The following is a 111,531-nucleotide window of genomic DNA, read 5'->3' as shown; positions in this document are numbered from 1 at the left end:
TTTGCAAGACGGGGGCCAGGGCGGGATGTGGGAGGTTGGCCAGCCAGGGTGGGACTGTGGGAGGGCCTCACGGTATGTACGTCCAGGTGGTCTATTGGCCAGGAGAAAGCTAACCTATTGGTCCGAGTGTCCAACCACTGGTGGTCAGTGCACATCATACTGAGCAGTTGAGCTATCTTAGCATGTCATTAGCATTTTATGTTTTGGTTGTTGAAGACCACAGACATTTAGCATATTAGACTTATTATATAGGACTAGAAGCCTAGGCATGAAATTTGTGCAAGGAGCTCAGCTCTCAGGCTGCTTCTGGAAAGTTGTTCTGGTCATTCCGTTTAGCATATTTGCTCTTTATGATATAGGATAATGTATGTGCCTTCAATCAATGGTGCTTCACATCATCCACCTATTAAATATATGGTTACTTGAATCAAATCTCAACTCCTATACCTGTAATCTAAAAGTGTGGGGAATTCTCCCCTCAGATATACAAAGTCTGAGTGTTAAACTATGTTGCAGAAATACGGAGACAGGGTCTATTTCCCCCATTTTGAGTGGCTCTCAACAGGAACTACTGAGTATCATCTCTTAGAGATAAGATTTAATTGGTATAAGTTGTGGCTTGTGTACAGTATTAAAAAGTACACCCAAATGATTGAAAAGTATAGCAAGAGCCGAGAAAGGGAATACTCCCTTCCCAGGGGATGGTCTAACGGGGCAAGGCCGACTTAATAAAACAGGCAGACTTCCCAATTTATCTCTAGAAGTAGTTCAGTTGTCACTAACACGGGAGGGGAGCCAAGGAAATAGGAGTGACTTCTTTAGTCAAAGGAGAAAACTAGCATGAGTTTGGATGGCCAAAATGCGATGAAAGAGGCCGAGGACAAGAGTGTGCCTGTCCCCGTTGCCTCTTCAGGGGAGGGCTGCCCTACACATACGGTGTACTTTGATTTAGGATCTTTTGTTAAACTAAATGCAGGGAAATCATTTAGAAAGGTGAAAAGTCTGTTAGTAGAAACGAACCCTAATGAATGGTCTTCATGAGTGAACCTTTGAGAAGGCTGGGGCTTTTGATTTAGGTCTCCGTTTAAAAATCTCCATTCCAGTTTTATTTCATGCCCATTTAAAGGAGTGTCTTGGTTCTACTGACAGTCTAAACAATGGCTAATGGTTAAAATTAATAAAGTTAGGAGCTACAAATATTTCAAAGTTTAGTCAATTCTATAATCATGGGTCTTAAAATTTAGTGAATTCAGTATCTGCCTTCTTCCTACTGGTCTAGAAGGCTCAAAGTATTTTTTTGTGTTTTAAAATGGAAATTTGAAAAACTGTCAGTTATATTTTAATTTTCTACCATGAATATCCATGTTAATGTTATCGTATGTCTGCAGAAACAGAGGAAAATATCAGACTTACCCAAATTAAACCTTGTAGAGTTGTGTTCCCAGATAAGATGCCAGGTGTCCTTGTTAAAAAATTTGTTCAAGCCCTAGCTGGTTTGGCTAATGAAGAGAGTGCCAGCCTGTGGATTGAAGAGTCTTGGATTCGGTTCCAGTCAAGGGCATATGCCCAGGTTACAGGCTCGATCCCCAGTGTGGGGCGTGCAGGAGGCAACTGGCCAGTGATTCTCTCATCCCACTGATTTTTCTATCTCTCTCCCCCTCCCTCTCCCTTCCTGAGATCAATAAAAATATACTTTAAAATTCTATATAATAAAACCATAATATGCAAATTGGCAGAAATAACCGGTTGCTATGACATGCACCGACTACCAGGGGGCAGACGCTCAATGCAGGAGCAGCCCTGTGATGGTCAATGTGCTCCCACAGGGGGAGCACCACTAATGCAGAAGCTGGCTCTCACGAGTGTGGAGCCTCCCTCACCTCCATGGCAGCACTAAGGAGCAGTGAGCCAAGCAGTAAGGAGCAGTGAGCAGGTGGGTGGTAAGGAGTGAGAGGGTGCAGATTAGGCTGAGGGACCTGCACCCCGCAGTGCGCGCGCGTGCGTGCGTGCGTGCGTGCGTGCGTGTGTATGTGTGTGTGTGTGTGTGTGTATTCCCCCCTTCCCCCAATGAATTCTATTGATATCTATTGCTCCCAAATGGCTATTTCACAGATCAGCTTTATAGCATATGTTTTTAATATGAATAACCACTTCCCTCAGGAATGGATGTTCAGGGAAACTGTATAATATCAGGTACATGGAATGATTTTCATAGGGAAGAATGCTATTTTAAGGAACATTATCTTAGTTGAAAATATTGTTTTCAAGGCTGCTATCTACATAAAAAGACACCTATAACCACGAAAAGTTTTTATGTTACACAACTGAAAAGTACAAGTCCATAATCTCTTTTCCAAAAATCCGGGCTCATTTGCATTTTGGAATTATGAAAGTTAAGTTTTTTAATTATATTCTTGTTACTATTATTTTTAACATTTTTATTGATTTCAGAGAGGAAGGGAGAGGGGGAGAGAGATAGAAACACTAATGAGATGAGAGAGAATCATCAACCGGCTGCCTCCTGCACACCTCCCACTGGGGATCGAGGCCACAACCCAGGCACGTGTCCTTGACAGGAATCGAACCCGGGACCCTGCAATCCACAGGCCAACACTATCCACTCAGCCAAACTAGCCAGGTGAAAGTTAAGATTTTTGAAAAATACATATAGGGGTCGAAGGCAACATGTAAATAAAACAATAAATAAACACACTAATATTGCCACAATGAAATGTACAAAAAGCCCCACTTAATACCTGCCATAAATAGCCTCCACAATTCAGATTGGGTTTTGCTGCAAAATGAGATAAGCACGGTTTTTCAGTTATTTTAGATTTTGAATTAGAACTCTCAGACTTGGGGACCTCTGTAAGATAAGACAAATTTGATGGAAATGAGAACAATCCAAAATTTAAGAGCCCTGCCTTGAGACATCACTTTTCTTGAAGAATTTTGAATCTTATATGAGAACCACTGAACATTTAAATATTAAACCAATAAATCTTTATTATTTCAACAGTTTTCATGGCATATTTTTATAAATTTAAAAAATAAATATTTGCATTATAGCAGAAAGTCACATGTGTTGCATCAACTGTTACAATTTAATGACAGGAGATAACTAAGCATCAGCACCATAAAACTAAGATTTACTTCCTAAAAATTCAAGGAAACAGTTCTAAAGCACTGAAAATTCTGACTATATACCAGCCTGCAGCATCAATAGTTTTGGAAACTACTGTATAACTCAGTGATTGGTTCTCATAGTAGCCAAGATTTCTATTTCTGGCAACTGTAGTACAAAGTTCTTCCATTACTAAATATTAAGCTTTCTGATAACCCCATTTATCAGTAGCATCTCAAGATTCACAAAAGGAAAGAACTACAAGTTATTTAGATATTCCTACCCATAATTTAGGTTTTCACAAGGACATTTATTCTAGCAAAAAACAGAAAACAAAAAAACATTGTTTTCACCATGCTAATTTTTGCTTTTATAAGATTTGAATCTTAATTTTTAATCTTTAAAGGTCATCTCAGTTCAATTACAACCATAGAAACTGTACTGGTATCAGAACATAACTATTTTATTACAAAACTTAACATTATTTACAAAATGAAAAAATAATCAAATGACTATTGCAGGCCGAAGTTAAAGGTTTTTACCCAGTGATTGAAGAAAATTCAAGCAACATTTCCATGCACTCACACACCAGATCATTTGTGAAATATGCAAACTCTTAAAATTCATGTTAGTAAAACTACAATGTATTCACAATACTTGTATGTTTATTGGAAGATGGCCAAAAAAATTCATAGTTCTGTACATTAAGTTCAGTATTAACAGTTTGTACTTTGCCTTTAATATTTTTTGGCTTTCATAAATACGGATAGCATTGAATATTTTGCAAGAATTATTATAGTAAGTCCCTCTGTCATCTTGCTGAAGTCATCACCACAAGAAAAACACAATTAGTTTAATGCTTGTGCAGTAAACGAAATAGTTCTAACACCAAGTTATATTAAACTGAAACCTTCATTGTGATCAATAGCTTGAATCAGTTTAGAGCGTAGAGTTTCTTTTTCTGTGTACTTTGGAAGATCTAGAAGATTAAAGCAGGTATGGGAAACTGGGAGATACTCCTCACCACCTCCTGTTGACTGGATGACTAGTTTTAGACTCTTCATACCAAGAATAGGAATCCGATCACTACCTGTCAAAAATACTGCCAAGAAAAAAATCATTCAGCGAACCACCTTTATCAAAACCAGTTTGTTATCAAATCATTTTCTATAGACACTATAACAAACCTTTATATTAACATTTGCTCAAATGTGGAAGTCCATCTCCAAAATATGTGTGAGCATGCTTTTTGAGACATAATTACACATCAACACAATATGTTTTCTTTGAAAGTTATAGAATCTTAGTTATTAGCAGGAGAAGCTTAAAAAATGTTTGATGAATGAATGACTATTGCTCCTGACAAAAACATTTAGGAGCCTTTCTTTTGTGAACAGCCATTTAGGACTAGTTTATAAATTAAATATGAAATGCAGTTTTGATTATGATTTTTCCTCCCTATTTGTTTTGACAAATCATTTCTAAACAAAAATTTATAAGCACAGCCAAAACTCAAATCACTTAATGACTTGATATCCTTATGGCGCTTCAAACTAATTTAACCAAGATTCTCATTTCAATGATCAAAACAAGTTTGACAAGCCGAAACCGGTTTGGCTCAATGGATAGAGCGTCGTCTGCGGATTCAAGGATCCCGGGTTCGATTCCAGTCAAGGGCATGTACCTGGGTTGGGGGCACATCCCCAGTGGGCAGTGTGCAGGAGACAGCTGATCGATGTTGCTCTCTCATCGATATTTCTTACTTTCTATCCCTCTCCCTTCCTCTCTGTGAAATATCAATAAAATATATTAAAAAAAAACCAAGTTTGACAAAAACATCTTTGGCAATAGCAGGACTCTATAGAAGGGCGTGTCACTGATTTAGATACATAAATTCTGACAACTTGAAAAAAAATAAGACTTCATTAGTATATAGATTTTAACAGATGAAACAGAGATTAAGGTATAAATATGAGAACTATGTCCTGGAAAAGACTTTTTTCTACAGAAATTCCCAATGTTTTGGGTCAGAAGCAAAGAGAAAAAGAAAATGAAGACTCAACAAAGAGACCTTTTTCTAAAATAAATTAAAACCCCAGTTTACAATAATCAGTATTATAGTTATTTTCCTTTGAAAGAACCAATTCTATTTTGGAGACAAATTAACTTTCAAAATAAGAAAACATATGTAATAAATAGGACCTTGGAACAATACTATAAAAAGAAATAACTGTATCCACCAAAGTGAAGCAATCCCCTATTAAATAAGTTTAATTAGATTACATTCTCATAAAATATAGAACAAGTTAGAAATACTTAAATACTTACACAGAAATAGTTTTTTCTTTTCCAATGGCAATTCATGAAATACTTCCCAAAATATTTTTATTGTAGGATGTTCGGCCCAATACTCCCCTTTGTATTCTGTATTCTAAAAAACAAACAAAAAACCCTTATTAATATGGAAGGATATTCGTTTTTTCTTGAATCTGAAAAATTGGCTTCACTTCCTTAGCACATAAAGGTTGTTCAGGAGTTTGAAACTCATGTGTTTCAGTTGATTACCTTTATTTCCTGGGCACTTTGTAATTTGGAATTATTAATTCCAGGGGAAAGAAAACATGTATGAATTGACAGAAATGTTGATTCCACCACTTCAAAGAGCATGATAGGATTGTAATATCTCCAAAGGTAATTATCTAAAGGATAAACTAGAATTGCTAAAATGTTAACAAGTTAATAAAGTTCAACAATTTTCTGTATTGATGAACACAAATCAAATTAATTATTTTCTATCGATCTTCCCTGTAAAAAATGGTACTAAAAACAAATACTAATAATTTTCTGTTTAGTCAGTTTCCAGGATGACCTCCCCCTGATCTCTGGCACCTGCACTTGTGCAGTCCCCTCCCACACTGAATAGGCCTGACCTCTGTAATCATTAGGATATTGCAGATATGAGAAATACATAATGTCTGAGGCTAGATTATGAAAAATTATGACTTCAGCCTTGCCTTTTTGATCACCCACTATAGGAGAGCCAGTGACCATTTCATAGGGACAATCAAATAGCCCTATGGAGAGGCTCCTGGTAAGACACTGGGTTTTTGGCCAACAGCCACATAAGTGAGCTATCTTGAAAAGGAAACTCTATCCTTAAGCCAGCACAGTCAATATCGTGACTACAACTCACAAGAGTCCTCTGAGATAAAGCCATCCAGCTGAGCTATCCCTCAATTCCTGAACCAGAGACTGTATGAGACAATAAAAATTCATTCTGATTTTTAAGCCACTAAATTTTGGGATAATTTGCAATAATTTCCACCTTAAAAAATATTAGTACTAAGAAAGAAAAAAAAAAGAGTGATAAGGAAGAGAGGTCAGTCTGCACTGTGAAGTGAGTGGTGGTGTTTTTTAACCCAGCCATAGCTGCTTTAACTTTTTCTTAGCAACAACCTTTCAGCATCAGGGCTTTGGACACACTGGTCTCTCAGCCGAGATCACTTAGACACACCCTCCTTTTTTCTTTAATTCATCAAGGCTAATTTCTACTTAATCCTTTGGGACTCATATTAAATGTCACCCAATTCATTCAAATATTTAATTCTTGGGTCAAAGTTTGGGGTACTGGGGAAACTACAGTGAACCAAGTCGTTACCTTTTGAAAATTACTACTAATAAGAGGCTTTTCCAGATTTGTGTAGCCTGTTAGGCTCCTTATATACCATCCCACTAAATTCTCTTCCTTTGCTTCTATCACAGTTCAATTAATGTCTAGTGTCCTAATTAGAAGGCAAAGACCATAAAATACTGATGTCTCCTTAATCTCTTGCGAAGTATTAGGCATCCAGCAGGGGCCCAAGAAATATTTGCTAATATACTTTTTGAATTTTGGTCTCTATTTGTAGCCATGATTATATTTCAATGACCATATTCTTAAAATTTACAAAATATTTGCTAGTACTTTGCAGAAATTTAATTCGGAGAAAATAGCTTGAATTCCAGCAGTTAATGTATTCACTTATTTGAATTAAATCTGTGAGCTTGTTAGTGGGGAATAAATGAAAGATGGCTCAAGTTATTCCTTTTTTACTTAAACCTCCAGGTGGTTCTGGGGAAATGTGTAGAGTCCTGATGAAGAAAGAGCATTTAAAGTCACAAATCATAATCACTAAAATTATAATAAATCGGATACACAATGGAAAAAACCAAAGTATATACTAAGTATAAGCACACTAAGATATACTAAAAAATAGTCTTAATGAGTGCTCTGTCAATTATATCTCCAGGCAAAGTTTTAAGTAGTTACTGAGTGCTAGGCTCTGGAAATAAAGACAAAAACCCTGCCTTCATGGTGTTCACATTGTAGTGAGGGAAAAGAGCGACAGACAGTAAAGACAATAAAGTAAAAATTGAAAATGAAAAATAAAGTAGAGGGGGTTGGAGGATGAGTGGAAAAGGTAAAGAGATTGAGAAGTACAAATTAGTGGTCACAAAGTGGTTACAAAATTAGAAGTACACCATGGGAAAATAGCCAATAACATTGCAATAACTGTATGGTGCTGGTGGATACTGCAAATATTGAAAGGAACCATTCTGTAAAGTATATGACTGTTTAACTACTATGCTCTACTCGAAACTAATACAAAATAATACTGACAACTGTAATTGGGGGGAGGGGAGAGAGGAGGAGCAGGGAAGGGAGACAGAATGTTTGTGTGTGTGGATGCCCTATTTTAGGTTGTTAAGCATTAAAGGTCTCTAAGAAGGTATAAAGACACAAAGTGAGAGAGCCAGACTACTTGAAATTATCATGAAGAAGAGAATCCCGGGTACACTGGAATAGCAAATACAAAGGCCCCAAGACTGTTGTATTCCTTGAGGGCTTTAAGCTCACAAAGACCAATAAGGGTGAAGCAGAGTAAATGAAAGGAAGAATGAGAGAGATGAGGGAAGAACACACTGTGTATGATAGTGAGAAGCTATTACATTGTTTACATTTTAGAGTGATTGCAGGTGGGGTCCATGTTCACTGGGGTCTCCTTACAGTATATTTTTCTTCTTTTCAGCAGATTAATTAACCTCCAAAAGAAATCTTCAATCAATTTCCTGGGGGATTTAAGCCTGGATACTACCTTTTTGAATGCCTCAGATTTTAAAGCCTCTCTCAGAAGTTGTATTTTGTTGGGTCGAAGAGGGGACATGAAAGGTCTAATGATTTCTTAAATTAGTTTAAAGTAATCCTATTGCTTTTAGCCCAACCCCACATCCCTGCCATTAGAATAATATGAAAAGTAATTCCTGTGCCTTTCAGAGATTCAAAGGTGTGAAATGAGTTGCCTCTTGATAAACCCTATTCCTCCAGAAAATTAAAATCCAATTTTCTTTGCTCTGAGTCACTCACAAATTCAACTACCTGTTTTCCATCTTTCAAAACCTTTTCTCTTGTTCACCATTTCCGTTGTTTTGTTTTTGGTCTGTATATTTCTATTTCTATTACTTTATTGTCATTCTAGTGAGATTTTGGGAGTGAGCAAAGACAGACATGTTTAGCCAAAACCCGTTTGGTTCAGTGGATAGTGTGTCGGCCTGTGAACTGAAAGATCCCAGGTTCAATTCCTGTGAAGGGCATGTACCTTGGTTGTGGGCACATTCCCAGTAGGTGGTGTGCAAGAGGCAGCTGATCGATGATTCTCTCTCATTGATGTTTCTAACTGTCTATCCCTCTCTCTTCCCCTCTGTAAAAAAAAATCAATAAAATATATTAAAAAAAAAAAAAAGACAGACATGTTTATTCTATTATGTTAAACCAGAAGACCTAACCTAAATTATGTTTTTAATTAAAAAAATTTATTTTCTTTATTATTACCCTGTAAGATTTGATTTTTTTCTAGTGCATACATAATTTTATGGCTTTTAAACACATATAATTATTCATATAACCATCAGGGTATCGAAGAGTTCCATCATCCCAAAGAACTCTTTTGTGCTACCCTCTTTGCAGTTACACACTCCTTCCACTCCTAGCCTCTGTTCACCAAAGCTTTGTCTTTTCAAGAGTGTCAGATAAATGGAATCAAACGGTATGTAATCCTCTGAGACTGGCTGCTTTCACTTAGTGAAAGGATTCTGAGAGTCATCCCAGGTGTTGCATGTATCAATAGATCATTTTTTTTTTTTTTTTATTGCTAAAGTGTATTCTACTAAATGGATATACCAGATGGTTTATCCATTCAACCACTGAAGACTACCTGGGTTGTTCCCAGTTTTTGAGTTGTTTGAATATTTTTAAAAACCTGTTAAAAATATTGTGGTAGCCAAAACCAATTTAGCTCAGTAGATAGAGCGTCGGCCTGCAGACTGAAGGGTCCCAGGTTCGATTCCGGTCAAGGGCATGTACCTTGGGTGCGGGCACGTCCCCAGTAGGGAGTGTGCAGGAGGCAGGTGATCGATGTTTCTCTCTCATCGATGTTTCTAACTATCTCTCTCCCTTCCTCTCTGTAAAAAATCAATAAAAATATGTTCAATATATATATTGTAGTAAAATACACAAAACATAAAGCTTATTATCTTCATCCTTCACAGTTCAGTGATATTAAGTACATTCATACTTTTGCACAACCATCACCAATATCCACCTCCAAACCTTTTTTATCTTGCAAATCTGAAACTCTGTATCCATTAAACAATAACACCCGCCTTATTTCCCCCATTGTTGATAGATTTTTGTGTAAACAAATACCCTAGGAATGGAACTGCTCGGTCACATAGCTAGTGAAAATTTTAACTTTATAAGGAAATGCCAAACTGTTTCCAAAGTAACTATATCATTTGCACTTCCATCAGCAATGTATGTGAGTTTCCAATGCTGTGTCCTTGTCTTAGTATATTTTTTTAATGTTAGCTATCTAAATGGTTTTAGCTCTATCCAGCCCAATACCACTAACATAAAAATGCTATCTAATTCATACACAATTCAAACCTATTCATTGTACAGTAAGTGTTTCCCTATAAAAGTGACAGTAACAATGCAAAACAGAAAAGAGAGGACAATATTTCGATCAATAAGCCATGTTCCTTCTGCCTTTCCTTTAAACAATATTATAGATGTGTTTTCTCCTACCTTTTCTAGTTCCTTCCAATCATAATTTGTATTTCCAATAACCATTGCTTGTAGTTCATTAGGCTGGAAGAGCTGAAGGACTTTTCCTCCACACACTTTATGAAAGCCCGCATGGAAAGCATCAAATAAGGAAGCCACCGATTTATTGAATATGTAATCCACATAAGCATCAACAAACTCCTGCCTAGAAATGGAAAAAAATAATAATAATAAAATCACACATGCAAGTATAAAAATCTTTTTTTAAAATGGAGTATATTGTAGTCTTATTAAAACAGAGTGCTCCTATACTTTTGCTATTTATCTATAATACTGAGTAGGGTTCAAAGGGAATCAAGTCTTTGTGGAGAAGTTTATGGTATATCTAGGAGTCATGTAGATGTATCTATTATTCACAGCCATTTTGGGGCTATTCCTAAATGAAACATGTCATTTCCTAGTAGGAAGAATGAAGATGCAAATGGCTATCAAAATACATTTTAAAATAGTAACGAATTACTTATAATATACATGCATCATTCCACATGTATTCCTAAAAAGAGTGATTTATTAAATATATTAGGTGATAAAATTTTTTTTTTAAAAAGCAAGCTTTAGGATTCAGACTATTTGGTAAGATAGTTGTTTTTCCTTGGGTTACAATAAATCTGGAACAAAACTTATTTTAAAAACTAAATTCCAAGAGGGGTAATAAAGCAATCTTTTAGGATAATCATTTAAGACTGCAAATATAGTTCCTTTCCAAAGGTACATATGTGTATATGTACATGCACATGCACACACACACAACCTTGATTTTTTTTGCCTGTTCTGATACAAAAGGAAACTGTTAAGAAAAAAGGAAGCCCCTTTACCCAGCAATTAGAATTACTATTTTATTTTATTTGTTTTTTTAGCCACAAACCCTTTAGGCAGCTACTATCTGGTCAAATAAATAACAAGAATGGATACTAAAGGATTTCATTATTTTATATTCTTGTCTTCCAAATTAGAAAGTTTTATTCTACTTTGGAAAATACTGGTAAATGAAGTCATCTACAGATAATTTTCTTAGAAAATTATAATTCCAAACTGAATTTACAAAGAGAAAAAAAAGTAAAGGAGGCTATTGTAAAGTATAGAATACTAGAGGCCCAGTACACGAAATTTGTGCACTGGGGAGGTGGGGTCCCCTCAGCCCAACCTGTACCCTCTCCAATCTGGGACTCCTTGGGGGATGTCTGACTGCCAGTTTAGGCTCTCACAATCTGGGACTGCTGGCTCCCAAATGCTTGCCTGCCTACCAGCCTGACCACCCCCTAACCACTCCCTTGCCAGCCTGATTGACACCTAATTGCTCTTCTGCTGGCCCAATTGCCCTCAACTGCCCTCTTCTGCCAACCTGGTTGCCCCTAACTTAAGGTGACCAGACATCCTGCTTTCGGCAATTTTTAACAATTTGTCCCGCATCCCACGGTGTTTTTAAAAAATTGGGACTTTTTTAAAACGCCGTGGGACAAATTGTTAAAAATCGGGACTGTTCCACCAAAAGCGGGACGTCTGGTCATCTTACCTTAACTGCCCTCCTCTGCTGACCTGGTCATCCCTAACTGCCCTCCTGGTCACTCCCCCTGCCCTCCCCTGCCCTCCTGGTTGTCCCCAACTATCCTCCCCCGTGCTGGCTTGATCCCTACAATTGCCATCCATCTTGGACCACATGGAGGAGGCCATCTTGTGGGAGGGCGATGAAGGTCAATTTGCATATTACTTCTTATTATATAGGATAACATAGGTTCTGATGAGAAGAAACAATTTTGTAATGCATAATTTTATAATTCACCTAATTAGAAAGCAAATTTATCTATACTACAATAGTTAAGTCTCTTAAAAGTCCCTTGAGCAAAAAAGGCTAAATTATTTTATGCACTAATAACATTTTTGTCTCTAACAGTTTCATTATGTAAGTAGGGCTGGTAGTACAAGGGTAAAAATTCTTTAAATTATTTCTAAAGTCAATCATCTATGTGAAATATTTTTTGAAACTTAAAGAATTAGCTCAACAATAGAAACTTTAAAAGCATAAAAAAAAATCTAAGTTTTCAAAAGCAAGATTAAATTAAAAAAAAAATAGCATAAAGACCTAAGTTTTTTCCACAATATGTTAGAAACAGCTTCATTGTTATCGAAGACATACACACAATTTTGTTAAAAATGTCAAACAGTAATAATTCTAACAGCCAACATTTACTGAGCACATACATGTGCTAGGTACCATTTTAACAAGCCTCTTATAATTATCGCCTCATTTAATCCTCAAAATAACTCCATGCAGTAGGTACAATTTACCATCTCATTTTACAGAAAAGGAGACTGAGGCAGAGAGACATCAACTAGTTTATCTAAATTTATACAGCTTTAAGGAGCAGAATCAGGATTATAATCATTGGCATGAAGTCCCTGGCAACAACCATTAAGCTAGTTAAGCTAAAGAATTGGAATAAAAAAGAATAATGCAGCCAAAACCAGTTTAGCTCAATGGATAGAGTGTCGGCTTGGGGACTGAAGGGACCCGGGTTCGATTCTGGTCAAGGGCATGTACCTTGGTTGCGGGCATATCCCCAGTAGGGGGTGTGCAAGAGGCAACTGATCGATGACTCTCTCTCATCTATGTCTCTCTCTCTCTCTCTCTCCCTTCCTCTCTGTACAAAATCAATAAAATATATTTAAAAAAAAAAAAAAAAAAAAAAGAATAATGCAGTTCTCTTTCTTACATCTTTCTACCGAAATTCCTGCCATTCAAAAGCAACTATGTGTTATCACCTTGCTATTCCTCCTAGTATTAACCTTCATCCTTCAACAACATAGTTCTATTATTATTTCTTGACTTTCACTTTGCCTCCCAGGATGTTCCCATTATAACAATTTTGGGTTTAATTTTCATTGTTAACATTTTTGTGATTTAAATATTACTCATAATTAAGCTACAGAATATTCTATGGTTACCTTTCTTTTCTTAAAAAGAACTTTGTTTCCCTTAGTTTGCTACTTGAACAGAACTGCCAACCTCCTTTTTATTTCATTCAAATATACTAGGTAACATCAATTATACTTTTCTCCTGAAGCCCTCTTGGTCTAACCCAGATGGGTACTCCTTCTGCACAAGGTATCCTCTTTGGCGCTTTCCTATATTGGATTCTATTTTGGGGGATCCTATGTCTTCCTCTTTCTTAATTTAATTGCTTGTTTTGGTAGAACATCCTTCAGTAACCTCCTGAGAAAAAGGTATTGGAAGGAAATTACCTGAGACTCTCCATGTATGAAAGTGTTTTTATACACCCACATACACTTGATAGTTTCAATATAGAATTCTAAGTTAAAAATTTTTCTTCCATAATTTTGATCTTCTATTATAGCTTCAGTATCATTCATTAGAAGTAGATTATTCTGGCCCTAGCAAGTCTGGTTCAGTAGATACAGCTTTGGCCTGTGGATGGAAGGGTCCCTGGTTAAAGGCATGTACCTCTCAATTGCAAGCTTGATCCCTGGCCCTGGTTGCAGGGCCTGCAGAGGCCAACCAATCAATGTGTCTCTTCCACATGAATATTTCTCTCCCTCTTTTCTACTCTCTCTAAAAATCGATGGAAAAATATCCCACAGTGAGGATTAACAAAAACAAGAAAAAGAAGTAGATTATTCTGACTCTAATTCTCTGTATATGGTCTGCCCCCCCACCCCGAAGGGTTTTAGGGCCCCCTTTATTCCAGAATTTTGAAATTTCTTATATTTTGTCCTGGTCTGTGTCTTTTCCCCCCATTTCCATGCTTTCGATCTTAAAAGGCACTACAGTTCTGGAAAGTTTTTTTTAGTACCTTTCTTTGACAAATTCTATTCTTTCCATTTCTTTTAATTTTTAATAGTATCCATACAGATGCTACCCTTATAATTTAGAGGTTCCTGACTTCACTTTCTTCACCCTACACTGTTTTTGTTTCCTTGTATTATTTTTTACTGGTTTTGGTTTTTCCTTAAATGTCTACTGACCTTTGGCTAACCATTCACATTTAAAAGTTAGGGAATTTTGCTAGAGAAGAGCCCTCCAATTTATGTCAAACAGGAAGCTGTAAACTTCCAAACTCCGTTTTCAGTTTAGCCTCTTGTCCCTGGTTATATCTGAGAGTCCTTAAACCCTTAGTACCTTTACTTTAATCTCTCCAGAAGGTAAATTTCCAATCTTCTGGCTAATGCTGGAGAGGGGAAGTTCCCAGGCTACTGGTGTGATAAGCGAAATGGGTTTCTAGCTGCTGCTTTCATAAGCCAATCTGTTTCCAGCACTCCACTAAACCCCATATACTTACTAACATTTTTTAGTCTGAATTCCAGAGACTTTATTCTACAAGATGAACTGGCTACCCTCTTGGCTCCACCCAGTCTACCTTATGTTATAGCTTTCTCAAGTTGGCTAATTATCACTGTTTTCTAGCTTTAAAAAATGAGTCTGCTGTTTTCTGTTATTCCTTCTCTTTGTTCTTGTTGTTTATAATCTTTTTAACCCTTTATTAATATGGTGAAGGGATTTAAGGAGCAAAAGGGAAGTTACTTACTCAATGACCATGAAAAAAGTTAAGTTTTATCTGGGTAAAAAACTTCAGGTTGTGTGACATATTTCTAAATACAGAAAAATCTTATTACTACCACTGATGCTGCTATAATTCACTTACCGATTTTGTTTGTTAACAGCTGTGTCTGCACCATTTAGAACCAGCTCTTTCACTTCTGTTGCACCAAAGTTTTCAACTGTGATCTATTTAAATTTTTAAAAAAAGTCAATGTCAGACCCAAAATTTATTATTTTAATAACCTATTATTATATTCTACCTTTCTCTCATTAAAAACAAGAACTAATAAATTTGAGGTAAAATTCTGCTACCATAAGCTTATTTGAATTCTGCATAAAGCCACAACTATAAATTTTCACCTTCTCTAGTACTTTGAAATCCTACCTTGACTAATTGCAAATTACTATTTGGTTAATTAATAATAAACTAAGTATTTATCGTACATAAAATTTTAGAATGGTCATTACAAGTTACAGTAAAATATTAGAAATGATGTTTTCTTTGGACAGGAAATAGAATTCAAGTGTCAAAATGCATTCAGTTTAGTCCAGCTATGCATTCTTTCCACTTCACATCTGCCTTGTTGCAATCCTGATCACAGCACAGGTGGGTTTTCCAGTTATGTCATTATTTTAAAACATTTTATTTCACTTACTAGTCTGCTAACTTTCCTATAAATGTTACCATTCCCACCTTTGCATCTTTTCTCTCTGATCTTCTATTGACATTTTTTTAGTACCTGCTATCTATAAACACTATGGTGGGAGTGACACGATCAGATAAAAGATACATAAATTCCTGCTCTAGAGTTCACTACCTAGTAAAGGAGAAATGTGACATGTAAACACATATTAATATAAATGCTATAATAGTGACATGAACAATATGCTATCAGTCTACAGAGGAAAGAACTTACTTCTATTTGGAGAATTGTGAAAGACCTTGAGGAAGAAATGTCATTTCAAAGCACTTATAAGAATGAGTAGGGCTCTGAAATTTGGGAGGGGGTTCGATATCTGACAGAGCACACAGACTGAACTAAAGGACAAAAATGAAAGTAGATATCAATTTTTAAAAAATGGATTGCACTTAAAAAACAAGATGGTAGGATGTGTGAAAGAAAACTACAGCATGACAGAATTTGGGTGGAAGAATACAATGAGAGTTAGAAAGCAAGATCACAGATGTCTTTGAAGCCTAATCTGAAAGTTCTTAGTCTGTAAGCAACTAAGAGCGACTGAAAATCTCTAGGAAAGAAATGGTAGTGGGAATGTTTGAATTACCATAGTTCTTGAATATACTAAGCATTCAGAAACTTACTGATAAATTAGAAATTGAATTATGTGGAACACAATGTTTTAAGTCAATTGAGATGATCAATAAAGATGCGAAGTGATATGCTTATAAGTAAAATAATTGAAAAGGGGAATCAAAATTTCATAATTACAAAAAAAGTCCAAGGAGAATATTTTTCCTGACAAAAACAATTATTGAAATAAAACTGACTTCACCATACATTTACTAATTTGCTTAAAACTATACCATGAGGCAATTTTAAAAATAATTAAAGAATGGATATATTATTTTCTGAGAGGGCACAATTTTGTGGGCAAATTTTGTGAGTAGAATATGGTATATTTTATCAGCTTTAACTATAAGATCACAAGAAGTACTGCTTGAGAGGAAAAACAAATATACAAAAAAGTTTTTATGAAAAAAAAAAAAAACTAAAGGTTTTACCCTTTCCCAAGAGTCTAATTATGCATCTTTCACATAATTTGCAGTTTCATTTTCCAAGTAACATTCCAATGTATTTGTATTTCTATTAGGTATGTCAACCAGCAGTAAGACAAAATGGGCAAGAATGAATGTTAGTGTGAAGGAATGTTAACCTTTTATAAGGGTTAAGTTCGTTGATAAATATTCTCATGTTACATAGGCTTTGAAATCAGAGCTGGTTGTAAATACAATACTATCTCTGACATATGATGACTTTTTTCAGTTTTCTTCATCTGTAAAATAAGGATAATACCACCAATCTAAGAGGATTATTACGAGGATTAAATGAGATAATGCATGTTCTAGGACTAGCATATAGTTAATGCTCAATAAATGTTAGCTAAAGGGTTCTTTAAGAATTTCATCAATCAAAATAAAAAAATACCATAAGGCACATCTGTCAAATAAAAGGGATGATGAATAATCAGCCTACCCTATATTTTTCCATCTTACCGTAAAATTAAGACAAAATGTTTCCTCAACATCATCTTCTGGATAATCCAGTAATTGTTGCATGCTTCTGCAAAACAAAGTATGTTCCTTTTAGGCGAAACATTATTGTGTATTTTGACAATTTTGCTTATGAGTAAATATATAATTCTCATTCATTTTTGATAAAATCTTCTTAGTAATTTGTACTTTTACACTTGCTTCAAAATGTTAGTTGTATAATAGCAAACCTAAATATTGTTGAAGAAAAAATAATTACATTTTTACTTTTATTTCTTCCTTGGAATGCAAAGGTACTCACCTATTTTCAATATGTGTCCTTATTTATATACAATTTTCATTCCATTTTATGTAATAAATAAAAAGAAACTTTACATATTCTAGCTAGGCATAAAGGTGATCAGAAGTAAAAGTCCAAGTAAATAATTTAACTACTCTAAGGTAACACCTTCCTAAATCTATTACCTGATTTTCACAAAGTATTGTTAAACCCATAAGAATTTAGCAAATGGCTTTATGCTTGTAAATTTTGAGTCAGAGTAATAGCTTTTATTAAAGCACTTTTGTTCATTTTGAAAATTCAACAAGAACAATGAAACACAATCATTCCTAAAAGGATAGCTTTTTATATATTCCCTATTTCCTAAACCCCACCCGTGCCACTTTTTACAACTAACCTCCCAACATCAGGCATTAGTTCTTTCAAATCATCCAGGGATGGCTTCTTTTTCAGCAATTTCTTATATAAAGCCAAAGGAAAATGTAGGTCCACAATAGTAAAATTATAAATAGCTAATCCACAGATAACACCAATCAAATGGAACAAATCACTGTCTTCAAATGTCTAAAAATAAGGAAAAAAATAAAGACTTGTTCTCCAAGTTAAAAGAGTAATAAATATTTTCTGATTATAAAAACAAATACTTAATAGTAGAAAATTGGAAAGATATAGAAAAAATAACAAGAAAAAAGTTCATTCTTATTCCTATCTCCCTGTGATAAACAACTGCTAGCATTCTTTTGCACATTTCCATTCAATATATTCTCTAAGACAAAATTAAAATCTAGCTGAGATCATATTATACACATAACTTCTCAACTGGCATTTTTACCCAGAAATATAAACATTTTCATATTAAATTTCAAATGAACAAATGATGACAAACTTTTTTTCAGATTTAAAAAATTATACACATTCACAATATGGAAAACATAAAAATCACAAAAACTACTCAGAAGCTATTTAAAAATACTTATGTATTTTCATCTATTGTAAGTTCAGAAAAATATTCAGAAAAACATATTTAAGGTTTGCTCATTTTTCTAATTACAACACAAGTATTTAATTATGTCACGAAGTATTCTTCAGAACATGATTTTTAATGGCAGCACATTAGATCATATAAAAGTACCATGTTTTGCTAAATTAGTTATTTTACCCTAATTGGACAATTAGATTATTAAAGCACTGAAAACCATGCTTATTCCACCCCTCCCCCAACCTTTCGAGAAGTAATATATGGTGAGCATGAGAGTTAAGAATAAAGTTTTAAAAAGTAGATCTGGGGTTCCAGATACAGTTCATTCACCATCTAGCCTCAGGAGTTTCAAAGACAAAAATAGTATTTATCTCACATGGTGGTTGTGAGGGTTAAATGGGATAATGTATATAAAATGCTTTTAGTGGAGTTCCTGAAGCACACAGTAAATGCTCAATAAATGTTAGTTATTCTAACTACCCTGTTTGCCCGAAACTAAGACAGTGTCTTATATCAATTTTTTGGGCTAGGTCTTATTTTCAGGGGATGTCTTATCTTTCCATGCGCTAGGTCTTATTTTCGAAGGATGTCTTATTTTCGGGGAAACACGGTAGGTAGTAATATTAAAAATATGATAGGCATCTTTTTTGCATATATTTTGGTCCATAGTTTGGAATATTTCCTCAGGAAAAATTCTGCTTTGTAAGAAAAAATTACAAAGTGAAAAGGTAGTTAAGCTTACTGCCAAAATATTTTTCTCCACACCTGTTCCAGTTTGTACTGCTATTCGTAGTCCAGGAAACTGCCTATCTTTCTACATTTTCATCTACATACACACAAACACACATTTCTGAGTTAAAAATTATTTGTTTTAGTATGGATTTTTTAATATTAGTGATATTGAAAATTAGGAACCCTGCTAGAAAGCAGCTATGATAATAAATGAATGACTTAATTTACAAACACATGTGCTGGGAGGAACTTAGCTCATAGACTACAGTTTGCTGAGTTTACCTCTGCCCTAAATGATAAAGGTAGAGAAGTCAATGATTCCTAATGATAATTTTTTTTCAGATGAAAATTTAATCTGGCAATTATTATTCAATCCTCAAATATAAATCAGTAGAAAGAATGGCCAACATTTTTCAGACGGACTATTACTTAATTTATTTTGCTAATTTGAAATGTGTGGTAAGCATTAACATGTGTTTCCTTTTAAAATGGCAATAAAGCTGATTTCTGGCTCAAATGTTAAGAAACCAATAATAACTCTTATTACTATTAAGTTAATTTGATACAGATAGCTATACAAACATAGGTATAAACACAGAAGTAACTGAGATGGGTGAGCCTTTTACCTTATCAGAAAACCAAATGAGTCTGGAATCTTCATAATACCTAAACATGCCATACTTAGGATCCAGTAATTCCCTCATGATGAGCAAGAAAAATTCTTTGCGTACCCCTCCTGCATCCACAGCATCTTCTCCAACAAATATAACCTAAGGTAGCATAATGCAAACACTGAATGTAAAGAAATGAAAGTATATTCTGGAGACTTTATAACATGTTATTGATTACAAAAAATTGCTCAGCAATTAATAGTTTAAAAATTTTTAGGTATATAATTTTATTAAGTTTCACAGATATACTAAAAACAAATAGAAAAATGTTAAGATATATTTTCTGAAAATAAGTCCCAGTTATTACAATGGAAAAATTCAAATTACCTTGAGTGGTTTTTTGTAGTCTATATTCTTTGTTTTCCTAAGGACTTCCATTGCATCTCCTACAATATTTTCTCTGCGTACCACTAGAATTAAGCAGGGATTCACAGACTCAATCACTGGGAGAAAAAGAGAGGACACATTCTGTCTGTGGGCCTGGTCAATAGCCATCTAGAAGACAAAAGATTAAATGTTTAGTAGTAATGCTACATAGAAGCTACTGTGACTAAATAAAGCAACTTCTACCTATTAGATATCTTATAATCCCTATAATAATTCCTATTCTACTAAATTCATACAGCACCTAATACAGTATCTAGTATTGTATAGTATAAAAACTTAATTAACTGTGCTTTGGGCATAAAGAGTACCCTTTTGAACCCTAGCTGGTTTGGCTCAATGGATAGTGTGTCTGCCTGCAGACTGAAAGGTCCCAGGTTCAATTCTAGTCAAGGGCACATATGCCTGGGTTGCAGGTTCGATCCCTAGTAGGGGGCATGCAGAAGGCAGCTGGTCAATGATTACTTCTCATCATTGATGTTTCTATCTCTACATCACCCTTCCTCTCTGAAATAATAATAAAATAAAATAAATATATGTATACACACACACACACATACATATACACACATATATAAGAGTATCCTTTTGAAATTATATTAATTAATGATACTATTAAGTAAACATAGAACTGTAATATGATAAATCTGAACACTACTATTTCTCAAAAGAGAACTGGAATGTAGAGTGAGGTAAAAAACAACAAACCCTTTTTTAAAGAGTAAGAAATAGCCTGGCTAAGGAGGTATTATAGAAATTCATCTAGCAGAGTGATCACCATATGTGCTCACAAAGCAAGCATCTAGCTTTACTAATTAAAGATTTTGTTCTTGCCCTGGCTGGTTTGGCTTGGACTGAAGGGTTCCAGGTTCGATTCCAGTCAAGGACACATGCCCGGGTTACAGGCTCCATCCCCAGTAGGGGGGCCTGCAGGAGGCAACCTATCCATGATTCTCTCTCATCACTGATATGTGTGTCTCTCTCTTCTCCTTCCTCTCTGCAATCAATAAAAATATATTTTTAAAAATAAAAAATAAATCTAAAAAATGAGTGTTCTTTTCCTATGATTTTCCAGTTTCTTGGCCTGGTGGCAGGATGGAGAGATATCAATGTGGAAGTGGGGCATGATATCTATGATACTTTCAATAAAGATAATTTTTAAAAATGGAATATCCTATATAAAATGCACCAAGTGACTTATTGACTTAACAGCTGCCAAACAAACAAAAAAATGGTTTATGAGCTATTGGTATAGAACCCTACAAAATAATTTTAAAGGAATTAAAATAGCAATCAGCACTGGGGTAAGGTGTTTATTTTTAAAAAATATATATTTTATTGATTTTTTTACAGAGAGGAAGGGAGGGGGATAGAAAGTTAGAAACATCGATAAGAGAGAGACATCGATCAGCTGTCTCCTGCACACTTCCTACTGGGGATGTGCCAGCAACCCAGGTACATGCCCTTGACCAGAATCAAACCTGAGACCTTTTCAGTCCGCAGGCCAACGCTCTATCCACTGAGCCAAACTGTTTTCGGCAAGGTGTTAAGTGCCCAAGGTTTCTTCTCATTCTTTTCTTAGTCATCAATCTCTACAGTTAGAAATTCTATACCAGCCAAAACCGGTTTGGCTCAGTGGATAGAGGGTTGGCTGCAGACTGAAGGGTCCCGGGTTCGATTCTGGTCAAGGGCATGTACCTTGGTTTCAGGCATATCCCCAGTGGGGGGTGTGCGAGAGGCAGCTGATAGATGACTCTCTCATCGATGTTTCTAGCTCTCTATCTCTGTTCCTTCTTCTCTGTACAAAATCAATAAAATATATATTTTTAAAAAGATTTCAATTCTCTAAGAAATCGTACCTTAAAAAAAAAAAAAAAAAGGAAATTTTATACCAGAGGAAAAAAAACTCAAAACCTTTATTTACAGGTTCAAATGATAAAGCAAACCTACTGCAGCCCTTCAAAGTCACATGTAAACTAGTTTTAAAAAATCCTCATGATAAATAAAAGAATACTTAAAATAAACACAGGGAGTTGGGGGAGAAAGGACAAAGAGAAGGAGACAACCAAATTTAGAAAAAAAATTTTAAATAAAACTTTCTTCAAGATTTCTCCTCCTCCTATCAAGTGATCAAATGCATTCTACTTTAATATCGTTTCACCTCTACTTACCTCTATCTTTTACAAAGTATGTAAATAGGGGACACATAATGAAGCAAGACTTGATGCAAATTAGTTTATTAACTAGTAAAATTATTTATAAAGATTGCATATTTCTGTAATGAAAGAGGATTGCACCTTTTTTATTTTTTAGATATATGATAAAAGACTTAATTATTCTATTCCTCGTAAGAACATACATATCACACACAACAGTGCTCTTTATGGGTACTAAAGGCACTCTACAAAAGACAGAACACACAGGCACAAAATATGCCCAAAGATGATTATAAGCAAGTTTCAAATATTTACTTTTTTAAAACTTCATTAAAATCCAAAAACTACTCTGAAACCAGATTAGTACATATCATAAAATATTTTACCTGCATCTGTAGGACTGCATCTGTTTGTAGCAGAGTAGTTTTTGCTTGGGCATCAAATACAAATGGATATGTGCAGATTGTAACAGGGATATCTGCCAACTGTAAAAAAAAATTAACTTATTAGTACAAATTAGTTTGTGATTATATTTCTTATAGGTATCGTCACTTCTTATAAAGTTGATCACATTCTTGGTTTATTCATTGTGTGTTGTTTAGGAATCATAAATTAAACATGTTATTGTTTCCCCAATACAGGCATGATGCCTCGGAAATATTGCAAGTTCAGTTCCAGACCACTGAAATAAAGTGAGTCTCACGATAAAGCAACTCAATCTTTTTGCTGGTGTTGCTTTCAATTTGTAAAAAAACCACATTTATGAAGCACAATAAATTGCAATAGAATGAGGTATGCCTGTATAGAATTTTTAATGATAAACCCAATTCCCAATAGGAGGGAATTATTCTTGAGAGTCCACAAAACCAAAATTTACAAGTTTCAGTGAAGTAGATTGCAAATTTATTCTAAAATTAGAAACCTTCAAGTTAAATTCAGCACTTAATTCACAAAAGCTAGGGCTACTCTAGCAACTGAGGCCAATGATAAAGCAATCTGTTTGTTTACTCATTTCAAAGATATTTCCTGCACGCCATTAGGTTGCCACATTAAAGAGCCTAACAATATGTTGTTTCATTTAATATACAAAATAAGCGCTAGTGTTATTATGCTCTGCCAATCTTTAAAATTGGGACGTCTGATCTAGTCACAGATTCTCGAAGTTAAAGGAGGATGTATTCCTATTACCTACCCAAAGAGCAATGTTTTTGTACCAGCCCTCACACAGAGCCCCTGCTTTAAGGCTTCTAATGAAAACCTAATATACCATGAAACAGCCCAATTCTTTTTAAGTACTTAGAAAGTCCTTTGTTAGTCTGAATCTGCACTTCTACACATTCTCAACAAGTAAAACAAAACCTAAATTATATTAACTTTACAATAAATTACTATTTTTGTTGTTAATCCTCACATGAGGATATTTTTCCCATTGATTTTTAGAGAGAGTAAGGAGGAGGTAGGGTGAGAGAGAAATGTCAGTGTGAGAGACACACATTGATTAGTTGCCTCCCACACGGGGATCAAACCTGCAACCCAGATAAGTACCCTTGACCGAGAGTCAAATTCAAAACGCTTCCAGTGCATGGGCTGGCGCTCTAACCACTGAACTTGCTGGTCAAGGCGTCACTATTTTTCATAGAATTTTCACCTCTTTCCTGTATTTGTGTCACTATTAACAGTGGAAAGTCATTTTATTACTTTGAAACTCCAGAGAACTGAGAAGATTTTTAAAAAATATATATATTTTATTGATTTTTTTATGGAGAGGGAGAGGGATAGCGAATTAGAAACACTGATGAGAGAAACATCAATCAGCTGCCTCCTGCACACCCCCTACTGGGGATGTTCCCACAACCAAGTTACATGCCCCTGACCAGAATCAAACCTGGGACCCTTCAGTCCACAGGCCAGCACTCTTTCCACTGAGCCAAACCGGTTAGGGCCTAAGATGATTTCTAAAATCCTCTCCCTTTGGTTCTACAACTTTAATTTGATAATTTTATGGGCTACTTCTATTTAAGAATAAGGAAGCAAAGATGTTAGGCCTATAACTTAAAGCTAACTCTAAATGCTTCATTGGTTCAAGTAGGAAAAAAACAAAGCAAAGTAAAACAAAACAAAACAAAACTTAATCTACAACAAAAGTATAAAGGAAGTTCTATAACATTTCCAAATGTTAAAAAGGTAGGTTTAAGACTGCCAATTATGTAAAACAAAGTGAGGAAGATTATCATGCTAAAAGTTTATTTAATTTTATGACCATTTCTAGCATCAATTATTAGTTTAAAATTGAAGATCATTTTACTTCTCTAATGACATATTATATTTTATGCTGGAAGACTTTTGGGAGGATAGGAACAATTTTAAGCAAATATTACTGAAAAGAACCATACAGGTGTAAGGTTAAATTGAAAATAGGGTTTAATTTTCTTCATAAAATGCCTCTGAAATTCTATACAGGATAATTTCCATACATTCATTTTTATAAATGTGTATATATATTTTAAAGTCACACAGGGGAGAAACCTTTGGCTCTCCTATCACTTAAGACAAAGCAGAGTCTATTTTTCTCTGAACATGAGACTATTACACCAAACTTACCTCAGTTAATCCATGGTTGATATCCTAAGACAGCCGGGCAGAATGTAATAATGAGGAAAGAGCAATGTTAGTGTCCAAATTTAACTATTTCTATTCAAAGTAGCATTTCATATATTTTGCTACAAAAGAATATTGAATTAATGTAGACCAAAATACATCTACAACAAAACTTACCCTTTCCACATGTACCTTATATGTTATAAATGTAACACCTGTGTTTCAGGTACCTTTGATCATAAAATTATTGAGGCTTGAATATAATAAAATTTGGTTTCAGCAACTAAGCACCCTATTTGCAGAATTTAGGTAGAGCAGGGAAACTAATCCTAGCCTAACTAACTTGGTCTTAAAGAAATAATTTTAGGGCTCAGTTTCTCTATCTGGCAAAACATAAGTTTGATTGTAAAGAGAGATGTGAACTGGAAAGAATATGAAAAATAATGAGACAAGTGGAAAACTTGAGAAGAGAAAATATTAGATACCAAGCAACAAAAGGCTACTCGTCCTTCTACAACTCCTATATACATAATGCATAAGTTCTCTGAGTCAGGGTAGAAAAGGGGGCCTCAAGTTCACTATAAGGTTAGCAAGTAAGAGTATTAACCTGACTGTTTTATATCTAGCTGCTTACCCATTTCCATATTAAAATTATACATGCTAAATTCAAGTTTTATTAAGACTGTGCTATTATTTTAATGGGGATATTAAGTGTTAGTTATTAAAGACTTAGCAACATAGAAAGAAGTATATACACATGTGGATGTACATGAAGAAATCTGAAATAAATTAAACACATAAAAGGGGAAATAATAAAAAATAGAATCAATGGTCCGAGGGCTCTCCTCTAGTAGTTCTGAGGCTCTAATCTCCCAACAGTAATGCTATCCTATACAATGAAGAGCTAATATGCTAATTAGACAGAACAGCCAAATGACCTTCTGGACGAAGCCAGGGCTGCGCCCCTTGCATGAATTTTGTGCATCGAGCCTCTAGTATTCTTAGGATTCTAGTCTCAGGAACTCTTACTATTCTCAACATTAGAAAATTAAGAGGCAATCACCTGGAAAATAAGTAAAGGTTATAAATCCATGTCAAATTTGCATTGTTCTTTAAAAAAGTATGATCTCTCTCTTTGATTTTGCTTTGATGAAAGAGTGGAATGTTTATTATAAATAAATATGCATAACATGTAACTGCTCCTTTGCAATGTTTTTATTTCAATCGTAAGCTCAGGAAAGAAGCTCTGAAAAAACTTAGGTGTTTCTAAAATAAACAATTGCTTTCATATTAGGACAAATGACACATAAAAATGTAACCATAAAATAGGAAACATACCATCCCATAGGCCTGCTGTTGAACCCAGTTGATATAATCATTCCTTATGTCTATCAATTCTTGTACTTCATGTATATAAAATTTATCATACTGTATAATCTGCCCCGCTTTCTCATTTACCTACAAAAAAAAAGAGTAAATAATATTAACTTAACTACTACCTGAGATTGAAAAATGTTTTCATAGAAAAAGGCTTGAAATCTCTTAACGAATTTCCTCTTCCTATAAAAAATAATTTACTATATGCACATATTAAATGTATTTTAAACAGATTTATAAGATCTAATATATGCATTCTGTACCTGAAAATCTAGTAAAAATGAAATTTATATAACCACCACCCAGTATGAGAAATGTGCCATTAATACACACACACACACACACACACACACACACACACACACATATATATAGTATATATAAACTAGAGATTATAAGGAATTCTGGTTGGGGATGGGACTTATAGCTAATGCTTTTAAGAGGTATCAGTAGGCAGGATGTGAAAAATAAAGAGAATATAAGTTACAACCTTAGAAGTTACTTAATAATTACAAAGGGAAAAACAAATCTTTACAGTGAAGAGAACCACCGTAACTGAGTGATCAAACTAATAATCATCACCAATACTGGAATAATCAAACATTACCCAGCTTAAATAATGCACCAGGAAATATACAACCAATGGACATAAAACTCTGGGAAGGGAGGGTATGTATGGGAGGGAGAAAGGGGGCAAAAAAAAAAAAAATCAATAAAATATATTAAAAAAATAAATAAATAAAAAATAAAAATTATAAATAATAATAATAATAATGCACCAGGAAATATAGACATTATCTCTGAAGCAAAAAATCAAGTCTCTTGATCTTGTCTTGTCTTGATCTAAGTTCCAGTTTATAGGAAATACAAAGGATAGAGGAACAATTCAAACATCACCTTCAGCAAACAATCAGACAGACATCCTGACTAGAAGCTCTATAAGAAGACTGGCCAGGATTCTCCAAAAGTAATGGGATTTAAAAAAAATGGGGGTCCCAAATTTTTCCCGTGGGAGTGGCTTTAACCAATGTGAGAGTTAGGAGATAAGAGTTCAAGCAGAAAGCAGCAGTTTACCAGACAGAGAAGTCACAGATCAGAAACTGAGACTGCCATCGTGGCAGACGGCAAGGGGAAAAAAAGCTCAGAAAGAATCCCAGAGGGTAAAGCCGCAAAATCTGTATGCAAATTCTCTCTACATCTTTCAATAACTCTTAAACTGAAAGTGTTCAAGGTGAGACTTGGGGGGCAAGGGAACACCCCAAAAAAGAAGGCAACTGGGAGCGTACTCTTAAAATAGATTTCAGGACAAGCACTTCCAGAGTAAAAATGGCACATTCATAAGACAAAATAATTAATCTATCAAGAAGTCACAACAATACGAAAATAAGAGTGCTTCAAAAAACATGAAGAGGAAAATCAACAGACCCAGTTATCATAGTTGAAAATTTTAACACCCCTCAGTAACTGATAAAAAACACACACCTAAGTATAGAAGATTTAAACATTTCCAACCATTATAGAACATTCCACCCAGTAATTATACATGGAACAGATACTAAAATAGACCATAAAATAAGTCTTAATAAAACATTTAGAAGAATCCAAAGTATACAAAGTATGTTCTCTGACCACAATGGAATTAAACTAAATGTAAACAAAAAGATATTTGGAAAACCTAGAACATTGGCAATTAAACAAAACATTTCTAAATTCTCCAATGTTTTTTTTTTCTTTTTTATATTTTGTTGATTTTTTTTACAGAGAGGAAGAGAGAGGGACACAGAGTCAGAAACATCAATGAGAAACATCCATCAGTTGCCTCCCCCTCCCCCCCCCCCCAACTGGGGATGTGCCTGCAATCAAGTTACATGCTCTTGCCCAGAGCTGAGGCTCTTTCCACTGAGCCAAGCCAGTTTTGGCTCCAAAGTTTTTCTTGAGTCCACCAGGGAACTAAAGTCATAAGATAGCCAAGTAACCTGAATTCCAAGGACAGACAGAAGTTTCTGAAGAGAAACAGGATGCCAGAAATGGGCTGCCTGTGATGGAGCAGGAGGAGATACTGCTGTCATACACAAAAGAAAGAAATCACCTAAAATGATAACTGCTTATATCTGACTATGGGATAACTTAAGAGTCTAGAACGCCTGGGAGCTTCAGACAGTTGGCACTCATTCATACATCCTCAATGCCTATGAGGATGACTGGGAATAGCAATCAAGAGCCTCTCAGTGGTGCATGGAATTGGCTTCTACTGTGAGAAAGGCACAAGGCCTGACACCTGCCCAGATACTTCTGTAATGTAGAAAGAGCAAAAGCTTTCAGCCACTGAGAAAAGGGAATCGAATGCCATGCCCTATTGTTGGAGGAGAGAAAAACCTTCAATCCCTGGTAGGAAGGGGGGCAGGAACAGACTTGAGCCCAGAATCTTATATCAGTAGAACTAGAAGACCCCTGCTATGGGGGCCAGGGGTATAGAAGTGGGCAGAAACTTTGAGAGACTTCCCTTCTCAAGATCCAGGTACGCATAATATATCTAAAATGGAAGCTATAGCACAGCAAAGAACCTTTCTTTTCTCTCTCCTCTACCAATGTTGAAAGCATTAACAATCAGCATCAGTTTACCACTGAGAAGGTGCAAGAATAAAGAAAGAAACTCCTCTAAGAAGCAGGCATGCAGTCTGAAGCACAAGTACTGAGAAAAACACTTTGACATTTCATCTCCATCTTACAAATCAGGCAACATTAGAAGAATTTGAGGCTTATAGTACAATGAATGATAGTACTACAGAAAACTAAAATCTCAATCCCAGTTTAATTCTTGAAGAGATTGATTTAAATCCCCACAATAACAGGCAAAGAAGAGATGCACCCATTTACAGATTTTTAATCTATTTACTTCAGCCTCTACCATTTTATAGGCAACAACAACAAAAAAGGCAAAATAAACAAAAGTCTTGAGGAAAGCTATCAATCATGAGTCAAGACTAAAAAGATAATTCAGATATTGAAGCATGAAGATAGGGACTTTAGAAAAAATATTTTGAACTTAATAAAAATAAAAATACAAGTCAAAATTTGTGGGATGTTGGTAAAGAAGAATATAGAAGAAAAGTTAAAGCATTAAATTATTTTTAAAAATCAATGATCTAAGCCTCTGCTTTAAGAACCATTTTTTAGATATCAAATGAAGGTAAAATCAAGTAGAGAGAGGGAAATAAGGAGCAGAAATTGATGAAAGAAAACAGAAAAACGCTAGAGAAAAATCAGTGAAGGAAATGTGTTTTATAAAAAGACCAATGAAATTGAGAAGCCTCTAACCAAACTAAATGAGAGCGAAGCCACAAGTTATCACTACCCAGGAATGAAAGAACGAACATGACCACATAGATATCTTACCAAAATTGACTTAAGAAACAGAAAACAAATTACACTTTATTTTTAAAATTTAATGTTAAAAATTTTTAAGTTTCCATAAAGAAAACTCCAGACCAAGATGGTTTCACTGGTAAGTTTAACATTTCCCTCCCTCACCAGAGGATATACTTTTTAAAACTGATTTTACAAAGAGGAAGGGGGGGTGTCAATATGAGAGAGAAAAATTGTTCAGACTCATAATAAAACCTGCCACCCTATGGTGTAAGGAATAACATGCTATTCAACTGAGCCACAAGGGCCAAGGCTCTCTATTAGGATAGAAAAAAAGGCCTATTTTTCCCTTGTTGTAGCCTTCCACAACTTATGAGAAGCACTTAGTAATTATCTCCCAAGACTGTTAGCTCCAAACAACCCCTCTGTTCAAACTGAAGGACAAGATAAGCTACTTTCAAGCTGCATTATTGCATACACCTCCTCCCTGTTTTTACAACTCAGGGATGATTAATAGAAAGTTCCAATCCCTCCTCCCCTTCCAACAGGCCTCTTTTGAACTCTTGCTCTAAGCATGTTTTACAAGGCTTAAGAAAAGTGCTGATCAGACACCTCCCTAGGATATCTGCTCAAACTGTCTACTGAAGAACAAATTACAACCCACCCTGATGTCTGCTTAACTTCAGCCCAAGATTCTCCTCCCTTCCTTCTGCTTAGCAACAGTGAAGCCTTAAAAGGGGAAGCCACCATTTGTTTGTTGTTGTGCCCTTGTATTGTTTAGCAAAGCATTGGCCCTTTCCTTTTGGGAAAGTGAAATAACCTTCCCTTCTGCATCTATCTCTTCACTCAGTTGTGAATTCTTTCACAGCCTGAGCCATAAAACCATACACTTAACACTATCTAACGTTTAAGAAAGAAATAATACCAATCTTAAACCAACTCAGAAAATGTAAAGAGGGATCATTCCCTAATTCATTTTATGAAGCCAGAATAACCTTGATACTAAAAGCTGATGGCAGTATGAGAAACCAAAAATATCAGATCAACATCCTTTATGAACACAGATATAAAATCCTCAACAAATATTAGCAAATTAAATCTAACAGTATATATAAAATATTAACATGTAATGCCAAAGTGGAGTTTATCCCAGGAATGTAAGGTAGGTATAATATTCAAATATCAATGCATTTTATTACATTATATGAGGGGGGGGGGAGCAAAAAAAAAAAAAAAAGTTTACTCATCTCAATCAACAGTTGCAAAAAGAACATCTAACAAAATTGAACACCTATTATAAACACTTTCAACAAACCAGGAATAGACAGAAACTTCTTCAGATAGATAAAGCCTACCTTAAAAATAAAAACTCCACAGACCAGCTGGTATAAGTCGGTGATTGAACATCAACCCATGAAAAGGAGATCAGTTCAATTCCCAGTCAGACCAGGTTTGCAGGCTCAATCCCCTATGGGGGGTCTGCAGGAGGCTACCTATAAATGATTCTCTTTCATCACTGATGTTTCTATGTCTCTCCCTCTCCCTTTCTCTCTCTGAAATCAATAAAACATTAAATACAGACACACTCTATAGCTTGAACATCATACTTATTGGTTAATTGTCAAATGCTTTCTTTCTAAGATTAGGAACTAAGCAAAGACAGCGACTGAAACAACTTACACTCAACATTGTACTCAGTCTTAATAAAATAAGGCAAGAAAATAACAATTGTGTACTAAGAAATTCCAATGAATCTGAGAATTATTGAAACTTATAAATTAATTTATCAAGGTCACACAGTATAAGGCCAATATATAAAGTTGAACTTAATTTCTTCATACTAGCAACAAATACTTGGGGAAAAAATTAAATTATAATAAAAAAATTATCAAAAACAAAATATTAAAGAATGTAACAGAAGATATGGAAGACCTCTGAAAAGTACAAATATTGCTGAGAGAAAATAAACCTAAATGAGATATATTACATTCATAAATTGGAAAAAGACTAGCAAGACTCAAAAAGTGTAACTGAACTAATTTTATAAAAAGTAGTGACGTAAAGAACATTTTTGGTACAAAAATAAAGTGCTCTAAGTTTATAATTTAAAAAGGGCAGAAATCACATCTTTTCCTTATCACCTCATCCCTAACATCTAATACAATGAAAAGCACATAGTAGGTACTTAATAAATATCTGTAAAAAATCAACCTGTACATTCAGTATACTGCCTGAAATGGACAAAATAAAATTATATTTGATCATAACACTTTTATTTCACATTTTAATTACAGCTTAGCATTCTGACTTATAAACCTTTCTTCAAAGGTGGTATATAGTAAATAGAGATGTGTGTCTTATCTGTTTCATTTATCTTAGGGTTTACTGCAAAAAGAATTCTTTTTAAATCATTGATTTTAGAAGATTAGCAAGATGGACTAGATAAGCCAAGTTAAGTCCTTTCATTAAGAATATCAGTACTTATAATTTACTATATAAAAACTCAGAAACTACTAAATAACCCAATTACTTGCCAGTAAACTCATTTATCTGGTAATGCATTCATTCCTAACAGCAGATAATAAAACTATCTTTCTTATGCCATTTGGAGCATCAGATATAATTTTTGAATCAAAAGCATTCCAAAGGACATGACGTAAGGGAGGAACAAAATGATTAGGAAACACAGAGTCTAGTTCTTTAGTTCCTAATCTTGATCTAGGATTAGGTAAAGGAAACCATTTGAGGAAACTTCTAATTATTAACCATGGAGCAGAAAAAATAGATATATACAGTTGTCAGCCTTAAGGTGTTTTTGAAAAAGTGAGTTTCTGATAAGCACCTTGGTTTTTCACTAAAGATGAAAACGAAACATCCCCAATAGTTAATTTCCATGAGTATCCATTTATGGGAGATTAGGACCAAGGAAAGTCTCCTCCAAAGTAGGGGGTAGAAGAAAGACAAGTGACTACTCTAACTCCCAGTAAAAGATGCTTAAGAAATTGATAACATTATCATTCTTCTTTTGAGTATGTAATAATTTCAAACAAGTACTTAATTTCCACTGAATCAAGTCAAGTGGAGGTACTGGTGATAAAAAATAATAATAGTAATAATAATCACTGCCATATGAAGGTATTATAATTCCGTATGTTGTGTGACTTAAGTAATACACCAAACCTGGAAAACTATTAGGCCAGTATTTTAATCCTTATTTGATAAGATAATTCTCCATTTCATGTGATAAAGAAAAAGACTTGTTCAAAATTATAGAGGCCTGGAAGAAGCACAAATAGAGTTAGAATATGGTCTTTTAAAAAATATATATTTTATTGATTTTTACAGAGAGGAAAGTGAGTTAGAAACATTAATGAGAGAGAAATATCAATCAGCTGCCTCCTGCACACCTTCTACTGGGGATGTGCCCGCAATCAAGGTATATGCCCTTGACTGAAATCGAACCTGGGACCTTTCAGTCTGCAGGCTGACACTCTATCCACTGAGCAAAACCAGTTAGGGAAGAAATATGGTTTTTTTTTTGTTTGTTTGTTTGTTTCTTTGTTTTTTAACAATATAATACTATCATCAGCTAAAATGGAAAGATGAACCACTAGATCTAGGAGCATGAAATAAAAGCAAAATCCTTACCCTGGGCGCATGGCTCAGTCTGTTAGAGCATTGTCCAGTATACCAAAAAGTCACTACTAATTCAATTCCCAGGTTGATTCCCAGGGTGTGTAAAGGAGGCAACCAATCCTGTTTTTCTTCTCTCTCTCTCAAATCAATAAAAACACACCTCAGGTGAATATATAAAAAATAAATAAAAATAAAAGCAACCCACCTGTTAAACATATTATATTACTATATCTGCCAATACAGAAATACATTAGAAGAAGCAAAAGCTCGGATTTGTATTTCAACTCTGCTACTTACTGGTTTATGAGCTTTGACATTCAGAATAAAGGGCAAAATATCAACCAAAGTTTAAAAAGTTAAATAAGGAATAAATATAATGTGCTCATATGAATTAATACCCAAATGATATTCTACCTGGTTTATGTGGCTAGGTGGTTAAGCATTGACCTATGAACCAGAAGGTCATAGTTCGATTCCAGGTCAGGGCACATGCCCAGGTTGCGTTCTCCGATGTAGGAGGCAACCAATCAGTGTTTCTCTCTCATCATTGATGTTTCTCTCTCTCTGTCCCTCCCTCCCTCTCTAAAATCAATTATATCTATATCTATATCTATAAGCGTAATATGCAAATCGACTGGACAGCGGACAGACAGGTGGGTATAATGCACACTGACCACCAGGTGGCAGAAGCTCAAAGCAGGAGCTGCCCCCAGCCCGTAGGCCCCAATCGCCCAATCGAGGCCTGCCAGCCAACCTCTTGGTTCCTCCCCCTGGCCAGCAGGTTCTGATCGCCCAATAGGGAACAGGAAACCAGAGGTGGGTGGCAGCAGACATGGGTGATGCCAGGCTAAGGCAGGTGCAAGAGGGGCCCCCCATACAGAAGGCCACCAATGGCAGCGGTGGGGGGTGGGGCCGGCTGCTGACAGCTAGGGAAGATTGTCCCTGATCGCAGGCCAGGCCTACTGACCCTACCGGTGCACAAATTTCAGTCACCGGGACCTCTAGTATTATATACAAAGCAGTCTAATCTTGGCCATTGTTAGGTAAGTTTCTCTTCCCTTTCAGCTAGAAAAAATTAGGATTCTAGTCTCTAGCATGGCTCCAATGAAAGGTCTCTGGAGATGAAATCCTGCAAAATTCTTCTTCAGTAGAAACTGGGGCTTCTGAGCTTAGATAAGTTATTTGCTCAGATTCTGTCTGTAATTATGAAAGGCAAAAGATTCAATTCCTTCCTATTCTGCTCTCCTTCCTTTTCCTTCTGGTAAAAGACACAGCTGAAGCAACCATATCTATATCTATATCAAGGGTTAAATAAAGATAAGTACTAAGAAGGAAGGGAAAAAGGATAAATATTTGGAAATCAGGTCTGGCTGATAAAAACTGGAGTAGAAAAAGAGAGTTCAGAGGAAAAAAAAAAATCTAATTAATCTCTTGAATCCTAAACAAAAAGCATATAGAAAATTGAGGCTCATCCCACGAAGTCAGAGAATTTTCTTAATAGATTAATGCAGAATCCAGTTAACCCTAAAGTGCTATAAGAAAGGCTTGTTCTGGGAAGGGCAAACATAAAAATGATTATTTTTAGGAAAAGAAATGGCCATCATTTCTTTGATTATAAAGTGAAGAGAAATGACCACCTCCCCATCCCCCAAGAAACCTTGGACATTCTCAATATAAAGGAGTCATTTCAAAAAGTCAAATCATTTAGAAAATAATCAGGAACTTTACTAAAAGAATAAAAAATAATAATAATAAATGCTCCATTAGGGTTCTTTCTTATAGAGAACAGAAGGACTATCTTTTTTATTCTCTCATTGTTCACCTTGGTACTAGGTAAGAAGGGTCTGAAAACATTGAAGTTGTTAATGGGAGGAAACTAAAGAGTAAAGGTTTATATGAGATTTTTAGTCACTTGTAAGGCTACAAACATAAGCTTCTCCCTTAGACCATGTCTCCCGAAAAGAAAATAGCATCTCAAGAATACCAAATGGCATAACAGATATATACCTACCAGCTACCAAGGATGTCTCAAATCCACCTTTAATGAAACAGCTGAGACTACTTCTTCATATAACTTTGAACTGCTACAAGTATAAAGGGTACTATTTCTCATACTGAGAGGAAGGGCAGGAAAGAATAATAGGGAAATTATTGAATTATATATAATTCCTATTTCAAGTTAGTCATTTGTTTCTAATGAAGTTTTTCTTTAACTGAAGCCATCAGTACCCAACAGTAAAAGAATATGAGTTTTGATTCACATAATCACAACTAGGATTCAGTCTCCTTTATATGACAACCACCTATAAATAACAAAAAACATGTAATTTAAACTAACAAATTATGTTCTTCACAAGAATATATAAAGAGAATTCTAATTCACTAATATGCTATTGGTCTGCCCAACTACAGACAAGTTTTCCATAATTATCTGTAACAGTCAAATAAGACCAAAGCTCCAAAATACAGATGTATTAAATCTTTTAAAGAAAAAGTTAAGTAACTTTTCCAAATTCTATTATGTATCTTTTATGCTAATCTAAATCTATAATATATTAATGTTAAATTAAGCATCATCAATCTGTTAGTAGCAATGGGGAAAAGAAAGTAAACAATTGGACATACCCTATGTAATATTTCTAAAACCTTTAATGCAGTATGAAGAAAACTGTTGAAAATTCTTCTTTCAGTAGGGGGAATGCCAATCTTGTAGAGTTTCAAAAGATGTACCACAACTTCCTTAAAAAGTTCTACAATCTTGAGGAATAGTGGAGGTTCAAGTAATGACCACCAGTTTTCTGTTATTGAAAGGTGAACACACAAATAAAATAAACTTAAAGAATCATGATTTTCAAAATAACACCAACTTTTCTTCTAAAGCAGTGGCTCTTTGAAAATTACAGGAAAATACGCATGACACAGTATTTTATGTAACATTTCGAGGGTTTATTGATCTCACCTCACCCTCAAGTTAAAAAATACTGTTCTAAAAGCTTTCAAAAGCAAAACTATACAGATGATGAGTTGTTGAATCATGCACCTGAAGCCTGTATAATTTTGTTAACCAGTGTCATCCAATAAAAAGAAAATAAAAATTAAGTTACAATTATGGTTTCCTATTATACCTAATATTAAAACCAGTTATTATTAAAAAATGCTTTGGAAATTAGAATTTTAAATTTTTAAATAAAACACTTTAGAACTGTCCTGCTCCAATATTTAAGGATCTTTCCAAGCTTTCTCTCTCAACACAAAGTTGAAATATTGTGAAACACTACCTTTAAAAGGCAAGGTGCTCCAGAAAATAAAATACAGGAGTTGAACAATAAAAAATGTCTGTCATTTCCCACATTCACTATTTGTTGTTATTAACTACATATACTCAATCCTAAGAGGCAGACAGAAGGAATACAAAAACTTCTGACAAAACAAATGATATTCTACTTCTAAGTCCTTGCTTCTCTCTTCGATTACTAGTTCATTCCCTAGGATTCCAAAATTCTATCCCTTACTTGTTGCTTCCACTGCTCATCTTCAGCCTATAAATTATTGTACTGGTTTTATTACTTTCATATATCTCAGCTTCCCATACCAACAAATATTATTTAGGAAGGAAAGCACTGGGTTAACTGTAGCAAAAAAAAAAAAAATTATAACAACCTGGAGATACAGATGAAATCTTTACAATTAGAAAAATTAAGATAAGAAAAATTGGCTGGCCGGTGTTGCTCAATGGTTGAGCATCAACTCATGAACCAAGAGGTCACAGTTCAATTCCCAGTCAAGTTACATGCCCAGGTTGCAGGGTGGATCCCCAGTAGGGGGTGTGTAAGAGGCAGCAGAGCAATGATTTTCTCTAAACAATGATGTTTCTATCTCTCTCCCCCTCTATCTGAAATCAATAAAAACACATTTTTTTAAAAAAATTTAGAAAAATTTAGGTAAAAAAATGAGAGGAAAAGGAAAGAGAACTGTAAGATCAAATAAGCAGTAGAATCTCATTTACATGCAGAGAAATAAATCAAACATCAAGAAACTAGCAAGTGAGCCCTGGCTGGTTTGGTTCTGTGGACAGAGCACTGGCCTGCAGACTGCAGGGTCCTGGGTTTGATACTGGTCAAAGGGACATGCCTGGGTTGCAGGCTTGATCCCCAGTGGGGGACAAGCAGGAGGTTGCCAATAGGTGAATCTCTTTCATCATTGATGTTTCTATCTCTCTTTCCCTCTCCCTTCCTCTCTGAAATCAATAAAAACATATTAAAAGCAAAAACAAAAACACTTCATTCTGAAGACATGGAATACCCTTAAAAAAACAAACAAACAAAAAAACTAGCGAGGGAAAGAATGCAAAGGGTTAACAGAGTTCAAGGAGGATTTAATACCATGTTTGTTCAGTTTTAATTGTTCCTTGTCCTTTACTTTTTTTAATAGCAAGATCACTCTGGAGAAGATGGGAATATGAAAAACAACTTTTATCTTTCCTGATGCAGTCTCTGCCACTGTGTTTGATAAAAATGTTAATACTTTCAACAACTAGCATCAAGTGACTAGAAAAAACAGGTTTATTTTTCCCTAAGACAATGTCAAATAAGCAAGGTAGAAAATTTTCAAAGAGCAATACAGTAAATAAGTTTGGAGCATTTTCATTTAAAAAGAAAAAGTTATAAAAGAAAAAAAAATTAAATTCTTACCAAGTACTTTCAGTGGTGCCTTTTCTAAGTTCACAAGAGCTGTACCAAAGGGAATTGCTATTGTTGTAAAATTGTTGGAATCACTCATCAGGGGACATTCTGGTAGAGTAAGATAAAACCTCAATGCTTCAACATCAGGCAAGGAGCTAGTCAGTTTAGGAATCAGATTCTTTTCCAAACTAGCTGCCACCTATATTTTGACAAAAAGTAAAACCTACTTCATTTAAAATAAATGTACTTTCCAAAAATATAAAAACAGAAAGATAATCTTATACTACAGCAAACACGAAATAGTGAAAGAAAAAAGTCTTGCAATAACTGAGTAAATGTACTTTGGAGCACAATAAAAATTAAAAAAAATTCTTGTATGCAAGTTTCATTTAAATTCTCTTTCTTAAACAACATTGAGCAATTAAGGGTCTGTGCCAGATGTCTGAAAAGATTTACAGTTATTTGACAACTAAAATAAAAATATTTTAATGTGTAATGAATTATTATATTTATATACAGTGGAACCTCGGTTCTTGAACTTATTCATTCTGGAAGGCTCTTCAAAAAACGATTTATTTGAAAACCAAAATGAATTCATTCCAGATACCCTGTTTTAACCTTTCTTAGATAGAGTATATGTCTAAAGCCCTGGTCAATCTATAAATTAACACTCTTTTCTTAAATTTACCAAAACAACCTCTCCTATCCTTAAAGGAATCACTTTCAGTTCTTGTTCCAGGGGTGTCCTTTAGGAAGTCAGCCTGCAGCATCTTTACTTTTTCACGTATCAATGCCTCTGAAATTCTGTGACTGGCTGACTGCTTTCCCTTTATCTAAACCAGCAAGTTTTTTTTGTGTGTTTTTTTTTTTAACCTATTCAATTGCCTGTGATCATTGTTTCTTTCACATTCTTAGCAACACTAGTATTCTTGATGGCCTCTTTATGTTTTAAAATTGTACTAACTGCCCATTTCACCAGTGACAAAAGCAAAAACAAACAAAGACAAAAACAAAATGTTCACAGCACAACTTCCTAAAATGTTAAGGAGATAGTAGCTGGTAAACTGACTTGCATGCTCTCCTCTGTAGCCTGAGAGATGCTTTTTGTCAAGAAGGGAAGCTTTGTTCAACAACCAGGACATTTTTTTCAGGGATCAACTTGGAGAGTGAATTGCTTGAAAACAATTTGAGAACAGAGGTTTGACTGTATTTAATAAAACCATACAAAGGGCACCATAATGAAGAGTCTGAAACTGTAAAGTAAATTAAGCTATAAATATATAGTGACATGGAATAAAACACTCAACATGTTACATAATACAAATATGAGGCAATTAAAAAAAACAAACCTGCTGAGCTATCTGAGGATAATCAGGTTGTATAAGTTTGTGGAATAAAAGCCTAGCAGCATTCATATCAACCCCTGAGAATCTGGTACCTGTTCTATAGTGATCATCATTGCTATTAAAAAAAGAGAGAGAAAATAATAAAACTTTAAAATTATTTCACTTATTTAATATAATAAACTTTAAAAATTCAGTATATCAAAGTATTGCCACTTACCTAACAGCTAAAAAACTTCCATTTAGACAACCAGAAGAAGAAAATGTTCCATCTATTTCACTAAAAAGGAATTTAAAAATCACAAAATGAAAAATCTGTTTGCCTTTCTTTAATAAAAATTAAAATAAATGTTTAATCGATTATTTAATTCTACAAGCATTCTTCTCATCAACACTTAATTAGAATCTTACATTTTATAAATTAAAGATTGATTAAATAATACTTGATAAAGATATTACTATATATCCCTGAGTTTTTCAAATATTACTTTCATCTGACTCATTAACACATCTGATGTTTTTCAAATAAATTTTTAAGTGATAACATGCACATTTAATTTTCTTAATTTCACACTCTGGTAAATGTAATCTGGGATGTTATTATTTTGGAAGCCTACACCAACACAACCTACAATTAGAAAAACTTTAAGTTAAATAAGTTCATCTATAACCAAAATATTCAAGAAAGTAATACTCAAATCTTCCTGGGAGTATAAAAGTTTAAGACAGTGACCACTAGGAAGCTATAAGAAACATCTCAATCCTAATCCTAAAGTGGCTACATTTAATATTCAAAGGAATTGCACACTTTGCAGTAGGACATGATCTCACTCATCTAGGGGAAATGATGAACAACATAGACTGATGAATAAGAACTGACCCAGAGACAAGGAGGCATGGATCAGACTGTTGGACCTCAGAGGGACTGCAGGGGAGGGTGGGGATAAAGGGGAGAGATCAAAGATTTGTGTGCATGCATATAAGTCTAGCCAGCGGTCAAGGACAACATCGGGGTGGGGATTGGGGGTGGGGAGATGAGGACAAATATGTGATACTTAATCAATAAAGAAATTTAGCCAAAACCGGTTTGGCTCAGTGGATAGAGCATAGGCCTGTGGACTGAAAAGTCCTAGGTTCGATTCCAGTCAAGGACATATACCTTGGTTGCAGGCACATCCCCAGTGGGGGGTGTGCAAGAGGCAGCTGATCAATGTTCCTCTCTCATGGATGTTTCTAACTCTCTATGCCTCTCTCTTCCTCTCTGTAAAAAATCAATAAAATATATTTTTAAAAAATATAAATAAAAAAAATAAAATAAAAAAGTAAAGGCATTTCATGTATCATTATGTATATGAAAGAATTCTAACATAAATCTAAAAGAAGGATCTCTTAAGATACCCGTTATTATAGAAGTTCTAGGCATTTTATCTTTTCTATACAATTCAGTAAGTGATATTTAACAAAATATTTACTTAAATAAAAACTCCTAAGTACAGGTTTGCTCTACCATGAAGTTGGGAGTTTGTGCTGTGCAGGTGAAATGTATTTCTTACTTGGCTATCTCCACAGGAAATCTTCCAGAGGGGTAGCTCAGCCACTTTTGAATCAGACCTTCACTCACAGTCCAGATCTGCTTTGAAGGATCAGGACATCTAAAGTCATCTGGTGGCCCACCATTCTACATTTTAAAACAAGCATATTAGTCAGAGGGAAGAGATATTACCTATAATTTAAACCTAGATATATAATCAAATATAGTATGTATAGTATTTGGCTTTTTAAAAAACAGAAGTAAATATCTACTAAACACCTGAAACAAAAACTTCTTAAATGAATCAGCAAAATTTTATAAACTTGAGGGGGAAAAAATGTAAGCCAATCCTATCTAATAAAAGAGTAATATGGAAATTGACCATCACTTCAATACACATATGGCCACCACAAGATGGCCAGCAGGGGAGGGCAGTAGTGGGCTATCAGGTCAGCAGGGGAGGGCAGTTGGGGGAACCCAAGCCTGCAGGAGAGGGCAGCTGGGGGGGACCCAGGCCTGCAGGGGAGGGCACTTGGGAGTAACTGAGTTCACAGAGGGCAGGTGGGAACAACAAGGCCTGCAGGGGAGGGCAGTTAGGAAAAACCAGTCCTGCAGAGAGGGCAGTAGGGAGTGACCAGGCCAGTAGAAGAGGGCAGTTAGGGGTGACCAGGCCTGCAGGGAAGCAGTTAGGCGTCGATCAGGCTGACAGGGGAATGGTTAGGGGGTGATCGATCGGCTGGCAGGCAGAAGTGGTTAGGGGCAATCAGGCAGGCAGGCAGGTGAGGAGTTAGGAGCCAGCAGTCCTGGACTGTGAGAGGGATTTCCCAGATTGGAGAGGGTGCAGGCTGAGCTGAGGGACACATACACCCAACCTCGTGTACGAATTTCGTGCACTGGGCCTCTAGTTACTTTATAAAATATAAAGAACATTTATTGGTTGAAAAATTTCCTCAAGTTTATTTGAATTTAGTAATTATTTATGACTACTATTACCTGGGGATTAGAGTAATGTGAAAAGCTCTGATCACCACCTGAGAAAATTCTTTTTACACAAAAAGATTCTTCAGAGTCTGTGATAAAAAAATGTAAAAAAGGAAAAAAAAATCAAGATTTATATCACATTTTTCAAAGCATCAAATATGCTACTGAATTTTCTCTTAATCATCCTCCCATTCATGGACCCAATGATATAAAATATATGGGAATATTCTAATTGCTATGGAAATGAGACTGACCAAGTACAAACATTAAATGATCCCACAAGCATAAGCAGCATTTAGTAAGTTTAGAAGTCTTTCTTCTGGCCTGCACACAAAAATGGTGTTTTCTAGTCTGTATCTTTTTTTCTTTCATTTTCTTTTCTTTTTTAAGATAGTGGGGTAAAGTGGGATGAGAGAGAAAAACATTGATGTCATATATAATTTGTTGAGGTCATAGTGAAATAGGATAGGCTCCTAATACAAGATGACTGGAGTCCTTAAAAAAAAGGAAAATTGGGACCTAGATATGCACCCAGAAAGAATGCCATGTGAAAATGAAGGCAGAAATCTACTAAGCAAGGAATGCCAAAGACTGCCAGCAAACTCCTAGAAGCCAGAAGAGATATATGGAACAGATTTTCCATTATAGCCCTCAGAAGAAAGCAATCCTGCCAATACCTTGATCTTGGATTTCTAGCCTCCAGAACTGTGAGTCAATACATTTTGTGTTGTTCAAGCCACTCAGTTTGTATTTTGTTATAGCAGCCCTAGCAAACTAATACAGATGTCCAAACATTACCCCTTTGGCCAGCTTTAAGGAACTACCTGGAAGTCCTTAGAATATCTATCAAAAAGTGTTATCTATGTCCTTAAGGCCACACCAGATTAAATTATGTTAACAATGTGATTTACACTGAAGCTATAGACTTCACCTATGGAAGAGTTGAGTAAATTAAATTCACATTTAACTAGTGTGTATGTCACACCTTTAGTATAGTGCAAATAATTATCAACCATTATAAAGGGTGAGGCAAAAGTAGGCTCAGTTATATGAAAACTACAATAATTAATAACGATAGAAGAATAAACTGTTTGGTGTACTCACAAGCATAAATCTACTTTTGCCCCACCCGGTATATGTATCATAGTATATAGTATATATAGTGTTGTAAAAGGTACATAATAAAATTTATCATTTTAACTATTTTATGTATTTCTTTTTTAAAATTTTTTATTTTTTTGTTAATCCTCACCCAAGGATATTCCTCCATTGATTTTTAGAGAGTGTGAAAGGAAGGGAGAGAGAAACATTGAAGTGGGAATATCTATTGTTTACTATCGGCACCCACCTGCAACCAAGGTATGTGCCCTTGAAGGGAATTAAATCTGTGATCCTTCAGTCCAAGGACCCATTTTAACTATTTTAAAGTGTACAATTCAGCTGAAACTGGTTTGGCTCAGTGGACAGAGCGTTGGTCTGTGGACTGAAAGGTGCTGGGTTCGATTCCGGTCAAGGGCATGTGCATTGGTTACGGGCACATTCCCAGTGTTGGGGGGATTCAGGAGGCCACTGGTTGATGTTTCTCTCTCATCAATGTTTCTAGCTCTCTATCCCTCTCCCTTCCAATCTATAAAAAAATAAATAAATAAAATATATTAAAAATAAATAAACTGTACAATTCAGCAGCATTAAGCACACTTAAAATCATGTGCAGCTATCATCATAGTTCATCTCCAGAATGCTTTTTTTTTTTTTTTTATCATCCTAGACATTCTGTACCCTTTTAAACAATAACTCTTCATTCTCCTCTTCCCCTGGTAACCTCTATACTATTTTGTTTTTATAAATTTCACTGTTCTAGGTACCTCATATAGGAGGAATCATGATTATTTGTATCTTTTGTATCTTAACATGATTATTTGTATCCTTTTGTATCTTAACATGTTTTCAAGGTTCACGTTGTTGCATAGACCAAAATTTCATTCTTTTATGACTGACTACTATTTGATTACATGTACATATTATATTTTTCATTCATTCCTCTGTAGATGGACACTTGAACTGATCGATGTTGGCTACTGTGAACCAATATTGTTTTTGATGAAACAAAATTGTAAAATAACTAATTTTAAAACTCCATCTCCTTTCTCATTTTAATACAAATAACTCCAAGGTAGTAATATGCATTCCTAATTGACTAAGTTATATAAACTGAAACACATGATTCTTTACAATAGCCAGTGTGCTTCAAAATACAAAATTCTTATTCGTTTATTAGTATCCTTTATGGAAGAAACTGATACGATAAAATGCCAATATGCTGCTGAGGACATAAGAAAAAGAACACTACTACCGTGTTTCCCTGAAAATAAGACATACTCCGAAAATAAGACCTACCGCAACTTTGGGAGAAAAAAATTAATATAAGACACTGTCTTATTTTCGGGGAAACAGGGTACTAAAATAAATGTGTATTCCAAACATAAGTAACTGGAAGAAATAAAGCCATATTCTATATATAAAAATCAAACAAAAAGAGTATCACATCTTGAACTTGGCAAAATAGAAGCATAACTGAGATAGCCTGTTAGTTACCAAAAACAACAAACAAACAAACAAGAATCTTCAAGGTTAATTATAATAAAAAGTTATGGACCTTTTCATAGTATGCTCAGCTATACTAATAAAAGGATAATATGCTAATTAGACCAGGTCAACCGGACATCTTCCAGTCGTCCAGTCCTCCTTCCAGACAAAGCCATGGTGGCGGGGGCTGAGGCAGAGGTGGTTAGGGGCCATCAGGCCAGCAGGGGAGGGTAGTTAGGGGCAATCAGGCTGGCAGGGAAAAGCAGTTAGAAATGATCAGGCCAGCAGGGGAGGGCAGTTAGGAGCGATCAAGCAGGCAGGCAGGCAGGCAGGCAGGCAGGCAGGCAGGCAGACGAGTGGTTAGGAGCCAGCATCCCAGATTGCGTGAGAGATGTCCGACTGCTGGTTTAGGCCTGATCCCTGTGGTCTTGGATTGGAGAGGGTGCAGACCAAGCTGAGGGCCCCCAAACCCTGGGAACAAATTTCATGCACTGGGCCTCTAGTAACTGAATAAAGTCTCAACAGATTCAAGTTCCACAACTCAGAGAAAAAGTCCAAAGAAAATCAGAGATAAAATAAGGCAACAATTCTGAAGAAGAGTTTATGATGGTAAGTAAAAGGCAAATTATTTATATACTAGAGGTCTGGTGCATGACATTTGTGTACAGTAAAAGGATGGGGGAGGGTCCCTCAGCCTGGCCTGTGCCATCTCATAGTCTGGGAGCCCTTAGGGGATGTCTGACTGATGACTTAGGCCTGTTCCTTCTGGGGAGCAGGCCTAAGCAGGCAGTCAGACATCCTTAGTACTGTTGTGGAGGTGGAAGAGGTTCATGCCACCACCACTGTGCTCACCAGCCATGAGCTGTGAGCCCGGCTTCTGGCTGAGTGATGCTTCTGACCACCAGGGGGCAGCTGCTTTGTGCATCTTCTCCCTGGTCATAGCAAATGGTTGTTCTACCATTTGGTAGATTTGCATATTAGCCTTTTATTATATACTAGAGGCCTACTGCATGAATTCATGCACAGGTGAGGTCTCTCGGCCTGGCAGGCAATGGGGGCTGATCAAGGTTGATTGGGGCTGGCTGGCTGCGGGAAGGGACCATGGGAGATTGGTTGGTCACGGGAGGTTGGCTGTGGTAGCTCACTGACCACCAGGGGACAGCTCCTGCATTGAGTATCTGTCCCCTGGTGGCAGTGCGTGTCATAGCAACCACTATTAACGGTCACTTAGGCTTTTATATATATATAGAAGATGTGTGCAAGGACATTTTGGCTGTAGCATATCAAATAAATAAATAGCCCTTAATTTTCAAATTCTTTAAGGAAAACTATATAATAAAAAGGTAATATGCAAATTGTCCCGACTCAATCAGCCCTGACTTGTGGGGAGCAGGAGGAGGAGGAGGACCTCACCTGTGCACAAATTCATGCACTGGGCCTCTAGTTAATTAATAACAATGAAAAATAACCAGATCTATTGAAAGAATAGAAAATAAAAATAAATTATATATTTGGCTAAAGCACTAGGGATATAAGGCAAATTTTTAAATTTTAATATTTTAAATAGACAATATATTCTGCCCTCTGGTGGTGTGTGTCATAGCTACCAGCCAGTCATTCGGTCACTTAGATTTTTATAAATATAGATTCCAAAAAAATAGAAAATGTTAACAATTTTAAAATCCTATATATACCTAAAAGAATTGAAAGCAGGGTCTCAAAGAGATATTTGTAATACCCATGTTTATGGCAGCATTATTCACAATAATCAAACAGTGGAAACAATCCTATTGCCCATCAATGCATGAGTGGATAAAATGTGGTATAGACATATAATAAAGTATTATGCAGCCTTAAAAAGAATATTCTGACATGTGCTGCAACATGGACAAACCTTAAGGAGATTATGCTAAATTTATTAAATAATCCAGTCACAAAAAGACAAATACTACATGGTTACACTCTTCCAAGGTACCTAGATCAAGTCAAATTCTTACAGACAGAATGCTGAATATAGTGGATGTCATCTGGTGGGAGGAGTAAATGGGGAGAGTGTTTAATGAATGAGTTTTAGTTTTAAGAGATGAAAGAAGTTTGAGAATGGCTGCAAAACAATATAAATATACTTAAAAATACGCTTAAAAATGGTTATGTTATATAAATTTTATGTTATGTGTATTTTACAATTAAAAATAAAAAACAAAAATATTCCTTTCCACTTGTATCTAGTCACCACCCAGTTCCCTTATGTCCAAGTCTCTGAAATGACTTTTTATTACTCTATTTATCCCAACTTTCCTTTTGCATATACTCAAATATAAAGAAACCAAGCAACCATAGATACTGTTTTGTGTCTGATTTTCACTAAACAATGTGTCTTGAATTCTTTATTTAAAACAGAAAACTTTATGATTTAAGAGCAACATTTTAACAATAACTTTAATATGTGTATAACAGAACTTACCAACATCTGGCGGACACTGCCCATTATATGGGCACCAATTTCCTTTCACAGTAAAAGGACTTTTCCTGTTGCTTGTTGAACCGGTTCCTAACTGCCCATTCCCACCAAGTCCAAAGGAATAAATTCGCCCTGATGAAGGAACAAAAGCAGAAGTGTGCTGCCTAGAGTAAAAGATAGAAAACCTCAGACTTAATGTTACCTTCTAAACAATTTACGTTTAGAAAAATATAGTAAACATTATGGATATTTTTTTTAAAAAATAAATCAATAAAGCCATCACAGTTCTATAATGCTCTACAAAATATTTATTAATAGCCTATTCTACACTAATGAATTTTGTATCACACAGCTAGGCTGCATAAGCACATAACAGATCCTCAAAAGAAAAAGCAAAATTGACAGACTTACAAGGCGAACTTGAAACTAGTCAGTGTAGTGCCTTTTCAGTAACTGATTTAAAAAGTGAGCAGATGAAAACAAACACATGGAAGATTTGAACAATGTTAACAAACACTTCACATAATGGGCACATACCCAGTTTCCCCCAAAATAAGATGGTGTCTTATATTAATTTTTGCTCCCAAAGATGGACTAGGTCTTATTTTCAGGGGATGTCTTATTTTTCCAGGAAGAAGAATACGGTACACATTTATTGTTAAATGAAAATAAAGGAAATTTATTACCTGTATACGGTACGGTAGTATGGTAGTTGTCAACACAAAACAGACAAACTGTGAATCCTACAGTATCAAGAATTTACTCATTTATTCAATGACAATCATGTCATCATGTTCTGGAACATCATCATAACAATCCAATTCCTGAATTTCCTGGTGAATTTCTTGTGACTCCATTTCTTTCAGAATCAGTGGACCAAATCTCTCATGTTTAGCAATAGCATTCTGAGACAGAGCCTGGGGGTGGGGGGGGGGGGGTTCCTTTCGGGGGGGATGCCTTATATTTCACTCAGAAGGAAACCTGTAAGTAGGTCTTATTTTCGGGGAAACACGGTAGTTATGAGTATCCAAAAGAGTTTTCTTGTATTATTTATTAACTTAATAGTGTTAAGATGTCAGTATTTCCCAAAGTGGTCTAAAGATTCAATACAATCCCTATAAATCATGAGAAAGCAAATTAAAATCATGATTAATACTACATATCCAAGAATTTAAAATTTTCAAAAGTCTGATGATACCAAATGGTGACAAAAATACTGAGTGTCAGGAATTCTCATACAATACTAATAGGAATTAGTATCACTTTGATAAGTAGAATGACATTAACTCGCAAAATTCAAGTTAAGTATCCTCTACAACTGAGGAATACTATTCTAGGTATATACTTTATAAATACAAAGGTTTACGTATATCATATAATAAATGTTCACAGAAACATTATTTGTAATTACCAATAACTGAAACATCCAAATACCCATTAATAATAGAATAAGTACATAATTATGTATGTTTTACAGCAATGAGACCTACAGGAGCCATAGCTCCACACATATGGATAATCATGTAAGCAAGATGTTAAAAAAAAGTTCACCAAAGGTTACCTACAATGTTATTTCATGTATCTGAAGCTAACAGTTGACAAAATTAAACTAAATTGCATAAGGATACATACAAGGTGGAAAAAAATTAAGCTAAATGGTCAAATTGAGTTAACTCATCAAAGTACATTTACCCCCTTGTATGGTAGTCTATTTAATATAGACTACCAAAGATAAATATAAATTTTAAAACTCTAACTTATATTTACTCCCACCAACTGGGAATCAGGAGATCTGTAGTCTAATTCAATTTTCACCACTAACTAATCTTATGCATTAAGTAATTAATTGGCCAATTCTCTCATTCTTCAAAAATAAAAAGGTAAAAACAAACAAAAAAGATGGACCTATAGTGTCCCTTCAAAATTATTGCTACAGACAATAAACACATTACATATACCCTTCAACAGATAAAGAAAGGTAAAATAATCAGTATAAAAGATGTTTCTCCTGTTACTTTAACTCAACAGCAAATTAGGCATTTAAGGGAGAATATTTTTTAATCTTAGATTACTAGAACCCTAAACAACTCATTTTAAAAAATCCTTACTTTCAGCTGGAACCGCCACCTTCCACTAATTTAAAGAAATGGCCAACTTTAATAAAGGGAAAGAGGAGAGGCATTCCAATATGTTCTCTAGGCCTTTTAGAAAATATGAAGTTGTTCCTTGTACACCCAAATTTAATTTATTTATTTATTTATATATATATATATATATATATATATATATATATATATATATATTTTTTTTTTTTTTTTTTAAAGTGATTGCAGACATCAAGGGAAAGACATTGCTCTAAGTACTCTAAGAACTGAGATAGTTTCCTGAAACCTGTGAAAGAAAACCGTCAAAAACAAAAGTATGCCAAAGGAAAAGGTTTTTTTTGTCCAACTGAAACACCAGCCTGCTCGCCCATAGAGATTCACACTTTGTAAGAACCAATGGAAAGAAACTTGACAAGCTGAACCTATTCCATATGGGAAAAAAAAACTTGCTAAATAATTGTATAATGTTAGAGAGACCAAAATATCTTATATAATAGCTTACCTTCCACAAGCAATCTGAGTGACAATGCTTCCCATAAGTTCAAAAACTTTCCTTGGGTTTATTTCATGACTAGTAGAATTATGACCCAACTGACCATACCCTCCAGCTCCGAAAGTAAACACTCCACCTTCCTAAAAAAAAAAAAAAAAAAAAAAAAAAAAGACAAAACCCTTTATCATTAGAAGGCCTGATAAAAGTAAATCATCTTCAGGAAAATAAACTAATCTTAACTATGGAGTCAATTTTTACTTTTATTATCTTCACAATTTAACAGATGATACCTGAGACTTTTTAAGGTAAAATGTCTTAAAACGAAGCGAGTTCCAGGTTCATGACTAAATATTTTCACGTTTTTAAAGTATTTAATTATGTTCTTGCTATTATAATTAGTTGAAGTCATCACTGAAGAGATACTAATAACTACTTTTGCAACGCCTTTCACTGACATATTCTTGTTGAATTCCAAGTACACACCTATAAAATTTCACAAAACCATTAAAATGGTATCATCCTGTTTTCAAACAAGCTATACTTTTAACACAAAGTATATATAACCAGAGTGCACAAATATTGATATTTTTAGCACACAATATAAAAGGTCTTTAAAAGTTTTATTAAAGAGGAGTGGGTGGAGGTGTAAGAGGGTATAGGGGGGATAAATGATGAAAAAAAAATTAAATTAGCAAAAAATTATTATAAAATTTATAGCTGGATTAGAGGTTATTATATACATAAAGTGATCTTTGATGGCAGTTTAACAAACAAGCAAAATTAGTATTTTTCTATTGTTTTTCTTCATATTGTACCTTTATATAATATAATTCACCCTTTTTTTGGGTTTAATCCCCAGCCCCAAATGTATGGAGGCAACCAAATGCCATGTCTCTTGCCTGTGGATGTTTCTCTCTCCCCCTCTACCCCTCCTTCCTCCCTACCATTCTGTCTGAAAAATCAATTGAAAAAATGTCCTTGGGTGAGGATAAAAATAAATAAATAAATAAATAAATAAATAAATAAATAAATATCTAAGTATTTATATGTTATTACATAAGGAAACTGATTTTTTTCTTTTAAAAACTTTTTGTCATGGAAAAATCTCAAATACCCCAAATTAAAGACAAAAATAAACATGAAATATATAACCATCACTCTGTTTCAACACATAGCAAAAGTTAGGTACTACCATTTCTTTTTCTCGGATGTCCATTCCAGAGTCCTTTTGTACAGTACTGTAAAGCAAATTATGGGCCCTAGCAGGTTTGGCTCAGTGGACAGAGTGCCAGACTATGGACTAAAGGGTCCTGGGTTCAATTCCAATAAAGGACATGTACCTTGGTTGCAGGCTCCTCCCCGACCTGGGCCCTGGTTGGGGCTTGTGCAGGAGGCAACCAATCGATGTGTTTCTCTCACATCGATGTTTTGCCCCACTCTCTCTAAAAATCAACGGAAAAATGAAAAATATATCCTCAGGTGAGGATTAAAAATAAAATAAAGCAAATTATGGGCCCAGCCAGCATGGCTATGGTTCAGCATCAGCTTACAAATCATGAGGTCACGGTTTGATTCCCGATCAGGGCACAAGCCCAGGCTGCAGGCTCAATCCCTGTGTGGGATGTGCAGAAAGTAGCTAATGAATGATTCTCTGCCATTATTGATATTTCTATCTCTCTCCCTCTCTCTCATCAAACATTTTACCTATAAATGTTTATGTATCTTCACTGGCTTAAACATCTAACAGGTAAAAATATATATTACAATAGTATTATCACAACAGAGGCCTGATGCATGAAGATTCATGCAAGAATGGGCCTTCCTTCCCCTGGTGGCCTGCACTGCCTTCGCTCAGGCTGGAGACACCCTTCGGCCTTCCCATGCTGCCCAGAGGCCCAGAGTGGCTGGGGTAATGTAGAACGTTTGTGTCCTGTCCCACCCCCAGCCACTCAGCGCCTGTATATGCCAATTAACCCACCATCTTTGTTGGGTTAATTTGCATACTCACTCCTAATTGGCTGATGGGTATTGTGAAGGTATAGTCAATTTGCATCTTACTCTTTTATTAGTGTAGATAAAGTTAGTATTAATTTACTTTTCTGGATATAAATTTTTAATTTTTTATTTATGATTTTTGTAACTGATATTTTCCGTTTTATTCAGAAATGACTTAATTTCCCAAAATTCAATGGGTTTTGACATTTATAAACATTGTGAAATGACTACTGTAACCAAGATAATTAACAAATCCATCACCTCACATACGTCTGTGTGTGTGAATGCTTCAGACCTACTCTTAGAAAATTTTAATTATACAGCATAGTATTATTAACTATAATCACCATGTTGTGCACTGGATCCTCAGAATTTATCTTGTAACTGAAAGTTTATATTCTTTGTTTAACACCTCCCCATTTCCCCCAATCTCCTGGCAAACACCATTCTACTGTTTCTCTTTAAATTATTTTAATATTCCACTTATACACTGATGTAATGAACATGGGAGTGCAGTTATCTCTTTGAGATTCTGTTTTCATTTCCTTCAGATATAATTCCAGAAGTGGAATTGCTTGCTCATACAGTTCTATTTATAATTTTTGAGGAACTTCATACCGTTTTCAACAATGGCTATGCAATTCATCTTCCAATCAACAATGTACAAGGCTTCTCCTTTCTCCACATCCTCCCTAAGCCTTGTCTTTTGTGGGGATTTTTGAGAATAGCCATCCTAAAAAATGTGAGGTGATAGCTCATTGTGATTTAATTTGTACTTCCTTGATGACTGTGATGTTAACTTGAGCACCTTTGCCTGTACCTATTGGCCATTGGTGTTCTTCCTTGGGAAAATGTCTACTCAGGACTGTCTCCTTTTTATAATTAGATTATTTTAAGATATTGAGTTTTAGGTGTTCCTTATATACTAGTATATTTAATATTAAGCCTTATCAGATAAGATTTACAAATATTTTCTCCCATTTCATAAGTTGCCTTTTCATTTTGTTGACTGTTTCCTTTGCAGTGAAGGTTTTTTTTTGTTTGTTTTTTTGTTGTTGTTGTTGATATAGTCCCATTTGTTTTTCTTTTTCTTTTGATGCCTGCTCTTTTGGTGTCATGTAAAAAAAAAAAAAATGATTATCAAAACTAATGATTCCCCCCTCCCCCCCCGTTTTCTTCCAAGAGTTTTTCAGTTTTAGGCCTCATATTTAAGTCCATTTTGAAATTTTATGAGTGGCACAAGATAGGGATCCAATTTTGTCTTTTACATGTAGATATCATTTTGCAAACACCATTTATTAAAGACTATCTTGTGCCACTGTGTGTTCTTGGTGCCTTGTCAATGATTAGTTGACCATACATGTGTGCATTTATTGCTCGGCTACCCTTTTTGACTGGTCTATGTATCTGTTTTTATGTCAGTACAGTTGTTTTCAATTACTTTTATAAAATTTGAAACTAGGAACTGTGATATCGCTAGCCTTTTCTTTGTCAAGATTGTTTTGATTCTGGGCCATCAATGATTCCATACAAATTCTTAAATTATCTGTTCTGTTTCTGTGAAAAATGCCATAAGAATTATGATAGGGATTGCACTGAATCTGTAGATCACTTTGAATAGTGTATATATTAATATTACTCCTTATAATCCAAGAACATGGGATATCTTTCCACTTATTTGTATCTTCTTCAATTTCTTTCATTGATGTCTTACGTAGTTTTCAGTGTACAAGTCTTTCACCTCGGTTAAATTTGTTCCTAAGTATTTATTATTTTTTCATGCTATTGTGAATGAGATTGCTTTCTTATTTGTTATATTTATAAGCCAAATGGGAGCTAAATTAAAATTAAGAAGAGCTATGCATGAGTGGGATAGAGATATACAGCATGGCAAGCCTGACTAACTTAAAAGGAATTGTTTTATTCAAATTATTTAAGCAGTATTTCACACAAAGCTGAGAAACGGAATAATATATATTATCATCATTGAACAGAAGGTTATAATTCACATTTCATAACATAAAATAAATGAGAAAATTAAGGTAAACTGTTTTTGAGAATAATAATCTAGGTCCTTTTCCAAGATAAATTATTTTTAAAATATCTTTAACACTGCTTTTAATGTACATATTAGGAAAACATTTACCAATTATGAAATAACTTCTATGAGTAATAATAAAGAAGTTTTATAGGAGTACAATACCTTGGTTAGTGCAGCAGTATGATCTTCTCCACAACAAATATAAACTATTTTCTGAGTTCTTAGTGACTTTAGTAAATTAGGAACATACCTATCTGAAAATTCCAACAAGAGACGTTAATAATATTTAATTAAAACTCTTCTACAGAGTTTCCGCAATAGCTTCCCAAGCTCAGTGGACAGTGATGACTAAATAATTTTAACCATGATTCAATGATTTTTGCATTACAAGGCTACTAAGTTGGGTTTCAGGCCTTTCTATTCTACTGTGATGAAGGAGGAATTTAAAAACAGTAATTTAAGTGCTGAATTGCTTAAACGCAAATCAGCAATCAAGGAATTAGAAAGCTATTTGCTTATAATCCATACACATACTTTATATTCACCTCATGGTAATTCAACTCATAGGATCATATTTTGAAAATTATATTTTCTGCTATTTTCTAGGAGAAAAAGAGATATAATGCTCTACCCAATTTTTCTTATGCAGAAAAAAACATTTTAAATTATTTTTCAGAGTATTAGTTGGCTATCATTACTAGTTGCTACTAGATCAACAACTCACTTTTGTTATTACAATTATGTTGAACTTTATGAACTTAGTTTCTGTATTTCAAGTACTGGCATTTGACCTAACGTAGTTAAGAAAAAATCAATTCCAAGATCCCAAATTGTTTCAAGTAGTTATAATTTTTTAAATTCCAAATGTTTATTTTCAAGATTCTAGAATCAATGTTAAAAGTGAAGCCCAAACTAAAGATTAATTTAATGATCCAGATTATTTTAATAAATCCTTGAAAATTTCAATGAATGCTTTGTTTACTTTTCAAAATAATTGTATTGCTTCTTTTCAGCACTGTTAGCCAATAATGTGGCTACCAATTTGAAGTGATGTTTTTCAATTATCTTTTAATGAATATCCAACAGCAAAGAATTTTTGTGGTTATAATTTTTATAATTTATTTTATGATAAAATGTTATTTTTTTGGCCTCCCACCATCCCCTAAAATTATTATCAAATGGCATTTTAAAATTAACCTCTCCTCCCACCTCCCTATCAGGGAAGATTTCAGTTCATTTCTCTTTGACACTAAGATTCGCTCACTGAGTCATCTCAAAGGATCATCTCTTCTTAAAAGTACATTTGCAGTAATGAGAACCTACCATTTTCATCATTAAGACCTAGTTGACCAAATTTGTTGCGTCCCCATCCAAAGATAGCTCCAGAAAGGGTGAGTACAAAACTATGGGCTCCTCCTGCTGCAACTTGCATGAAAGGGATTCCAATCAAGGACTTAATCAGTTGTGGTGAAGCTTGCTTTTTACTGTCAGTGCCTAAACCCAACTGGCCATATTTATTCTGTCCCCAGGAGAAAACTTCACTTGCTGTAAAACAAAAATCATAAAATTAACAATTTTTCTCACACACACAGTTTCATTTGAAGATCATCAGTTATTTTGAGATATTCTTCCTCTTATCAGCTGGAAATACATATTCCTCTTAAGTTTATTTCTTACATGGAAATATAATATTACTTAGAAGAACATTCTATATTTAGAAATGAATGGTAAGTAACTATGCTCCTCAGGAAAGGACCGTCTCTTTTTAATAATTCTCAGGTTTTACTTTTACTCTATGATTTCTCCTGAAGAAGCAGTCATCCAAGCTCAAGTTATCAATAATATGCTAATGCCGAAACCAGTTTGGCTCAGTGGTAGAGCGTTGGCCTGCGGACTCAATGGTCCCTGGTTCAATTCCGGTCAAGGGCATGTACCTTGGTTGCGGGCACATCCCCAGCCGGGGATATGCAAGAGGCAGCTGATCGATGTTTCTCTCTCATCAATGTTTCTGACTTTCTATCCCTCTCCCTTCCTCTCTGAAAAAATCAATAAAATATATATTTTTAAAAATAATATGCTAATAACATTCAAAATTTTATTATCAGACCAACCCTGTCCTCTGAGCAATAAACTCATGTATCCAATTGTTACCTGACACCTATACTTGGATATTTCAAGGCACTTTCAGCTTCAGTGTATCCCAAACTCAGTTCATGACCTTCACTCTACCTCCCATACCTAAATCTCTTCCTAGGGTTCCCTCTCTCAGTAAATGACATTGTAACTAATTCAACAGCACAAATCATAAATATAGGTAGTCATCCTAAATACTTCCCTCCTTTCTTACCTTATACAAAGATTTGAATCAATCTATTATCTATTACCAAATTATATACAATTTTATTTCTAAAGAAAAATATGTTAAATAGATCCACTCTCCACCATCTCTCCTGGTTCCTATAATAGTTCGGTCTGCTTGGCATTTTTGCCCCCACACTGCCACCCTCTTTTGCAACTTTAAACATATTTTTTAATTAAACAAAACTAATACATTAAATAACTGACTGGCCAACAACTAATTTTTAAAAATTGATACTATAAGATAGTACACAAAGTAAATCTCCCTCTAAAATTAGATCTCCTTATTTTCTTCCCAAGAGATAGCTACTCTGATCAGTACTTCCAGAAATATTCTATGCACATACTAGTAGGCATTTGTACATAGAATATAAAAATGCAGATTTGATAATGTTGCTCACCTAAAAAATGCCAATTTTTCACCCACTTGCTGTTCCTTTCAACTAAATTTCCCCTTCATCTTTGTCTAATTCACTTCCACTCTCCCCCAGCAGGAAGCCCTCTCTGATCTCTGAGATTAAGTTCAGTCACTCTATTACATGTTCTAAATATCCTCGTTTTTTTCTTTAGTCTTTTTTCATAGTATGTAATCACAGTATTATTTGTGTGACTGTATCATAAGGGCTAGTAGTGTACTGCTTATCACTGAATGTTGCACACTCGTAGGGGTGTCGAACTCAATCAGAGAAGGGGCCAAAATCTAAAATCCAGCCTAAATTGCGGGCCGAATGGTTTACTGAACAGTCATAAACTGTCATTGTGATGGAAATGCAGCGGAGTGCAGTGATGACAGCGCGGTGCGGGCCACATTGCAAGGCCTGGCGGGACAGATTTGGCCCGCGGGCCTTGTGTTTGACACATGTGCTCCAGAGTGTCTAGTTCATACTAAGTGGAGGGAGGAGGGGGGGATTGCTTCACGGAATAAGATACTGTCCTTAGATTAAACCTGAACAAGGCAAAAGATTACCTACCTATGAGTCAAGATAGAAAACTGCCCTCAACAGTAAAAACCTCTGAGTTTAAATTTATCATGGAATTACCTACCAAAATATTATCAATAAAAGAAAAGTTGGTAAAGTAAAATAAAGAATATAGGAATGCCACCTTCCCTATTACTTACAAAAGTCTAAATTCCTTATTTTGGGATTTTAGGCCCTTTTTAACAGATTTGTTTTTAATTCAGTTTCAATTAAAGTAAGAGTATGTTTCCAATTCTCTCACAATACCCACATAAAACTACATATCAATACTCAAATAAGCAAAATAGTTTCCTGATTCTATGCCTTTACTAATACTATCACTTTAGCCAACTCTGAACATTTCCCCTAGCGTTTCTAACCATTTCTCCAATTCTGAATAAATTCTACTAATCTTTCAAGACTTGCATCAAATATACTATATCCCCTCATTATTGCCACTAATTCTACTGACTGGAACTAACTACACTTTTTCTTCTTTCCTCTAGCATTTTACTTTAACCTTGTCCAAAATAGCATCTATCCTATATAATAAAGAGATGATATGCAAATTGACCATCACTCCAGCACACAACATGGCTGCCCCCAGGTGGACACAAGATGACCACCACGTGAGGACAATTGGGAGGGACCAGGCCTGCAAGGGAGGGCAGTAGGGGGAAGGGGGGCAGACCAGGCCTGCAGGGGAGGGCAGTTGGGGGCTACCAGGCCTGCAGAGGAGAATAGTTGGAAGCGACCAGGTCAGCAGGGGAGAGCAGTTAAGGGAGACCAGGCCGGCCAGCAGGTGAGGGCAGTTAGGGATGACCAGGCAGGCAGGAGAGGGCAGTTACAGGGGACCAGGCCTGCAGAGGAGGGCAGTTAGGGGCAACCAGGCTGGCAGGGGAGGGCAGTTAGGAACAACTGGGCCGGCAAGGGAGAAGTTAGGTGTCAATCAGGTTGGCAGGGGAGTGGTTAGGGTGTGATCAGGCTGGCAGGCAGAAGCAGTTAGGGGCAACCAGGTAGGCAGGCAGGCGAGTGGTTTGGAGCCAGCAGTCCTGGATTATGAGAGATGTCTGACTGCCCGTTTAGGCCTAATCTCACTGGGGTCGGGCCTAAACAGAGTCCGAGATTGGAGAGGGCGCAGGTTGGGCTGAGGGACAGACAGACAGACACACACACACACCCGTGCACACATTTCATGCACCAGGCCTATAGTATATATATATTGTATAAAAGCCTAAGCAACCATCCAACTGCTAGCTAGACCATCCAACTGGTGGCTATGATGTGCAATGACCACCAGTGGGCAGACAGTCCAACCGCTAGTTATGATGCACACTGACCACCAGGGAGCAGACACTCAATGCAGGAGCTGCCAAGCTCCAGTGACCCGGCAGCTGCGGTTCTCAGGTGATGCATCAGGAACCAAAGAGGAGGGAGCCCGATTCTGAGGTGTGTCACCCAAGAACTGCCCTCTTGCAATCCAGGACCCCTTGGGAGATGTTGGAGAGATGGTTTTGGCCTTATCCCTGCAAGCCAGGCCAAGGGACCCTCTAGTGCACATGTGCCAAACACAAGGCCCGCGGGCCAAATCCGTCCCGCCAGGCCTTGCAATGTGGCCCACACCGCGCTGTCATCACTGCACTCCGCTGCATTTCCATCACAATGACAGTTTATGACTGTTCAGTAAACCATTCATCCCGCGATTTAGGCTGGATTTTAGATTTTGGCCCCTTCTCTGATTGAGTTCGACACCCCTACTCTAGTGTTAGTGTGTGTGTGTGTGTGTGTGTGTGTGTGTGTGTGTGTGTGTGTCTTTTCCGCCCCTTAATCTATAACTACCCTGTTTCCCCGAAAATAAGACAGTGTCTTATATTAATTTTTTCTCCCAAAGTTGCGCTAGGTCTTATTTTCAGGGGATGTCTTATCTTTCCATGAGCTAGGTCTTATTTTCGGGGAAACACAGTATTTATTTGTATATCTGCCTCTTCCACTAGATGGTATGTTCTCTAAAGCTTAACTTATCTTAAGATAGGTCTCTTAACACATTGCAGACCAGTAGTCTTATCGCTAGCTTTATCCAGTGGCCACATAAGTTCCTATTAAACAAGTACTACAAAAAATGTTTTATATAACTGTTAAAGGCACACTTTAAAATTAAATACCCATTGCATTTTGCAGTTATTTATTACATGCTCTTACAAGCTAATATCTTTTTAAAGTATGATACTTTGGTAAAACACTGTGTAATATGAAGCGAGAATTCTCATGATCCGTCCGCAATGAGTTAACTTACCTATTCTTTACCCAAGTTACAAATCCTTAGCTGGCATATGAAAAAATTAATCTAATAAGAAAGGAAATAAAACAAAGCTAATAGGAATCTTGGCCTTCTTGTTTTTATTTATAAATAGTTTATCTGTGAAATCAAATGAGGTTGGGCAAGTCATAACTTTCCCCAGCTATGAAGGAATAGCATTAAACAAACTAAAGAAACAAATAGAACAAAAATAAATGTCATTCATGGCTATATAGTAGCAATATATAATTTGGCAATGACATCATACAACAACAACAAAATATCAAATACCTATGGAAAAATCTAATAAAAGGAGTCTAAGTCTTCTCCATAGAAGACAACAAAATACTATTGAGAAAAATTAAAAGATTAAAGTAATGGAGGGATATAGCATGTTCAGGGACTAAAAGACATTGTGTAAAGACTTTTCTCAAATTGATTTATAGAGACAATACAATCCAAATCAAAATCCCAATAGTTTGTGCATCTGTGAAAACTGTCAAGCTAATTCTAAAATGGATATGAAAAAGAATCAGGACAATCTTAAGAAAGAACAAAATTGGAGGACTTTCTGCTCAATTAAAGTATCCAATATAATAAAAGCCCAATATACTAAGTGCCTGGCTGTCCAGTTGTATGTTCAACCAAAGCGTAATATGCTAATGATATGCTAAGGCTGCTCAACCACTTCCTATGATGTGCACTGACCAACAGGGGGCAGATGCTCCTACTGGTAGGTTACCTTGCTCCTGGGTTCTGGCAGACTGGGCAGGCCTGACATGCCCTGAAAGCCCTCCTGCAGTCCCACCCCAGCTGGCCAACTTCCCGCATCTCTTCCCCAGCCCTGATAGTGCACCAGTGGGATCCCTGGTCTAAATCCCTCATAATCCAGGACCCCTCGGGGGATATCAGAGAGCCGAGAGCTGGTTTCAGCACGATCCCGCAGGCCAGGCCAAGGGATCCCACTGGTGCACGAATCTGTGCACTGGGCCTCTAGTCAAGTAATAAAACTGAAAAAGGAAAATAAAATAAAATAAAAACAATGCTTACCTTTAGAAAGTGCAAGTGAATGATAATAACCACAAGCAACTTGTACTATCTGGATATCTGATAAACATTTAATATTTCTAGAAAAGAAGAGATATTAGAATCAGTTAATTCCAGTTATTAAATGGATCCTGAATCCTTAATTCATATATGCTATTTCTTGACCACCTACTATGTACAAGTTGTTTCCTACCAACCTAGCAGCTCATGTTATATTTTATACATGCCCAATTTATCAAAAATTTGTTAGTCAGTATACAAAATCTAGACATAAAGAAAATTAAAAGTGAATTGAGAAAATACTTGGAAAGGACAACATTTAACAAACTATGTGCATACCTCAAATATCCCTCAGAGCGCTTTTACAATTTAGTTTTCTTTAATCATAAAAATTAAAAAAAAAAATTAAAGCTTAACACATAAAATTTGTAATATATTTGTAAAACAAATGTACATGATCTAATTTGTCTAAAATTGATGTCCAAGTTTAATATATGTTCTCTTCTATCGGGTTAAGAACTAAAAATATTCCTATTATGTTAATTGCTACCAATTCTCAAATGATGAAATCAATTCTTTTGGCCCTTTTGCTTTACATCTAAATCAGTGACATTCAACTTAATTCCTAACCAGGGAAATTTAATAAATACACATTTATTATCACTGACAAGTTCAGATATTCTGCTGTCTGCTTTTTTCCTTATAATTTTTATAGTTTCTTTTTTCTCCCATTTCTGAATTTTCCTTAACTGCAATATGATTTCTTAAACAATACAAAAATCAAGTAACTGCATCAAACATCCCAGGTTTTTCTTAAGCAGTCCCCTTTAACTGACCATTCTATTGTTTTTACTGAATGAGTGTTTTCAAGAAAAAAAGTGAGAAGGAAACATGTTTCTTATTTCCCTTTACCTGATACTGCCACCTGACCTGATTCGGCCAAATGAAAGTCCGGAGCAAGTTCTGACCAGAGAGTCGATAATCATGATTTTCGGAAGGCAGCTTCAGCAAATCAAATTTTGAGCAGGAGAAAGATGAGTTACTCTAATCCCATATTAGTATTAAAAATATTTTTATTTAGTGGATTTATGTCTTAAATATAAAATCTGAAAGTTATGTTCCTACAATTTAGCAGAACCTAACAAGTTAGAAGGCTCTAACGTACCCTCAGATTTTAAAAGGTAGCAAAATGCCCATATTTCTGCAATTACCAAAATCAAACATTGGCAATGCAAAAACAGGATTTAATCAAGTCCAATTTGCAAATCAAATAAAACACTTCAAAAATTACATTCTAGCCGGGACCGGTTTGGCTCAATGGATAGAGCGTCAGCTTGGGAACTGAAGGGTCCCGGGTTCGATTCCGGTCGGGGGCATGTACCTTGGTTGCGGGCATATCCCCGGTGGGGGGTGTGCAAGAGGCAGCTGTTCGATTCTCTCATCGATGTTTCTGACTGTCTCTCTCCCTTCCTCTCTGTACAAAATCAATAAAATATATTAAAAAAAAATAAATTACATTCTGATAGCACCCTATGTTTTTTCCCTCACAGCATTTATCACTATTAATTACTGATATACTTATTTATTTATTACCACTGTACTATTAAACATTAAGCTCTCTGATGGCATATTAAGTATCTTATACCCACACAATCCCTGCCACCTACCCGAGTGCCTTACAAAAAGTATGTAATGAATACATTGTTAAAGGATAGGTAAATTTATAGTCTTAGAGACTTCAGTATTAAAACCATTCTAAATGAGTGAAACTAATAAAATGATTTTTGACCAAGCTGTTGGATTTCTATTGTCCAGAAACAACTGTTCTCACAAGGATCATATCACACCTTCCTGTCAAAATTTTTTATTGTATATGTCCATTAAATAGGATTTTAAAAAATAAGCTACAAATTTAACACAATTATTTTTCTAAAGTTTGCATGGAAAAGTATGTATTTCCAGGTACATTAAACTAAAGATAGCAAAATCAGGTCTATAGAGACCACTGATACTGATAATTTCAAGAATAGATTATTTCAAAACATAACAAAATTAGAAGTAGAAAAAGACTACTACCAAAGTAGTAAGAATTTCAAATTTCCATTTATTATTAGTTTTACATTCTTTAAAGTATTGGTTAATTTACATTTTCATCTTTTAGCATAAACATGATTTTGTTCTCAAGAAAGTACAGTCTAGCCAGGACCGGTTTGGCTCAATGGATAGAGCGTCGGCTTGGGGACTGAAAGGTCCCGGGTTCGATTCCGGTCAAGGGAATGTACCTTGGTTGCGGGCATATCCCCAGTAGGGGGTGTGCAAGAGGCAGCTGATCGATGACTCTCTCTCATCGATGTTTCTGACTCTATCTCTCTCCCTTCCTCTCTGTACAAAATCAATAAAATATATTTTTTAAAAAAGTACAGTCTAATGTGAATCTTCACATTTCTGATTACTCTTATGAAAATCACAAACAGTAATTTTAAAAAATCTATTTGTATATATTTGAGTTTCCTCCTGTCTTCTATACATTTTATTCAAAGTGTATGTGAAATTTACAATGCTGGCTGGCATATCTAAGAATCTAGAAAAAGCCTTGCATCTAAAAAATGATATAGTACTGAAACTTAAAAATAAAAAAATTATTGGCAGTCTTTCATAAAAATATATTCTTACTGAAATATTAAATTGGCCTTTAAAAGTTGAAAATATCAGTAAAAACAACATATGTCACAATAAACCAGACAGACTAGTCTACAACAAATGTATGAGTTTGAACAGAAAAAATGACTACACAGCTTAATGTTAATATAGGATGCTTAACTAACACAAAAGCAGAATTTTAAAGCAAAGGCCTCAAGTTAAGATCTCTTTCAGGTCCCCATCTAGGCTCATAAAATAGTAAAGTCACAAATACATAATTTACTACTGGGCAACCTTCAAATAAATTAATATACAATGAAATTCTCTCTTTACAGTTACCTTTCTTTCCCATTTACTAATCATTACAGATTACTGATTGAAATCTCGTATACCAGAAGTGAACAGAAACAAAAATGTAAGTAGTGAGAATTAAGACACCAGTGAAGTAAAAATGAGGGAAAACTAGAAAGCTCTGCTATGAACCATGGTTGAGAATATTAACTTAGAAAATCTAACATGTATGTCCCTTTTCAATCCTAAAACCACAAAACTTTTAAAATCTTAAATTAAAAACCCCATTCTACAACAATTACTTTTGGGAGAAAATAAAAGCAGTATAAAATATGACAAACATGCAGTTACTATGTTTTTATGAATGCTTTGTTACTAAACCAAAATCCACTGGTTGCAAATTACCATTTTCTGAAATAAATCAAAATTGAAATGACTAAAAGAATTTAATCTACTTAATTTAAAAAAAAAGATTTCCCCCCAACAGAACCATCAAGAGACATTAAAAGCATAATGGAAATACTCATTTGTTTCACCACTCCAATTATGTCATCACAAAAGAAAAAAGGGGAAAGAAATTTGTGAAATTTAGTCACAGGTTTAATAAATAGGTGACTGTGATGTATCCAAAGTCTCAACAGACAGTCCGTTACCACAACAAATATAAAATGTCAGACCAAAGATAAAAAAATCTTTTAATATGTTACAACACAAGGAAGGTTACAGGCTTATTATAATAGAAGAGTTACCTTTCCCTAACTAAAATAAAAAAAAATAAATAAATCAATCAACAATAAGAAACTCATTCCTAGCAATGATAGAGTTTCTGTTCTGATATATGTTAGTAGTTCCTGTGCTCCATTTTCTTGTCCTAGTCCTACTTTGTATCTTTTAAACCAAAATAAATATCATTTTAAAATTAAATACAAAATATCTAAATGTGTGTTTAAAAAGTGCTACCTAAGCTGAAACCAGTTTGGCTCAGTGGTAGAGAGTCGGTCTGTAGACTGAAAGGTCCCGGGTTTGATTCCAGTCAAGGGCATGTACATTGCCCTTGGTCGATGTTTCTCTCTCATCGACGTTTCTAGCTCTCTCCCCCCACCCCCTCTCTCTCCCTTCCTCTCTGTAAAAAAATCAATAAAATATGTTAGAAGGAGCAAGAATTTAAAGAGGCAAAAAAATTGTATAATTTTTAAAACTAAGCATGACTTTGTGTATTATTTTTCTATCTAAAATAAATTAGATGTTTTTATCTAAATATTTATATTTTTACCTAGATATGTTCATGTTCTTATAATTTTTAACATTAAAACAATGATTATGCCTTATGCAAATCTTAAGACTACAACACTGATGAAGCATTATTTATTTTTCATTTTTAAATAATTCTATGATGACTAATGGTTAGCATAAATCATGGTCACTGCTATATAAAAAAGTGGAAAGTAACTGAATTCTTTTTACACTAAGCATGTGGAACTTCTGTACTGAATAAAAACAATAAATACTAAAAAAAAAAAAAAAAAAAAAAAAAAAAAACAAGGTAGAGAAACATGCAACCAATCAATTTTTACTATGTCAATAGCTGGGCTAGTCAAGATATGTGGGGGAAAACAAAAGTATATAAAAAAGGGGACACTCCACCCACCCAAATTAAAGGTTAGAACCTAACTAGTAAACTTCAGAATTCAAAGGGGAGAAATAATAGGTGTCAACTTTTACATGCCCAAAGTATACAGGATAATTTAATAATAAATTTATGACAGAAGATTATTAAGGACCTCTTTTTGGTCACCTTTGTTACCTGGGTACTCTGATACATTCCTCTGATCCTAGCAGGCCAAGTTGTCCATCAGAATCGAGACCCCAAGCATACACCTGGCCCTTGTCATTTAGTGCTAATGTATGAGCTTCTCCACATGAAACAGCTAGAATATTTTGGGCATCCAGGGCAACAACCTGCTCTACAGAAATCAAGGAGAAAAACATTATATTCTAGTTTAGAACTACCAATGGAAATAAGACACAATCTTCATCATGCATAAGAAAGCTAAGGAAATGCTAAAATACAGACTAAGTATAACTTCAGTTAGTCTGAAAAATCTAGCAAATATGTTCCATACAAAATTTTCATTGTGGAATATATATATATATATATCATAGTGCATGATTGACTCAGAATATACGGTGTTGCAAAAAAATGTATAAACACATTTTGAATAACTATATAGGCGGTATTTATTTAAAATACATTTCATTTTCAAAATTGAGCTATCAGCTGTTAAAATGTATACATATTTTTGGGGGAAACTCTGTATTAAGTGACTTGAACATTTTGGGGAAATGTTAAGGGTTATAAAGATTCTCTCAGAAAGTCATCTTCATTCAAAGCCATTACCAATATAAGAGAGTCCAGCTAAAAAGGGAATCACTTAAATAACCTGGGCTGTTTTGTTTTTGCTTTTTAATAATAAAATAATTGACACATACATTACCATATAGATACTACTATGGAGTGATTCTGAATTTAATGAAATAACCTGAATTGGCAATTTCTGATAGGAAACAAATTTTTTACAGAACTCATTAATGAAGCATCTATTGGATTGGCTAAGGAGAGAATTGAAAGGCAATGTGACCACAACAAATGGATTTCAGTTTATTGACTGCCATTTTAACAGCAAAGACATAAAAACACTGTATGTGGTTAAAACGTGCTCAAGTTTTAAACTAGGAATTAATTCTAAGTACTGGCCCTTCATAAGACTATTAGTAACCACTGACAAATCAGTCAAAAGTGAAATTTGTTTCCTTAATCCTAAAATGTGCAATGTCTTATCAGTTTACTATTACAAGTTTTTGTTTGTTTTGTTAATCCTCACCTGAGGATATTTTTCCATTTATTTTTAGAGAGTGAAAGAGAGGGAAAGGAGAAGAAGAAACACATAGATTGGTTGCCCTCCTCTCCCCAGGGAAGAACCTGATGCCCTGGACTGGGAATCGAACCCTTTATCCTTAGATGTGAAGGTCAATGCTCTATCCATTGAGACACACAGGCCAGGGTCCAGCACAAATTATTTTAAGACACCACTTAAAATTATTTTAACTTAATAAGAAAGCTTTACGTTTTTCTTTATTAAACTAAAAGCCTCGTAAGTAGTTAAAATGAATCAACCATATTTTAGCTCTGTATACCAATGCTACTGTTCAATAATGAAACAGATCACATCAAGGAGATTTATAAATAAATCCCTCCGTATAATTGTACCTGAATTACTATCCTGAGTTTTGGGGTGGGAGGCTGTACAACTCTAACAATATTTTAAGTACTTACCTTAGAATACTATATGAGTTAATTACCTTAGAATACTATATGAGTTAATAACAAGAAACTGTGAACAGTACGTGGAAGTTCATTATACTAATCTCTCACTCTTTATATGCATATTTTCATAAAATTATATTGCAGAAACTTACAAAAAAGGAATACAAGGTATAACATATTGTCCCCCCAAAAAATTAAGAAAAAGGACTTCGAAATATGGCATCATTTATTTACATCAAAACATTCCCGTAAGTTTTAATTATGAAGAAAGAAATAAAACACAGAAGAGATTTCTACTCTCTCACAGAGGCCCCAGAAATAAGATAATGTTTCTCCAAAACAATCCTCAAGGGTAACTAGCGAAGAGCAGGAAATGTTAGGATGACAAATGTTAGGATGAGTAAGATTGGTTAAACAATAATAAAGAGTACCTAAATTAGAGAGCAATAGCTATAAAACCAAAGGCACTTAAAATCCAAGAAACAAAGAAACAATCATTCAGACTAAACAATAATAGCATATAATACTTCTTGTGCTCCATGCTCTAGACACACAAGGACAAATAAAACAAGAATTCTAGCTTTCAAGGAGTTTACAGTATATAGAATAACAAGTATGATAAAGGATTGTAATTAAATGCTAAAAGATACACAAAAGGGACACGGGAATTATTAAAGCCTTGAAAGATATGAGGAGGAACTTTGGAAGACACTTAAAGTAAGACCTGAGCTAAGGACAGAGGAAGAAGATTCCATGTACCCATTTGAGAAAATTCAATTTGTTATATAGCAAAATAATCTAAAAGCAATGAAAAGACTGATAACATAAACAGGAAAATATTATGTTCACTTAGAACTCATAAAGCCATACATTTTTAAAAATGTATTTTTATTGATTTCCTAGAGAAAGGGAGGGGGAACAAGATAGAAACATCCTATATATAATTAAAGGGTAATATGCAAACTGACTCTAACAGAACTGTAAATGACTGGTTGCTATGACACGCACTGATCACAAGGGGGCAGGCACTCAACACAAGAGCTACCCCCAGTGATCAGTGTGCTCTCACAAGGAGCTCCTCCACTCAGCCACAAGATGGGCGCAGTACAGTGACAGTGGTGGAAGCCACTCCTGCCTCCGAGGCAGCCCTAGAGGCAGCCCTAAGGATATCCGACTGCAGCTTAGGCCAACTCCACATCCCCTGAGGGCTTCCATCAGCAAAAGCTACATAGATTTTACTAACTAGCCCATATTAGTTACCTGAGGGTACCCTATTTGGGCGCCAGGTGCGAGTGTCCCCCCCCAGGGTTCGGGATCTGGAGGAGGCCGATCACAAATGAAAGAAACTAGAAAGTATTAATTTGGAAATATTGGGGGCCAGATGGGAGTCCAACTCAAGGGGAAGGACTCCACCCCACTCTGGCCTTGCTAACCCTTTTATTAAGACTATGGGATACACCCACAGCCTTTAGGCAGGCAATTGCAATAATAGCTCCAGGACAGCCCATCAGCAAGGATTTACATAAGACTAAAAGGTGGAAGTTGCTTTAGCTACCATTGTCTCAACTAGACTGTGGGAGGTAGGCCTTTCAGAGCTTCAAGATTGACCAGTCTTCTGGGTTCCTGGTCCACACCTCTGCAGCTAGTGAAGACGATGGGCAGCTTCCAACAAAGGGCATGTGCCCAGGTTGCAGACGTATATCTCCCTCTCCCTCTCTCTCTCTCTCTCTCTCTCTCTCTCTCTCTCTCTCTCTCTCCACCCCCCTCCCTTCCTCTGTGAAGTCAATTAAAACAATTTAAAAAAAAAATACTAATATATACAGATAAAAAAATATGTGGCAAAATTTTAACTGTTGGTCATTGTACTACTCTTTCAACTTTATGCTTCACAAAGTTCATATAAAATTTTTGAGAAAAATAACACTACCCATATCAGTTCACAATATTCCTCTTCAAGGAAAGAAAAAAAGAAACATTTAGTTCTGGGAGGTACAAAAAGGCAAAGAAAACATTAAGTAAAGAATATTGCCTTGGGAAAGAAAAAAATACATTTCTCAGAGACAGGAGCAGTAACAGAAAAGAACTAGATAAACGTAATCCTATCAAGAAAGAGGGTAATATGCAAATTAACTGTCAATCCGCCACAAAGATGGCAGCAGCCATAGCCTCAAGATGGCTGTGCCCAGTCCTCTCAGCCCCACTCAGGGCCTCTGGGCAGGTTCTGGGCTGCAAACATTGCACAGCTCCTCCACTGCCTGGAGGCAGGATGCCTTGGGACAGGATGTGGAGTAGGTCACAGAACAATGGGTCGGTTGGAGATTAGAAGGAGGTGGCCCTGCCTGATTTCTTGGAAGAAGCTGAAATAACTTTTGTAACCTTTGGGTTGTCCATTGTAACTATCCTAACTCTCTCTTGTGGTTTCTGAGCATAAATTTGCTGTAAGACCTGTGGTCTACACTGCAGTTCGGCCTTTACACGGTGAAGTGCTGCAATTGCAGCTGCTGGCAAGCTTAATAAAGGCTCATAAATTTTGGTCTCTGACTCTGGTGGTCGTCTCTTGCGAGTCGTCCCATAACAGGCAGCAGGCACAGAGGGGCCAGGGAGAGGGAACTGCAAATGGGCCTCTGGGCAGCAGGCATGGAGCAGCCAGGCCTCGCAGAGAGGTACTGGCACACGGATTCATGTGCAGGGCTACTAGTATAGATATGTTCAAGTTGTAAACACTGATAGCAAATCAGTATTACCTCATCATTACTTCTGGTTCTTCTTACACTTTTATTGTTAAAATCCAATAATTTTTAAAACCAATGGCACATTATTTTATTAAGGAGATAATATTCTTTTTTACTCAATAATGCAAATATTGTTGTGTATAGATTTATAAAAACCAATTAAAATGTCAACCTAATGATGATTTTATTTCTACTTCATCTATTTCCTCCAAATTACCTTTGTATGCACATCTGATTTCAGCTTTTGTTCACTTACATGCTACATCAAGTAAATTTTGTTGCACAAACATAAGAAAAAATACTGTTACACATCATCTTAGCCAATACAGGATAGGTCTGTGGTCAGCAAACTTTGGCTCAAGAGCCATATGCGGCCGCTTGAGTGTGGCTCTTCCACAAGATACCACGGCCTGGGCGAGTCTATTTTGAAGAAGTGTCGTTAGAAGAAGTTTAAAAAATTAGGCTCTCAAAAGGAATTTCAATAACTGTACTGTTGATATTTGGCTCTGTTGACTGAGTTTGCTGACCACTGGGATAGGTCTATAGCTTCATGTAAAATGCTAAAAAGATATAATCCTTCCTGTTGAATAACTAAGTGGATAAGAACATCCTATTTCCTTTGGAATCTAAGGAATATATCCCTCAATTCTTGAGTTTGTGAAAATTCATGTAGAATTATCTCCAAACTCAATGATCAGTGGTACTATCCACACTGACTTTCTGATTTATTTAGTAATTGTGAAATAGCTTTCTTTCTCTGTCCATTTTCTTCTCTTTGCCATTAAAGACAAAATGAAAATTTCTGCATTCTCAACTGTGGTCAATGAAAAGCTACAAAGAAAAAGAAAAGCTACAAAGATGGTGACTACAGGCTTCTTTTAAATCTTTAAAAATGACGTAAAACTCAAAAAACTTAAAAAGAAAACTGAAGGATGCTAAATAATGATTTATTTCACTACTGCACCATCCTTCTAGGAAACTTCATCATTATTCTAGTTAAAACTTTAGTCATTTTATTTTAGTCTACTTGGGAAAATAATCAATTACAACAGCCTTCTTGGACTTAGAAACCCTACATGGCACTTCAGCACCATGCTTAGGTGATTTTGAATTGTAAAATCACCAAAACAAAAAGTATAAAAATGCACCCTAGCTGTTTTGACCAGAACGATCAGTGGATAGAGCATTGGTAGGCCGAGGACTGAAGGGTCCTGGGTTCGGGTCCAGTCAAGGCATGTGCCTGGATTCCAGGCTCAGTCCCCAGTTGGGGTCATGCAGGAGGCAGCCTATCAATGATTCTCTCTCATCATTGATGTTTCGATTTCTCCCTTTCTCTCTGAAATATTTTTTTTTAAAGTACAAAAATATGAAAAATGAGGCACTTAATATACTGCAAAAAGAACAGTTGTTTACAGTACTTAAATGAGAAAAGGGTAGAAATATTTTATTTCTCTTCCCTTTTTTTTCCTTCTCCGCCCTTTTACCAACAGATGTATAATCGATTAATCAACTGTATATATTTAACCTTATGTTCCAGCTAAGATTTTGTTACAGTTCTCAATTGACCAGGCAAGAACAAAAGGATTTTTAACTCAGGAATTTGAGGGGAAAAAATAAACATTATTATATCACTCTATAACATAATCTGTCATCCACAGATGTTAAAACCTTATGTGGTGTTATTGTGTTCCTAAAGGGTTAAAAATGTCAAAAAATATATACATGAAATTGGCAAAGAAACACATCTTTAAAATATGAGCCAAAAAAAGCTTTTTAAAAGGCAAGTTGGCAATACACTTTACAATTCTGAACATGCATGCCCTTTGACCCAGAAAATTTCCTTTTAAGAATTCATTATAAATTGTAAAACAATGTTTATTGAATCTGTTTGTAATTGGGGGGAAACAACAGGAAATAACCTGATTTATAGTAAAAGTAGATAAGTTATGGAATATCTACCGGTATGTAACAAGACAAATATCCTATATTAGACACCTGGTGCACGAAATTTGAGCACTGAATGGGGGGTGGGGGGAAAATGGCCCTGCCTGGCCTGTGCCCTCTCACAGTGTGGGAGCCCCGTGATCAATTGCCCCAAAAAGGAAGATCCCACTCACCCATCGAGGCCTCCTCGATACTGCCCCAAAGAGGTAGGCCAGAGCCAGGGATCCTGCCTCCACGCCGTGCAGAGCCTCGGGACCCCCAAGTCTCACCACGTGGAGCTGCAGGACCCCCAGCAGAGCCACTGCTTGGGGACCCGCCTCCAAGCGGCACATTCAGCCCCAACTCCCTGCCCATGCAGCCTCCTGGTGATGGATTGTTATGGAGTGAGGGCATGACTACCACCTAGGCTTTTATTAGTACAGATAATAAAAGTCCAGTGACTGAACAGTGGAATGACCAGAACGATCGGTCGACCAGTCGCTATGATGCACACTGAACATCAGGGGGCAGATGCTCAACACAGGAGCTGCCGCTGACTGGGATGAGCAGCTGCTACTGCAGTGAGAACAGCTGCTCAGAGGGCAAGTTCACAGCCACTTGGCTGACTGGGATGAACGTGTTCCCATGGAAGCCAATACCCACAGGACACATTCTCCACCAGTGCACAAATCCTGTGCACAGACCTCCAGTGTCAAGTAAAATGCAAATTGCAGACCTTTATATAAATGTGTATAAAATTATGACTTTTAACACAAGTATAAAAGACATGAAAATATAAATAGTAGTAGCCATCTTAGAATGTATAGGGAAAATGACTTCCCTTTTTTAGATCATATATTTCTTTAAGTCTAAAAAAGATATAAAGTACTTCTATTATTTTGGTAATCAGAAAAAAAAAAATAACTTTTTAAGGCATAGAAAGCCCCCAATTTATAAAATGACCCATGAACCCCACAGGAACAAATGTCCTCTTTCCCAACATCAAAACATTAGGGAAATAATTAACTTGGAGTGGTTAAGAGGTTCTTACCTATGAAACAGAGGCTGTGATCAGATATTGTTTATTTTTAGTTAAGTTAAATACTACCCACAAATTATCCTGAACTTTCTGGAACTGATAAACCAACAGAACTAAACAAGTCAGGAAAGTTAAAGGGTGCAGATATTTTTCTGACATTTAAAACTCAAATTTAAAACGCAAATGAATTTTTCTAAAGAAAACACTACACAGTTCACTTAAATATAATTATTAGGTACAATCTTTTTTTAAATATATTTTATTGATTTTTTACAGAGAGGAAGAGAGAGGGATAGAGAGTTAAAAACATTGATGAGAGAAACATCCATCAGCTGCCTCCTGCACACCCCCTACTGGGGATATGCCTGCAACCAAGGTACATGCCCTTGACTGGAATCGTACCTGTGACCCTTGAGTCCACAGGCTAACACTCTATCCAGTGAGCCAAACTGGTTAGGGTGCAAAAACAGTATTGTTTATGAACACCACGCAGAGATATGTTGATAACAATTCTAAAACTAAAAAATATACTTTGTTAAATAACTAATTTAAAGAGGCATCATTTCAATTTCTTAGTAATTTTGCCAGATGTCTATTTGCCAATGTTTAATTCTTCCAGAGTTTAAGTTTCAAAATCTTCTGAACTACCATGTCTTATTCGTTGCTGTTTCTTCTTTCCTTCTCTCTGAATAACTCCAAACTCTAAAAAAGAACAATTCATCTCTAAAAGTGTAACGTTCACAAGAGAGTATTTTATTAAAGAGGCACTATTATAACTCCATTCTTGTTTAAAATGTCACACATAGCCCTGGCCAATGTGGTTCAAGTTGGTTGAGCATCAACTCAGGTACTGAAAGTAAAGGGTTTGATGCCCAATTAGGAGGCAACTGATTAATGTTCATGTCCATATTTCTCTTTCTCCCTCTCTCTTCCTCAATAAAACATATTTTTTTAAATAGCCACTCAGCCCCAATATATATGCAGAAAAAGACTGAGAAGATAAATACTAAATTGTCAACTCTGGTTACCTATAAAGGTATTTTTTTTCTTATGGTTCTTTTAATTATTTAACTAAACAACTGAATGTATAGTTAATGCATTTATGATTCTGACTTCTGAAAGATGGCATTAGCTCTAGCTGGTTTGTGCCAGTGGATAGAACGGTCCCAGATAGATGAAGGGTCCCAGTTTGATTCCAGACAAGAGTGCATGCCTAGGTTGTGGACTCAATCCCCAATAGGGGACAAGCAGGAGGCAGCCAATCAATGATTCTCTCTCATCATTGATGTTTCTTTCTTTCTTCCTTTCTTTCTTTTTTTTTTTCTTTTTTAATATATTTTGATTTTTTACAGAGAGGAAGGGAGAGAGAGAAACATCGATGAGAGAGAAACATCGACCAGCTGACTCTTGCACACCCCCCACCGGGGATGTGCCCGCAACCAATGTACATGCCCTTGACCGGAATCGAACCTGGGACCTTCCGATCCGCAGACCGACACTCTACCACTGAGCCAAACCGGCTTCGGCATCATCATTGATGTTTCTATCTTTCTATCCCTCTCCCTTCCTGTCTGAAATAAATAAATACACACACACACACACACACACACACACACATTTTATTTACTTTTATTTTTTAATATATTTTATTAATTTTTCACAAAGAGGAAGAGAGAGGGATAGAGAGTTAGAAACATCGATGAGAGAAACATCGATCAGCTGCCTCTTGCACATCCCCTACTGGGGACATGCCTGCAACCAAGGTACATGCCCTCGAAAGGAATCAAACCCGGGACCTTTCAGTCCGCAGGCCGACGCTCTATCAACTGAACCAAACCGGTTTTGACCACACACACATTTTTTAAAAAGATTAGTGAATAGCAATAAATAATTCAGAATGCTTTTTTAAACTTTAAATAGTTATAGTAGATTTTGTTAGAAAACAAAGAAGCAAAAGGCCACTTCACTCAAGGCATGTATTTCCCTATTCCTAAAGTAAAGTTTTTGTTTACTGACACTTTGTGAAGGATCTCTAATATAATCCATATAATGATCATAAAGTATATTATAAAACTAAATTGAGACTGAAGGAAATAAGACTAAAACATCAAAAAATTAAAGTGTCTATTCTCCAAATTAGTACAATAGAAATTTGAAACTGTGTAACCCATAATCATTAAAGCATTTTGAGTTGCCTGATAAATTCTAAAGTTAATGTAAAGTGACTTACATATCTTAGTTGACAGCCCACAAAATAATATTCATATGGAGTTATAACTAGATTTTAAAAATTCTTTACAAATGGGAATGTTTACAAGTTCATACCCCTCTTACGCATTCTATCTACATAGAGGTATACAGTTAACATACATCCAGAGCCTGGCACTGTGCTAAATGACTTAACAATCCCATTTAATCCTCATAACACCATGAGGAGGGTGTACCAGCATCCCTACTTCACAGATCCAGGTACTAAAATATAAACATCCCCCTATTTATCGTCCTTCTGTTAACAATATTTAAAGAACATGATTATGTTTTAATAATTGATTTTTCAAATATACTTAACATTTTATAAAAATCTAGGGCTTTACAGTATTTTTTTTTTTTAAAGAAAAGCCCTTTCTGGTTGTTTAGGAACTGCTGAAAGTAACTGCTCTGAAGAGAAAAGGAGAAGTCTTGAAATACAAAGACTCCAACATATATATATAATGTCATATAGTTGCTTTACTTCAATTTCTTTTTAAGAAAAACAAGAACTAATCCTCAAAATATACTAGCAGAGGTTTTGTTCTGTTTTGTGTATGTATCCTTGTTTTTTAAGAATATTTATTCATATATTTGATATCCATTCATCACAGAATCAATTATATGAACATATGTTCGTATTTTCTGTATTCTTGTTGCTCTGACTTAGAGAGTGAGGGGGTACAGAGCACAGAAGAGATTGTCCCTTCAGGACAAATTCCTAGAGAACAACTTGCCTATTAGCATGCTTTTCATATGCAAACCAGCCAATTCAAAGTTTATAACATCAACTAAATCCTTATCTAATCCTCACACACCAAACTATGGTGTTTCCCCGAAAATAAGACCTACTTACAGGTTTCCTTCTGAGTGAAATATAAGGCATCCCCCCGAAAATAAGGCCCCCCCTAGGCAAAACATGAGAGATTTGGTCCACTGATTCTGAAAGAAATGGAGTCACAAGAAATTCACCAGGAAATTCAGGAATTGGATTGTTATGATGATGTTCCAGAAGATGATGACATAATTGTCATTGAATAAATGAGTTAATTCTTGATACTGTAGGATTCACAGTTTGTCTGGTTTGTGTTGACAACTACTGCACTACCATACAGGTAATAAATTTCCTTTATTTTCATTTAACAATAAATGTGTACCATATTCTTCTTCATGGAAAAATAAGACATCCCCTGAAAATAAGACCTAGCGCATCTTTGGGAGCAAAAATTAATATTTTCGGGGAAACAGAGTAGTATTTCCCTTACCCTAAATCATCCCAGGGCCAGGTAGTAAGAAACTAGAAACCAACCTTATAACCCAAAGCCTGGAGGAATTAAACTAGCCAATCGTAAACTGTTGATTCTTATCTTTCCCTGGGAAAACCCAATAAATGTCAGAACCTGCGCTCTTGTCTTCTGCCTCCTGATTGATTACTCTCTGTGTGGCATGCAGTGACCCCTCTCCCTGAGATCCGAGTATAATAAATTTCTTCCAAGCCTCGTTCTTGCTTCTCCTTAGGACCCAACCAACTTTAATATATCATATCCAATATGTACATCTTCAGAACAGTTTCAATTTTTAAATTTTTGTTTATAATGTAGCTTATGGCCACCAAATTCATTGAAATAAGAGTCTGTGTATAATTTTCTTCCTTTCCTATAGCATATCCAATAAAATACATTGACCATGTGTGCATTCAGTAAACCTATATTCTTTTCTGTGTGTACCAGAGTGTACTCACCACAGTGGCAAAAATATATACTAAAGTAAGGATTCTACTCTCTAGGAGTTGGCATGGTAAAGAAGATTTTTATCTAAACAATCATATGAAATAGGAAGACAGCCAAGCAACTTATTTAATGAATGCCAGGTAACTACTCTCTTTCAGTACTACACAAAAATATGCAATTTGACTTCTTACAACAGTGACCAGGGAGATGTGGGAGATAGTTCAGTTGGGCAAATTCAACAGAAACGGAAATATGTCTTAGGAAGATTAATTCTAAATTAATAGGAAGGATGAATTGGAATGGAAACATCAGTTAGAAATTTTTAGCCACAGTATTTACATACACTAGTAATGATCTAATTAGTATAAAAATAAGTATTAGATGAGATAGCAGGAAACTATTGGCCCTAATAATTTAAAGCATCTAGATGAAGGTCACACATTTAGCCATTTGCAAAGAAAAGGAAATGTGAGTTACTAAGAAAAGAACCAATAAGATTTGGCAACTGAATCAATGTTGGTGCTACGGGCTAGAAAGCAGATCCTAAGGTGAGGGAGGGAATTCAAGAATTAATTATTTTAGAGAGATGGAGAGAGCTAATTCACAGTACAATGATTTCCATTTAAAATGCTTTTGTTCTCTACATTTTATCAGTTCAAGGTAAATAAATTTTTCCTATAGTCAAGCACCTTGTAAAAAGTGGATGCCCTGTTTATTAACAACATAGTTATATACTAAGAAAAAAAAAATTGGCATTGCTATTAAAATAACTACAACCATTAAAAAAAAGAGAGAGATGCAATCAAATGCATTTATTTTCAATTTAAAGACCTGCTTAACTTTTTGGGAGGGGCAGAATTTTAAAGTGTGAATAACTAGAATTTATTCAAGTGGCTATGTTCCTCCACATACAGTACACAAAATATACCTTCTGATATAAACTGAATGCCTGTGTCCTTTCCAAATTCAAAATTCATAACCCTGCAATGTGATAGATAGTATGAGCCTCTGGGGTGATTAGGTCATGAGCATAGAGCCCTCCTGAATGATATTGGTGCCCTTTCCCTCAGCTCTTCTGCCAAGTAGATAACCTACTATGAACAAACAGGAAGTGGAGTCCTATCCAGACACCAAATCTGCGAGTACCTTGATCTTAGACTCCTCAGTCTCAAGAATTGTGAGAAATATATGTTGGTTAGTCAAGCCACCGAAACTATAATTTTTTTATAGCAACTTGAGTAGACTAAAACATCTTCCAATTATTCATCATTAAATAAACTTTTGAAAATGAGTCTAACTTCTATTATTTATGTGCTTTTCCAAGGAACAAAAAAAGGGGGACTTTAATTCCTTTATTTTTTTCTGTATCTTTAAAGAAATCCAGTAATTTTGTATCTTGCTCAAATATTGCGTTACCTCTAAGTATCACAAACATACATTTTTTTTGAAATGTTGGCACATTTTAAAAATATGAGCTCCAACAATTTTAACATAATAATTGAAGACTGAAGTTAAAGAAGTTCTTTCAAGCTTAGCATAATGTATGGGACAGAGTAGGAAGACACTCATTTTTTTTTGAATACTTGAATTTCAGTTCTAAATGAAAAGATATATTACCGTATTTTTCCGTATGTAACATGCTATTTTTTTTCTAAAATCATTAGACTGTAAATTGAGGGGCATCTTATACACGGAAGCCAGCCAAGGATGGAGCCCCAAGGGCTGCCCATACCTTGTCAAACAAGCTTCCTCTAATCAGCAGCCTTATTGTTACTGACAGCAGCTGATGCCTCAATTGATGTGGAAGTGGAGAGTGCGCAAATGCAACAGAGACTGGAGCTTTCTGAGCCCATAAAGATGTCAAAAAATTAAACGATAAATATCAGTAAGCAACTATCTTGCTCTGCAAAATTCAATCTGAATGTAATCAGCTATGCAACAGAACATGGAAATAGAGCTGCAAAAAGACAATTTGGATCTCCTCCCATTGAGTGTCTGACCAGACAGTGGAAAAAACAGGAAGAACAACTCATTAAGATGCCAAAAATGAAGAAGGCCTTAAGAGGAAAACCAGCAAAATGGGCAAACTTAGAGCAGCACAAGAGTGGCTTATGTCTGTCAACCAAGCTTATTAATGTCAGGCAAGAATATTTGCAAGTGAAATGAACATTGATTTTATAGAAAAGGCAAAATGATGCTTCAAATTCACAAAGAGAGAAGGGTTGGTCATGAGAACACGAGTGACATTAGATCAGAAAATGCCATTGGTATAATAGGATGACCTCAGATATATAGACAGCAGAAGACAGCAGCAATACAATAGACGTTGAAGAAATTGACTCAGAAGACAGCAGCAGTACAATAGACGTTGAAGAAATTGATATGTGTGGAACTAATGGTGATGAAGAAGAGAGCAGTGATACAACAGAGGCTGAATAAAGTGATATGCTGCATCATATCAGAGTATTGGTATATAATTACTAAATAAAAATATGGTCTGTTCTGTTTAATATATTGATATCTTTTTTTTAAAATATATTTTTATTGATTTTATACAGAGAGAAAGAGAGAGAGAGAGAGAGAGAGAGAGAGAGTGAGTTAGAAACATCGATGAGAGAAAATCATCAATCAGCTGCCTCTTGCACATCCCTACTGGGGACGTGCCCGCAACAAGGTACATGCCCTTGACCGGAATCGAACCCGGGACCTTTCAGTCCGCAGACCGACGCTCTACCACTGAGCCAAACCGGTGCCGGCTAAAATATTGATTTCTTAATTTGGGGTTAGAAAAGTGGGGCCATCTTATTCACGAAAAAATACGGCATCTATCTGAAGGCAAATATGCAAACAGCCTATCACCCATTTCAGTGTAAGGCACACCTAAAATTAAATTCCCATTCTATATTAACGGCTTTCTACTTTATTTTTTTTAAATATATTTTATTGACTTCTTACAGAGAGGAAGGAGAGAGATAGAGAGCTAGAAACGTCGATGAGAGAAACATCGACCAGCTGCCTCCTGCACACCCGCTACCAGGGATGTGCCCGCAACCAATGTACATGCCCCTGACTGGAATCGAACCTGGGACCTTTCAGTCCGCAGACCGACGCTCTACCGCTGAGCTAAACCGGTTTCGGCACGGCTTTCTACTTTTAAGCAAACATTTATTGAGCACTCATCACATGCCAGGCATTGTTCTTTGCACTTTAAGTGTTATCTCATTTCATCCTTACAACCACCTTAGGAGTTTGGCATGATTACTCTAATTTTATAGAAGAAAACACGGGCACAAAGTGACTAAGAAATGTGCCCAAGATAACACAGCTAAAAAGTAACAGAGCCAGGATATGCATACAAGCATTCTATCGGGTCTAGTAATAATTAATGTCGTTTTTAAACATTCGTTTAAAATCTTGCTTGGCGTTGATTTGTATTGACATAACCTTCAAACACGTGGTATCTACAGAACGTGTGAAGTGCAATTAACAAGTTTTGCTTGAAAAAGTTTGTGTTTGGTTTGGTTTTTGTTGCAAAACTAGGGCTAAGAAGATGGCGGATGAAGAGCATATTCGACACTGCATGCTTTACGAGTTCCAATTAGGAAGAAAAGCAAGTGAGGCTGCAAAAAACATCTGTAGTGCTCTTGGTCAAGATGCAGTTAGCGCCAGAAAATGCCAGCTTTGGTTTGAGAAATTTCGCGAGGGAAATCTTTTGTTAGATGACAAGAGTGGTCGAGGCCGTGTGTCCAATTTTGATCAAGAAGCTCTTCAAGCTCTTTTGGTGCAAAATCCTCAAATTACCCAACAAGAGCTTGTGACAACTTTAAATTGTTCACAAAAAAACAATTTCCAATCAATTGCGTGCACTTGGCAAAGTCCAAAAGTTTGGAAAATGGGTTCCTCATGAGTTGACCGACAACAACCGTAATCAAAGAGTCACAATTTGCAGTTCGCTCCTCTCTCCTCAAAACCGTTTGCCATTTTTAGAGCAAATTGTTACCGGAGATGAACAATGGGTGCTGTATGTTAATTTGAAAAGGCGGCCTCAATGGTTGGACAAAAATGAGGCTCCGCAGCCCACGCCAAAACCTGACTTGCATGCGAAAAAAGTGATGTTGTGTGTTTGGTGGAATTTTAAAGGAATTCTTCATTATGAACTTTTTACCATTTAACCAAACCATTACAAGTGCAGTGTATAGTGCCCAATTGGAAAGGTTAGCCTAAGCTTTAAGAGAAAAAGAACCCGCGCTGATTAATTGGAAGGGCGTAATTCTTCACCACGATAACGCACGACCGCATACTGCAAGAATCACTGCTAAAAAACTGCGCCAGTTGGAATGGGAAGTTCTCCCTCAACCTGCATATTCTCCTGATATTGCCCCTTCCGATTACCATTTGTTTCGTTCTTTGCAAAACTTTCTTCTTGGAAAAAAAATTTAATAATGAAGAATGCCTCAAAAATGCATTGACCGAATTTTTTGCATCAAAATCACAAGAATTTTACAACAGAGGGATTAAAATGCTTCCTGAGCGTTGGGCACAAGTAGTAGAAAACAACGGCAACTATATTGTTGATTAAATTTTGTTGTATTGTTTAAATAAATTCGATTTAAAAAAATATTAGAAAACGACATTAATTATTACTAGACCTAATATTTCCAGAGCCTACCTACCCTTTAAATATGCAGAGAAAAAAATCTGTCTACCATCCATTTCCTCATCAATGGAGTTCTCATCCCTTATCCTACCCTCTGCACCAAGAGTAACTACTGTTATCAGTTGTATGTACCTTCCAGATATTTTTACGTATTAATAAGGAAATAAAAATACATATGTATATATTAATCCAAAATACATCTTTCTATACAAAGTTCTAAACCCTGCCTTTTACTTGAAGACCTTTCCATTTTGGTATACAAAGAACACCTTCATTCTTTTCACAATTACATAGCATTATTTTACATTTACTGAATGGACCATAATTTTAAAAATATGTATTTTATTGATTTTTCACAGAGACAAAGAAAGAGGGATAGAGAGTTAGAAACATCGATGAGAGTAACATAGACCAGCTGCCTCCTGCACACCCCCCACTGGGGATGTGCCCACAACCAATGGACATGCCCTTGAACTAGAATCAAACCTGGGACCTTCCAGTCTGCAGACGGACATTCTATCCACTGAGCCAAAAACAGGTTTCAGCTGAATGGACCATAATTTATTTTAACAGTTTCCAATAGTCATATGATCATTTCTAATGTTTTGCTATTATAAACAATGTTGCAGTTAATGCCATTTTGTACACATACAAATGTAGCTATCAGAGCAAGAATTATATTCATGGACTTTTGGGAGAAAGAGTATATGCTTTTGTAATTCTGACATATGCTGGCAAAATACCCTATATGAATTTATCAACTTATACTAACAACCTATGAAAACTTGTATACTGACAGCCTCACCATATAGAGTGTATTATTAAACTTAAATTTTTGTTAACCTAATATGTGTGTGTCGGGGGGGGGTGGGGGGGGCGGGAGGGAATGGTACCTCATTGCAATTTACTGCATTTCTTAGTATGCATGAAGTTGAAGAGAATGCATTTGTTTCAGAGCCATTTGTATTTGTTTCCTTTTCTGTTAAATGCCTGTCCATATCTTTAGCCCATTTTGCTCCTGCATTGTCTCTTTATCTCGTCAATTTCTAGGAGTGCTTTGTTTATTGTTTGTTTGTTTGTTTGTTTTCCCCAGGTACAAATGAGAGCAAATTTATTTTATTAATTTTGACTTTGGGCAATTCATTTAACCTCTTGAAACTATTTCCTTCACCTATAAATCTAAGCTAATATATACTTTTCAGGGTGGTTTTTAAGACTTTTGGATAAGCATAAATGATTCTATCCCCTCCTTTATAAAACCTGACGATTCCTATTACAAATTATCATTGGATATCCATCAAATTAAATCCAAGCTCCCTAATTTGATTACTTCTATAACCTGACCTCAATTTTACCTTTCTAACCTTCCTGCTCATTATTTTCAGACATTTTAGGTAACTCAAATTTGGCCATTTGAGCTGCTTTTACCTATAGAATACTCTTCTTCAATCTTTCCTTATTGAAATACTATATCCTTCCAGCTCATATGCTAACTTTCCTATAGAAACTCACCTAGATCCATTCTATCCCAAATGGTTACAATATTCATCTCTTTACATAGCACTATTTATGTGTCTTGCAAGAGTTAGTACATTTTATATTTGTATGCATTTCTATTTGTGCACTTGTTTAATCTTCACTTCTAAATCTTTAAATTAAACTTATCACATTATACTAAAAAATTTGTCAAATTAATATACTTTTAAAACTTTCTTTTGCAAATAAATATCTTCTGGGCTTATCAACTTTGTAAATTGAGGCCCAAAGGTGCTTAAAATTTTAAAATAAATTTAATCATCGCTCCTACATTTGCTAAAATTAAAAATGTTCTTTTTCCTAAAGAAATAGATGCAAATAAAACTAAATTTATGTATATGTTCATGGTAACATTACTTATGACAAAAATTTGAAAATTAAAAAAATATATAACACAAGTAAATTTTGGTACATTTAAATAATGAAATGTTATCATTAGCAATATCCCTAAACATTTAAAAACATGGAGGAATACTAAATTATTACTAAATTATTGGAGAAAAACTTTTGAGATACTAGGAACATATTCCTACTCTGTAATCAGAAACATTTATGAGTATAGGAAAAATGTCAAACAGACAATAGTATTTACCTATGCATGATGATTGAATTTTACTTTCCTTATTTCCCCAATTTTCTACTAAAAATATGTAATCCTATTAATAAAAGCCTAATATGCTAAGTGTCCAGTCAGCCATTCAATCAATCAAAGCATTATATGCTAATGATATGCTAAGGCCACTCAACTGTTTGTTACAATGTGCCCTGACCATCAGGGGGGAGACACTCCAACCAGTAAGTTAGCTTGTTGCTGGATGGGCTGGACACACCCTGATCATGCACCAGTGGGTTCCCTTGGCCTGGCCTGCACCCTCTTAAAGTCCAGGACCCCTCGGGGGATGTCAGAGAACCAGCTTCAGCCAGATCTCGAAGGCCAGGCCAAGGGACCCCACTGGTGCACAAATTCGTGCACCAGGCCTCTAGTACTTTTAATACACTAAAACTGTGTTATTTAAGAATACTATTGCTGAAACCGGTTTGGCTCAGTGGATAGAGCATCGACCTGTGGACTGAAAGGTCTCAGGTTCAATTCCGGTCAAGAGCATGTAACTTGGTTGCGGGCACATCCCCAGTAAGGGTTGTGCATGAGGCAGCTGATCCATGTTTCTCTCTCATCAATGTTTCTAGCTCTCTATCCCTCCCCTTCCTCTCTGTAAAATATCAATAAAATAAAATAAAGTAAAATAAAAAAATAAAATAAAATACTATTGGCACTCCCAAAGGAATAAAATGAGACAACTTTGATATTAAAAAAGAAATAACTAGGATATCCTAAATAATAAAGGCTAATATGCAAATCGATTGAATGGCAGAACAACCTGTTGCTATGATGCACACTGACCTCCAGAGAGCAGAAGCTACCCCCTGGTGGTCAGTGTGCTCCCACATGGGGAGCACTGCTCAGCCAGAAGGCAGGTTCATGACTGGCGAGTGCAGTGGCAACAGCAGGAGCCTCTCCCACCTCTGCGGCAGCACTAAGGACCCCTCGGCAGATGTCTGACTGTCGGCTTAGGGTGCAGGCCGGGGTGAAGGACCTCCCCACCCAACAGTACACGAGTGTCATGTACCAAGCCTGTAGTTTAAAAATAATGTGAAAAACATATTACTAAAGAATTTCTTATGGCCAAGAAAACTAAAGTAAATTCAGGTAAATAAAATATGGCTTAATGACTGAGCCACCAAAGGTTAAGAAATTCTTCTTTTAAATAAGTAACTCCAACAATACAATTGTAAATAGCACAGATTTTTCTTGCATGTAACTGCCACAATTCATTAAGATATAAGAATAACTACTGCCTTTTAAACTGCACCAGCCTGGGGAAAAATTTATAGAAGCTGAAAGGAATTAAACCATGGGCTCTCTAATTCAGGCTCTTCATTAATGCTCCCCACTTTTCTACTTACTAACACAATCCTAGCCTTCAAAATCCTTATAACAATGTCTAAACACATTTCTTCTATTAGGTTTTAATAAGTATCTCTCTCAAGTATCTGATATGCTTTATAACCTAGAAAAAAATATCTATGAAGTGAAACTTGATTTATTCAAAGCAATTTTAAAAATACAAGGGGTTTGTAGGAAATTGTCTTCCATTTTGTTACATTTGTATGTAATATTAGGGACATGGAGCCTAAGAATATTTACTAAGGAAATGATAGAAACTAGACCACCAATGCTGTTATCTGCAACAAGAATCCTTAATAAATGCCCAAACTGTGGAACTGAAATCAACCATACTCCTGGTTCTTTCAAGGAAAGTATATGGCTCACTTACAGATAAAAACACTAATATACCAAATGAAGAGAGAAAAATAATCGCTTCCAAGTCCTTTTAAAAAGCTTCTATTTGTTAAATTGCTCAGATTAGGCAACTTCTGCTATTATTGTTTTCTCGATTAAAGATTCTATAAAGCGTTTACCAAACCAATGCATCCTACAGAGATATATGGCAGACTTGATACAACATAACTAATCAAAGCTCTAATGTTAGCCACCAAATCAATCGACTAAGCCTTGGATAGTAGCAGAGCATAGCGTTAGACAACAAAGGGATGCAGAATGATTTATAACAGAGGAGAGAAAAAAGACTGGGGAGTACCATGATAGGTTTTTGTTCATTTGTTTAAATATTCTTCATACCACACAAGGGTATAATGAAGTAGTGGTATCACAATGCAAGATCTTGGTAAAATAATGATTTCAATAAGCCATCAAATAAAATGGCAAGGAAATAATCTGTGCATTAGTATTTCATCTGCTTCAAATAAAAGATATGACTATAAATAATTCTAAACATAAGCACAATTTAGTGAATAAGGTAAGAGACTGGTAGACTTAAATTTTCAGATTCAATTTATAGTTGTTCACCAGTCACTGCTGTTTTGACAAGTTACTTACCAACTTGTGCTGCCATTTCTCCGTAAATTTATCCCCTAAGATGAGGATAATTCTTGCAAATTGTGTCACAAGCATTTTGAAAGGAACCATGAGTTATTGTGTAATGCTCTTGAAATTCCTCAGATGTAGGGTCCTACACAAAGTAAAGTATTATTATACATCTCTCTAACAGTAGTCATCTGTTTGCATTATGATTTTTTTGTTCCTATCCTTGAACACTGTGATTCTTGGGCACTAACCTTTCTCAGTGTCCAAAGCAAGCCTCCATATATCATCCACTATCTTTCACTTCCTTAGAAGATACAGTTAAAATTAGGAGTTCTAAAACATAATGAGCTTCTTTAGTAATTCATGCTTTGATTCAATAAGAAATATGTGGAATAATTTGGTACTTTTAATCCACTCTTAAGTGAATAATTTTATTTTCCACATTATTTTCCTATATAACTTTTAAAATTACAATTATATTTTAATAAGTTCATTAATAGATTTATGTTTTATGAACAAGGAGAGCAGGTCAGAAAATGAAGCAAGAAAGGCAAGCAAGTTAATTACTGCCTTGTAACCAAAATACTTTATTGCGATGATCCAACAGTAGAAATGAGCCCAGCCAGCTCACTGGCTGAGAATCGACACATGAACCAGGAGGTCAGGATTCCATTCCAGGTCAGGGCACATGACCGGGTTGTGGATTCAATCCCCAGTCGGGGGCGTGCAGGAGGCAACTGATCAATGATTCTCTCTCATCATTGATGTTTCTCTCTTCTGCTCCCTTTCTGAAATCAATAAAAATTTTTTAAAAAAATAAAAAAATTACCATTCTCAGCTACAGGAAACAGAATCAATGCTTATAATTTTTACATCTTCTACAAAGTTGAGCACAAGCTACAATAAGTTTTATCATACTATCCCAAACTTCACTAGCTTTGCTAATCAAGTTGGCCTTTATTTCAATAATAAAACATATACATTTAAAATTTTATTTGGTGTTGGTGCAATATTATATCATTAAAATAGAACTCTCAACCTTCTTTATTGATCCTAACATCGCTTCTCTTTAAATTTGGAATGGTCTCTTATTTGTTAGCCTAGTGATGGTTAGCCCAGTCCTTCAATCTTTTAACTTCAGTTTCCTCAATTAAATGGGGACCATAAAATCTGCCCCAGCTACCCATACAAGACTGTTGTAAGGATTAAATGGGATAATCTACTTGAAAGGATTTTACAAACCATAAAAAGTTACCAAAACAGCCACTTTTTAACAGAACTGTATCAAGTTACTTACAAATTATCATCATAAAATAGTTTAGTATTGTTTCTTACATGAAATGGAAATACATGTGCAAAACAGCCACCAAATCTTACCTATGATTTGATATATAGTGAGAAAATTATCTTGTTAGGAAAAGTATACTTCCTATGTTATTTTTAAATGTTTAGATGTGTATTTGGAAGGATAAAAATAAAAGAATTTAGTTGCACTGGCCTAGCATACTTAAGTGTAACATATTTACTTGTTAGCTGTGAATTAAAAAACTGAGAGCTATTAACTAAAATATTTAAAAAGTTAAAATAATTCTTATGAAAGAAAGATGTATACAGTGGAACCTCGATTCTCGAACTTAATTTGTTACTGAAGGGTTTTCGAGAAGTGATCTGTTCAAAAAACGGAATCATTTTCCCCCATTAAAAATAATGTAAATTGAAATATATTAAAAAAATAACAATAATGTAAATTGAATTCACTCATTCCAGACCTCCAAGTGATTCCGTTTGAACTTATCTTACAAGCAATACAAGTCTAATGTTCTGTTTAATGTATAAACAAACACTTCTTTTTTATCAAGGCACCCATAGTAGCCTTAAACAAATCCCTTTCAGCTCTCCTTCCAGGGGTATCTTTCAGGAAGTCAGCATGCAGCATCTTTGCTTTTTCACATATCACTGCCTCCAAAATGCTGTCACCGTCTTTTGTTTATCCAAATAAACAAGTTTTTCAATTGCCTGTAATCACTGTATCTTTCACATGTTTAACAACATTAGCACTCTTGAAGGCTCCTTTATATTTTAAAATTGTGCTAATCTGTGCATTTCATCAGCAACCATAACAAAAAAGCAAACAAGCAAAGACACCCCCCCTCCCAACAAAACAATATTCTAGCACAATTTCCTGAGATGTTAACAAGCTAAGGTTTAGCCGTAACTGATTCATACTTGTGCATTCTCTCCTTTGTGGCCTGAGATGCTTTTTTGTCATGCTGATCTATCAGCATGAAAGAGTTGTCAGGTTGAGAACCAAGATTTTGTTCGATAAGAGACATTTTTTTCCGTGAATAACTTGGTAGAGAACTGAATTGTTCAAGATGGGAAATTTAAAGAACCAAGGCTTGACTCTACATGAAAGTAAAATAGATGTTCACTTCTAAGGAAGTAAATGAGAAAGAGTTAGTAATGATAGAAAGGAGTATTACATATGCAAGAGAAGGGAGTTGAATCATGGGCATAATCTGCACTCTCGGTATACAAGAAAAATCAGTGAAAACTTCCTCTGTGGTTTCTAAAAAGTATAAATGGAAACCTCTCCAGATAGACCATAGATCAGTTCCATTTAGCTACACTGTAAGGCAGAGTCCTCCAGTTGATTATCATGATTCTCAACAATAGCTTATCCTAATGAATGAGACCACCTTCCTCCTTATTACAGAATACTTAGTATGGTTACAAAGCCAGTCTCTGTAAAAGAAAAAAACAACAACCACACACAATTCTTAGCTCCTTCCACACGCATTTAAAGCTCTGATGAAGAGGTATTATATTTATAATTTATAACATGGTCTTAGAAATTCAACCAGATTCACTCAATTACCAGAAGACTTTAAAACCAATTAAATAAGAACTTATGTTCTAATTCAGTCCTCAAACTCACAAATTTTAAAAAGGGTTGGAGAAGGCACACATTTAAATCTTTAAGAAATTATTCCAAAGGGAAATAATTTTGGTTAAATAAATTAAAATTTTCCACTCAAGCACCTTAAATCAAAACTGAGGTTAAAAGTCCCTATCAGCCCATCCCATGTGGCTCAGTGGTTGAGCATCCACCCATGAACCAATAGGTAGGTCCTGGGTTCAATTCTGATCAGGGCACATGAGGGGGTTTCTGGCTCAATCCCCAGTGGGGGTGTGCAGGAAGCAGCCAATTAATGTTTCTCTATATATATCCCTTCCTCTATATCTAAAATCAATACAAACAAAAGAAGTCCCTACCAGACTCAACCACCTTTCTTTGACTTTTACTTTCTCTTACCTCTGTAACCTAAGTACACTTCAATATATCATTGAAACTTAACTTCCGGTAATAAAAAGGTTTTCTCAGAATTTAGGATCCCGCCCTTAAAAAATTAAGTTATTCTAAGCTCCAGATTTATTTTCTGGCTATTTATGTGATCAATAATTGAATTGAATTTAGGATTACATTGTCTGCCAGAAATCTTTAATTCTATCCCACAATGACATTTCCCATCATTTAAATTTCCTAGATTCAAAGCAGGTATCACATCATGTCAAATTTCAATTCTCTCCAGTTATTTCATTTATGTGTGCCTTAACTCCCAACCCAGGCTCTAAAATGTTTAAGACAAAGTTCATGCCTTTTATTTCTCTATAGCATGTGATGTACACTAGACAATGAGACAATCCTAAAGAGATATTATATGTTAGGTAAACCCACCCTCCCAAACTTATATTACCAAATAATGCTTCCAGGATGAATTAACAGGGTGATATAAATGTCACAATGCAATCATCACAATGTCAGCATGACCACAAACTTCTAGCTAGTTACTAAGTTTCTCAGAATCTTACCTATAGAGTTAAAAGCTGCTACAGGCAATATAATTATTATACTATTCGTGCAGTGTCTACCCCTGTCCTGGACACTATTGGTGTTTATTCAATTAACATTTAAAAATTTTAAAGCATAGTAAATTTCAGTAAATATATTGGCAATTTCCATCTGCTGGCTTTATACTACTTGCCGTGATAACCTCTCAGAAATTACTAAAACAATATGGAGATATGTTTAGTTATTTCTGTGGGGCATGTTAAATATAAGAATAACATTAGCCCCATATTATGAAAAACTTCAACCTGAGGCAGCATTCCAATCTAGGCAAAATGTAAAGGATTTATCTGCCTCTAGCAGTGATAAATACTTATCAGTAAATTCCCATTCACATCTACCAACATAACTTCCATGCCTAATATTATGAAAATTTGGTAAGATTCCATAAAATATTTTTAGTGAGATAAAGTACATATAAGAAAGCTACCATTTACCTTGAGTTCTGCAATAATTAAACCTACTTTATTAAGCTCTACTATCATTCATCCAAAATAATTATATTACAAATTAAGGCAGAAGAAAAGAGAGTAAGACTGTAACAGGAAAGGATGAAAACCATACAGCATTTACAAGTAGAAGAGTGAAGGTTGGCATGGTGGTAAAACAGTATAAAAGATGAATACCATGCCTTAATTTAATGCTTTAATATACCTACACTAACCTCTCAAAAATAAACACTAGAAACCTCTTAAATAATGAAGTTGTAAAGAAAAAAACAGCCACAGAAAATATACTTAAGTGCCATGTTGTTGAAGTTAAAAGAAGAAAACTAAATACAGCTGTAGTTTTATCTGAATTTACTACCTTGAGTTATTTTGTTGTTATAATTAAAACCAAAAATTCACATAACAATGATATTTATATTTCTAAGTGTGATGATACTTGATTTGAAAATATGTATACCCAGGAAAACGTGACCAGATTCCTCAAAATTCTCATTACCCTGCAATTATTTTAAAATTTGCTTGTATGTCTACTACAAAATCAGGACATCTGAGTCACAAAACCTTTAGTAGCTAGTAGTGCTAGATTAGGAGAATGAAAGATGTTATTGAAAATGTTACAACAGGGAGAAAAATAGAAGACATATTTTAGGAAAGTAAAATGCTTTCATATCAATATTTTTCTTTCTAATTATGAAAAAGAAATTATGCATTTAAAATCTGCCCAAGGTCACTGAATAGTACTTGTTAAAAAAGACCTGCATACTATATACTCTGTATCAAAAATCTAAACAATGTAGCCAATATAAACAATGAAGTTTACATCGCCACAATTATGTTCTGAAACAAAGCTTCATACAATAAATAAGGTTTTATAACAGGAGTTAAAAAAGGAAACCACAAAATATAGCACTTAAGAGTATGTAAATATAAAGAATCTATTTAAATCCTGGTTTGCTTTCAAAGTTTGACAAAATACATGGGTCTAGGACTAGAGAAATTATTTGACATGTCAAATTTAAATGATATAATTGTTAGAAATAACAAATTTTCAACTTACCTGGTTTCTTTCTGGATTTTTCATGACCTAGCTGTCCCAGATCATTGCATCCACATGTGTACACTGTTCCATCGTCCAGAACAAACACAGTATGTCTGAGTCCACATCCTACATCTCGGACTTTTTTGTTTATGAAAAAGTCACTTTTTCTGGGCTCTAATACAATTTCTTCATCAATTCCACCCAAACCTAGCTGTCCAAAAGATGCATTTCCCCAACACAACATGTTTGTAATTCTTTAGGTCTTCCAGTTTCAATAAAAAACTCCCTTCTGAAACACTGGAAAGTTGGAGGTATCCCTATGGCTGAGGAAATAGAAACAAAGTTAAGGTGACTTCAAAGTTAAGATGACTCTTTCAATTGCAACGCTACAATAACCATTACATAGTAAACATTAAATATATCTCACAATATGCTACATATAAGTATCATTCAGTTTCAAAAACCAATCAGTTGTATTTTTTTAAATGTTTGCTACAGAATCATTTAGCTCTCCCCATGAGTCTCTGTAAAAGTTTAAACATTTCGTTTTTACTTTATCTTGTAATCCTCTACTACAAACATTAAGTACGTAGCTTGATGAAATGAATCCTTTTCTCCTTTTTGCTTTAAGTAATTTCAATGGAAGAAATAAGACATCTACTCACTGTCTCAACAATCAAGAAAATTACAAATGAAAAACGTAGCCAACTTCAGAAACATAAAACCCTGAAATCTCCCTCAAGTCACAGCATAATTAAACCTTCTAATACCTACCTCCACTCAACAGAAAACTGAAGTTCTTATCTGTAACAGAAAACCAATAATGGAAACTTTAAATTTCCCACAATTTAAACGACTTCCAATTATTCACGCCAATGTTGAGGCCCTAGAGAAAATCGTTCTCTTGCCAGGGAACCTTAAGACAATCGCCTCCAAAGATCATACTTACAAAAAAAATAGTAACACTCCGACCTCACTACAACTTTAATTTTAAAACTAAATCAATGGACGTAATTAGAATACTAACAAAAGAAAGTACGCAGTTTAATATCAAGATTCTCCCCCAAATTCAACATTGTCTATTATGAGTGGTTAACCGAGACTGAAAAAAATATTGGTATTTCCCCTGGGCAATCAACATCTATCTATACCTCTGAGACAATTACATGAGGATGGGGAAACAAAAAACAAAAAAAACTGCAAGTAACTCCAGCACTGCTGACTTGCAAAAAAAAAACAAAAAACAAAACAAAACAAAACAAAAAACGGGGGATGGGGGCTGGGCCATTGATAAGTTTGGTGGCGAAATCGGTAGAACTTTCCAGCACATTTCAGTATTCCTTCGTTTGTCAAGACACTGATAACAGAGTCCACACTTCATCTAAATCTACCCGGGTCTTTAAAGCACATCGCATTCCTAAAATAACACGATTCCGGGAAGTCAGCCCTATTCTCGCTGTAGTGACCCACGTCCATTATTACACGGAACCTGACAAGTTTCAAAACCCAACTTCCCTACGACGTGCGGGCTACCAAGTGCCGAGGCTGCTGTCCCACTCCATGGCCCCCCATCCATTCACAGAGGGTGGATTTCATTCTTTTGGAACATCAGAACTCGATCGTTCCCGAGAGCTCTGCATTGTTTCCTCGGAAAAAAAATTTTTCATTTTAAGAAGAGAGGACAGGAAAATAATACCCCCTTGATTTCAGCGCACGAGGCTTTAACCATCCTTAAAAAAAAAAAAAAAAAATGTCTGAAGGGGTATCCAAAGGCGTCCCCCGGCCAGCAACAGGTAGGGGAACGAGGAGCAGCTTTTATTCCCATCCTATGTCCTCCACATCCACTCCGATCACTTCAAGGGGAGACCCGGGGGAGGGGAGTGGGGGGGAGAGAAACCCGACTGCACACACCCAACCTCGCGGGCCGACCGGTTACCTACGGCAGCCGCCCGCCCTGTGCACAAGCCGCAGAGACAGGCGGTCGAGGCTCGGCACCTCGGCGGCCTTGGGTCCGAGGGGGCCCTTCCCCCGCGAGGTGCCACATGCCGGGCCCCATGCCGCCGGGGAGCCGCGACCCTGCCCTCGCTCCCCGCCCCCCACCACGAGGAGGCGCTGAGAAAGCACCCTGCGCCCCGGCCGGCCTGGATCCGCCCAGCCCCGCCGGCCGGCCCCGGCCCCTCACGCCGTCACAAGCCCCCGAACCCACCCGGGCAACGACTCACCCGACCGACCGCTGCAGGCGGGGGGAGCTCAGGGCCACGGAGGGCGGCGCCTCCCCAGCCAGGCGGCAGCGAGGCAGCGGGCAGCGGAGGCAGGTCTCCGGCTCCTGGACCTCCTCCTCCTTTAACCCCGTGGCGCCGAATACCAACCACCATGCAGGGCTCCTCCGGTGTCAGTGCGGCTGCTCGCGGGGCCCCTCCCGGCTCCTGGGAAACTTTACCGGGTTCCTCTTAAGGAAAGCGGCCGCCGCCGCCGATGGCCAGTCCAGAAACAGCCGTCAGCGCCCCGGATGGAGCGGGAGGGGAAGGGCTGGAGTCGAGCGAGCGGGGCGGAGAGCGCGAAGGGTGGGGAGTGAGTTCGGGGAGAGGATGGGAGAAGGGAAAAGGGGGGCGGGGGGAAGTGGCGAGGCGTGGGAGGAGGAGGAAGGGGGGAGGGGCCGCCGGAAGTGAGCCACAGAGCATGCGCGCGGGCCCGCCCACTTCCCGCCTCGCGCGCCTGCGCCGCCGGAATCCTCCCCGGACTCGGAGCCCCGCGCGCCCGCGCAGTGCTCTGTTTTGCCTCGGAAGCCGAGAAAACCGAAGTGGGAGTTTTTGCGAAGACCTTCCGCCGTCGGAGGTGTGCTTCTACGTGAACGAGGGTCTTTTAGTGAAGAAAAATCTCTTTTTTTTTTTTCTGCTCATAGGTTCCAGTCTGTATTTCATTCTGTCTTTTCCCCAAGGAGAATGTCAAGTAGCAGGTGAAATACAGAGTTAGGAAGGCGCGTGAAGCCTCTTAATTTTCTCTCAGCTTCAGCCGGAGCTAATCTGAGGAGGACAGGTATATTCATAGCAATGGCTGAGGCAACGGCCTTAAATGTCAACACCACCCGCTAGGCTCCTGATAATAGCGAAAGCTGCCACCTCTTGCTGTACTCTCTCCCTGGAAGATAAATTTGCATTGTAGAATCTCCTTCGCTCAGGGAAAATTTAGTAATGCGTGTGGCTAGAGTCCCTGCTTTATAAAAATCGAAGTTTTAACTTCTCAGAAAGGAGGAAACTTGAAAAAAAAAAAAAAAGGGGGGGGGGGAGGGGGGCACGTTGGTCATTTATGTTTGGACTTTTGCTAGAACCTGTGACTTACGGTGAATGTTGAGACCTGAGAAAGAACTCCACAGTAGTTAATGTTCCTTTCTCGTTGAAAAGCACATTTCAGAACCATAACAAAATACCACAAGTGGATGGCTTAAAATAGGGGTGTCGAACTCAATCAGAGAAGGGGCCAAAATCTAAAATCCAGCCTACATCGTGGGCCGAATGGTTTACTGAACAGTCATAAACTGTCATTGTGATGGAAACGCAGCGGAGTGCAGTGATGACAGCGCGGTGCGGGCCACATTGCAAGGCCTGGTGGGACGGATTTGGCCCGCGGGCCTTGTGTTTGACACGTGGCTTAAAACAACAGAAAGTTACTGTCTCAGTTATGGGAGCCAGGAGTCTGAAATCAAGGTGGCAGCAGGACTGGTTCCCTCTTGGACTCTCAAAGAACTTTGCCCCCATTTTTCTGTCGTAGATTCTGGTGGTTGCTACAATCCTTGGCATTCACTGTAATCTCTGTCTCCATCTCCACATGGTGGTCTTCCCTATGTATTCAACAGTCTGAGCATTACTGAGTGCCCAAATTTTCCTCTTAAAACGATACATCATTGAATTAAGGCCCACCCAATCCATTATGACCTCTTTTTAACTGAATTATATCCCAAATAAAATCACATTCTCAGGTGTGATTTTATTTGGAAAGAGGAAGTTCTAATTTCTGCTACCATTCTCAGGTAGCAGAAATTAGAACTTCAACAAATCTCTTTGGGGGATCCAATTCAACCAATGACAGTATGTGACAGAAATAAATGTAAAAATGACAAGATGCTTTAAGCAAGAAAACATCTAGGTATATAAAAGCCTAATGTGCAAATTATCCCCTCGGGAGTTTGACCAGGAGTGGTGTGGGACAGCTGGAAGGCCCCAATCAGCCCCGATCACCGGGATCCTAGGTGAATTTCATGCACTAGGCATCTAGTAATTTCAATATTAGGAATGGTGAGAATGCCTACAAAAAATAAAAATTAAAAAATGCTTCATTCTTATTTTAGTAGCTTCATTCCCCTTACAGAATTTTTGTTCTCTTTGAATGTTAAGGACTTGATACCTCAGAATATATCAGTAAAGGGGAAGTTAAGGACTTAGGGATTTTTTTTTAAAATATATTTTATCGATTTTGTACAGAGAGGAAGGGAGAGAGATAGTTAGAAATATCAATGAGAGAGAGTCATCGATCAGTTGCCTCTTGCACACCCCCTACCGGGGATGTGCCCACAACCAAGGTACATGCCCTTGACAGGAATCGAACCCAGGTCCCTTCAGTCCCCAAGCCGACGCTCTATCCATTGAGCTAAACCGGTCCCAGCAGACTTAGGGATTTTTTAGATAAATACTTCAGCTGCAACAAATCCATACTAAAATTTGAGCAGTTTCACATAATAAAGGTGTATTTGTTATCTTCCTAACAGTCCAGGTGAATATTTCTACTGAATGAAAGCTGATTTCTGGGAACCAGAGGAGATGGGAGCATGGGAAGTTTCTTAAAATTCTTCCTTGACACGTGCCACATATTACTTCTGCACATACAACGTTAGCAAGAACTACATACCTAGATGCAAGGGGTCTGGGTAACAATCCCTGTCTGAGTTCCAGGTACTACTTTATACTATAGAAGAGAAACCTGAATTAGTGGGCAGCTATCTCTGCCACATGGATACGTCTCTCTGGAAATTTTTTTTTAATTTTTATGAATTTATTTGAGCCAAACTGGCAACATATGGCAAGAGCAAGATCTCAACTGCTCTTCTCTCTGGGGTATTTTTTTTTTTTTAATATATTTTATTGAGGAAGGGAGGGAGATAGAGAGCCAGAAACGTCGATGAGAAACATCGACCAGCCGCCTCCTGCACATCCCCTACCTGGGGATGTGCGCCCAGCCAACGTACATCCCTTGACCGGAATTGAACCCAGGACCTTTCAGTCTGCAGACTGACGCTCTACCACTGAGCCAAACCGGTTTCGGTTTTTTTTTTTTTTTTTTTTTTCCTCTCTGGAGTATTTTTAATGATAGGTCTTGTTTATGGAAAGTAGAATGGACATTTCTAGATGTTCCTTTTAACCTTATAAATCTATGAAACTGTAGTGTAAGATTTTAGAAAATAGCCTGTGAATTGTCTTTAAGATGAGACAACTATAGGATCAGAGGGGTATTAGGATAATGTAAATTTTCTGCATAAAAGCAGCATGAGATATTGATGAGAAATATGGCCTCTGATGTTGATTTGTCTGGATTAAGAGCTTGAGCCTACAGGCCGCCTCAAATGTCTCTCCTATTCTCTCAGACATTCACTAACGATCTGTTTTACAGAAAATTACTCCTCAGTCACAATTTCTGTAAGTGGGGGATGTTAATTCATATCTCATTAGGTTGTTGTGGGGATTCAATAAGGTAACATGTACAGTGCCTTTCTCCTCTGGCAAGTGGTTTTTATAAATGATAGCTACTATTACTAATATATCTTTTGAACGCTAAGTAGTTAACATTTGGGAAACTATTCCATATCATAAATAATGAAGTAATTTTCACTTAGAACAAAATAAAATATGTTTTCCCTACTGTATTATTTTCATTTTAAAAGGTAATGTTCAGACTGTTGGGACACCACTAAAATAAGTATTCATTTTGTCCCACTCTTGCCTTTGCTCCCTTCCAGCCAGCCATATTGTTTGTGCTTCATTCAATTCTCTACTCATGTCATGTCTCCAGTCTTCCCTGACTGTCCTATCCAGAAAACCACCCCTTACTCTCTGTAATCTTATACTACTTATTTTCTTTCACATCCATTATCATTACCTGATATTTTATTGTACAACTCATAAATGTATATTATATATGTAATATGTAGATAATCAATTATATGTACAGTTTCTGGCCTACAGTATGTGCTCAAAAATTATTTATTGAATTATTAAGGGTGCTGGCAGCATTGTAAATTATTGAATTATTAAGGGTGCTGGCAGCATTGTAAATGATCACAAATAAATATATTTGGCAATATGTTTCAAGAGACAATAAATTTCACTTAATAGTTCATAATAATATCAGTATTTATTGTGAGATAGTATACTAAACTACATAATATCACTTCTTAGACTCTGTCCTAAAGAAATACAAGATGCATTTAACAAATATTTATTGAACACCTACTATGTGCCACTCTCCCAATTCTAGTAAGAGGAATAGATAAAAACAGAAGCAGGGAAATAAAAGTCTGAACAAAGATTTTTATTATAATGTTATTTCTAATACCAAACATTTAAAACAACCTAAGTTCCAACCATGGGAATATAGGATGAGTGGCAAGGTTAATCCTTTTATTGGTTAACTTTGAAAGGATAAGATGGTATTGTCCAAAATAATTTGTTGCCAATTATCACCAAATCATAGATTTCACTTTCACTGGACAACTTGGGAAGGCCTCCTCTAGTCCTTTTACCCGCTCCTGCTCTCTGAGGTTAGAGCCTCCACTTAAGCAGTTGCACAGCCACACTTTTTGGTCCCTCCCTAAGAACTGGAGAGTTGTTCTCTTTTCATACCCTGTCTTATGGACCCCATATTAATTTCTCCTTGACCTTTGAGCTAGCATTGATGGCTTCAGCCTAATGTGTAAACAAGACAGATCTTTTTACCAGATTCTTGAATAAGTCTTTACTGAACCCTACTCTGTGCTGCCTTCCCAATTCTAGTAGTAGAGATAAAATAGAGGGGGGTTGGGGGGAACGACTAGGCAGATGAAAGAATTTCAAACTTTAATAAATACTAAGGATACAAACAGGGAATAGAGATGGAGAATAATAGAGAAAGTCCTTGAAATAGAATGGCCAATGAAGGCTGTAAAGATGAGTCACTTTTAAAACTGAGAGCACCGCTTTGATGGTATGGCTCAGTGGTTGAGCATTGACCAGGAACCAAGAGATCACGAGTTCCATTCCTGGTCAGGGCACATGCCTGGGTTGCAGGCTCCATCCCCATGAGGGGGACATGCAGGAGGTAACCCATTGATGATGTTTCTCGCTCATTGATGTTTCTATCCCTCTCCCTCTCAAAAAAGCAACAACAAACAACAAAAACTGAGAAGAGTAGGTAGACCTGTGGCCCACCCCACCCCCTCTCTCTGGGAATATGGTAGCTATACTCTATTTCATATTCCTCATGTGAATCTGCTTCCAACTGGCTCTGAAGATGAATAAAGAGAACCTGGACCACTACCTAAGGGGGACCACAGCACTGATTTGGACCATTATTCTACACATGGACTAGAAAAGTGGATGGAACCTTAAGATGACTTTCTTTCCTAAATATCAAATAATGTCTAGAGCATACTAATCTCCCTTCTCTGGGTTTATGGCAGGAGATAGGTTAATAAATAACTTATATTAGTCATGGAAAAAATATACACAACTTAGAACAAAGAGAGGGATCAGGCCCTGTGAAGAGAGGGGTGAAAAACAATTCTAGTTGGAGGGAGCAACCAAAACCCTTAAAGGAGGAAAGAACATGGCATTTTCCAGGAACTGAAAGAAAGTACAGCTGAGCACAGGGATATTAGATGCTTGGTGATAGGTAGTTAAGAGTCCATATCCAGTGTTTCGTATTAAGGAGTTTTATTCTATGTACTATTCAAGGGTTTTATGCCCGCAGAAGGGGCAATGAGTATGTGTGTTAGGAAAAAGATTTCATTGGATGCTGAACTGGATAGGACTGCTAAATCAGAGGAGAGTCAAAATGGGGGATATATCATACATTATTGCGCAGGCTTTTGTAATAATACAAATGAGAGAATAGTGGTGGAACTAAGGAAGTTGTGATGGAGATAGAAAAATGAAGAAAGTAGATAAAAACATACTGTGGGAATAGGATTAACAGGGTTGTGATGGGAGGTTTGTAGGAAAGAATGCTGGGCCACTGGAGTTTTCTTGCTTTAATATTTTCTGTTATAATCTATGCCATTTAATCTATAATATAAAGATAATCAATTCTGGATATTTATTATAGAATTTTTCTCAACTTTCCTTCTCACAATTATACTAACTTCGTATCCTGCTCCAAATTTAGAGTCTAGCTTCAATTTCCTTCTCAGTATCCTAGTGTGAAACAGTAGTAATATTTATATTATGAATATCTGAAACATTTTTTATATGCTCTCTTTTTATAACTCTATAACTTCTTTGTGTTTGTTTTTCGTCCCCTAATTATTAGGCATTCATCTAGCATTGAAATAGGCATAAGCCTGTAAAATCACATGTAATGTGGCCCTTGACCAGTATGTGGGGATGTGTTCAAGCCTTTGAAATGACTGTGCAAGTACTCCAGTTACTATACTTTCCAAGCAGAGAAAGTGCTCAGAATTCCCTCAGTCTTTTTTGTGTGTCAGTAAAGAAATTGTTATTAAAAGCAACGACTCAACTATATCATAAATTATGCTTTAAAATTAATTTTATCCCAGCAATCATAAGATGAGGATTCTGCAAATTTTAATTAATAATGAGCACCACCAAAACAATACAGTATGAAGTGTGGTATCTATACTTAGATGAATCTTTTTTCTTTTAAAAGAAACAAAATAGCAATAAAGAGGAGAAATCTCAACTATAGGGCTCAACAGTCAAACTTTTGGGAAATAAATTGAACTATTTTGTTGCTACTGATTTTGAAAGGTCCTATAAAGATATCTGAGGTTGGAAAGTTCTAATTTAGCTGTCAGAAATATGAAATCTGGAAATTTCACTTTATTTTGTTCCTTGTGCCTGGTCCCCTACCAACTTAAATCAGTAATATAACTGAAGTCAATAGACAAGTCAATAGACAAGATTTTATATATATATAAAAGCATTTCTCACCGCTTTCACATAGGATCAGGACTAAAACTAAATTTGACAAGTCTTTGTCAAATTAACATTACTACTTCTTTGAATAGAAACTAAACACAGAATGATTATGTTCACCTATCAAATTCTTTATTAACAACTTTCAAAGTACACAACTGTATAAAAGAAACAGTCTTGCTGTGCACATTTATTACTTTCTAAAGGGAATTTACAACACATTTCAGGTTCTTAGTTAAGCATTAAAAATCTTACAGAAGCAGCACAGAAGATCACAAAATATCTATCATCCAAAAATCAATAAAACACAAGCATTTGCCAAAACCGGTTTGGCTCAGTGGAAAGAGCGTCAGCCTGCGGACTGAAAGGTCCAGGGTTCGATTCTGGTCAAGGGCATGTACCTTGATTGCAGGTACATCTCCAGTAGGGGGCGGGCAAAAGGCAGCTGATCGATGATTCTTTCTCATCGATGTTTCTAACTCGTATCTCTCTCTCTTCCTCTCTGTGAAAAATCAATAAAATATATATATTTTTAAAAACAGCAAAAAAAAAAAAAAACCCACAAGCATTTTATGAATAGATTTTCTTTAGCATTTGAAAATGTATTCTTATAGTCTCAATGTAAGATGTGATAGCCAGTAGGAACAGTTGAGAAGTAGTGACTAGGAAGGACAGTGTTCCTAAAAGACATACTATACTTGCCATCTCCACATTATCTAAATGCATTTTAGCTATATTAAAATGACAGCAGTGATTGCCCAAGAAAAATCCACACAATTCAAGCTGCTGTTTTACTTTTTTATTTTATTTTTTACTCTTGACATTAATACAGATGTCCCCTATTTTCCCCCATTTTTACCCCACCTCCACCCCAGACCTTCATCATACTATTGTCTGTGTCAATGAGCCATGCATAAATGTATATTAAGTTCTTTAATTTAATTTCTTCCCATCCTCCCTACCCCACTTCCCTCTGAGAACTGTCTGTTCCATGCATCAAAAAAATGGAACTGCCATTTGACCCAGGGTCACACTTCTGAGAATATATCCTAAGAATGCTGTTTTGTTTTTATTTTTTAAATATGTTTTTTATTGATTTTTAGAGAGAGGGGGAGGAAGGGAGAGAGAGAAACATAGATGGGCTGTCTCCTGCAAACTTCCTGCATGCCTCTACTTGATCATTAAACCTGAAACCTGGGCAGGTGTCCTGACAGGCAATCAAACCAGTAACCTCTTATTTCATGGGTCGACTCTCAATCATTAAGCCACACCAGCTGGGCTGTTTTACTTTTTTTAAAAAAAGAGAAAAATTACTCTGTAAACATAAGTATAGTAAGAGGTGAGTGTAAGTGTTTTGGGCTGTTCACTTTCAATAAACAACAAACTTCATCTGTTCAATCTTTAAAAGAAAGCTAACGTCCAAAAAGCATCTTCCAAACTGCTCTCATTCACTAGCCCTGATAGTATTGTCAATAGAATAGAAATCCTGGGGGATAGTGAATGTTAGAATTGGTCTTGGTATAGAAAACAGCTTTCTTTTTTTAAAGTATTACACCATCAGAGAATATCCTTACAAAAAAACAAAAACAAAAAAACACACCTTGTTTTCTGTGCTTTGCTTTGTTCCACTACACACGTGTTTCATTTCTTTTTTTAAATTTTTTTTAAGAATCTTTATTTTTGGTACCAATGGAGAGTCACAGTCTACTTAAAAACCCAAGAGACATTTTTAAAAAAGATACAACCAAGAAAAAGGAAGGAGACACAGATGAAGGAGAACCACTAATAGGCTCTGAGGTAAGTTATGCTTTCTTCTTAAAACATTATTAAAGATCATGGGCAGATACCCATGTTCTTATCTTTTTAAATATGTTTTTTATTGATTTTTAGAGAGAGAGAAACGTAGATGTGCTGTCTCCTGCATGCTCCCTGCATGCCTCCTACAATAAAAAATGTTAGAATAATGGAAAGTGAGATTCATGCAATTTCCTGAGGGGTTAGAGTTGCTCTTATAAGTTTACCTGCCATATTCTTTTTTGTCTTTAATTTTTATTGTTGATAGTATTGCATATATCTTCCATTTCCACCCAACCCCCTTTACCCTCTTCCTCCTAGCCCCTACTGTCTCCCTTCCCCAGGTCTTCACCACCCTATTGCCCATGTCCATGGGCTTTGCTTATAAGTATGTAAGTTCTTTGGTCTATCTCTTCTCGTCCCCCCAACTGCACATTTAGGTATTCTTTAAGTTAACAAGCAATTTATTTGATTTGCCAATAACATTTCCATGCCTCCATGCTTCGGATCTTATTTTGTTGGTCAATTCATTGTTTTTCCATTGGATTCCACAAATAAGTGAGATCATGTGATATTTGATTTTCTCAGATTGTCTTATTTCACTTAGCATAATATTTTCCAGGTCCATCCATGCTGTCCCAAAGGGTAAGAGATCCCTCTTTTTTATAGCTGCATAGTATTTCATTGTGTAAATGTCCCACAGCTTTTTTTTTTTTTTTTTTTTTTTTTACAAACTGCAGGCAAAAACCTCTAACAGAAAAAAGATTACAACTTGCTTTATTGTGGTACTTGTTTGATTACGGTGGTCTGGAACCAAACCTGCAAGACATATCAAGGTATGTCTGTACTCATTTTATTTTGTGGTGGTCTTCCCCCCCACCCCCCAGCATTATCTATAATATATAATAAAAAAGGCTAATATACTAAGTGTCCAACCATTTGACCAGTAACTATTATGCACACTGACCACACTGTTCTTTGCACAGGCATGGAAACATGCCCAAATTCATGCACTAAGCCAGTTTCAGCCCAATCCCCGCAGGCCAGGCCAAGGTACTGCCCACTTGACCTGTGAGGATTGGGCCGAAACCAGCTCTCCAATATCCCCCGAAGAGTCTGGATTGTGAGAGGGTGCAGGCCAGGCCAAGGGACCAACCAGTGCATGAATCCATGCACTGGGCCTCTAGTTGAGATATAATTGATATGTAACATTGTGTAAGTTTAATGTGTACAATGTGATGATTTGATACACGTATATATTGTGAAATTATTATCACAGTAAGGGTAATTAATTCCTCCACCACTTTAAAAATCTTGAGCTGAATATCTTCAGACATGCCTTGTTTATATTTGGAGAATCATCATCTGTGCTTTGAGGCCTAGAATAGCTTCACCAGGTTCTTCAATCCCTCAGGCTCCACAGACTAGCAAAATGCTCAATATGCTATAAAGGAGACCCTTGAGATGCTGTTTAGCATATATTTTGTCTATTGCATTTGCTTATTTTTATTCTTTAAGTTAACAAGCAATTTGTTTGATTTTCCAATAACATATGTAGACATAATTTCTTGGCTTTTTGGCCATAAATATTTAAATCTTCATTGTTCCTACACTGCCTTATTTACAGCTATCAGCAGTTCCAGCCTGGACTTCTGCCACAACTGTGGACTACCGATAGTCTTGGCTCTTTGGTCCATCCACACAGCCATGGAAGTGATCTTTCTAAAATGCAGATTTGATCACATATCCTTAAAGTCTTTATCACCAGGCATTAAAAATTGTACATGATTAAGTCTTTTTTTTTTTTAATATATTTTATTGATTTTTCACAGAGAGGAAGAGAGAGGGATAGAGAGTTAGAAACATCGATGAGAGAGAATCATCGATCAGCTGCCTCTTGCACACCCCCTACCGGGGACGTGCCTGAAACCAAGGTACATGCCCTTGCCCAGAATCGAACCCGGGACCTTTCAGTCCACAGGCCGACGCTCTATCCACTGAGCCAAACCGGTCCCGGCTGTACATGATTAAGTCTTTATTGTCATCTGCAAACTCATTCTTGCCACATCTTCCAAATCATACCTTATCTTCAGTATATAAGCTATGAAATACGTTCTCTCACACTTTTCTTCATTTTCACATTGTTCCTTCAATCTAATGATATCATTTTTTAAGACTTGACTCAGACAGTTCTTTCTTTTTTAAAAAAAATATTTTTTGATTTTACAGAGAGGAAGAGAGAGGGATAGAGAGTTAGAAACATCAATGAGAGAGAAACATTGATCAGCTGCCTCCTGCACACCCCCTACTGGAGATATTCCTGCAACCAAGGTACATGCCCTTAACTGGAATCAAACCTGGGACCCTTCAGTCTACAGGCCAATGCTCTATCCACTGAGCCAAACCGGTTAGGACCAGACAGTTCTTTCTTAATGAAGACTTGCCCTATCTATAACAGCTGGGAAATCCCCCTCACCCCCAAATTTGGTTTCATCTTTTGTTGTAAACTTGCCACATTACAACATAATCACTTGTCTGTCTTCTTCACTAGAGTGCTAGCTCAAGGTCAGGAACCTGGGTCTTTTCAAACTTGTATCCCCAAGAATAAATAAATACAAATTGTTTCATATTAGTCAGGAGCTCTAGTTGCCAAGATTTTTTTATCTTTCAGTAATAAAATATGAAAAATTAATCTTTAGAAAAAAATTTTTGTACAAATCTCTCAAAACAATGTCTCTAGGGAAGAAGATAATTAAGAAGCCCTAAGTGAAGACTATTAACATATATATAATAAAGATCCACTAAATAGTTGTCAGTTGCATAATTGTTCCTTGTTTCTATTATAATCTTTCTAAGGGAGGGACCTATATTATACTTTTTTAAAAATCTCCCCCAAAGCCTAGAAGAGTACTATGTTAATAGAATCATCTCAGGCCCCTTTTTATTGATGAATGAGTGAATCCATTATATTTAAATCTCAATAGGATTTTATAAGCCCTGCTTCTTTGACTCTCCATGTATTTTGAAATATCTTTGATGACAGGGGCTCTACCTTGTTGATTTTTACAGTCCCAGGTGTTAACACAGAGCACAGAACACTATGGAAGTTTGACAAATGTCTGATAACAAGATTGAAATATATATTTGCTTTGTTCATCATTATATCCCTGTGACTTAAGGCGACATCTTAGCCACAGTAAAAACCTAGAAAATATTTGTTAGATACACATGATTTGGAAATATGACCCCTGGAAGGTACAACTAAAATCTAATACAGTATAAAAAGTTTTCCTTGGTCCCTTGGATTCAGGAATAAATTCAGATTAGCATTAGCATAATTCTGAAAGATATTTTTATTTATTACTTTGAAATAGTCCAACCCCACAGAGTGGAGAGGGGTGGGCAAAGAAGGGAGAGAAATTGGAAACAAGTGAGGCTCACAGGAGAAAATAGCTCCTCGGAGGGGAGCCACATGCTCTGATACCCATGGCAGCCGAATGAGGAAGCAGCCTAAAATTAGCAGGATGGGCAAGCCCGGGAAGGGACAGCCAGGCAGCTTTCCCTGCCCTGAGCAAGGGAGGTGAGGGGCTGGGAGTCCCGGTAGATACCTCCTTATCCGGTGGAGCCCCACTGCAGTTCGTTCCAGGTAAGGCCTTCCCTGGGAAATCACCTTGGGAGACAAAGCAAGAGAAACTTACGGGGATGTCCGGACAACTGAGAGATTTAATATTGCCTAGGAAATTTTACTAGGAAATTTCCTGGTGCTTCCAGGAATCTGTTTAAGAAACAATAAAAGTATCTTTATAGCTATCCTCACTCAAGGTTTTCAACTAAACCACTCCTTTTCTCCTTGTGGAATTGGGCTCTCTGGGGTGTGTAGGTACAGGGAGGAGGCTGTCCTAGAAAACTGTAAAACCAGGTGGAAGAGGGATGAAGAAAGGGTACCTCCAAGTAATATTTAAAAGTGGACAAGATATTGCAGAGCCAAAAAGGAAAGGTTAAAAATTATACAAATAGGCCTGGATGCGCAACAGTGTGCTTTTTTCATGGATGAAGTACAGAGTGGTTGAGCTTGTCAAAGACAGACAACAGAATCCTGGAGAGGATCAGGATTTTCTCAGTATTATTATTTCATAAAGAATTAGGTCAGTGATTTACTTTATGGTGCATATAAGTTATTCCTACAGTATTTATCTATCACTCTCCATAGTTTCTATAAGTTCCTGTCTTCTGTTCTGGAATTCAATTTTTTGGTTGCCTATTGCTTTTTGAAATTACAATTGATTAATGGTAAAATCTTCCAATGCTATTAAGAGGGTGTCTCTCTCACAGAGCCAGTCTGAGGGATTGTGTTAATTAGACAGCAAAAATTCAGAACTTTTAAAAAATGGCAGCTTTATTGAGATATAGTCACATACCACACAATAATTCAACTAACCATGTGCAATTCAGTGGTTTTCTAGTATATTTATAGAGTTTTTCTAACCATTGCCAGAATTAAATTTAAAATATTCATCACCCTCCTCCCCCAAAACCCATAATTACTTAGCAGTCATTCCTAGTTGATATTTCCTGTAAATGAAATCATACAATATGTGGTCTTTTGTGATCTTTTCTTTTTCTTTTTTACGGAAACGCCTAAAAACTTAATGGGAGAAGAAAAAACTCTTCTTTAGGTAGTATTAATTGTTGATTCATCACCAAGAGGAACTGTCATTGCCTCCAATCTCCATTCTGAATGACCACTTACAACTCATTACTCTAAAATTATTCAGTTATGGTGGCACTTCAGTTCTATATAAAATTATATGATTAATAAATGGTTTTCGGTATTGATGATTTTTGTTTAATGATAAACGAAATAGCCTGATGGAATGACCTGATGAAATGAAGTGCATCCAATTATGATATCATTAGAGAACTTACATGGTACATATCCTAAGGTTTTAGTAAATAATATATGAATTAAGATATAGGTACGTCTAGAAGAGTGCCTGGCAAGTATTAGATTCTTAGTAAATAGCCACATTTTTTCCACTTTGAATGTTAAACATTTACTCATATTATAAGACATACAGAACAGATTTGAAGAAAATTTTAAATTAGCAGAGTGCTTTGAACAGACTAGTTACTCAATAAGTGCTTATTAAAACAGGGAAGGGAGATTCAGACATGAATATTTGCATTATACACCTGTGACACTCTTTCATAAAGGCTCTATAAAACAGTTTCATATGCTGGACTAGGAGGCACCAATTATAATTTTGAGTTCCAGCTGATATTAGCTGCAGTTTTGGATAATTGACTGACCTTTTCTGGTTCACAATTCATCTACAACTCCAGATCCAGGTATGCTGGATTGTAGCTAAAAGCCATCCCCATTGTTCATACTGTGGAAATGTTTTATGGCAAAGTCTCCAAGACACACCTGCCTCATATTTATTTCATGCTAAAGGTCAGACATTGAATTATAAGACTGCTTCTTAGGGAAGTCCAGTGGTTGACTGTCACAAGACCTTGCAGCTTGTAATTACCTTGATGAAATCACCAGGTTCCATCATCTGGTCCTCAGGCGTCCAAGCTCAAAAACTTAATTTGTTTATAAAAAATTCTTACAGTTATCCAATGCTTTCGCAAAGTACTTACATTAACCAAAATCCCAAGAGAGCAATATAGCAGCCAGAATTCCAATTTGTTCATTTACAATGAGATAAATGGCTTTAGAACAAACAAATATGTTCTTCTATCAACATAACTTTTTATCTATTAGGCAATATATTTTTAAACTAAAAAGTCAATAAGAAGAAAAAAATTTAAATAAATAAAACTAAATTGAGATGAGAATGTTGCTGCAAGGGTTGCAGCAAGGCAGGTAATTGGTCATGGCATTTGGCCATGTTGGACTGGGGCTCCAAGCTCTATCATCAAGAGCAGATAAGGCTTTCTTAAATGAACATTGCTGGTTCTTTCTTTTTATTTCCCTTTCCTACTGGTCATTCTTATTACCTCCTCAAATGCAGATATGGATGTAGATGTAGAAATAGATATAGACACACAAAGTTAATTTGTATACACATATATTTGATAGATAGATACCATCAATTATACAACAGCTAAATTTTGCTCCTGGCCTCCTCGAGCACCTCCCCGACCCCACCCTCACCCCAACCCCCAGTGTACTTTAGTCTTTAGGTTTTTTGTTTATTTGTTTGTTTAGGGGGTTGGCTTGAGGGAAAACTTTCAATATTTTTTTAAAAATATATTTTATTGAGTTTTTCACAGAGAGGAAGGGAGAGAGATAGAGAGCCAGGAACATCGATGAGAAAGACACATGGACCAGACGCCTCCTGCACACCTCCCACCGGGGATGTGCCCGCAACCAAGGTACATGCCCTTGACCTGAATCGAACCCGGGACCCTTTGGTCCGCAGGCCGACGCTCTATCCACTGAGCCAAACCGGTTTCAGCTCAATATTTTTTTCTATGTGTAAACAAAATACATCCTTATTAGGAGATTTTTTTGTTTTTTTAAATTAAGTATTAAATTAATGGTTGTTTTTTATGTATTTTCTAAATCAATAGATTAAAAATTAAATTTATCATCACTTAAGAGAACCACAACATTTTTTAATGTTGGAAAGGCATCATTGTACTTGAAAAAATTAGGAACCAGTGCTTTCAGCCTTTGAAGTTCATTGTATTTACTCTCAAGCATTATGAAATGGCTTAGAACTCTTGAAAAAAAAATGCTTTAAAAATATAGCCAGCAGTATTTTATCGCAAGTAAAATTTTCCCCATGATAAGAATTAGGCTGCCCTAAAATATTCTTACTGGGTCTTGTTCTATAGAGCTTTCTAAGAAAAAAAAGTAGGTGGTTGGAACTATAAAGATGTAAGATGTGAAGATATGAGACATGAAAGCCAATGGATGTGAATAACTCTTCGTTGCCATCGTTTGCAGAAGAACCCTTGGCATTGTCAGGGCAGGAGAACCAATCATAATTCACATTGCAAATTCGAGGGGTCCTGCCTCCCATCTGAAATACTGATTGTTTCACAACTCTGCTAAATCAGAGTCCCTAAAACCAGCCTAGTGTGGATTCTCAAGGCAGAACCCTTACAGAATTTTACTACTGAGACTAATGAGAAATGAACAGTTTAAGGAATTTTCCCCTTAAGCTTTTTCTAAAACCCAAAACAATTCTGAATGTTCATAAATAGGTTACCTGGAACTGTAAGTAGTCATATTCAAAGGGACAGAAAGTAGAATGATGGTTACCAGGATCTAGAGATAGAGGGGAATGGAAAGTTATTGTTTAGTAGGCAAAAAGTTTCAGTTTTACAAAATTAAAATGGTCTGGAGATAGAAGGTGGTGATCACTGTACAACAGGGATGTACTTAATGCCACAGAACTATACATGTAAAAATGGTTAACATGGTAAATTTCATTTTATGTATATTAGAGGCCCAGTGCACGACATTCATGCACTGGGGTAGGGATCCCCTCAGCCCAGCCTCACAGTCCAAGACCCCTTGACTGACATCCAATTAAGCTCTTATGGCATATTTCTGTTCACCAAAACATCACCAAGCTTCTAAATAAAGAACCAAAACACCAGAATAAATGCAAACCAGACATACATCTAAGAAAGATTAATAAAAACAAGTAAGAATAATTATTTTCCAACCCTTGTATTCCAGTTCCGGGTCACAGGTGGTCTGAGCCTCTCTCAGCAGCTCAGGACACTGTAAGGTGGGAACCCACCCTAGACAGGAAGCTCTTCCATCACAGAGTGCATCACACCCACACTCACACACCCTCACACAACTTAGAGATGCCAGTTGACCTCACGTGGACATCTTTGGGATGTGGGAGGAAACTTAAGAGTCCTGAGTGAAAACCCACATAGACCTGGGGTGAACTGTGCCAACTCCACACAGACAGTGGCCCCCACTCTGGGAATTTTTCTCATTAACATTATAAGGTCATTCCTCAAATGACCTTGGAGGAAATGACATTTGAGTGAAACAACATTATTCAAGGACCCTGCTGTATTGAGCTGTGTAACTCTAGCTAATTATTCTTTTTGTATGTCAGTTTCCTCATATGTAAAACATGACTATTAAAGCAGATCTGCTGACAGGACTCATGAGAAATAGCTAATAAAAAAACAATAAAACTTTTCAATTACAGTGTTGATATGTAGCCACATTTAAATAATAGTATTTAAAACATCAGTTCTTTGTTTTTCATGTCTGCCCCAGTTCATCATCATTAGCAGCATTTATTTAGCAGCTCTAAATCTGCTTTATTATATTCCACATGGTGTTTATATGTATTGAACATTTATTTATTAGACAATTCAGAATCACAGAAAGACTAAAATATTCTTTACTTCCCTAGATACCTCCTTTCCAGATCGCTTAACCTTAGCAATAGTCCTGTTTACCTGAGTTTTATATCAATCTTATGCTGACATCTTTTCTTAGATACTTACCAATACCCTCAGCTGCCATTTTCTTGTCATAAAGCACATACCATAGGGTGGATGTACTGCGGTGATATTTGTCACCACTCTCCTTATTTGGCTAAAGAAGGCTTGTTTGATACGTGGTTGTCAGATCAAATTATAATTTAAATCCTTTAGCTATGTTTAGCCCCTTGGCAGTGGATGAGTTGAGAATTTAGAATTCAGAAGCAGATGGTTCGGGAGCAGGGTAACAGATATGAAACGTGTTACCTCTATGTCACGGGTTTGAATGCGAACTTGGTTGATCACTATTAATGTTCTATACAAGATGTAAGCTATCTGATTTCAATCTCTAATGAGCAGTACCCCTTGTTACAAAAACTAGTTACTCTTGGCACTAATTAACATTCTTGTTGTCAGCGTCAGGCTGGAAGCCAAGGACTGACTGAATCAGTCTGGAAACCTGAACTGCGGCTGTGTCTGAGTCATCAGTCTAGATGGCCCATTCAGCTTGTGGCCTTTGCTTAGAGCTTACAGCTCAGTGCAACTGTATACACCTCACTCTGTGTGACCTCACTAAGCCAGGTTTAAAGATGTCCACTTAAAATATATCTTTTTACAATGACAATGGTAATAATGGTGGCTAACATTTACTGGCTGTTTGCTAGGAGCCAAGTATTGTTCTAAGAATATTAACTTAATTATCTCAATAATCCTATGAGGTAGGTACTGTTTATTACTTTACCCGTTTTTAAACAAAACATGCATTTGTTGATTTTCAGAGAGAGAGGAAGGGAGAAGGAGAAGGGAGAAAGAGATAGACATATCGATTGGCTGCCTCCTGCATGCCCGCTACTGGGGATCAAGCCCACAACCCGGGCATGTGCCCTGCCCAGGAATGAAATCAGTGACCCCTTGGTATATAGGTCCATGCTCATCAACTGAGCCACACCTACACCAGTTGGGCTTCCCCATTTTTTAGAGATAAGAAAACTGAGGCATAGAGATTAAATAACTTGCCTAAAGCCTCTCAGCTAATAAGTGGTGAAGCTGCAATCAACCCTGAATATACTTACTCTCTGCCTAATTATAACATCTGTTTGATTTTTTCTTTTACCATCTTACTATACCACTAATATGTAAATGTGTGTGTGAATTCTTCTGTGTTTCAACCAAACAGAGCACACGTCAGTGTCTCAACTTTAAAACTGTTCATCTTCCTGTACTAGTTTATTTTTTTCTGAAAGAGGCCATGTATCTTTCTTAAATTTGATTTAGGTACATCATTGTTTTTAACTTAAGGTACTTGAATAGCTTGATATGACAATGGCTTTTATGGCATCTATTTTTTGTTGTTTGAGATCAACATTACTTGAACTTAGAAACATTCTCTGACTTTATCTTTCTACATTTATAAAGAAGGGAGAATTGAATAAAATAAAATCCTGCCACTCTATCCCAACACAAACAGTGAATGATCACCAAATAGGCAG

General features: G+C 36.1%; 1 protein-coding gene across 11 annotated transcripts; it reads right to left on the bottom strand.

The window, feature by feature from the left end:
• Nucleotides 1-3,566: 3,566 nt before the first annotated feature.
• On the bottom strand, nt 3,567-93,218 carry HERC4 (HECT and RLD domain containing E3 ubiquitin protein ligase 4). Of its 11 annotated transcripts, XM_045581807.1 has the most exons (27): nt 92,816-93,217; nt 91,368-91,397; nt 90,612-90,916; nt 64,864-65,023; nt 61,041-61,130; nt 60,132-60,208; nt 54,792-55,013; nt 53,631-53,722; nt 49,442-49,572; nt 46,838-46,998; nt 41,800-41,876; nt 40,829-40,953; nt 39,496-39,555; nt 39,282-39,393; nt 37,942-38,131; nt 35,876-36,048; nt 26,210-26,329; nt 24,875-24,898; nt 22,660-22,758; nt 20,061-20,228; nt 19,689-19,832; nt 17,749-17,915; nt 17,075-17,141; nt 14,945-15,027; nt 10,248-10,431; nt 5,453-5,555; nt 3,567-4,226 (listed from the first exon to the last, which is right to left on the bottom strand). In XM_045581807.1, the coding sequence occupies exons 3-27, from the start codon at nt 90,835-90,837 to the stop codon at nt 4,018-4,020; spliced, it is 3,264 nt and encodes a 1,087-aa protein (XP_045437763.1). In that variant the 5' UTR covers nt 90,838-90,916; nt 91,368-91,397; nt 92,816-93,217; the 3' UTR covers nt 3,567-4,017. The 11 variants fall into 11 exon arrangements, with proteins under 11 accessions (XP_045437763.1, XP_045437764.1, XP_036294226.1 ...); XM_045581808.1 differs by lacking the exon at nt 91,368-91,397; XM_036438333.2 differs by lacking the exon at nt 91,368-91,397 and having other exon boundaries at nt 90,612-90,917; nt 92,821-93,217.
• Between the last annotated feature and the right edge of the window lie 18,313 nt (nt 93,219-111,531).

The sequence above is a fragment of the Pipistrellus kuhlii genome, unplaced genomic scaffold (genome assembly GCF_014108245.1).
Source record: "Pipistrellus kuhlii isolate mPipKuh1 unplaced genomic scaffold, mPipKuh1.p scaffold_m20_p_15, whole genome shotgun sequence".
NCBI classification, from domain to species: domain Eukaryota; kingdom Metazoa; phylum Chordata; class Mammalia; order Chiroptera; family Vespertilionidae; genus Pipistrellus; species Pipistrellus kuhlii.
Note: the sequence above shows the minus strand (reverse complement) of the source record. Positions and strands in the feature narration are given on the sequence as shown.

Excerpts from the sequence above, each read along its gene's own strand:
- HERC4 (XM_045581807.1), bottom strand. The coding sequence starts at position 90,837 with ATGTTGTGTTGGGGAAATGCATCTTTTGGACAGCTAGGTTTGGGTGGA. Across the intron at positions 26,330-35,875 it reads TTTTAGAAATATTACATAGG|GTAAATGAGAAAGCGGGGCA; the intron begins GTATGTCCAATT and ends TTTTTTTTGTAG. Across the intron at positions 15,028-17,074 it reads CATTTTGTCTTAATTTTACG|ATCACAGTTGAAAACTTTGG; the intron begins GTAAGATGGAAA and ends AAATTTAAATAG.